General features: G+C 32.6%; 4 protein-coding genes and 1 long non-coding RNA gene across 8 annotated transcripts in view; 3 read left to right on the plus strand and 2 right to left on the minus strand.

Moving 5' to 3' along the window:
* The first annotated feature begins 30,113 nt into the window (after positions 1–30,113).
* On the plus strand, positions 30,114–75,793 carry LOC139515906 (uncharacterized). Of its 3 annotated transcripts, none has more exons than XM_071305663.1 (6): positions 30,559–31,147; positions 64,141–64,296; positions 65,675–65,795; positions 71,564–71,595; positions 71,650–71,770; positions 73,599–75,793. In XM_071305663.1, exons 1-6 carry the CDS (start codon positions 30,663–30,665, stop codon positions 73,788–73,790), a joined length of 1,107 nt encoding a protein of 368 aa, XP_071161764.1. In that variant the 5' UTR covers positions 30,559–30,662; the 3' UTR covers positions 73,791–75,793. The 3 variants fall into 3 exon arrangements, 2 of the variants coding, with proteins under 2 accessions (XP_071161763.1, XP_071161764.1); XR_011662870.1 differs by having other exon boundaries at positions 30,561–31,147; positions 71,564–71,770; positions 73,599–73,874; positions 74,342–75,793; XM_071305662.1 differs by having other exon boundaries at positions 30,114–31,147; positions 71,564–71,770.
* On the minus strand, positions 36,719–48,953 carry LOC139515908 (uncharacterized). Of its 2 annotated transcripts, XM_071305667.1 has the most exons (10): positions 48,329–48,953; positions 42,731–43,277; positions 42,163–42,195; positions 41,464–41,691; positions 41,205–41,297; positions 40,198–40,245; positions 39,680–39,751; positions 37,476–37,610; positions 37,003–37,116; positions 36,719–36,740 (listed from the first exon to the last, which is right to left on the minus strand). In XM_071305667.1, exons 1-8 carry the CDS (start codon positions 48,345–48,347, stop codon positions 37,598–37,600), a joined length of 1,053 nt encoding a protein of 350 aa, XP_071161768.1. In that variant the 5' UTR covers positions 48,348–48,953; the 3' UTR covers positions 36,719–36,740; positions 37,003–37,116; positions 37,476–37,597. The 2 variants fall into 2 exon arrangements, with proteins under 2 accessions (XP_071161768.1, XP_071161767.1); XM_071305666.1 differs by lacking the exon at positions 48,329–48,953 and having other exon boundaries at positions 42,731–43,537.
* Positions 75,794–76,204: 411 nt separating the features above from the next.
* On the plus strand, positions 76,205–95,549 carry LOC139515911 (fibroblast growth factor receptor 4-like). Its single transcript, XM_071305670.1, has 3 exons — positions 76,205–84,375; positions 91,614–91,863; positions 93,103–95,549. The coding sequence occupies exons 1-3, from the start codon at positions 84,371–84,373 to the stop codon at positions 93,154–93,156; spliced, it is 309 nt and encodes a 102-aa protein (XP_071161771.1). The 5' UTR covers positions 76,205–84,370; the 3' UTR covers positions 93,157–95,549.
* A 24,118-nt stretch (positions 95,550–119,667) lies between these two features.
* On the minus strand, positions 119,668–129,981 carry LOC139514796 (uncharacterized). The gene is made up of 3 exons (XR_011662705.1): positions 129,719–129,981; positions 128,474–128,581; positions 119,668–119,826 (listed from the first exon to the last, which is right to left on the minus strand). It is a non-coding gene; the product is annotated as an uncharacterized lncRNA (long non-coding RNA).
* Positions 129,982–141,468: 11,487 nt separating this feature from the next.
* Positions 141,469–144,179, plus strand: part of LOC139515909 (uncharacterized) — a gene marked incomplete at its 3' end in the record, with an annotated part of 6,839 nt that continues 4,128 nt past the window's right edge. Inside the window, 2 exon segments of the mRNA XM_071305668.1 lie at positions 141,469–141,634; positions 142,664–142,808. Of these exon segments, the coding sequence (XP_071161769.1) occupies positions 141,491–141,634; positions 142,664–142,808 (289 nt within the window).

Consider the following 144,179-nt stretch of genomic DNA (forward strand, 5'->3'; position numbering starts at 1 on the left):
TTATTTAAATAAAACATTTTTGAGTAAATAACTAAAGAACAATCTATGCTTCAATACGAAAATATTTTCTAGTGCGTATAAGCAATTAAGTATCTATATACTACACTGTTATATTAGTAAAATGCTTATCATTGAAGGCAGCATTATGTTTTATATTAAAGAAGGTTAGTTAAAATTATTGCAACTAAAATTGATCAACATATGTTGATATTTGCCTTAAGGATGATATTTTTTTTTATAAATAAAAGGGACCTTTGGGTGAATAAAATAGGTAAATATGGGACCTTTGGGCGAATTCAAAAATAAAAAATAGTTTCTTCATCGGAATTATTTCTTTCCAATATTCTATTTAATTATTAGTATTGTATCAAAAAAGGACAATAATATTTTCTTAATTTGTCACTTGTTATTTAAGGTAACTTTGTGTCTTTATTTTTCGAACACCACTTTCATATGAACTTTCTTCTTAAAAGGGTACGGCGTAAGGCAAATATCTAGATTCATTGTTCCGCTTTCAAGATGGTGAGTTTTGCTTTATTAGCAAACTCTGCATGTCTTTCATTAGTGATTGGATATGCCTTCTTATTTAAATAAAACATTTTTGTGTAAATAACTAAAGAACAATGTATGCTTCAATATGAAAACATATGCTAGTGCGTATAAGCAATTAATTATCTGTTTACTACACAATTATATTAGTTAAATGCTTATCATTAATGACAGCATTATGTTTTATATTAAAGCAGGTTAAAGTTCAGGCAACTTAAATTGATAAACATAAGTTGGTCTTTGCCTTAAGGATGATAATTTTTTGATAAATAAACGGGACCTTTGGGTGAATAAAATAGGTAAATATGGGACCTTTGGGCGAATTCAAAAATAAAAAATAGTTTCTTCATCGGAATTATTTCTTTCCAATATTCTATTTAATTATTAGTATTGTATCAAAAAGGGACAATAATATGTTCTTCATTTGTCACTTGTTATTTAAGGTCACTTTGTGTCTTTATTTTTCGAAAAACACTTTCATATCAACTTTCTTCTTAAAAGGGTACGACGTAAGGCAAATATCTAGATTCGTTGTTCCGCTTTCAAGATGGTGAGTTTTCCTTTATTAGCAAACTTTGCATGTCTTTCATTACTGATTGGATATGCCTTGTTATTAAAATAAAACATTTTTGTGTAAATAACTAAAGAACAATCTATGCTTCAATATGAAAGTATTTTCTAGTGCGTATAAGCAATTAATTATCTATTTACCACACAATTATATTAGTTAAATGCTAATCAGTAATGGCAGCATTATGTTTTATATTAAAGAATGTTAAAGTTCATGCAACTAAAATTGATAAACTTAAGTTGGTATTTGCCTTAAGGATGATATTTTTTTTATAAATAAAAGGGACCTTTGGGTGAATAAAATAGGTAAATATGGGACCTTTTGGCGAATTCAAAAATAAAAAAATAGTTTCTTCATCGGAATTATTTCTTTCCAATATTCTATTTAATTATTAGTATTGTATCAAAAAAGGACAATAATATGTTCTACATTTATTACTTGTTATTTAAGGTAACTTTGTGTCTTTATTTTCCGAACACCACTTTCATATCAACTTTCTTCTTAAAAGGGTACAGCGTAAGGCAAATATCTTGATTCATTTTTCCGCTTTCAAGATAGTGAGTTTTCCTTTATTAGCAAACTCTGCATGTCTTTCATTACTGATTGGATATGCCTTGTTATTTAAATAAAACATTTTTGAGTTAATAACTAAAGAACAATCTATGCTTCAATGTGAAAATATTTTCTAGTGCGTATAAGCAATTAAGTATCTATATACTACACTGTTATATTAGTAAAATGCTTATCATTGAAGGCAGCATTATGTTTTATATTAAAGAAGGTTAGTTAAAATTATTGCAACTAAAATTGATCAACATAAGTTGGTATTTGCCTTAAGGTTGATAATGTTTTGATCAATTAAAAGGACCTTTGGGTGAATAAAATAAGTAAATATGGGACCTTTGGGCGAATTCAAAAATAAAAAAAAAGTTTCTTCATCGGAATTATTTCTTTCCAATATTCTATTTAATTATTAGTATTTTTTCAAAAAAGGACAATAAATATTTTCTTCATTTGTCACCTGTTATTTAAGGTAACTTTGTGTCTTTATTTTCCGAACACCACTTTCATATCAACTTTCTTAAAATGATACGGCGTAAGGCAAATATCTTGATTCATTTTTCCGCTTTCGAGATGGTGAGTTTTCCTTTATTAGCAAACTCTGCATGTCGTTCATTACTGATTGGGTATGCCTTTTTATTTAAAAAAAAACATTTTTGTGTAAAAAAATAAAGAACAATCTATGCTTCAATATGAAAATATAATTATTCTAATGCGTATAAGCAAGTAATTATCTATGAACTTCACTACTATATTCGTAAAATGCTTATCATTAATGACAGCATTATGCTTTATATCAAGGTTAAATGTCATGCTACAAAAATTCATAAACGTAAGTTGGGCATTACCCTAAGGTTTGCAGTTTTTTTTATAAATAAAAGGGACCTTTGGGTGAATAAAATAAGTTAATATGGGACCTTTGGGCGAATTCAAAAATTAAAAATAGTTTCTTCATCGGAGTTATTTCTTTCCGATATTCTATTTAATTATTAATGTTGTATCAAAAAAGGACAATAATATGTTCTTCATTTGTCACTTGTTATTTAAGGTAACTTTGTGTCTTTATTTTTCGAACACCACCTTTATATGACCTTTCTTCTTAAAAGGGTAAGGCGTGAGGCAAATGTCTTGATTCATTGTTCCGCTTTCAAGATGGTGAGTTTTCCTTTATTAGCAAACTCCGCATGTTTTGTATTACTGATTGGATATGCCTTGTTATTTAAATAAAACATTGTTAAGTAAATAACTAAAGAACAATCTATGCTTCAATATGAAAATATTTACTAGTGCGTATAAGCAATTAAGTATCTATATACTACACTGTTATATTAGTAAAACGCTTATCATTGAAGGCCACATTATGTTTTATATTAAAGCAGGTTAAAGTTCATGCAACTAAAATTGATCAACATAAGTTGGTCTTTGCCTTAAGGATGATATTTTTTTTATAAATAAAAGGGACCTTTGGGTGAATAAAATAGGTAAATATGGGACCTTTGGGCGAATTCAAAAATAAAAATAGTTTCTTCATCGGAATTATTTCTTTCCAATATTCTATTTAATTATTAGTATTGTATCAAAAAAGGACAATAATATTTTCTTAATTTGTCACTTGTTATTTAAGGTAACTTTGTGTCTTTATTTTTCGAACACCACTTTCATATGAACTTTCTTCTTAAAAGGGTACGGCGTAAGGCAAATATCTAGATTCATTGTTCCGCTTTCAAGATGGTGAGTTTTCCTTTATTAGCAAACTCTGCATGTCTTTCATTAGTGATTGGATATGCCTTCTTATCTAAATAAAAAAAATTTGTGTAAATAACTAAAGAACAATATATGCTTCAATATGAAAACATATGCTAGTGCGTATAAGCAATTAATTATCTGTTTACTACACAATTATATTAGTTAAATGCTTATCATTAATGGCAGCATTATGTTTTATATTTAAGCAGGTTAAAGTTCATGCAACTAAAATTGATAAACATAAGTTGGTCTTTGCCTTAAGGATGATATTTTTTTTATAAATAAAAGGGACCTTTGGGTGAATAAAATAAGTAAATATGGGACCTTTGGGCGAATTCAAAAATTAAAAATAGTTTCTTCATCGGAGTTATTTCTTTCCGATATTCTGTTTAATTATTAATGTTGTATCAAAAAAGGACAATAATATGTTCTTCATTTGTAACTTGTTATTTTAGGTAATTTTGTGTCTTTATTTTCCGAACACCACTTTCATATCAACTTTCTTCTTAAAAGGGTACAGCGTAAGGCAAATATCTTGATTTATTTTTCCGCTTTCAAGATAGTGAGTTTTCCTTTATTAGCAAACTCTGCATGTCTTTTATTACTGATTGGATATGCCTTGTTATTTAAATAAAACATTTTTGAGTAAATAACTAAAGAACAATCTATGCTTCAATATGAAAATATTTTCTAGTGCGTATAAGCAATTAAGTATATATATACTACACTGTTATATTAGTAAAATGCTTATCATTGAAGGCAGCATTATGTTTTATATTAAAGAAGGTTAGTTAAAATTATTGCAACTAAAATTGATCAACATAAGTTGGTCTTTGCCTTAAGGATGATATTTTTTTTATAAATAAAAGGGACCTTTGGGTGAATAAAATAGGTAAATATGGGACCTTTGGGCGAATTCAAAAATAAAAAATAGTTTCTTCATCGGAATTATTTCTTTCCAATATTCTATTTAATTATTAGTATTGTATCAAAAAAGGACAATAATATTTTCTTAATTTGTCACTTGTTATTTAAGGTAACTTTGTGTCTTTATTTTTCGAACACCACTTTCATATGAACTTTCTTCTTAAAAGGGTACGGCGTAAGGCAAATATCTAGATTCATTGTTCCGCTTTCAAGATGGTGAGTTTTGCTTTATTAGCAAACTCTGCATGTCTTTCATTAGTGATTGGATATGCCTTCTTTTTAAATAAAACATTTTTGTGTAAATAACTAAAGAACAATATATGCTTCAATATGAAAACATATGCTAGTGCGTATAAACAATTAATTATCTGTTTACTACACAATTATATTAGTAAAATGCTTATCATTGAAGGCAACATTATGTTTTATATTAAAGCAGGTTAAAGTTCATGCAACTAAAATTGATAAACATAAGTTGGTATTTGCCTTAAGGATGATAATTTGTTGATAAATAAACGGGACCTTTGGGTGAATAAGATAGGTAAATATGGGACCTTTGGGCGAATTCAAAAATAAAAAATAGTTTCTTCATCGGAATTTTTGTTTCCAATATTCTATTTAATTATTAGTATTTTATCAAAAAAGGACAGTAATATATTCTTCATTTGTCACTTGTTATTTAAGGTCACTTTGTGTCTTTATTTTTCGAAAACCACTTTCATATCAACTTTCTTCTTAAAAGGGTTCGGCGTAAGGCAAATATCCAGATTCGTTGTTCCGCTTTCAAGATGGTGAGTTTTCCTTTATTAGCAAACTTTGCATGTCTTTCATTACTGATTGGATATGCCTTCTTATTAAAATAAAACATTTTTGTGTAAATAACTAAAGAACAATCTATGCTTCAATATGAAAATATTTTCTAGTGCGTATAAGCAATTAATTATCTATTTACCACACAATTATATTAGTTAAATGCTAATCAGTAATGGCAGCATTCTGTTTTATATTAAAGAATGTTAAAGTTCATGCAACTAAAATTGATAAACATAAGTTGGTATTTGCCTTAAGGATGATATTTTTTTTTTAAATAAAAGGGACCTTTGGGTGAATAAAATAGGTAAATATGGGACCTTTGGGCGAATTCAAAAATAAAAAAATAGTTTCTTCATCGGAATTATTTCTTTCCAATATTCTATTTAATTATTAGTATTGTATCAAAAAAGGACAATAATATGTTCTACATTTATTACTTGTTATTTAATGTAACTTTGTGTCTTTATTTTCCGAACACCACTTTTATATCAACTTTCTTCTTAAAATGGTACAGCGTAAGGCAAATATCTTGATTCATTTTTCCGCTTTCAAGATAGTGAGTTTTCCTTTATTAGCAAACTCTGCATGTTTTTCATTACTGATTGGATATGCCTTGTTATTTAAATAAAACATTTTTGAGTAAATAACTAAAGAACAATCTATGCTTCAATATGAAAATATTTTCTAGTGCGTATAAGCAATTAAGTATCTATATACTACACTGTTATATTAGTAAAATGCTTATCATTGAAGGCAGCATTATGTTTTATATTAAAGAAGGTTAGTTAAAATTATTGCAACTAAAATTGATCAACATAAGTTGGTATTTGCCTTAAGGTTGATAATGTTTTGATCAATTAAAAGGACCTTTGGGTGAATAAAATAAGTAAATATGGGACCTTTGGGCGAATTCAAAAATAAAAAAAAAGTTTCTTCATCGGAATTATTTCTTTCCAATATTCTATTTAATTATTAGTATTGTATCAAAAAAGGACAATTAATATTTTCTTCATCTGTCACCTGTTATTTAAGGTAACTTTGTGTCTTTATTTTCCGAACACCACTTTCATTTCAACTTTCTTCTTAAAATGATACGGCGTAAGGCAAATATCTTGATTCATTTTTCCGCTTTCAAGATGGTTAGTTTTCCTTTATAAGCAAACTCTGCATGTCTTTCATTACTGATTGGGTATGCCTTTTTATTTAAAAAAAACATTTTTGTGTAAAAATAAAGAACAATCTATGCTTCAATATGAAAATATAATTATTCTAATGCGTATAAGCAAGTAATTATCTATGAACTTCACTACTATATTCGTAAAATGCTTATCATTAATGACAGCATTATGCTTTATATCAAAGAAGGTTAAATGTCATGCTACAAAAATTCATAAACGTAAGTTGGGCATTACCTTAAGGTTTGCAGTTTTTTTATAAATAAAAGGGACCTTTGGGTGAATAAAATAAGTAAATATGGGACCTTTGGGCGAATTCAAAAATTAAAAATAGTTTCTTCATCGGAGTTATTTCTTTCCGATATTCTGTTTAATTATTAATGTTGTATCAAAAAAGGACAATAATATGTTCTTCATTTGTCACTTGTTATTTAAGGTAACTTTGTGTCTTTATTTTTCGAACACCACCTTCATATGTCCTTTCTTCTTAAAAGGGTAAGGCGTGAGGCAAATGTCTTGATTCATTGTTCCGCTTTCAAGATAGTGAGTTTTCCCTTATTAGCAAACTCCGCTTGTCTTTCATTACTGATTGGATATGCCTTGTTATTTAAATAAAACATTTTTGAGTAAATAACTAAAGAACAATCTATGCTTCAATACGAAAATATTTTCTAGTGCGTATAAGCAATTAAGTATCTATATACTACACTGTTATATTAGTAAAATGCTTATCATTGAAGGCAGCATTATGTTTTATATTAAAGAAGGTTAGTTCAAATTATTGCAACAAAAATTGATCAACATAAGTTGGTCTTTGCCTTAAGGATGATATTTTTTTTATAAATAAAAGGGACCTTTGGGTGAATAAAATAGGTAAATATGGGACCTTTGTGCGAATTCAAAAATAAAAAAAGGTTTCTTCATCGGAATTATTTCTTTCCAATATTCTATTTAATTATTAGTATTGTATCAAAAAAGGACAATAATATTTTCTTAATTTGTCACTTGTTATTTAAGGTAACTTTGTGTCTTTATTTTTCGAACACCACTTTCATATGAACTTTCTTCTTAAAAGGGTACGGCGTAAGGCAAATATCTAGATTCTTTGTTCCGCTTTCAAGATGGTGAGTTTTGCTTTGTTAACAAACTCTGCATGTCTTTCATTAGTGATTGGATATGCCTTCTTATTTAAATAAAACATTTTTGTGTAAATAACTAAAGAACAATATATGCTTCAATTTGAAAACATATGCTAGTGCGTATAAACAATTAATTATCTGTTTACTACACAATTATATTAGTAAAATGCTTATCATTGAAGGCAACATTATGTTTTATATTAAAGCAGGTTAAAGTTCATGCAACTAAAATTGATAAACATAAGTTGGTATTTGCCTTAAGGATGATAATTTGTTGATAAATAAACGGGACCTTTGGGTGAATAAGATAGGTAAATATGGGACCTTTGGGCGAATTCAAAAATAAAAAATAGTTTCTTCATCGGAATTTTTGTTTCCAATATTCTATTTAATTATTAGTATTTTATCAAAAAAGGACAGTAATATATTCTTCATTTGTCACTTGTTATTTAAGGTCACTTTGTGTCTTTATTTTTCGAAAACCACTTTCATATCAACTTTCTTCTTAAAAGGGTTCGGCGTAAGGCAAATATCCAGATTCGTTGTTCCGCTTTCAAGATGGTGAGTTTTCCTTTATTAGCAAACTTTGCATGTCTTTCATTACTGATTGGATATGCCTTCTTATTAAAATAAAACATTTTTGTGTAAATAACTAAAGAACAATCTATGCTTCAATATGAAAATATTTTCTAGTGCGTATAAGCAATTAATTATCTATTTACCACACAATTATATTAGTTAAATGCTAATCAGTAATGGCAGCATTCTGTTTTATATTAAAGAATGTTAAAGTTCATGCAACTAAAATTGATAAACATAAGTTGGTATTTGCCTTAAGGATGATATTTTTTTTTTAAATAAAAGGGACCTTTGGGTGAATAAAATAGGTAAATATGGGACCTTTGGGCGAATTCAAAAATAAAAAAATAGTTTCTTCATCGGAATTATTTCTTTCCAATATTCTATTTAATTATTAGTATTGTATCAAAAAAGGACAATAATATGTTCTACATTTATTACTTGTTATTTAATGTAACTTTGTGTCTTTATTTTCCGAACACCACTTTTATATCAACTTTCTTCTTAAAATGGTACAGCGTAAGGCAAATATCTTGATTCATTTTTCCGCTTTCAAGATAGTGAGTTTTCCTTTATTAGCAAACTCTGCATGTTTTTCATTACTGATTGGATATGCCTTGTTATTTAAATAAAACATTTTTGAGTAAATAACTAAAGAACAATCTATGCTTCAATATGAAAATATTTTCTAGTGCGTATAAGCAATTAAGTATCTATATACTACACTGTTATATTAGTAAAATGCTTATCATTGAAGGCAGCATTATGTTTTATATTAAAGAAGGTTAGTTAAAATTATTGCAACTAAAATTGATCAACATAAGTTGGTATTTGCCTTAAGGTTGATAATGTTTTGATCAATTAAAAGGACCTTTGGGTGAATAAAATAAGTAAATATGGGACCTTTGGGCGAATTCAAAAATAAAAAAAAAGTTTCTTCATCGGAATTATTTCTTTCCAATATTCTATTTAATTATTAGTATTGTATCAAAAAAGGACAATAATATTTTCTTAATTTGTCACTTGTTATTTAAGGTAACTTTGTGTCTTTATTTTTCGAACACCACTTTCATATGAACTTTCTTCTTAAAAGGGTACGGCGTAAGGCAAATATCTAGATTCTTTGTTCCGCTTTCAAGATGGTGAGTTTTGCTTTGTTAACAAACTCTGCATGTCTTTCATTAGTGATTGGATATGCCTTCTTATTTAAATAAAACATTTTTGTGTAAATAACTAAAGAACAATATATGCTTCAATTTGAAAACATATGCTAGTGCGTATAAACAATTAATTATCTGTTTACTACACAATTATATTAGTAAAATGCTTATCATTGAAGGCAACATTATGTTTTATATTAAAGCAGGTTAAAGTTCATGCAACTAAAATTGATAAACATAAGTTGGTATTTGCCTTAAGGATGATAATTTGTTGATAAATAAACGGGACCTTTGGGTGAATAAGATAGGTAAATATGGGACCTTTGGGCGAATTCAAAAATAAAAAATAGTTTCTTCATCGGAATTTTTGTTTCCAATATTCTATTTAATTATTAGTATTTTATCAAAAAAGGACAGTAATATATTCTTCATTTGTCACTTGTTATTTAAGGTCACTTTGTGTCTTTATTTTTCGAAAACCACTTTCATATCAACTTTCTTCTTAAAAGGGTTCGGCGTAAGGCAAATATCCAGATTCGTTGTTCCGCTTTCAAGATGGTGAGTTTTCCTTTATTAGCAAACTTTGCATGTCTTTCATTACTGATTGGATATGCCTTCTTATTAAAATAAAACATTTTTGTGTAAATAACTAAAGAACAATCTATGCTTCAATATGAAAATATTTTCTAGTGCGTATAAGCAATTAATTATCTATTTACCACACAATTATATTAGTTAAATGCTAATCAGTAATGGCAGCATTCTGTTTTATATTAAAGAATGTTAAAGTTCATGCAACTAAAATTGATAAACATAAGTTGGTATTTGCCTTAAGGATGATATTTTTTTTTTAAATAAAAGGGACCTTTGGGTGAATAAAATAGGTAAATATGGGACCTTTGGGCGAATTCAAAAATAAAAAAATAGTTTCTTCATCGGAATTATTTCTTTCCAATATTCTATTTAATTATTAGTATTGTATCAAAAAAGGACAATAATATGTTCTACATTTATTACTTGTTATTTAATGTAACTTTGTGTCTTTATTTTCCGAACACCACTTTTATATCAACTTTCTTCTTAAAATGGTACAGCGTAAGGCAAATATCTTGATTCATTTTTCCGCTTTCAAGATAGTGAGTTTTCCTTTATTAGCAAACTCTGCATGTTTTTCATTACTGATTGGATATGCCTTGTTATTTAAATAAAACATTTTTGAGTAAATAACTAAAGAACAATCTATGCTTCAATATGAAAATATTTTCTAGTGCGTATAAGCAATTAAGTATCTATATACTACACTGTTATATTAGTAAAATGCTTATCATTGAAGGCAGCATTATGTTTTATATTAAAGAAGGTTAGTTAAAATTATTGCAACTAAAATTGATCAACATAAGTTGGTATTTGCCTTAAGGTTGATAATGTTTTGATCAATTAAAAGGACCTTTGGGTGAATAAAATAAGTAAATATGGGACCTTTGGGCGAATTCAAAAATAAAAAAAAAGTTTCTTCATCGGAATTATTTCTTTCCAATATTCTATTTAATTATTAGTATTGTATCAAAAAAGGACAATTAATATTTTCTTCATCTGTCACCTGTTATTTAAGGTAACTTTGTGTCTTTATTTTCCGAACACCACTTTCATTTCAACTTTCTTCTTAAAATGATACGGCGTAAGGCAAATATCTTGATTCATTTTTCCGCTTTCAAGATGGTTAGTTTTCCTTTATAAGCAAACTCTGCATGTCTTTCATTACTGATTGGGTATGCCTTTTTATTTAAAAAAAACATTTTTGTGTAAAAATAAAGAACAATCTATGCTTCAATATGAAAATATAATTATTCTAATGCGTATAAGCAAGTAATTATCTATGAACTTCACTACTATATTCGTAAAATGCTTATCATTAATGACAGCATTATGCTTTATATCAAAGAAGGTTAAATGTCATGCTACAAAAATTCATAAACGTAAGTTGGGCATTACCTTAAGGTTTGCAGTTTTTTTATAAATAAAAGGGACCTTTGGGTGAATAAAATAAGTAAATATGGGACCTTTGGGCGAATTCAAAAATTAAAAATAGTTTCTTCATCGGAGTTATTTCTTTCCGATATTCTGTTTAATTATTAATGTTGTATCAAAAAAGGACAATAATATGTTCTTCATTTGTCACTTGTTATTTAAGGTAACTTTGTGTCTTTATTTTTCGAACACCACCTTTATATGACCTTTCTTCTTAAAAGGGTAAGGCGTGAGGCAAATGTCTTGATTCATTGTTCCGCTTTCAAGATGGTGAGTTTTCCGTTATTAGCAAACTCCGCATGTCTTTTAATATGTTCTACATTTGTTACTTGTTATTTAAGGTAACTTTGTGTCTTTATTTTCCGAACACCACTTTCATATCACCTTTCTTCTTAAAAGGGTACAGCGTAAGGCAAATATCTTGATTCATTTTTCCGCTTTCAAGATAGTGAGTTTTCCTTTATTAGCAAACTTTGCATGTCTTTCATTACTGATTGGATATGCCTTCTTATTAAAATAAAACATTTTTGTGTAAATAACTAAAGAACAATCTATGCTTCAATATGAAAATATTTTCTAGTGCGTATAAGCAATTAATTATCTATTTACCACACAATTATATTAGTTAAATGCTAATCAGTAATGGCAGCATTCTGTTTTATATTAAAGAATGTTAAAGTTCATGCAACTAAAATTGATAAACATAAGTTGGTATTTGCCTTAAGGATGATATTTTTTTTTTAAATAAAAGGGACCTTTGGGTGAATAAAATAGGTAAATATGGGACCTTTGGGCGAATTCAAAAATAAAAAAATAGTTTCTTCATCGGAATTATTTCTTTCCAATATTCTATTTAATTATTAGTATTGTATCAAAAAAGGACAATAATATGTTCTACATTTATTACTTGTTATTTAATGTAACTTTGTGTCTTTATTTTCCGAACACCACTTTTATATCAACTTTCTTCTTAAAATGGTACAGCGTAAGGCAAATATCTTGATTCATTTTTCCGCTTTCAAGATAGTGAGTTTTCCTTTATTAGCAAACTCTGCATGTTTTTCATTACTGATTGGATATGCCTTGTTATTTAAATAAAACATTTTTGAGTAAATAACTAAAGAACAATCTATGCTTCAATATGAAAATATTTTCTAGTGCGTATAAGCAATTAAGTATCTATATACTACACTGTTATATTAGTAAAATGCTTATCATTGAAGGCAGCATTATGTTTTATATTAAAGAAGGTTAGTTAAAATTATTGCAACTAAAATTGATCAACATAAGTTGGTATTTGCCTTAAGGTTGATAATGTTTTGATCAATTAAAAGGACCTTTGGGTGAATAAAATAAGTAAATATGGGACCTTTGGGCGAATTCAAAAATAAAAAAAAAGTTTCTTCATCGGAATTATTTCTTTCCAATATTCTATTTAATTATTAGTATTGTATCAAAAAAGGACAATTAATATTTTCTTCATCTGTCACCTGTTATTTAAGGTAACTTTGTGTCTTTATTTTCCGAACACCACTTTCATTTCAACTTTCTTCTTAAAATGATACGGCGTAAGGCAAATATCTTGATTCATTTTTCCGCTTTCAAGATGGTTAGTTTTCCTTTATAAGCAAACTCTGCATGTCTTTCATTACTGATTGGGTATGCCTTTTTATTTAAAAAAAACATTTTTGTGTAAAAATAAAGAACAATCTATGCTTCAATATGAAAATATAATTATTCTAATGCGTATAAGCAAGTAATTATCTATGAACTTCACTACTATATTCGTAAAATGCTTATCATTAATGACAGCATTATGCTTTATATCAAAGAAGGTTAAATGTCATGCTACAAAAATTCATAAACGTAAGTTGGGCATTACCTTAAGGTTTGCAGTTTTTTTATAAATAAAAGGGACCTTTGGGTGAATAAAATAAGTAAATATGGGACCTTTGGGCGAATTCAAAAATTAAAAATAGTTTCTTCATCGGAGTTATTTCTTTCCGATATTCTGTTTAATTATTAATGTTGTATCAAAAAAGGACAATAATATGTTCTTCATTTGTCACTTGTTATTTAAGGTAACTTTGTGTCTTTATTTTTCGAACACCACCTTTATATGACCTTTCTTCTTAAAAGGGTAAGGCGTGAGGCAAATGTCTTGATTCATTGTTCCGCTTTCAAGATGGTGAGTTTTCCGTTATTAGCAAACTCCGCATGTCTTTTAATATGTTCTACATTTGTTACTTGTTATTTAAGGTAACTTTGTGTCTTTATTTTCCGAACACCACTTTCATATCACCTTTCTTCTTAAAAGGGTACAGCGTAAGGCAAATATCTTGATTCATTTTTCCGCTTTCAAGATAGTGAGTTTTCCTTTATTAGCAAACTCTGCATGTCTTTCATTATTGATTGGATACGTCTTGTTATTTAGATAAAACATTTTTGTGTAAATAACTAAAGAACAATTTATGCTTCAATATGAAAATATTTTCTAGTACGTATAAGCAATTAATTATCTATATACTACACTGTTATATTAGTTAAATGCTTACCATTAATGACAGCATTATGTTTTATATTAAAGTAAGTTAAAGTTCATGCAACTAAAATTGATAATCATAAATTGGTATTTGCCTTAAGGTTGATAATGTTTTGATCAATTAAAGGGACCTTTGGGTGAATAAAATAAGTAAAAATGGGACCTTTGGGCGAATTCAAAAATAAAAAAAAGTTTCTTCATCGTAATTATTTCTTTCCAATATTCTATTTAATTATTAGTATTGTATCAAAAAAGGACAATAATATTTTCTTAATTTGTCACTTGTTGTTTAAGGTTACTTTGTGTCTTTATTTTTCGAACACCACTTTCATATGAACTTTCTTCTTACAGTGAGTTGCTTATAGGTGTTACTGTAAAATTTTACCTATAGCTCAACCTGTTTTTAAAATTGTCAACACAATAGGGACATTTGAATTGACCAGTTGGTATTGTTAGATTTAAAATATACCTTGATTCTACCTGTACAGATTTTTATTCACCTAACCTAAAGTTTCAGCATGCTTTTTTCCTGAAGATTTTATTACCTAGGATTATTCTATTAAAAATTGATAGGGAAGAAAATAGTTTTGGTTTTCATTGTTTTAAATCCCTGATATATATGATTTATCTATTTTTTACCTAAAATTCTAAATCAGTAAAAGATTAAAATAAATATGTATTAATTTGTTTGAAAATTTAAACTGTTTTTACACCAAAATGCTTCTTTAAAATTCTAACCCTTATACATGTATAGTATTCTAACCCTTATACATGTATAGTATTGTCCAGCTGCCAGTGAAACAAGAAATAGCTGCTCAGGTGTTTACAGTTTAAATTTTCAGAGGGATATGTTGTTCTTTTCTTCACATGACCCTTCAAGATTCTCATTTTGGATTATTATTTGCAATATTTTAATCTTTTGGTGTCATTGTGTGTACAATATTGGATTTATTTTATTTGAATTCACTACTCAGACTTTTTATAGCAATTTTGCTTCTTAAAATGTGGTGTGTTTCTTTCAAGATTTTATTGTCATGAAGGACATCAAGGAGGAAATAATTCATTCAAACCGTTTTGTGGTGCTTACATATGATGTTGTACATATAAAATTCAAAATAATTTTGGAGTATACCTTGATGTGTTTTTTATTTGAATTCAATTATAATATAAGTGGGAGTTTTGAGCATAAAATGCTGTGATCACTAAAGGAAATTCAATTTTTCATACGATGGGATTTAGTTATGTTAAAGATTTAAAAATTTCAAAACTGGAATTCAAGTAGGAGATATAGTGTGTGTTCATCCAACATGTTTCTGTGGCTTTAAATGTGATTTTTGAAATATTCATTATTAATTTTGGGATCTATTACAAATTTAAGATGATTCCCTATTTAAATGGGATCTTGGAAATGAAATAAAATGTTGAAGTAATGCAGTGGATATAGTCTAATCTAGTGATAAAGTGAAAAATGAAAGTAAAATATTCTAAAATACTCCTAACATGAGTCAATGTTTTAAGTGAATGTGAAATTGTTAATAGTCATTATAAAATTCTGAATCAAATATTGTTTGATTTGGAAATTTATTATAGGAAATGAAATAAAATGTTTACTGTGGATATATTAAAATCAGGTGATATACAGTAAAAATATAAATAAAATTTTACAAAATATAAGTGAGGATAACTATTTGGAATAAAGTAATGGAAATGATTCTGAATTATGTATAAATTCTGCACCTGTTAAATTAGGATGTATATCATTGGAAGTTAATCAGAATTCATACTATGGATTTAGAAAAAAATCTTGTGAAGTAGTGAAAAATGAATAAAATTGGGAATTATTTAAAATCTTTGGAATTCTGGATGAGATGTCAAATATTAGTGTAAAAAAATAAAGGAAATTGTTTATTCAAATATGATTTTGAGGTTTCATTATAGTGAGTGAAATATTACGACTGGATTATTTGGGGTATTAAACACTGCTAGTAGTGGCTATGCAAACATTTAGATGAAATGTAGTGCATTTTAGGTCATGCAATTTTGAATTAACTGCAAGAAAATAAAATATATGATAAAGTCATTCTTGTTTGGCTTGATCACTCATAAGATTTTGAATGACAGTAAAATAAAAATCTCTCAATAGAATAATCCTAGGTAAAAAAAAGTTCAGGAAAAAAGCATGCTGAAACTTTTGGTTAGGTGAATAAATATTTTTACAGGTAGCATCAAGGTAGATTTAAATTTAACAATACCAACTGGTCAATTTAAATGTCCCTATTGTGTTGACAATTTTAAAAACAGGTTGAGCTATAGGTAAAATTTTACAGTAACACCTATAAGCAACTCACTATAAAAGGGTACGGCGTAAGGCAAATATCTAGATTCATTTTTCCGCTTTCAAGATGGTGAGTTTTCCTATATTAGCAAACTCTGCATGTCTTTCATTATTGATTGGGTATGCCTTTTTATTTAAATAAAACATTTTTGTGTAAATAAATAAAGAACAAGCTATGCTTCTATATGAAAATATATTCTAATGCGTATAAGCAAGTAATTATCTATGAACTTCACTATTATATTCGTAAAATGCTTATCATTAATGACAGCATTATGCTTTATATCAAAGAAGGTTAAATGTCATGCTACAAAAATTCATAAACGTAAGTTGGGCATTACCTTAAGGTTTGCATTTTTTTTTTAAATAAAAGGGACCTTTGCGTGAATAAAATAAGTAAATATGGGACCTTTGGGCGAATTCAAAAATAAAAAAAGTTTCTTCATCGGAATTATTTCTTTCCGATATTCTGTTTAATTATTAATGTTGCATCAAAAAAGGACAATAATATGTTCTTCATTTGTCACTTGTTATTTAAGGTAACTTTGTGTCTTTATTTTTCCAACACCACCTTCATATGACCTTTCTTCTTAAAAGGGTAAGGCGTGAGGCAAATGTCTTGATTCATTGTTCCGTTTTCAAGAATGTGAGTTTTCCTTCATTAGCAAACTCTGCATGTCTTTCATTACTGATTGGATATGCCTTGTTATTTAAATAAAACATTTTTGTGTAAATAACTAAAGAACAATTTATGCTTCAATATGAAAATATTTTCTAGTACGGATAAGCAATTAATTATCTATATACTACACTGTTATATTAGTTAAATGCTTACCATTAATGACAGCATTATGTTTTATATTAAAGAAGGTTAAAGTTCATGCAACTAAAATTGATAAACATAAGTTGGTATTTGCCTTAAGGTTGATACTTTTTTGTTCAATTAAAGGGACCGTTGGGTGAATAAAATAAGTAAATATAGGACCTTTGGGCGAATTCAAAAATTAAAAAAAGTTTCTTCATCGGAATTATTTCTTTCCAATATTCTATTCAATTATTAGTTTTGTATCAAAAAAGGACAATAACATGTTCTTCATTTGTCACTTGATATTTAAGGTAACTTTGTGTCTTTATTTTTCGAACACCACCTTCATATGACCCTTCTTCTTGAAAGGGTGTGGCGTGAGGCAAATATTTTGATTCATTGTTCCGCTTTCAAGATGGTCAGTTTTCCTTAATTAGCAAACTCTCCATGTTTTCGATTTCTAATCGGATATGACTTTGTATTTAAATACAACATTTTTGTGTAAATAACTTAAGAACAATCTATGCTTCAATATGAAAACATATTTTAGTGCGTATAAGCAATTAATTATCTTTATACTACACTATTATATTAGAAAAATGCTTATCATAAATGTCAGCATTATGCTTTATATTAAAGAAAGTTAAATGTCATGCTACAAAAATTCATAAACATAAGTTGGTCTTTACCTTAAGGTTTGTAGTTTTTTGATAAATAAAAGGTCTTTCACTACTGATTGGATATGCCTTGTTATTTAAATAAAGCATTTTTGAGTAAATAACTAAAGAACAATATATGCTTCAATATGAAAATATTTTCTAGTGCGTATAAGCAATTAATTATCTATATACTACACTGTTATATTAGTAAAATGATTATCATTGAAGGCAGCATTATGTTTTATATTAAAAAAGGTTTAAGTTATTGCAACTAAAATTGATCAACATAAGTTGGTATTTGCCTTAAGGTTGATAATGTTTTGATCAATTAAAGGGACCTTTGGGTGAATAAAATAAGTAAATGTGGGACCTTTGGGCGAATTCAAAAATAAAAAATAGTTTCTTCATCGGAATTATTTCTTTCCAATATTCTATTTAATTATTAGTATTGTATAAAAAAAGTGACAATAATATGTTCTTCATTTGTCACTTGTTATTCAAGTTAACTTTGTGTCTTTTTTTTCCGAACACCACCTTCATATGACCTTTCTTCTTAAAAGGGTAAGGCGTGAGACAAATGTCTTGATTCATTGTTCCGCTTTTAAGATGGTGAGTTTTTCTTTATTAGCTAACTCTGCATGTCTTTCATTACTGATTGGATATGACTTGTTATTTAAATAAAACATTTTTGTGTAAATAACTAAAGAACAATCTATGCTTCAATATGAAAATATTTTCTAGTGCGTATAATTAATTAACTGTCTATATACTACACTGTTATATTAATAAAATGCTTATCATTGAAGGCAGCATTATGTTTTATATTAAAGATAGTTAAAGTTCATGCAACTAAAATTGATAAACATAAGTTGGTATTTGCCTTAAGGTTGATAATTTTTTGATAAATAAAAGGGACTTTCGGGTGAATAAAATAAATAAATATGGGACCTTTTGGCGAATTAAAAAATTAAAAATAGTTTCTTCATCGGAGTTATTTCTTTCCAATATTCTATTTAATTATTAGTATTGTATCAAAAAAGGGCAATAATATTTTCTTAATTTGTCACTTGTTATTTAAGGTAACTTTGTGTCTTTATTTTTCGAACACCACCTTCATAGGACCTTTCTTCTTAAAATGGTAAGGCGTGAGGCAAATGTCGAGATTCATTGTTCCGCTTTCAAGATGGTGAGTTTCCTTTATAAGCAAACTCTCCATGTTTTCCATTTATAATCGGGTATGCCTTTGTATTTAAATACAACATTTTTATGTAAATAACTTAAGAACAATATATGCTTCAATATGAAAATATATTCTAGTGCGTATAAGCAATTAATTATCTATATACTTCACTACTATATTAGTAAAATGCTTATCATTAATGGCAGCATTATGCTTTATATGAAAGAAGGTTAAAATTCATGCAACTAAGATTGATAAACATAAGTTGGTCTTTGCCTTAAGGTTGATAATTGTTTGATAAATAAAAGGGACCTTTGGGTGAATAAAATAAGTAAATATGGGACCTTTGGGCGAATTCAAAAATAAAAATAGTTTCTTCATCGTAGTTATTTCTTTCCAATATTCTATTCAATAATTAGTATTGTATCAAGAAAGGACAATAATATGTTCTTCATTTGTCACTTGTTATTTAAGGTAACGTTGTGTCTTTTTTTTTTTCGCACACAAACTTTATATGACCTTTCTTCTTAAAAGGGTAAGGCGTAAGACAAATTTCTTGATTAATTGTTCCGCTTTCAAGATGTTGAGTTTTCCTTAATTAGCAAAATGTCCATGTTTTCCATTTCTAATCGGATGTGCCTTTGTATTTAAATGCAACATTTTTGTGTAAATAACTTATGAACAATATATGCTTCAATATGAAAATATATTCTAGTGCGTATAAGCAATTAATTATCTATATAATACACTACTATATTAGATAAATGCTTATCATTAATGACAGCATTATGCTTTATATTAAAGAAGGTTAGATGTCATGCTTCAAAAATTCATAAACATAAGTTGGTCTTTACCTTAAGGTTGAAGTTTTTTTTATAAATAAAAGGTATCTTTGGTTGAAAAAAAATAAGTAAATATGGGACCTTTGGGCGAATTCAAAAAATAAAAAGTAGTTTCTTCATCGGAAATATTTCTTTCCAGTATTCTACTTAATTATTAGTATTGTATAATAAAAAATGACAATAATATGTTCTTCATTTGTCACTTGTTATTTAAGGTAACTTTATGTCTTTTGTGTCAGTTGCATGGATAACAACAATAAATTTGTTCAGAAAGTATATTTTTGTTTTAGATAATTATGTTACTTTTTAACAGCTACTAGTATGAATAATGCATAAGATCATGACCATATTAACATTTCCTTAGTAGTTATTTCCCAATGTTATATGAATATCAATTAACCTGAAGCAGTTAGATATGAATATTCATGAACTGAAAGCAGTTTTTTGTACCTAATTTAAATATTTCGTAAAAAAAAATGCTAACGAACTGCCTAAAACAGCTAAGGAACTGCTTTGAACTGCCAGAATAACTGTGAAGGTTTAGAAAAACTGCTATTTTTTTATATGAAGTAACTGGTTAATTTTGAAAGGTTAACAACTACCAAGCATCAGAAACTGCTAAATTTCTGAACTGGGAAGGCTAAAAAACTGCCAAGAAACTGCCTTTAACTTTGACTTGGGATATGTTATTAGATTTTAAACATATACATGTAACACTTTGACATACGCTTGGTTCAAATAAGTGCAGCAATTTTGCAATTTCGAAATGAATTTAGTGAGTGGTTTAGTATTTTTTGATTGGAAGTATTTATGTAAATTTCTAATACCCCGTTTACACTTGTAAAAGAGATCAATCTTTCTTGAGATCGATCTTTTTTGAGACCGATTCTTAGTCTAATGTAAACGGGAAAGATCGATCTTTAATCGGACTTAAAAAGATTTGAATCGATCTTTCTTCAAGTGTAAACGCTAAGATCGATCGCAATCGATCGTGATCGAGCTTTCTTCAAGTGAATGTTCTATTTGGATATGAAAATAAATCTGTGCATGTTCGGTGGCAAAAACACACGTGTTTAAAAACGATGAATGGGAAATGATTCCGCCGTTTTTGGATCATTTTTCTGAACCGATAAATTCTAGTTCTTTGCTGCAAATCCTTATCTTCAAAGGCATTGACAGTTTGTTTTTAAGTGATAGTCGTCTCGCATTTCTTTGTTTAATAACTTGTGACTTGTGAACCAAAAAGATAATTGATAACTGCATACCACATTCCAATGATCCAACTATTTTCTCCATAATTTTGCAGTGTGTGATAGTCCGCGCGAAATGCGCTCGTTATTATTCAATTCTATTTTTACGATTATTTGTTTACGAAATGTAAAGTAATCAGATCAGACCGTTTCTGTTTATGATGCAGTGTAAACGCACTAGATTAAATAAGATCGATCTCGATCGATCTTGCTTTTGCAAATGTAAACGCGAACTGGTCTTTTTAAGATCGATTCAAATAAAGATCAGTTCAATTTCGTACAATTGTAAACGGGGTCTAATATTTTAAAGAAGACGTGTTTCGTGTAGTATGTGTTCCGTGACACAAATTCAATGTTGAATCAAATGCTTATTATAAATATTATACTTGTTGCTTTCAAATTTAATCAATACTGAATGGTAATAACTGAGGACAATCAATAACAAGCTTTTATAGCCGACCATATGGTATGGTTTTTTTCTCATTGTTAAAGGCCGTACGGTTGTCTTTAATTGCTACATCCACTTCATTTGAACTTTGATGGATATTTTTTTTCGTTGGCAATCATACCACATCTCCTTATTTTTATTTTGTTTTGTATCCATATTGTTTTAAAATAAAACATGAAGTTGTTAATTCTTTTTTGCTTGTTTTGCTTATTTTCATTTTAATTTTTCGTTTAATCATTTTGACTTTTCTTTTTCGTCTTGTTTTTTTTTTTTACTTTTGGAAAAAGGGGGAATAGTTTATTTTTTCAAATTATTTTTACAAAACGTGGACTGTTTGAATTCAATTATAATAATATATTTTTTCTTTAAAGGAAAGTATTAATTGGTTGAGTAAATAAATTATTTATACTTAACTCTTACTATTGCATTACAGTTTTTATTAAGTTATGTGAATTCAAGTGTACAGAATATTCTGCAAAGTAACCCAAACTATTTTTTATAAACAAAGGGAATTAACCTTTATATGACAATATTTCATGAAGTTAGTTTTCGAGCGTTCTTTGTCGTATTTGTGCATGGAAGTAAATATGTATTCGAATTTATAATCTGATTAATTGACAACAATGGATCGTGAATAACGCAACCATTACGTTCGTCAGTGTATTTTTTTTTTAGCAGAAATTGAAAGTTTAACTAACTGCATGATGATGTGAACAGTGAATAAATCTAACGTTACGGCGCTTTTTGGTTCTTTTAATGCTGGACCTTGCCGCCTTTGACGCACTGGCGCCTCGTCAATTCGTAACACATTTACCTAAACTGGCCATTGTTGTAAAGATGATATGTTGTAGATTGCGTGGAGCGATGGATCTGTAACGTGTAACCAGGCGTTAATATCCCAAACGTCCGTTCCAGTCAATACTTGGATCCAAGTTGTCCACAAACAATACGGTAATGCTAAAAACTACAACTATCTAAATTATGCACAATGAACTAAAATATACACATTGACTCTTTGTCGATATAAAGTAACAATGGACAATTATATATATACAAATATAATACAATAAACCAGCCTGTCCTCAAGATGGGACGATGTGTCACTGATAGACAGTTTGGCTGGTACAGCTTGTCCTCCGGATGGGACAGTCTGTCAATACAAGCAAGCGGTCTGGTACAACTTGTCCTCCCAGTGGGACAACCTGTCACTACCAGACAGTGCGGGCTGGAACAACTTGTCCTCCGAATGGGACAACCTGTCACTACCAGACAGTGCGGGCTGGAACAACCTGTCACTACCAGACAAGGCGGGCTGGTACAGCCTGTCCTCCGAGTTGGACAGTCTGCCTTGTCAATCCTGTCAATGTGTACGTTCACTTTGTACTTGGTACAAAGTGTCCTTTATATATTAAGGCTCTTACTAGCGCTTAATATAATCAACGTACGCTCTGTTGACTTGAGACGGCTCATCGACAGCCAACCGACAGCCTCGAGTGCCGTTTCTCACTCTGTTATATACCCCAGGGCGACTATACTATTTCCTTGATAGGGGTGTTCTCTAAATGTTACCCTTACGGACAGCCAACCGACAGCCTCGAGTGCCGTTTCTCACTCTGTTATATACCCCAGGGCGACTATACTATTTCCTTGATAGGGGTGTTCTCTAAATGTTACCCTTACGGAGCATAGCAAGTCCTTTACGATCACCCCTATAACTTTCGACCCTGCCACTAATTTCCCCGCCAAACGTCTAAATCTGCGTAACTCTTTCTCGAGCGTAAACCATACATTGTTACACTAAGATTCTACTTGATTTATAACCATAACGACCAATAAACATTACATAACCCACGCCTCAATCTACATGCGTCCCGCATGATACATTCAAAATTACAAAATATAATTCAACAAAATTTAGACACAATATGAATTTCACTTATTTACATTATCAGCCATACATGCTGGTCTCTTACTCTCATGACGACCATTACCCTCCTCTAATCTTATTGAGACACGCTTCCTTTTCATTTGGCGTTTTCTCTTATAACACTTAGCACAACTAGCGACATATGCCCTAACGTCGGACTGTATACCAGGCCAATAGTAAGACTGACATATCTTCTCTCGAGTCGTACGCGTACCTAAGTGACCAGCATAGTCTGTGTCATGACAGTATTCTAATACTTGCTTGCGCTCCGACATTGGAATTACCGCTTGTAATTTCACAATGTTCCGCTCCCGATCGTCGTGACGTCTAACTACTACATCACGAAGGACTTCTAAACAACCAAACTGACTCCATAATGACCTTAGAGAATATCCCTTACTTGATACCTCATTGCACTGTGGCCTTTGACCTTCTGTCAGCCACCGCTTAACAAGTGTAAGGTCCGAGTCATTTGATTGCAACTCTATTAAAGTCAAGTCTTTACTTTTGTCGGGCATCTGACTTTTAACTGTATTCACCTGACTTTGTTCTCTCTTAGAACAATCAGAAACCGTTATTGACTGTCTGTCTGATGTTAACCGACATTGTTTTCTCTGAACATCAGCATTTCTATTTTGGGTACCTTGAACACATAGGGGGACCTTGACGTTATCGATGTGTAATACGTTAGCAGACACGTCAATCAAACACTTATTTTTCTTCATAAAGTCTAAACCTTGAATTCCTTCGACTTGTAGGTCAGCTACAACAGCCTCTGAAGTAAGCTTCTCTTGACCAAAATCAAGTGTAAAATTACCTTTTCCCCGAGGGCTTAAATACTTGTCACTGACGGACTTTATCTGTGACCTAGTTTTACTCAAATGTGGCCTACATAAATCAGGAATTGAATCATATACTCTTGTAGAAACTAAAGTAAGTGTAGCTCCGGTATCAACCACAAATTTGACTGGTACACCTTGAATGCTCAGCTCAACAAACATTCCTGCATTCTCTGATGCTGTAACAACAACAGCGCCTTTGTCATTATACTTAACCTCAGACTTCAGTGTCTTGACCGTACCGTCCGTATATGTTCCGTTATTATCTGTTTCCCGAGTACTAAGTATCTGAATATTATTGGGACAATTTCTTGCAAAGTGTCCTATTTCTTCACAACTAAAACAAGGACCACCCATTTTACCTTTACTTTGTAAGTTATTTATCTTTCTCCGTGGTTGGAACTTTCTTTGGGACTTTAAATCTTTAATTTCTTTTGTTAAGGATTGTATACTATTTTCAATTGTCTGCATCCACGTCGTCATTTGTGTCATAGATACAGCCGTATCAGGACTAGTAGGTGCTTCTGTCCGTTCGTCACTAGTAGTCCGTCGTAAGTGACCTATACTTTCTATTGCTCTACTCTCAGGTTTGTTATATGCTTCAAGTTCAACTGCCAACCGTATAGCATCGTTAAGACCTTTTGGACGAGACTGTTTAATTCTCAATCTCATTTCAGAGTCTACTAACGCATCTATAAATTGTTCTTTGGCGAGCGTGTCTCTTAATTCTAACGGAGCAGTCGGGTATGCCAGATTAGAAAGTCTTCGAACTGACTGACCTAACCCCGGCAAAGTGTCACTTGCTTTTTGTCGATATTCCTTGAATTGTACACGATACAGTTCAGTTTGACAAGATGGAGCAAAGCGTTCCTCCAATGCATATACTAGGTCTGAAAATATTTGTCTCTTTTCCTTTGGTAAATCACCAAGGACTGCTTGAGCCTTTCCAACCAGTGACACGGCCAAGTACAAACCTTTCTGGTATTCAGACCACATATTAACAAGTGTACACATCTCAAAGTGTGCTAAGTAATCTATCCAAGGAGTATTGCCATCATATTTTGAAGGTTTGATTTTCAAATCATTCGAACCATAGCAAACAGTATGAGCAGTACTTTGATTTTTCGTTAATTCCTGCTTATGATTGAAATATCTATCTTTATCTTTAACAACCATTGGACGTACACCCTGCTCTTTAGGTGTAGATGATATAAAACCTTGTCCATGTTGTATTGTGCTTTCACTAAGAGACTGTATTTGTCTACTTATTTCTGCAATCTGATCGTCAATATTTGACATATTTATTACAGTACAGTGTAATCAAAATAATACAATTTTTATTAAATAATACACTCGTGTTACAACTCAGCCGTGACTAATAACTATGCCTCACGGTTGATCCGCTTTAATCTTTCAAATCAATACTGAAAACACATTAAATGACGACAAATCAATCCAAAAATTAATTGATAGACAACTTGAATCCCAACCGCTAGCCACCAAATATGTAACGTGTAACCAGGCGTTAATATCCCAAACGTCCGTTCCAGTCAATACTTGGATCCAAGTTGTCCACAAACAATACGGTAATGCTAAAAACTACAACTATCTAAATTATGCACAATGAACTAAAATATACACATTGACTCTTTGTCGATATAAAGTAACAATGGACAATTATATATATACAAATATAATACAATAAACCAGCCTGTCCTCAAGATGGGACGATGTGTCACTGATAGACAATATGGCTGGTACAGCTTGTCCTCCGGATGGGACAGTCTGTCAATACAAGACAGAGCGGCCTGGTACAACTTGTCCTCCCAGTGGGACAACCTGTCACTACCAGACAGTGCGGGCTGGAACAACTTGTCCTCCGAATGGGACAACCTGTCACTACCAGACAGTGCGGGCTGGAACAACCTGTCACTACCAGACAAGGCGGGCTGGTACAGCCTGTCCTCCGAGTTGGACAGTCTGCCTTGTCAATCCTGTCAATGTGTACGTTCACTTTGTACCCGGTACAAAGTGTCCTTTATATATTAAGGCTCTTACTAGCGCTTAATATAATCAACGTACGCTCTGTTGACTTGAGACGGCTCATCGACAGCCAACCGACAGCCTCGAGTGCCGTTTCTCACTCTGTTATATACCCCAGGGCGACTATACTATTTCCTTGATAGGGGTGTTCTCTAAATGTTACCCTTACGGAGCATAGCGAGTCCTTTACGATCACCCCTATAACTTTCGACCCTGCCACTAATTTCCCCGCCAAACGTCTAAATCTGCGTAACTCTTTCTCGAGCGTAAACCATACATTGTTACACTAAGATTCTACTTGATTTATAACCATAACGACCAATAAACATTACAGATCCTTGAAAAATATGTGAACAATGGGTATCTTTTCGGGGGAAAACTCAAAATTTTGTTGATTTTCTTCAAAATTAGACACCTTATTGACAACATTGGATTAGGATACCTACAAAACTTTACTGTTCTCAACTTCAGGATGATGCATGTAAAATTTTGATGTCTGTTTACGATTCTATAAATAGCGCTAGGTCCCGATAGCATATTAAATTGTTGCATATGATAGCGAAAAATAAACGTTGTGGATAATATTACCGATTTTCACATTGTTATGAATTACAGATACAAAAAGGTAAAATCTATAACTTTTAGCCTAGTTTGAAGAGCTAAAATTTAAGTTTCCTGTGATATTTAATTTTTAACGGACATCGAGTGAAAAAGTCTTTTTTTGTAATTTTTTACCAACGTCGATAACACCAATTATGCATTACGGCAGATATGAGTTTATTGACGTGACGTTCCCACAGAGTCCTTACTTATATGCCATTAAAGGTATGCTGATTTTTTTCAGTACATTAAGACACCATAAAGTGTTGCTTTGACATGCAATGATTGTCACTTTATTTGAACTTAAAACAAAAGAGCTGTGTCTGCTTGAAATTGAGGAATTAACATAGCAAGCAATGGGGCCATGAATTAGTGGTGTACTTCCTATTACAGAGAATCATCAGAAATTCAATTTTTAGAAGTTTTACCTATTCCAATGAAAATTGGTCATATTTGATGTCAGTAATCATGATTAATCAACTTTTGTGGATGAACAATTCTGTTTATGCCAAGTTTCAGCTCTTAAATTGACACAATAAGGTATTTTAGCCTTTTATGGTCATACAACATGCATGCAGTTAAGACTTGTCACCCCAAGTTCTTATTTTTGCATTATTTGGGATTTAAATCAATAAAACATGCATATTATGACTTGTTTATTTTTAAAAAAAAATAGCTCTTGGTCAAATAATCCAATGATTTTTCAAGTTTTATTGGTTTTATACACTCATATAAGAATTCCAAAATCTCACTGTACATGCAATTTTGAACCAGTTTTGCATGTTATCCAGCTGAGGGATATATAAATTGCTCTCAATAATCTGTATTGTACCACAGAAGTTTGGTTTGTACCAAAAATGTCCCTTTTCTAATTTGAAGAAAAAAGGGGGGACAATATTCTCAATTATGTCTTAGGTTTGGACTAATATATTTTTATTAAATGAACATCCTCTGACAAAAATATGACTATTGGTAAGCACATTGTTTTCCTAGTTTAAATTAACAAATAGAACCACGATATTGAGAATAAAAAAAATCATACTGGCCATTGGTAATATCCCTATATGCAGGTTTTTTTTGCATAACACATATGTTACTACCAGTCCAATTTGAGCTTAAAATCAGTAAAATAGTGTTTGGACTAAAGCTTTATATGTTTTTTATTGCTTAGAATATATCATAGAATGAAATTAAGAAATGCTGAAGTCAATATGGCAAGTTTGGTTTTGTTATAGGTGTAACAACACTAATTCGGGCCCGGCCGGAAAGCACATACCATTGCCAGAAAGTAGTACGTATTTAACACAAAATAGTTCCTACGCATGGGTGTAACTTTCAAAATATGTAGAATATTTAGGCAATTTTGATATCAAATGAAAGCTGAATGACTGGTGATCATTGTTGAACACTTTTTGACTTATAATTTTTAATAATAAAAAAAATTGCATGAAATTTAAAAAAGAGGGTACATTTTGCCTGTTTGTCAGATCTGAAGTACCTATTTTGGTACATCCGAAGTTTTGGGAACCAGTTCTTTCTTATATGCCATTAAAGGTATGCTGATTTTTTGTCAGTACAAGACACCATGAAGTGTTGCTTTGACATGCAATGATTGTCATTTTATTTGAACTTAAAACAAAAGAGCTGTGCCTGAGTGCTTGAAATTGAGGAATTTAACATAGAAAGCAATGGGGCCATATGAATTAGTGGTGTACTTCCATCATGACATCTATAGTTGTGCACCTTGCCATTTTAATTATTTATCTGGTCAAAATTGTGGTCAACATCCTGAGGATTTAATACCAATGTGGGAAAGTAGTTTTGTCATGGTCTTTACTGTTGTGAATTAAAGTAGTAGAGATAACAAGAAAAATAGTGTTTGGGGAGATAACTCTTACGAAGAAAGGCGTTCAGTTAAACTGGGTCAGTTTCAATAATGTATAATCTGCTTGATATCATATATAAAATAACTTGGAAACATCTTTTTAAAACAAGAAAACCTTGCAATTTAAAGAATAAGACGGGGGAAATTTTTTTTTTAAAAATTGTTCAGAGAATAATTGACTGAGGTCTAATTCCACCAAAATTCACTTAAGATAAAAAAAATAATTGATAAAGTATGACTGGTAGCAGAAGATACCTTATCTCATATTGATTTTAAAAATACAATGTTTAAAGGGTTTTAGCTACAAGAAATATAATAAAGCAAGATATAGTTATTTTTGGCCAAGTTCATTCATAGTCAAACAGTGAAATAATAATACGCTTTTAGTGGCAAGTTTGCTTCAATTTTGACAAAATAAGCTCAGAAACATTGCTGATGAACTATATTCACTTGCAAGTTTAGATACTCTTCATTACAGATTCTTGTGTTATTTGGAGGAAGGTTCAAACCCATTTTTCGGTGATTCAGTGTTGAACTAGTAAATTGGATACGTCTACAAAAAACCCAGAATGAACATTTTTGTCTGTTCTTTGAATAAATGTAGGTGAAAAACTGTTGAAATGGGTGCAATTTGACGTATTTACACTTGTATGCAAATTTGTCCGCCATTACGTAGAATCACACAGGTTCCCGTAAACTTTGACATAACAATTCACAATAAAAAAGTGATTATTGCTTGACGTCAAAGGGTTATTTGGAGGCGATCTAAGGTCATTTGGAGACAACATCCAGCCAAATACCAAAAGTGTAAAAACGTTTAAGATAAAGTACTGATAGTTAATTTCAAATAAAATAATACTTATTTCGTTTATCATACTTTTATCTTTTAGCAGTCCGAGTTTGTGATAGGCTGAGTCTGTTATAGACCAAGTTTGTGAAGCCGACTTTGTAATAGGCCGAGTTTGTTTTGGGCCGAGATATCTGGTAGTCCGAGTTGAGAACAATTATACTCGGCACAACCCACAACATGGCGTCATCCTCGAAACCTAAACGCAAACGGCACCGCTCAAATTCAAAAATTTCTAAACATGACAAGCAGACATCCTTAAAAAGATATATTTGATAAACCGATATATACGCCTCGTTAAAAGTTTTTTTTTCTAGCAATGAATCTCACGTGATGAAATACATCACATGTAATGTGAAGGACATTTGATTTTATGTACAATCTGTAGAAAATGAAAGTTATATATATTTTGAGATTTACACTATATATAATATTACGAGTTTATCAAGGTATGAGACTTCCAAATAGAATTTGGTTTGTCTGGACATCGGTGGACATGCAACTTTGCCAAACCACTCATTTACAAATGAAAATCAACATGTGTTGATGTGTGACGTCAGCGACGTAAGCTTTGTTAATGTAGCAAATCAAGTCACCGTCCCGCAAACCAGCTTTTCCAGCAACGCTCTTGGGAGATACCTATAATTAAAGATCTAATAATATAACGTATACAAGTATTAAACTATAATAGACTTTTGATATTAATACCATTAATACTCATCGTTGAAATTAAAGGGCGTCTCCGTATGGATGAATACATATAGATCAAATAATTTTTTTATTGATTACTGGGTACTTTTTACATAAGAGAAATATTCAGCTACAATAATTATGGGATATGACTATAACAACTATAATATAGGTCACAATTTATTTAAAAAAAGGAGCGACAAACACCTCGTTATCATTTAATCAGACCAAGGAGGTTATATGTCTCATATAACCTCCTTAATCACTGAGACAAACAAACGAAACTGATAATTATAATCTAAGACTACTGTGATTACAATATATATATATAATATATTATATTATGTTGTGTTTATTTGTGGTCATTCAGGTCACAATTGTTTGTCGGTATTTAGCTAACAAGTGCTGCGCATGACTTTTAAATGGTTCTGGGGACGTATTCCGGTGCTGCATTCGAACGGTTCTGTGACCGTACCGGCTGCCGTATACTGATGAGTTGAGAACAATTATCCTCGGCACAACATGGCGTCATCCTCGAAACCTAAACGCAAACGCCAACGGCACAGCTCAAATTCAGAAGATGATCCACTGTGGACAAATAGATTAGATGGCGATTATTATTCCGCATCAAGCGATAAGAAGAAGAAATTAACTGCACTGAGTAGTTACATTCCGCGTGAAACAAGTGATTGGACGATGAGCGAACTAGAAAATCTTCAGATTAATTGGAACTGGATCGACCCATCCACGAAGAGCATTGATGAATTTTTCGACATGTTTTCAAATATAAATGCAGGTTTGCCACCCCTCGATGCAGATTTAATCAAGATGATGGATTATTTGAATGCTAACTTGACATTTGACACAAGTGTCAAAGAACTTGAACAGGAAAATTATGTTAAAGTTAGAGAATATCTTGTTAAAAACTTTCTTCCCAAAGTTGATGCTGATTCAGATGAACACCATGATGATGAAGAGTTGATGAAAACTGTGGGTAGTAGTTCCAGGTAAAATTAAAATTACCATCTTTTCATTCACTACTGCAATGTCAGTCAGGTACTTCTCAAGTTCTTGTAGCTTTCATGTCAATCGGGCCCTTAGTCGATCCGCCCCAATATAAAAAAATATTTATAGGGAATAAAAATTAAGATACGATGCAGTCTTGTAACTCCGCCCATCTAAGGCTTTGATCGTGTATATTTCTTCTTTATTATATAAAAATTGCATCAAATTTGATTTGAATCTATTCACTGAAAACTCAATGTTACGTACATTTTTTACTATCTTATTTCCGCAATCATATATCTGAAAAGATTTGAAAATCAATCAGACAAATGGGTCACCTCTGTTTTCACAGAAGTGTGGTTGTCCGGTAAGTCCGTCCATGCGTAGTAAACATGTATGGATGACAGGTTTATCATCATGATCATATATTAACGAACTAGAACTTAAGGAAATGATGTTTTATCATGTTTATAAATGGACCACTAAGAAAGGAACTTTAGATGAACAAAATAAAAAAATTCAAGCCAATATGATAAAGAAATTGTTGAAATAGAAAAATAAACCAAAAATATAAAAAAAAACAGAAAATAAAGAAAAGTAAAAAATATGATTATAGATAAAGATAAGAATGTCAATAGCATGGTTAAAAGTATTTTCTTTAAAAAAATGCCCTCATTCAACATGTTCGGTATTCTGAATTGCAGTTACTTAGACACCATCATCCTTGTCAATGGGTTTAAAGTCTGTGCAGTATCATGAGTATATAGTGGTTTTAATATATAACCCAAAATTTTAATTTCAGAGTCAATATATTTTATTTTCAGTCTTTAAAATCGAAAAAAAAACCACCAAAAAAACAGAAAGCTTGTGTCAAACTTTTCCATACATCATTGTACATATTTATTAAAGATAATGGATCTTTAAGATTTTTTTTATTATTTTGCCTTATATTAAATGGCATTGTCTCCCTTTTTAGATCACCGGAGCCCAAAGGGCCCCATGTGAGCTTATGCCATCACTTGGCGTCCTTCGTCGTCTGTTGTCATAAAATATTTCAAAAATCTTCTTCTCTGAAACTCCGAAGATTTGATCCATGGTCAAACATGGCCACCATGGCTACAAATAGAACATAGGGGTCAAATGCAGTTTTTAGCTTATATCTTAAAAACTAAAGCTTTTAGAGCAAATCTGACATGGAGTTAAATTGTTCAATTTGTCAAGATCTATCGGCCCTGAAATTATCAGACAAATCGAGCAACCCATTGTTGGGTTTCTGCCACCAAATTGGTAGTTTTAACAAAATTTTGCAGTTTTTTGTTATTATCTTGAATATTATTATAGATAGATATAAGAAGAAGTCTTAAAAGCTGTACATGTATTTCATGCTTATCTTCGAAAAGCAGCAGGAAGAGTTGATATTCCTGCTGAGGTCCTGACAAACGTTATTAGAACTTCTAATAAAAGATCCAACTATAAAGACCTTGAATCAGGGCCGTAACTACAATGAGGCAGACGAGGCAATTGCTGGCAAAAAAAAATAATAAGGGAAAAAAAGAAAATGGAGAAAGTTAGGCATGCATGCAGAGGGTAGAACACATCCTTGCATTTTAACATCAAGAATTAAGTAATGCATACTTCGAACAGTCAGGGGTGCTACTTAAACAAGTGATTTCAAAATCACCTAATTCAGTGATTTCAGTTTCAGGAAAGAGTTGTCTCTCTTTAATAATAACAGAACTAAATCACTCAAATAAGTGATTATAATTATTAGTGCATTTTACTCAATGATCAACTTTTTGAACTATATTTTGATATGGATTGTTCCCCTTTGACATTTATCAAATCACCTGTTATAGTGATCTAGCCTTTTTTAAGTATCAGGAACTGACAATTAAAAATGAACTTAATAATGTCTTTTTTCAACCCTTTGCCTTTAACTCTTATTATAAAAATTACATAACTGTTATTTTCCAAAATACTTTTTTCATCTATGCTTTGTAATATTCTTCAATTTCAAGTTGCATTACAGGTCTTGTGATATTAAAAGAGAAGATACAGAATTCAATAAAATGTTTTTGAGAACAAGTCTTTTGTTTTTAAAGTATTTGAAGATTGAAGGTTGATAACTATTAGACTGGTTGGTTTTAATTTGTCTGTCATATTTGTTTTTTTAATAAACTTTTCAGTTATAAATTATGTTTCTAGTTTGCTCCATAAAAATTAGTTTATATTGTTCATAGTGGGAGGGGCCTTTTAAAGGCAACTATATGGAATGGGTTTTTCTCATTGTTGAAGACGGCATAGTTGTCTATAATTGATAACACACCTTCTTTGAATTTGTTGTCTCATTTGCGGTTTTACCACATCTCCTAATTTTTGTAACTAATTTGTGCATATTAATATTTTGTCTTTTTGACCAGCTTTAGGCCAAAGATGACATTGCATAATTTTTTATTAAAAAGTCTGTGTAATTAGACCCTGTTTTGCTCCAAGTGTTGAGAGTTTTCCAAATCACATATCCAAGGTATTTGGAAGAAATTTTCAATGACTCTTTTTAAATCACTGAAACAGATAACTTGAGAAGCAAAAATGTTGTCACTTTAATAAGTGATTATAACATTTTCTTTCAACAGATCAAAGACCCACCTGCAAAAGTGGGATCTAACAGCAAAAACTTGAACCAATAATTGGGCATGATGTGGAGCAAGAATTCATCTTAGGTTTTTATGCATACAGTGTAGTCCAGACCTTATGTTTAATTCATTGCTGAATTTTTTGAATTCATAATTCAGTTTTGATTCTTAATAACTCTACAAAAGAATAACTGCCAAGAGTATACCATGACAAATGAAGTCAGTAATGTGTTTAGATGATTGTTTTTTTATGACAAATATGTTAGTTTATAATAACATAAATGTAGCAGTTGCATGTTGGTAATTTAACATAACGAAATCTGAAACTAGCTTATAGGCTTATTATTTGCTCAAAATGAATTTAAAATAAATCTTTAATTTTTCAAAATTTAATTTTCACTACAGCATTTTAACAGTCATGACATTATAAAGCAGTTACATAACCACATTTAGTAACCAAAAATGATAACTTTGACCATAATCATAAGGTTTCCCAACCTCACCACACACCTTTCAAGCAACACATTTCTAAAGTGTAATCCAAAAACAAATTAAATAACAGTTTATCTGTTAACCAATTTTTGGTCAGCATAAGAATTGACCTCATTTAAGATTAAAAAAAAATACTGAAGTCAAAATGAACTCATCATGCTCATTTCAACAAGTAAAGAGTGCATTTGTTTCTAACCGGAAATTTTGTCATCGATGACTATTGTTTAGTAAACGTTAAGCTGCTAGAAACAGATACATCACTTAATAAACTTTATCGACCCTGCGTAGTCAGACAGAAATAGATTACATTCACACACTGTAAACAAACAGGTAAAAGTGCGGGAAATAGATAACCAGGACTTTGCGAAAACAACACGTGCTCGTAATTATTTAAACGACAGATGCAGAAACAAATTTATCGTTTACACGTCTCAATGATAAACGATCAACGACTATGCGACTATTTTGCGCGTACATCGTTTTATGTGAACGATGTCAACGTTGACCAAAAAATGTAAGAAACAAATGGATTAAACGACTACGCGCGTAATCATTTACATCGTATGATCGTTTATGTTAGAAACAAATGCGCTATAAATTACATGTTTCATCTTCAGTATGTGTTCGGTACCAAAAAAAAAAATAAACAAAAACAATATGTTAATACATCAGGTATATCATCATGATCATAAAAGCAAATATCAATTTAATATATCATCATCAAAACCAAAACAAATGCTTAAACATGTTCAAGATAAAAAGCTAGCATAAACATGATAAATCAAGATAATAAAACAATACAATTCAAAGACTAATGTTCATTGATATATCTCACATATATTAAATGAAAATCAACATTATAAAATTTGTCATTGCTCATGTTGCTAAAAACAAAGCACATAATAAAAAGGTGCATCATTTTTAAAACAAAAACTTTTTTTTTTATCAAAACATTACAGTATTTTCTGTGTAAGCTTGGTAAAAACCAGCATAAAACTAATAGCACAACCACACAAAATATACATAAAAATGCAATTCTAAGACTGTCAGTGGATAGGTTCATATCAAAACAATACAAAGTGTTATTTTGTAAACATCAGCCTATCATTTGCATCATAACCAAAAAATTGCAATTTGTATTGTTTTAAGTGTTCCTTGTTTGATATTAATGTCTATATGAATATCAGGTATTATTCTATATTGGAATTATTTTAGTAGGTTTCTCTATATTAATTGGATTTTGAATAAAAAAGCATATTCACCTGAGAAAGTGTTATTCACCGCGCTAAACGTCACGCGCTTTTACATGCAACGTTATGGTAAAATGTTTCGTGTAAAAATTTGTTTTGGTATATGTTTGTCATTAAGGATGTACTTAGGTGAGGTTAGGTAAAAATTCGGAAATTAAAAAATTAAAATTAATACTATAAGCTGGTAGAGCATCAATTAAGGATAAAGATAAGCTAAAAATATTGATAGGTCATGGACCTCCTTTTCGATATATTTGAGATTTAAAATATGGCAGGAAAAGGCTGACTAGGACTTTTACCTTATAATTGCATTGGTATTATTTGGGTCTCAAAACAAAAGAAAGAAAATAAAGAATCTTCTAAAATTTTGGTAAATAACCTTTCATGAGCTATTAAGTCTTATATGAAAAAATAAATTGGTGTTATGGGGCAAAATATTTTACATTGTATTGGATGGAAAAACACCAAGGAGTCCAAACATTTGACACAAATTCCAAAACCTCACTTAAGTACATCCTTAAATACATTTTCTTTTCTCGGAATATGGAATAAAACAATTACTGTCTTTTGTTTCGGTAAATATGGGGTTTTATTGACTTTTGAAAAACTGATATTCACTTCGGACGTCGGCCTCAGTGAATATCATTTTTTCAAAAGTCAATAAAACCGCATATTTACCTCATCAAAAGACAGTAATTGTATATTATTCCATATTGATTAAAGTTTAGTAGGTTTTTCTATATGAATGGGATTTTGAATAAATAAGCATATTCACCTGCGAAAAAAGGATATTCACCGCGCAAAACGTCGCATGCTTTTACGTGCATAATTTTTGTAAAAATCGTTTGATGTGCAATTGGTTTTGGTAAATAATGCCATTATATACATTCTCTCGGAATATGGAATAAAACAATTACTGTCTTTTGTTTTGGTAAATATGTGGTTTTATTGACTTTTGACCGTTGGCCTCAGTGAATATCAGTTTTTCAAAAGTCATGGAAAGGCATACATGTATGAACCAGACACTTGAATTAGAAATATCAAAGATCTTTAAAAACAAATCCAAATCTAGACCCTCCCTGTGGCAGTAAGTCCGGAGGGTCTAACACCTTCACGAATTCACTCTTCAAAGTCAAATACACTTCATTTTCCAGGAACCACAGGTGTTTCTTTTTTTTATAATATTTTACCCAATTTACTCCATTCTCTATTTTCGCTATCTGCAAAATTAAACACAAAATATTTATTTATTGACATGGAATGTCACCAATCATACTACAGACCAACTCACTAAACTATCATTATTTTACCACTTTTTGTAACTATTGACATTGGAATATTCGATTGTGTGAGACTATCTTTTTTTTACATAAAACAATTCGTATTTTTTATAGAGTATAAACTAAAGTTTTCAGCTTGGTATTATCTGAAGTATAACTAGAACAAGCAAATTGATTAACTTTAAAAATATTAATCACTTACGACTGCTGGTAGCAATTGTTTGCCATTCAAAATAGACACATGTGTTCCAATAGCTGGTGATGGGGTCGACTCCATCTGCCTTGGTGACTCTGGCTGTGGTGCTATTGCATCATTCTGAAATAATTTTAAAAAGAAATGCTCAGTAGAAAGTCCATGTGTTGTACTGCATATTCAATTTCCCTATACAATTGTACAGGCATTATGTAATTTATGATATACAATTTACCTTTTTAACAACATCTGGTGATGGGGTTGACTCCATCTGCCTTGGTGACTCCGGCTGTGGTGATGGAGCCCTGGTAATTTCTACATCATGTACCTTGTCAAAATTGTCATCCATTAGGTGGATTATTGCATCATTCTGAAATAATTTTAAAAAGAAATGCTCAGTAGAAAGTCCAGGTGTTGTACTGCATATTCAATTTCCCTATGCAATTGTACAGGCATTATGTAATTTATGATATACAATTTACCTTTTTAACAACAGCTGGTGATGGGGTTGACTCCATCTGCCTTGGTGAATCCGGCTGTGGTGATGGAGCCCTGGTAATTTCTACATCATGTACCTTGTCAAAATTGTCATCCATTAGGTGGATTATTGCATCATTCTGAAATAATTTTAAAAAGAAATGCTCAGTAGAAAGTCCAGGTGTTGTACTGCATATTCAATTTCCCTATACAATTGTACAGGCATTATGTAATTTATGATATACAATTTACCTTTTAACAAATTAACAATATTTTGTTCTGCTTTGGTGAATAATTTGAGTACACCTGATCCTAAGATGATTTTTTTATTAGTTGTTAGTGGCTTTGAACTAGCTGGCAGATAACTGCGAGTACTCTCAGATCTGTTCTTTGTGTCGGGATGTATGAGTGCCCTGCCACGTCCACTTGTATTTTTTGTCTATCTGATGAGTTATGCCTATTTCAACTGATTTTTATAGTTATGTTGTAATGTTATACCACTGTCCCAGGTTAAGGGGAGGGTTGGGATCCCGCTAACATGTTTAACCCCGCCACATTATTTATGTATGTGCCTGTCCCAAGTCAGGAGCCTGTAATTCAGTGGTTGTCGTTTGTTTATGTGTTACATATTTGTTTTTCGTTCATTTTTTTGTTAAATGAGGCCGTTAGTTTTCTTGTTTGAATTGTTTCACATTGTCTTATCAGGCCTTTTATAGCTGACTATGCAGTATGGGCTTTGCTCATTGTTGAAGGCCAAACAATGACCTATAGTTGTTAATGTCTGTGTCCCTTTGGTCTATTGTGGACAGTTGTCTCATTGGCAATCATACCACATCTTCTTTTTTGTATTGTATTTCCTTGTTGCATATAAGTTAATTTTTCTATCTACAAGCATGCGCAACAGTACTACATCTACAGCCATGCATTCACAACTTATCTATAATTTATTATCCATGTCATCTGGTCATACTTCCAACTTAAAAAATCCAAATAAAAACAAAAAGATGAAAAAAACTTAAGTATTGTCAGAATTTCAGATCCCAAAACATTTGGTTTGTATAGTAATTTTACACATATGCAAACCAAAGGTAATCTATTATAAATTTCAAGGTACCCGTATTATATGAACATTTTTTCCCCATACACATTATTCCTATTGGCATATGACAGATTTGATGTATAGATAGTTCACTAAAAATAGTCCAATGTTAGAGAGTGCATGCATCTGGGTCATTCATGTTTAATTAAAGGAAGAAGTTTTAGACTGAGTTTTTAACATCTGTTATTCAATAACATGCCTCTTTTTTTACACAAAACATGAACAATGTACCTCCAAATTAAATAATTCCCCTAAATCTGTTAGGGTTAGACTCAAGTCCACATTTTGTTGTTCACCATTTTCACTAATAAAACATGACAAAAACGAAGATATCAATTATTTCATACCTCATTTACAGGCCATACAGTAAAAATTAATTGACAGAAAAGCTCCAACTTCAACAATGTTGGTTATGATGAGGGAAACTATACATGCTATCAGAACCTATACCATCAGTCAGGGTAATAACTTAAACAGGTGATTTCAGAAGTAACTATGACAATTAAAAATGTAAAATAATCACAATTTGACACAGATTCTTCAAAATCACTTGAGTAGGAATTGTAAACTTAAGAAAGTTAGGATATCATTTTTGTTATGTTTTACCTTCAAGCTTAATATTTTTGGGGGATAAAAAGCAATGCAGACAACCTGATAATTATCTGATAAAAATATAATGTATGGCTTAAACAAGTGATTTCATCGTCACTTATTTGAGTGATTTCATCGTCACTTATTTGAGTGATTTCATCGTCACTTATTTGAGTGATTTGCTTACTTATTTTATAGCAATTAACACAAAAGCCATGCTCATTACCTTTTTGCATTTAAATTTGAAGTTAACAGTTAACCTTAAGCATATACAGTTCTAAAACATCTTAAGCATATACAGTTCTAAAACATCATGTCAAGATCAAAGTTATTAAGGTTGGGTCAACATATTTGACATTACTAAGCTATGAAATTTATATAAAGCTGATATAGACAGTGCATCAATGATAAATTACAATACCAAAAAACACTACACCATTACAAAGCATAATAAGTTACATTTGCATTTCACAAAAATCTACAGACTATATTAATCTGATTATTGATAATGTTGCTTACCTTGTCTCACTGCAAGAGCTCATGTGCTCGGCCAATTGTTCATCTTGGTCAATAGATGATCCTATAGCATGGCTGAAAATAATGATAATTCAGTTTAAAACTGTCTTGGTCATGCATAATATAACCTAACAGATGAATTTGAGGAAACCAAAGGAAAAATCAAAGAAATGAAGTTAAGAATAAGTCAAGCTTATTAAACAACACATACATAAAATATTAAAAGTGGGTCAAAACACATTTATATATGGCTATTTCATAAAAATGTATTTTGGCTGGTAGGGCTGGATGGAAGGGAAGGAAGTTTAATTATTGAATATGGGTCATGGGTCTTTATTCAGTATGTATCTATTATCTAAATAAATGTTCTAGATTAAAGGGATATTTTAGAAGTCCCTTCCTACCCTCCCACATACATTCAAATTGCAAAGCCCTCATCAGATTTTCTTTATAAATATGATTTATTAGTCACCAGTTGTTCTTTTTTTAATATGATTAACATGACTTTTATGATCACTTACTTTGCTTCGTCTGTTTTATTTTCATAAACCATGGACAAATCACTATCTCTGAAATATTTGTGAAACTTTAAATGACAGATATAATTATTGTATTTGGACATAATATATGATATTACAGATAATTTTGACATTTTTTTTTTGTGTCTGTGTGTGCAGGTGTGTGTAAAAACAACATCATTCATATATCATGTATATTGGCTATTAAAAAAAAACAAAAAAACACAAAAAATAATAGCTTTTGCTAATCATTTTTAAATAGGTGTACCCAGCTTTTTCTCTCTCATTTAAAACATTTAACTTGATTAAACATTAATATACAGTATTTTTCTTCTTTAGATCATTCATTTTGTGTCATTTATACAAACCAATGATCTTACCCTGGATTTAGAGCGAAGTTTAATAATTCCTACATATATCTAGAATCTCTTTGATCTTTTGATTTTATCAGAATGATCATTTACAATCGTCTTAAATATGCAGGAAATGTGTGGCACTCAGTGGAGTAAACAGTAGTTATTATGTAATCACAACTTGCAATATACATTACATTAATATAGTCCAATTTCTACCGAAAAATCAATCAATAAAAATGAGGCATTTATTCAATAAATTTGGTACATATTTCCATCGTGGATGAGTTATTCTATATCATTAATGATGACTCGCATTAATCCATCAATCACTCAATCGGCACACAAATGCAGATGTAAGGTAACGGGATCTGCCGAGGTTTGCCGATTGCTGTTTCCTAAGAATTTATCACACCTTTCGATTTCTTCGTTTATTTCCGTAATCCCGAAAGCAACTGAGAATTACAATATTGTAGGGCACCACCCGCTGGTATGTAAATAACGTGCCATGTTTCAAGCTAATTAACATGTCATTTAATTGCACGCGGCATTGCAGATGAAACGTTTGAAGTCGGGTCGTAGTAGTTCCTGTCAATATAATACTTCCATGGTTTAAATGATTTCAATCATACAAAATTTTTACAAGTCTCAACTTACCCTTTGGAATTATCAGAGTCCTGTGTATCAGAATCATAGTCCTCTGTATCAGAATCAGAGTCCTCTGTATCAGAATCAGAGTCTTCCTTTTTCCTGAAAATGTGAAAAAAATTAATGTTTTTTCCCTGTCATTACAATTTTTTTTTTATTAGTTTATAGGTTCTACTTTTTTACATACTACTTCATTTAAAATGACAATGGATTAGTTAGACAAAACTCATCAATTCGACAAGCTTTCCATTAGTATTAATTTCAATACCTTTTTTTGGTTCTCTTGTCACCGTTCCGTTCAGTCATGTTTCCTCTTTTGGAACCTTGTCCTTGTGCACCTCTACCTCCGGCACCTCTACCTCCTGCACCTCTTCCTCCTGCACCTCTTCCTCTACCTCCTGTACCTCTTCCTCTACCTCCTGTCCCTCTTCCTCTACCTCCTGCACCTCTTCCTCTACAAGCACCTGTTCCCCTTTTACCAACACTTCCAGCACGCCTAAAACACAAAAAGTAAATGTGATTAAACATGTTATGCTTTACAAACATAAGCCCTTGGTGTCTGCGACAATTAACCTGATAAATAAATTAAATTCTTAATGTTCAAGGCAATAAAGTTTAAGAAAATGAAATAAAGCTATAAGGTAACTATACTTTACAATCTTAACAGTTGTTGAAATCTCATAAATCTACAAATCAAAATAAAGTTGTTTTTTTTAGGAAATCCCATAATCACTCAAAGGAGAAAGAAGTGATTTTTGCTGACTTTGCCATTCTCATATTTTGTTTTTAAAATTCATCAATTGTACTAGACTTTGGCAAAATAAATGTAATAGTTTGATGTCGTCTTCTCAAATATTTTGTCAGGTTTTTCCGAGTTGGCAAAAAAAACAATTAAACCAAGAAAGAAAATTGACCCCAGGAAAACCTGAGTCAGTACTTTGAGCTCAATGCGTTCATAACAACTTACTCTGCAAACAGTTCCTTTCTAGAAGGCCTGGTTCTAAAAATAAAGAAAAAACAGATATTTCAGTTCTCAAATCTAATTTATAAAAAATAATGTTTGCATTCCTTGAGCGCATAATTTGTTCGGCCTCATTACATATCTCCGTGTCGCATAAAACTACATATGTGTTTTATGTTTACCGCTGACTTTTGACACAAGACAAAGGGCAGATGCTTCAAATTGCAATATTTATTTCTAACCATTCCTGAGCATCCGAGTTCTGTGTTTTTAAATCTTTGTGTTTTCTATGATTTTGTTGTTTAACCTTCAGTCATTAACTTTATTTTATCAATGAATTTGCATGTTTTATTGATCTTTTGATTTGAAATGGCCACTTGGTAATGGCAGATTGCTTCCGCACTATCAGAGCAAATTCCCTCAGATACTTGTACAGGTGGACCTGATTATGAAATATATTACATAATTACCGGTACTAACAGATCTTTTGTTTTTCTAATCTTTTTTAGTAATCATTGTTATTATAGCTGTCTATTTTTTTAAATAAAATTTACCTATCAAAACATTTACTTACTCATTCTGAAGATTTTTTGTCTTCTCTCTTGCCATTGTCTTATCAATGGCAAGAGTGTCCAGTAATTTCTTCTGTTGAAATGCAAGGTCTTTTCCTCCTAGGAAAGGTAATTTGTATTTGTTTGGCGTGAAGTACAGATCTTTCTCCACCGGATCTTTACTTATGTTAGTAAAATTTCTGGATTTCTTCGATATCCGAAGATCATGGCCAGTGGCCAATGCTTGTCCTTCTTCAAATCTTGTTACCAGGTCACCAGATCCAAAATACTTATAAATTTTTCTCTTTACATCAAAAAGCACTACAAGTCCCTCCACTGGCTCATACACCTGCTCTTTGTGCAGTTTTTTCATGGATTTTTTGATTTTGTTTATTATTCTGCATTTGGAGCTTCTTAAAGCTTTTACTCGGAGGCCAGTGGCCTCTGTCTTTGTTTTTACTTTTTTCACTACACCGGGTTTAAGTTTTTTTTTAATCTGTTTTGGTATATTATCCATATTATCTGGGCATAAAGTCTCAGGCCCCGCCACTCTGTTGGTTGTATCTGAAACTGTAAAAAAAAAATGCTTTAATAAAATTGAGAATGGAAATGGGGAATGTTTAAACATGTTAAATTATTATTTTATAAGTTTATGAGCATGATAAGTGTGGTTGTTCAAAAAGAATCTGCCTGTGCCACTTTAAGCACCCATTAATCTCTCTCAAGTCATGTGCTTACAAGCAGACTCCATAAGTTATAAGTAAAATTTAAAAAAAGTAGTTAATTGTGTACACTTGTTTCATGTTCATGTTTCAACAATGTTCAAAGGTCAACATTTGACAAGAAGAAAATCTTTTTTCTCTTTTTTTTCCCCTGTGATATAGACTCTTTGAGTTAAGATTCGTAAAGCAACCCCTATTCAATCAACCCATATTTTGTTTATGTTTTATTACATAATGTGATTGATATTTTCATCAGAACTAACATAGTACTTATAAACATGTCAAGAAATATTGCTATTGTATAACAAACATAACAAATAATAAAAATAACTATAGGACATGCTTTGACATGCATAAAACAATTCAACAAGATCTAAATAAAATCATGCAAAAGTGGCATAAATAGATACAATATCATAACCATCAGTCCTCCACTATGCTAGATACAATGCAGGCCATTTGAATGCAGTTCAGCAGTACATTTTGAATCTCAAAAATGATTTAGCATAAATCAAGATCGACCAATTAAGGTTTTAAATTTGTTTTTGAAAATAAATTAATGTTATCATGAACATAATTACATTATTTTTTACAAATAAAGAACTTTTTACCTTCTGTTCTCATGAGTATTGTTGTTTTTAAAATAGGATTTGATATGCGAAGATTTTTCTACATTATTACAGACCATGATCTAAGACAAATGTAGAGGGGGTCCAGGGGGCAACCCCCTCCCATTCACTCTTCTGGGAAAATTTTTGTAGATTATATAGGGAATCACTGAAGCATGACCAAAGCAGGCCCCCTCTTAGGTGGTCAGTTGACCCCACATATCAAAACATGTTGATCCAACACTGATGATTAATCATTTAGAACTGACAGTTGCATATTTGTATCATATATAAGCTGTGAAAAACTGTTATAAAACATCAATAATCAACTAAGACTCTAAGTACTAAAAACAGAATTCAACATTGTGAATTTACCTAGCCTCACACTGAAATCTTAGGTTTCTGGCTATTTGTCTAATATACACAATCACCAAAATGGAAACCACAAAACACAAAAATAATCCAAGTGCATACATCAAAGATGTGATTTCTAAAATAGAAAATTTAAATATCATGCTTAGTATTCATGCACTTTATATATAAAATGTATGGAAACACAATGGAACTTTTGATCTTTTTAAATTATATCCAAACAAAAAAAATCATACAGTAACCTATCAACTATCATGCACATTAGTTTCAGTTAAAACTAAATACATTTATCAGTTCTATGCCAAAGAAGCATGCCAAGACCTGTATATATTTGTAAGAAAATGATTATAAGGATTTACAAGCCAACAGAAAACAAGAAGGCATTTGGCTTACCAATTTACGGTTAAGAAAGTTTCAAAAATTCAGTTCTGTGATGATTCCTCATTAGAATTCTCTTGATTATCAAAGGTAGATAAGGTCTCTCGTAATTGCTCTAGAAATTGAATGTGTTTGGCCTTATTTTTGGATTTAACTTCAGATTTGTACAGGTAGTTGTGAAAGTCTTGTTGAAGTGGATCTGTAATCAACTGCAACAAGAGAATTATTTCTTTCTTCAACTCATCAACAGTCATACTCTGTATACTTGATAACTTAATTTTTTCCTCTGGAGTGATAGCTACTGGATGACGCATTAGTGGTATGTCAATTTCTTCCCCCAATATCTCAGTGCGGGTAAAATAAAGTCTCCTTTTTGACGATTCCTCCAAAAAGTCAACCAAACCATCATCCAATGCCATTCCTGAAAGAGAAGTATGATCTCCTTTCTTTCCGAGGTAGTTTGATTTTCTTAAAACACATCTGTACCCAGTAATGGCCTCCTCAAGATCTAATTCTTTTATCTTTCCTTCTGTGGCATGTATGCCTAACAATGACAGCGATGAACGCTTTAATTTCTCAAGCATGTCGTTATTCCGGCAAACACTAAGCCAAATGGAATCTGTAGGAACTCCTTTAGGGATCCATGATTTGACTTGTCGATTTTTTTCTTCAAGAATAAAATCAAAATCTTCCCCTGTTGAATGATTGCCTGTTGTTGTGATAGATGTGTACGCATCATTTAAATGCATAACTGCTTCTGGCATCATTAAGTCCTGCAAGGTATCATAAACCTCTATTGATTGATATTTTGGATGACTACGTCCATTGAATAGTTCTTTTGTCATATATTTAGCACTTTTGATGAGGTCTGAATTGTTTCTACGAACCGCCATTCTAAAGTTGATAATTGCTTGGGAGAATCTAGTTACCTGTAGGAAGTAATATCTGTAATTTGGAAAATTTATTGAGCGGTAAAATGTTTGGCTGAATTTGAAGAATCCTTTTACATCTGGATGTGTACCTTTTTTGATACAATCTCGAACATATGGTAAAACAAGCTCTCTTAAGGAAGCCAAGTGGAACACCAGAAGTAAATTCCAGGTCTTGTGTGTATCTTTGCAGGCTTTAGCATACTGTTTTGCGGCTTCCGACACAAACCCCATTTTTTCACACAGGGATTCCAGAAAGGGAGTCCAATTTAGTTCAAAAAATGATTTCATTAAGTTCATTTCATAGTGGCCAGCACCAATTCGTAGGTAAAACCAATCAAATTCATGTATAAATGTACAGTGTTCTGTTCCAGGGTGATCAGCTTTCACATGGTTCAAAAATTCCTTTTGTGACAAGAATTGTTTATTGCAGTTGTTGTTGGTGCAGACAACTGCTTCATCTTTTAATTTTTTGCAAATGAGGTAAGGCAAACCATCACAACAAATAAAGGTCCAATGGCGAAGAGATCCACCATACCGTACAATGCCATTCTCGGTGCCAATCATTCTCAATACTCTTGCAACAGTTTCCAAGCTGTTAGGATTACAAAAGACTGGATCAGTAACAATGATCTCCTGTTTTCCTTTATGGTTACTGCTAACCTGGGCATAACGTAATTCTTCTTCTCTTACGACTGTGTTATTGTCTGAATCTTTTTCAAATACAAGCTTTTTCAACATGGTTTTCTGTTTTGGTGTGTAATCAGCAGTAGACTCCTTTTTACTTTCTTTTGCCTTTTTCAGTCCATCTCTCCTTTTACATTTTGTACATACAATTTTTCTGTCAGCATTCCATTCTCCACAAGGACACTGAATCATATGATCTTCCAAGGACTCTTTCGCAGCTGTGACATCAAAGTCATCAATAATTTCTCCATCCTCGTCCTTTTGTTCAAGCATAACAGTTTCGATAGCTGATTTGATAAAGAGGGCTAGTTGCTCAGAATGGTCTTTTTCAAATTTTGCAAATTGTGGAGAACTTTCAGTCAAAATATTGTCCACAACCAATTTCAGTTTTTCACTATCCTGCTCCTCATTTGAGCTACAAGTACTTTTACTTGACGATACATTATTCACCTTTAACAGTTGAACTGGTTTTAATTCTGGATTTTCTTGCAAGTTGCCATTAGGATCCATACAACAATATGCTTTATTTGTTATAATGGATATAGCCGCCTTATTTCCAGGTTTTATGGCATGCTTCCTTCCTATAACTTGCTCGTTGTCGAAAACATTTAATACATCTCCTAATTCTATCTTAATTTCATCAGCATTCTGATCTCTTAACCACTCAGTTACAGTTTTATAATGAGCAGCAGGGTTAGCATTTCCTAATATATCAACTAGTGTCTTGCTGCCAGAAAGGGAATATGCAGAAATGTTCATTAAAAATGATAGTGGGGAAATAATCACAGGATTATTTACCATGTATATTTGTTCTACTGCTCGTGTTATTGTTAGAATGGTTTGCTTACTATCCCTTAAAAAAGACAGTTCTGAACATAAATTTCCAGTTCCGAGCAAAAACGACAGCACTGTTTTGTTTCTTTGTTCTAACCAATCAATACATTGGAAATCAGCCATTGACTTCAAGTCTTTGTAAAGTAATTGAAATGCTTGACCATCTTTATAAATTTCATTACTGATTCTTTTTCCTATGATAAAGGACATTAAATGTAAATCATCTTCATTCATCTTGTTCAACATCTCATGAAGAAACTCAGTTTTCCCATCATTTGAAAGATTTTCAAAATGTTTAAGAAGTGCATCAATCATTACAGAATTAGAGCAGGCTTCGTTGAAATTTTCATTTGGGTGGTAAAATGATGCAGGATGTTTTTCCTCAACCTTTATCTTTTTTCCTTTATGTGGTGTGTCATCTAGTAATCTACGCTTATGTGGTCTTCCTTTTGGATTAAATTTACACGCAAGGCAAGTGTCATTGTTTTCATGGGTAAACAAAACTGGTGGTTTTAAATCTTTTAAAAAAGATTTGTCTACTGTCTGCTCTCCAGAGCGGAGTTTATATAACTCACGTCCATCTCTTCTACAAATATATGTTGGGTATTCATTTTCATTTTCTGTTTGAACATCAATCCCAAACAGCTTAAAAATGTCAGTGTGAAACCTTTCTTTAGTGTACGGATTTCGTTTGTCATACTTGATGGTTACTGTACATAATCTGCATATTGCCTGCAATCTTAACCGATGATGTGAGAGACTGGGGTTATTTTCATTACTCCAAGCAACACTGGTCTCATTCTGTTGACGGTTTCTTTTTTGCAGAGTGGTATTATTGGGAGAACCTAAAACAATTATTTTTGGAAATGCATAGATATAGATTTAAATTGAACATTGTTGAAGAAGGAATAATTAGACAAATGCACTTAAAATACATGAATTTTTAAGGCTTTTGTCTATCACAAGCTACTTTGGTTATAAAGGATAAGCTTGATAAGGCATATATTGAACTACACATATGATATATAATTAATAAAGCACAGTACTATTTTCGATTTTTTTGTAGAACAAATGAAAAATATAGAACTTACCATGGTCTTGGTTATCCATAGCTCATATCAATATATAATAAAACTCTATATTTATTCAACCATGTGTCAACAATGAAAAGGAATCCTGAATTATCTGACTGTAGCAACGAATAAACTTGTACCTACAATATCATTTAAATTATTATAACATGTATGAGAATCTTCATGTCTCCTGACATAGAATATATTACCAATACCAATTAAAATCACTAAACTTCATTATATGACATAAACTATTATATATGCAAATCACAAATGAATCACTTAAGAATTATCATAAAAAAGCATGTTCAAGCAATAAGAAACTGATATCATTGTTTTGAGTGATTAATTAAGTTGTTAACTCTCATTTTTGTAAGGGATGACATCTATCTCTTATATGACTAGCAAACACCAAGGGGTTTCATCAGAATATTCCAGTCTTTATGACTACTTACGAAGAATATTTAACATCATGAACATTGTATAAATTATAGGATGGAAAATGAAAGACATTTTGAATAACGTTTATAAAATAGTTTTAAAATCACTCAAACGAGTGATCTTAAAATAATTGAAATACAAAATAAAAAATTAAATCTGTTTTCAGACATCTTATTTTTCCAGTGATTCGTTAAGTTGTTATCTGTCATTTTTTAAGTGATGACATCTATTTCTTATATGACTAGCAAACACCAAGGGGTTTAATCAGAATATTCCAGTCTTCATGACTACTTACAAAGATTATTTAATATTTTATAAATTATAGGATGGAAAATGAAAGACAGTTTGAATAAAGTTGATAAAATAAATTTAAAATCACTCGAACGGGTTTGAATAAAGTTGATAAAATAAATTTAAAATCACTCGAACGGGTGATCTTAAAATAACTGAAATACAAAATAAGGAATTAAATCTGTTTTCAGACAACTTTTTTTTCCAGTGATTCGTTAAGTTGTTATCTGTCATTTTTTAAGTGATGACATCTATTTCTTATATGACTAGCAAACACCAAGGGGTTTAATCAGAATATTCCAGTCTTCATGACTACTTACGAAGATTATTTAATATTGTATAAATTATAGGATGGAAAATGAAAGACAGTTTGAATAAAGTTTATAAAATAAATTTTAGATCACTTGAACGGGTGATCTTAAAATAATTTCAATTATAATAAAGCCTTAAATCTTTTTTAACATGACTGATTAATGTTCTTTCTGCTTTAAATAATCAGAATAATGGTAATAAAAAAATCACCATTTGAAGTAAACTGTGTAATGGAAGTTCACCTTATGACATACACTATATGCAATTCAGTGAAGAAATATCATCAAAAGGCATGTTCAAGCAAAAAGAAACTGATATCATTGTTTTAAGTGATTCTGTTAATTGTTATCTCTCATTTTTGGAAGTGATGACATCTATTTCTTATATGACTAGCAAACACCAAGGAGTTTAATCAGAATATTCCAGTCTTCATGACTACTTACGAATATTTAACATTGCATAAATTATAGATTGGAAAATGAAAGACAGTTTGAATAAAGTTGATAAAATAAATTTAAAATCACTCAAACGGGATTGAATAAAGTTGATAAAATAAATTTAAAATCACTCGAATGGGTGATCTTAAAATAATTGAAATACAAAATAAGGAATTAAATCTGTTTTCAGACAACTTTTTTTTCCAGTGATTCGTTAAGTTGTTATCTGTCATTTTTTAAGTGATGACATCTATTTCTTATATGACTAGCAAACACCAAGGGGTTTAATCAGAATATTCCAGTCTTCATGACTACTTACGAAGAGTATTTAATATTGTATAAATTAAGGATGGAAAATGAAAGACAGTTTGAATAAAGTTGATAAAATAAATTTAAAATCACTCAAACGAGTGATCTTAAAATAATTGAAATACAAAATAAAGAATTAAATCTGTTTTCACACAACTTTTTTTTCCAGTGATTCGTTAAGTTGTTATCTGTCATTTTTGTAAGTGATGACATCTATTTCTTTTATGACTAGCAAACACCAAGGGGTTTAATCAGAATATTCCAGTCTTCATGACTACTTTTGAAGAAGATTTAACATTATATAAATTATAGGATGGAAAATGAAAGACAGTTTGAATAAAGTTTATAAAATAAATTTTAGATCACTTGAACGGGTGATCTTAAAATAATTTCAATTATAATAAAGCCTTAAATCTTTTTTAACATGACTGATTAATGTTCTTTCTGCTTTAAATAATCAGAATAATGGTAATTAAAAAATCACCATTTGATGTAAACTGTGTAATGGAAGTTCACCTTATGACATACACTATATGCAATTCAGTGAAGAAATATCATCAAAAGGCATGTTCAAGCAAAAAGAAACTGATATCATTGTTTTAAGTGATTCTGTTAATTGTTATCTCTCATTTTTGAAAGTGATGACATCTATTTCTTATATGACTAGCAAACACCAAGGGGTTTAATCAGAATATTCCAGTCTTCATGACTACTTACGAAGATTATTTAATATTGTATAAATTATAGGATGGAAAATGAAAGACAGTTTGAATAAAGTTTATAAAATAAATTTTAGATCACTTGAACGGGTGATCTTAAAATAATTTCAATTATAATAAAGCCTTAAATCTTTTTTAACATGACTGATTAATGTTCTTTCTGCTTTAAATAATCAGAATAATGGTAATTAAAAAATCAACATTTGATGTAAACTGTGTAATGGAAGTTCACCGTATGACATACATTATATGCAATTCAGTGAAGAAATATCATCAAAAGGCATGTTCAAGCAAAAAGAAACTGATATCATTGTTTTAAGTGATTCTGTTAATTGTTATCTCTCATTTTTGGAAGTGATGACATCTATTTCTTATATGACTAGCAAAAACCAAGGAGTTTAATCAGAATATTCCAGTCTTCATGACTACTTACGAATATTTAACATTGCATAAATTATAGATTGGAAAATGAAAGACAGTTTGAATAAAGTTGATAAAATAAATTTAAAATCACTCAAACGGGTTTGAATAAAGTTGATAAAATAAATTTAAAATCACTTGAACGGGTGATCTTAAAATAATTGAAATACAAAATAAGGAATTAAATCTGTTTTCAGACAACTTTTTTTTCCAGTGATTCGTTAAGTTGTTATCTGTCATTTTTTAAGTGATGACATCTATTTCTTATATGACTAGCAAACACCAAGGGGTTTAATCAGAATATTCCAGTCTTCATGACTACTTACGAAGAGTATTTAATATTGTATAAATTATAGGATGGAAAATGAAAGACAGTTTGAATAAAGTTTATAAAAGAAATTTTAGATCACTTGAACAGGTGATTTTAAAATAATTTCAATTATAATAAAGCCTTAAATCTTTTTTAACATGACTGATTAATGTTCTTTCTGCTTTAAATAATCAGAATAATGGTAATTAAAAAATCACCATTTGATGTAAACTGTGTAATGGAAGTTCACCGTATGACATACATTATATGCAATTCAGTGAAGAAATATCATCAAAAGGCATGTTCAAGCAAAAAGAAACTGATATCATTGTTTTAAGTGATTCTGTTAATTGTTATCTCTCATTTTTGGAAGTGATGACATCTATTTCTTATATGACTAGCAAACACCAAGGAGTTTAATCAGAATATTCCAGTCTTCATGACTACTTACGAATATTTAACATTGCATAAATTATAGATTGGAAAATGAAAGACAGTTTGAATAAAGTTGATAAAATAAATTTAAAATCACTCAAACGGGTTTGAATAAAGTTGATAAAATAAATTTAAAATCACTCGAACGGGTGATCTTAAAATAATTGAAATACAAAATAAGGAATTAAATCTGTTTTCAGACAACTTTTTTTTCCAGTGATTCGTTAAGTTGTTATCTGTCATTTTTTAAGTGATGACATCTATTTCTTATATGACTAGCAAACACCAAGGGGTTTAATCAGAATATTCCAGTCTTCATGACTACTTACGAAGAGTATTTAATATTGTATAAATTATAGGATGGAAAATGAAAGACAGTTTGAATAAAGTTTATAAAAGAAATTTTAGATCACTTGAACGGGTGATTTTAAAATAATTTCAATTATAATAAAGCCTTAAATCTTTTTTAACATGACTGATTAATGTTCTTTCTGCTTTAAATAATCAGAATAATGGTAATAAAAAAATCACCATTTGAAGTAAACTGTGCAATGGAAGTTCACCTTATGACATACACTATATGCAATTCAGTGAAGAAATATCATCAAAAGGCATGTTCAAGCAAAAAGAAACTGATATCATTGTTTTAAGTGATTCTGTTAATTGTTATCTCTCATTTTTGGAAGTGATGACATCTATCTCTTATATGACTAGCAAACACCAAGGGATTTAATCAGAATATTCCAGTCTTCATGACTACTTACGAAGATTATTTAACATTGTATAAATTAAGGATGGAAAATGAAAGACAGTTTGAATAAAGTTGATAAAATAAATTTAAAATCACTCAAACGAGTGATCTTAAAATAATTGAAATACAAAATAAAGAATTAAATCTGTTTTCACACAACTTTTTTTTCCAGTGATGCGTTAAGTTGTTATCTGTCATTTTTGAAAGTGATGACATCTATTTCTTTTATGACTAGCAAACACCAAGGGGTTTAATCAGAATATTCCAGTCTTCATGACTACTTTTGAAGAAGATTTAACATTATATAAATTATAGGATGGAAAATGAAACTGTTTGAATAAAGTTTATAAAATAAATTTAAAATCACTCAAACGAGTGATCTTAAAATAATTGAAATACAAAATAAAGAATTAAATCTGTTTTCACACAACTTTTTTTCCAGTGATTCGTTAAGATGTTATCTATCATTTTGTAAGTGTAACATCTATTTCTTATATGACTAGCAAACACCAAGGGGTTTAATCAGAATATTCCAGTCTTCATGACTACTTAGGCCTAAATTAAAATATTGTTTGTTTGCCCTTTTCCGACCCTATGTTTTGAAACAGGGTATGTAGGTAGGTAAAATATTTTATTTTTTTCCCCAAAAAAAATAACTTGGCTCGGTATATTTTTTTTCATGGGTAGGCAGGTAGGTATAATATTTTATTTTATAGATACAAAATCTGCATAATGTCATTTTTGTCTGTTTTGCTTTTGCTAATAAGTTTCTGGGACTACGTTTTGAAAAAAAATATCATGTAGAATGTGAAGTTAATTCATATGCACTACTATTTTGTTTTCAAATATCAAAATATAGAGCTGTGCCGCATATTTTCAACGTTTATATATGCCTGGAACTTTGAAGAGTTTTAAATTGCACTAATATTCTGTACTACGTACCTTGTACGCTTACCTCTACCTAAAGGTTTTCTGTAAGAGATAACTTTGTCCTGGTAAAATATGTCCGGGCAGATATACATTGCTAGTAGAAAAAGGTCCCTAGTGTTTAAATTTCCGTGTGTGCCTATGTTTCCAATAAAAATGCTACAAGACTTAAACTCAATTGTCACGCATTTTACATCGCATTTATAAATGATCTGTATGGAAAACTTGGGCGATTTTACTGCCAAATATTCTCCACTTTACAGGCTTTTGTCACCTTTGGTTCATGTCAGATATAAATAATATAGCAATGCTGGTCGAAGGCATTGTTAACATAATCATCCTGATCTACGGATCACAAAAGGCCATCCCTACATAGAATACAACGTCCGTTTACACAAAATAGTTTGTACACACGATGATAATTTTGTATTAAACGAACTTTTTTGTAAATGAACCCTGCTCTTCAGGTATAAAGATACAGAGTTAACGTACGTCATATCATGATTTCAAAGCGTTCAACATCGATTTCAAACAAATGCTTTGAAACTCTAAATGCAAGTGTGCATGTCAAACGCTCACGTGATACCAAACGGACTAGACCTTATACACTAAAGATAAAACCCGAGGATTCCAGTAAAAAAGTTTTGAGCGGGAAATACAAATATAAGATTTTTTGTAGGAACGAAAAAATAAAATAAAATAAAATCTTTCTGGTAAATACAAATAAAAGATTTTCAGGCGGAACGAATTTATAGGGTCGGTCGGTAAAGGGCAAACAAACAATATTTTAATTTAAGCCTTACGAAGATTATTTAATATTTTATAAATTATAGGATGGAAAATGAAAGACAGTTTGAATAAAGTTGATAAAATAAATTCAAAATCACTCGAACAGGTGATCTTAAAATAATTTCAATTATAATAAAGCCTTAAATCTGTTTTAACATGACTGATTAATGTGCTTTCTGCTTTAAATAATCAGAATAATGGTAATAAAAAAATCACCATTTGAAGTAAACTGTGCAATGGAAGTTCACCTTATGACATACACTATATGCAATTCAGTGAAGAAATATCATCAAAAGGCATGTTCAAGCAAAAAGAAACTGATATCATTGTTTTAAGTGATTTTGTTAATTGTTATCTCTCATTTTTGGAAGTGATGACATCTATTTCTTATATGACTAGCAAACACCAAGGGGTTTAATCAGAATATTCCAGTCTTCATGACTACTTACGAAGATTATTTAATAGTTTATAAATTATAGGATGGAAAATGAAAGACAGTTTGAATAAAGTTGATAAAATAAATTCAAAATCACTCGAACGGGTGATCTTAAAATAATTTCAATTATAATAAAGCCTTAAATCTGTTTTAACATGACTGATTAATGTGCTTTCTGCTTTAAATAATCAGAATAATGGTAATAAAAAAATCACCATTTGATGTAAACTGTGATGTAATAGAAGTTTACTACTTAAACAGTGTTAAAATGTTCATTATAGTCAGTAGTGTCTTATAATCACCTAAACTGGTGATAATGGAAGTAACTTTTCTTTATAAATCAATCACGACTATAATTTTTTCGGCCCTTGACAATTACAATTAAATAAAGAATTTTATTATTATTATTATTATTATAATCAAAATCAACTTCAGGTTTAAGACATCAATTGAATGAATCCTACACACTTTGTTCAAAGTTTTTTTTTAAATCGCTCAAACGGGTGATCTCAAATTCTAAAACTACACTTTAATTTCCAAGATGTTTCAAGGTTTTACAGAGTATTAACTTAAAAGTCGTCTTTTACATGTTTAAGAAATAATATTAGAGGCTTCCATCAAAACTATTAAATAAGATGCATTGTAAATTCTAAAATAACACAGGAACAATAATTTATCAAAACAAAACATATGCTCAATGCTCAATTTATTTGTTGTAATAATTTCTTTGAATCATTAAGTTCTAAATCCCCTTGACAAATAAATGTTATTTTCTCTCAAAGAATTAAAAATAAATAAATTCACCCAAACCCCCTTTATGCCAGATCAAGAAGCCGTTCGTGCATTTGAAACACCATGCACACGCTTCCTAATAAATAAGGTTATAAGGATTATTTCCTCATAATTATCATTAAATTTAAGCCATGTTATTCAGTTAGTAGGATATTCAATTTTAATGTAAACATGGTAAAATCACGTCTTTTTTTATTTTCAATGTTACGACAAGTTTCGATTTATATTCATGGGACTTTATATTCAATATCGACCTGATGCACAAGACAGGATGAGTTATCTGTCCGTTTACAAATGAAATGTAAAAATAAAATAATAATCACTATTTTAAGTGATCGAAAGAAAAAATGGGGGTGCTGTAAAACGGGTCAGCGCACTGACAAGACGATCAAGCGCACTCACAAACTGAAAAGAATAAACAACCTCGATAATATCGAAACAACAATAAAATATACGAAACTTTCCTAAAAACCGGATAAGGCATGAAAAAAAATGTTAAAGTGTTGACATTTTCTCAATTTTTATGCAAAAACTCACCAATTTTTCTTTCCTGCGACTTTTCCTGGATGCTGAATCAAATGCACGTGGTTTTATGTTATGAAATGTAATCTCGCGATGTAACGTACGTTCACGTTTTTGTTGTAGAAGCGGGAAATTCAAAAGTATTGAATATTTTTCTCAACTATATACGCATCATGAAAAATCACGCATATACGTGATTTTGAAATCACTTGTTTAAGTAGCACCCCTGACTGTCGAATAGTAATTTATGTTGACGTGCAGCTTCTGTACTTTTATTTCAACGTAATATCTCTGTATCTGATTACCATCGCCAGTAAACCGGCATTTGGTTCTGTAATTATTTATTTCCCGTTAAAATGAATTATTGATAATGGATATTTCCAACATTATCAGTTCGCAAAGTAAATCAAAATTAAAATAGTTTGAATTCTTCACCTTGCTCAGTTAATATTATTAAAGAAGCATTCACAGATCACACATGAATACCTAAACACCCCACAATTTGTATGTAGTTCTCTTTCAAATAAAATGAAGATTTGAGGCATTTTCAAATGTTTTGCTACAAACCTGGCTGCTATTCGAAAACAAAACATTTATTTTGGATGGATGGAGGATTTGTTTGGTTTAACGGCAAATACATGAAGTAGGCTTTCTTTTAGCTATATATAGAGAGCAAGTTACAAAATGTATGTGATTATTCCATTCAAATGTTAAAAGGACAGGACAAGACCTTGGCAGAATGACAATTTGATTGCTTGATACTTTGAATTTCCATGGAGTATTGTGGGAATACTTTGGGCTTGTGAAATAAAGACGGTCGCACAATTAACCATGGTAAAGGTGACTAGAGAGTATTTAATTTTTATCATTATTGATTGGGTGTAATAAAATTGAGAATGGAAATGTGGAATGTGTCAAAGAGACAACAACCCGACCAAAGAGCAGAAAACAGCCGAAGGCCACCAATGGGTCTTCAGTACAGCGAGAAAATCCTGAATCCAGAGGTGTGCTTCAGCTGGCCTCTAAACAATAATGTGTACTACAGTACACACAGAGAGGATGTAATGTCATACTCCCTACACTGTAAAAACTTGGTGTCACACCAAGAAATTCCAGCAACTCTCTCCAAATCTTGGGAGGAAACTTGGACTAATTCCTCCCTAAAACTCCTTAATTGTTTATTACCTTGGTGTGGTTTCTCCCAACAACATGATTTTTATTGCTATGATTACCTTTGAAGTGTGCCATTAGTAGATGACTACAATAAACATTTCTTGTGTTTCCTGTCATTAAATGACAGTCACAAAAATGATGAAAAGTGTGAGATTTGTTAAATTTAATCAGAGACATATTATAATCTGATTTTATTAAAGAATCCTGTACAACTTTATTTATTATAATTATATTCAGCATTTGTTCTGACAGTGTTGGTTTTTCATACCTAAGAAACATACAAAAACAAACAAAACATCACCTGTAAGTGGAGTATTATTAATAGAAAATAAAGACATATATATTTTAATTGAATTTATTCAATCGTTTTTTCTAAATTTAAATGATAAGAAATAAAGGAAGATTATATAAATATAATATATATATGTAATTTATCTACATTATTTTATTTTATTCATTATTTTTTTTTTGTATCATTACTATTATTTTTTAAACCATGTATATGGACCATAATTTGCTATTGGGCTCCGTTTCCTATAACTATAGAAAAGTGATAAAATGTGAATTACTGTAAGAAAAGTTGCAACTACATCTAAAGATGCCATTATTTTTATCAACATACAAGTGTATGCTACTCTTCCCTAGAAAAAAAAATAAAATATACGAATATCAAAGATTCTACAACCGTATTTTTGTGTCGTTTCTCGCGACCAATAAGAATAGTGAGAAGAAAATGCCCAGAACTATAAGTATTTATGTAGCAGATGTAAGAACAGTGGCGTGATTTTTGTGTCGGATTTCGTAACGCAATTTTTAGATGATGTAATCTGCTTTGTTGTAATAGCATTCTTAAAAACAATATGCAAATATGAACTCTTGCGAGATGTTCAAACAGATAAATCCAAGATGATTTACATTCTTGTTTTGATCTTCGTAATAATTAAGTAAGAAAATTACTTTATCGTTATGCGTTACATTTCACAGGAAACAGAAGTCCAGTTATATATTAAAATTGTTTTTGTCCTAAAGTTCTAATCATTTCCAGTCATACGTGAAACATGTGACTAACATGTGATAACGCCATTACGGCCGGATGTACGAAATACTAGGTCTAAACATTGTTTTTGTTTCCAACGGGATGTTAGCAAACATAATCTGTAGACTTGTTTCGTCTTGTTTAAAAGAGGAAAATACAATTGTCAAAGAGATTGCGCCGGTGGTCTGTTATTTTTCCTATGTGCATAATGTTAAATACGATCCTGTGTGAAAATAAATGCACAATGACTTGACAAAATCGACTTCATATTTGACAGACGTTAGAACACACTTTGTTTCCCGATATTTTACCGTAAATATGAAACAAAAACAATAAATATGATACAAACAACGGAGGTAACAAGATATATTTCGAACCATAATGTTACAATTTTCGGCCAGGGGGCCTCAATCGGCGGCTCCCATTAAACCCCTGCCTCGTCTGTTCCCAAGGCCTAGTTACAGCCCTGTGAATTGTTTATTTAGAGCTAATTTCCTAATGCATGTAGAGCAAGACTTTCAGGTTAGCTTACTTACTTGCTTTGTTTGTATATTGTACAATTTTATTGGGATAACGTCCAATTAAATGTAAATATAATATATACAGGTTTAACTATGCCTATATATATTGTTTGAAGATGTCAAAGCTTGAGTTAAAAGTTTATACAAACAAAGCAAGCAAGCCACCAAAGTTTTACTCTACAAGAATTAGGAAATTAGCTCTTAGTAAATTTTAATAGCTATGATTTTAATTGAATTAAGTGATTACGACCAGCCTTACTTTGGTTCACGATCATCAGACAATTGTTGAATAAACAAACCAATTACAAATGTATCTATAGACTAATGATCATTATGGTAATTACATTATTATGTGTTCCAGTGGATTGTGAATATCTATTTATCTCTTCTATGTGTCGGAATTGAATATAAACTTTTCCCAATTGTATTCTGAGTTATCATGGAAAATAACTTCATATTCATATAGAGTGGGGTGCTCATTTTCGCCATATCTTTCCATGTTTTCTTCAGTTTATGTTCAGGTCTTTATGTTTTTGAAGTATACTGATATTTCTATATGAAGATAACTTCAAATGCAAAATATTCTTAGCTTGAAAGCGTGTTTGTTTTGAGTAAAATCATCTGCAGAGTTGGATTAAAGGGTGTTTGAAATTTCCTAACATTTTGTCGATGGGAGACACATATTCGCCGTTTTGACATATCTATTTAAAACCAAATAACTGCAGCTTTTAACTTTATTTATCAAATAAATTTCATTATAGACGAATAGCAGACATTTGAAAGATGTAAAAAACTGAAATTTAGGGCAATCAGTCAAACAATTATTTAGGAATGCTTCTTTGAAATCGTTTTTGTCATTCAGGAAATTGGCTGAAAATCGTTGTCCATTTTTCGGTCCTTTGCCGTAGGTGCCGAAGTTTAGTCACATTTTCTAAAATAATCATATTTGTTATAAAAATATGATTTAACAGCATATTTCTTCCATTTCAACCATCCTTTGAAGTTTTTACACCTCAAAATCATAAAACGGCGAAATTGTGTCCACGGCGAATATGAGCGCCCCACTCTACTAATATCGATGCTGCTTAACAAATTGTACAAATCATACTGATTACTCATTTTTGTATCGATTTAAAGTAATTCATCTGAATGTTTCTCTAAACATGCTAAAGGTAATATTAGGCATCCTTCACTTACCTGCTGTCACTATTCATCGATACTTTTTACAAATTCCATTTATACTGATTCAGATATGTCACAAAATCCGCCGAAGTTAATTATTCATTATTATTTTATTATAGGGCCGGATCAACTAAGGGTGGATAATAATAACTTGTACAAGTAGTACCCCTGACTGAATGTGTCAAGTTTGCAGCATTCTAGACACTTCAGCACCGAGACAAATCGTCACCAGCATGGTGACAGACATTATGTTCTCAACAACTTTGCTTTATATTTTAAAAATCACATTTTTCTAATACTGGATGTTGACTTGACAATGGTAAAACATGGACCAGAGACGGATATGTTAAATCTGTGTACGTTTTCAAAGCACGATTGCTTTTAAGAAGTTCTTCACAGTTATTTCTTCAGGAAAATACTCTAAATGAATGTAAGATAAAGGTATCAGTGATAATTTTAGCATTTTGGAAAATTTGTATGCATAATTAAACCTCACAGCTGTAAAACTGTCAGACAACTTCTTATGGGAGTTATTGCCCTTACACATGGAAATGACAAATGTTACCATTTTTTTTCCATTTTTATACGACTGCAAAAAAATTTTTGTGGTCGTATATTGGTATGAAGTCGGCGTCGTTGTCGTTGTCGTCAGAAGACACATTGGTTTTCGCACTCTAACTTTAATTTAAGTGAATAGATCTCTATGAAATTTTACCATAAGGTTCAATACCACAACAGAAAGGTTAAGATTGATTTTAGGGATAATGGTACCAACAGTTAAGGAATAAGGGGTCAAAAAGGGGACAAAAAAAACCTTCCAGACATAACTTGTGTGTTAGTGTATGGATCTCTCTGACATTGTACCACAAGGTTCCATATCACAAAGGGAATGCTGGGATTGATTATGGGGGTAATTGCCTTAAAATTTTAGGAATTAGGGGCCAAAAAAGGGGCAAAAAACAAGCATTTTTCTAGTTTCATGACAATAACTTGTGTGTAAGTGTATGGAATTTTCTGAAATTGTACTACAAGGGTCCATATTACAAAGGGAAAGCTGGAATTGAGTTTGGGGGTAATTGCCCAAAACGTTTAGGAATTTGGGGCCAAAAAGGGGCCTAAAAACAAGCATTTTTCTACTTTCAAGACAATAACTTGTGTGTAAGTGTATTGATCTTTCTGAAATTATACTACAAGGTTCCATATCACAAAGGGAAAGCTTGGTTTGAGGTTGGGGTAATTGCCCTGAACATTTAGGAATTTGGGGCCAAAAAGGGGCCTAAAAACAAGCATTTTTCTACTTTCAAGACAATAACTTGTGTTCAAGTGTATATATGGATCTCTCTGAAATTGTACTGCAATGTACCATACTATAAAGGGAAGGCTGGGATTGAGTTTGGGGGTAATGAATCATAAGGGCCACAGGTTCAAAAAATTTGGGGGAGGGATTTTTTTTTCCTTTTTTTTCCTTTTTTTTCTTTAAAATTTTCCATTTTAAATTGGTTATTTCTGATTTATATATAAAAGCAAATAATAATGATATGGTTTGAATAGGTAAATTAAAAATATCTTTAAGTTCTTAGACCACATTCATTCTGTGTCAGAAACCTATGCTGTGTCAAATATTTAACCACAATCCAAATTCAGTGCTGTATCAAGCTTGAATGTTGTGTCCATACTTGCCCCAACTGTTCAGGTTTCGACCTCTGTGGTCGTATCAAGCTGCACCCAGCGGAGCATTTTATTTACATTTATAAGTTTTCATTATTTACAGGCCCTCATTAAAATTCAAATATCTGTAATTGGGAGATATCTGTATTGTATTTTAAGCTTGGCCTTCGTGAAACGTAGATTTGACTGTCACAAATTGAGTTTACCTATATACTGAGCTAGCAACGAAATACAATACAGATATCTCCATTCTAATGCAACATATTAAAATAAATTCCATTTGATAAATATTTTGGCTTACTTCCCAAAGTTGGTTTCCGTCCTCTAACTTTAGTTTGCCTCAACCAAATGTTATAAAACTTCTACAAAAGGCTTATTACCACAAAACACAGATCAAGTTTAAATTTCAGTGGCGTCACTTAAACCGTTCTAGAGTTATGCCCCTTTACAAATGGAAAAATTGCTGAATTTTTCATTCCCGTTCTCTAGTTTAGGAGGGGCCTCAGTGGCCGAGTGGTCTAAGTAGTTACTACTGTAATCACTAGCCAGTCAACACTGAGGTTGTGAGTTCGAATCCCGCTTGTGCGGGTGCACTAGACTCCAATCTAAATTGACTAGGATTGTCAGTTTTCCTATCACAGGTCGGTGGTTTTCTCCTGGCACTCCGTCTCCCTCCACCAATAAAAATTGGCCCAAAAGCGGTGCTTAAAAGTGGCGTTAAAACACCAAAAATCAAATCAAATCTAGTTCAGGTTGCCTCAACCAAATGTTATGAAACTTATTCACAATGCTTATTACCATAAAACACAGATCAAGTTTGAGTTTTGGTAGTGTCACTTTTACTGTTCTAGAGTTATGCCCCTTTACAAATGGAAAAAATACTAGTTTTCCTTTCCATTCCCTAACTAAAGTTAGCCTCAACCAAATGTTATGAAACTTATACACAATGCTTAATACCACAAAATACAGACATGACAGATCAAGTTTGAATTTTGGTGGTGTCACTTTTACTGTTCTAGAGTTATGCCCCTTTACAAATGGAATAATTGCTGAATTTTTTGTTTCTGTTCTCTACCTTCAGTTTGCCTCAACGAAATGTTATAAAACTTATACACAATACATATAACCACAAAACTCAGATCAAGTACAAATTTGAGTAGCGTCACTTTTACTGTTCTTCAGTTATGTCCCTTTCAAGGTTACCGCTGGCGTTCTCCATTTTCGCATTTTGCAAAAAAATAAAAATTGTGGCCATTAAAATTCATCATTTGCGAAAGAATTTGGCGAAAGAAATATACATAATGATTTGATTTCATCCATCTTATTTATTTTTCGTTTTGGCGACGCACGTGTTTCAAGCATATTTTTACGTCTCAACTTTTTCATTTACGATGGTCCAGAAAAGAAAACTGTTGTTATGAAGAAATATATTCAACAGGTTGGGAACAACTCCTCAAATAAGTAACCCTTCAATGTAATAACTATCCCTTAAATCAGGGATCAATTTCAAGTGATAAAAAAAAAATGTTTTGTTGTAAAAACCACTTCTTAGTACAAAAGGGCACATATTCATATCATTTGAAGAAACTTTTCCCAAAGAACTATACAACTATCTGGTATTATATGGTCAAAACATGTCCAAGAATTTTGTAATATTCCTGGACTTATACATGTATCTTCTTTATTTTTAAAAATAAGTGGACCCCTCTTTAAGAAAAGTTGTTCCAAATATAATGAATTTTTCCCCTTTTAAGTTAAAAAAAAGCTAAATTTTTCTTTTTACTTTTCTACAACAGCAAAATGATCCCTTGTCTGAGGGACAGTCCCTTATTTAAGGGATATATCCCACATTTGGAGGGTTGTTCCAAAACCTGTTGAAAAGTAAGAAAAGTCTCTGCCTTTAGTCTTTATCCTTCAACTGGAAGGGAAATGTATATCCGATAAACTTTTGAAGATGAATCTTGTGTCCCAGAAGTCAAAATTATGATGTCTATATTGCTATTTTTATAGTATCTTTTAAAAAGTAAATGGGGGGGGGGGGGGGGGGGAGTTAGAAAGAAGGAACATTTTAAACGAAAAATATATTTATGTAAGTTGGTGAAAAAAATAATTGACTCGGGGAAAACCCTGCCCTTTATAACTTTATATGATATGCTAGCGGGGGCATCATCTGTGTCCCATAGACATATTCCCCATTTATTTGATTTTGCATATATATATATGTACAGGTACGACTCAAATAGACACCAAGTCTGACTTAATAATAGATTATAGAACAAGTTTCCAAATCGACAGCAGATTCTATGCACCTCTAAGCAGTGTCCAGTTCTTATATAAATAATTAGGATTTTTTTTTCAGAGTTTTGATACATCATATTGAAGCTGGAAGACATGACTTTCAAAATGACCTAAAAGAAATACTTTATGATTTGTTGTTGACTTCTAGAACAGTGGAAGAAATGAGGTTCACAACAATGCTGGAGAAGTTTTGCAGAATGTGTAACCTAAAGGGAAGGTAAATTCTTTAAAAAATATGGTGAAAATAAATTTTGACCATTACTATCATGACTATTGACAAGACTGTTTCTTTAACCACTTTGTGCTTAACCTTAACATACTGCAGAATGAGGACTGACTTTTCAGGGTTTTTTTTCACATTGCTGGACTATTGTGTTACAATACATGTACATACATGTAAAACCAGTAAGATCTTGTTTTTTTTAAATTGAGAATAGCAGTAAGATTCCTTACCAACATCTTGCTACAACAAGAATTGAAACAACATGAGCAAGCTTAATTAGTGGAATGAAAATGTTATTTCTTTATAATTTTGAAATTCAGACAGACATGATACAATGTATATGTAACACTTCCAAAAGTGTCAATCTCCCCAACAATGCCCAAACGTGTCCTCAAAATCCTAAATGATCCAAAGGTGTTCAATTATTATTATTTGCAAAGCGTGTCCACTTTAAAACACCAGAACATCTCAAAACTTTTAGCAATAATATGTCCTCAATAAAGGCAATAACTTTTATGGCAATTTAATTTTTGAAAACATGATTAAAGACGTCTGGTTTTGGTTGCAGGATTCTAAAACAGATCAAACAACATCTGCAGGAAATAAAGGTATTATGTTTGGTAAAGACGAATGCCCAAGACATGGAACATTATCCTGTCTATCCACAGTGAAAGATGATATCAATGACTTCTGCTTTCAAATAGACACCAGATAAGAATTAAAGAATGGCACAATAAAAATGCGTTTTGCTTGCAGTGGTTTTATTGTCGAGCCTGCGACTTTAGTTGCAGAAAGCTCGACTTAGGGATAGTGTTCCGGCGGCGGCTACGGCGGCGGCTACGGCGGCGGCGGTGTTAGCTCACTTCTTAAAAGCTATATATTTTAGAAGGTGGAAGACCTAGATGCTTCATACTTTGTATATAGATGCCTCATGTTACGAAGTTTCTGTCAGTCACATGTCCAATGTCCTTGACCTCATTTTTATGGTTCAGTGACTACTTGAAAAAAAAGTTAAAATTTTTTGTATTGTTGAATTCTCTCTTATTCTAAGTAATAGGATAACTATATTTGGAATGTGTGTACCTTGCAAGGTCCTCATGCCAGTCATACAGTTTTCACTTTTAGCCCAAATTGTACCTTGTCCTATAAACATTTAGGAAGATCAAAATCAGTGACAAGAAAAGCATCAACAAAAAACCTCACAAAAATATTTAGCCCTTGACATATTTAAAATCCATGAAATATTGTAACCACCTTAAATAACTGATTAAAACAAGATCGCAATCGATTGACTCGACCTAAATCATCAAATCCTGGTACCCTGTATATGAAAATGATGAAAGGTTAATTTTGAAAATGGTTCTTTTTGTAGTATAGGATTGGTCGAGGAAACCATGATCAAGGATGTACGTGTTGTGGCAGTTCCAGACTTAACTTTCAGAATTTCATCAAATGAAATGCCTGATGTAATACAGATAATGACAGTTGCAGAGGTACTTCTTCATATATAAATAAAGTAAAAAAAATTCAGGCTTGTGTGTCAACAATTAATTTTCATTTCCAATTGTAAAACATATAACTCAAAAACTGTGAAAGTACTTATATTTTCGTGGTACATGTGGTATGAGCAAAAGCTACAATACATGTTCATGGATTTTAGTTTTTTGAAAAAAATCAGTGGAGAAATTTTAAGCCATCTGATATAAACCTTCGATATAAATTCTTTAAATATTTGGCAAAAATAGTACACAGGAGAGCACTTACAAGACTAGACTTAAGAAATCTGCATACAGAACTATGTATCAGATATCAGAATGCAATTTTTAGCTCAACTGGCCCAAAGGGCCAAGTGAGCTTTTCTCATCACTTGGCGTCCATCATCATCGTCGTCCCTTAACTTTTACAAAAATCATATCCTCTGAAACTACTGGTCCAAATTAAAGCAAACTTTGCCTAAATCATCCTTAGGGTATCTAGTTATAAAAAAACTATTCGATGACCCCGCCCATTAACCAAGATGGCCACCATGGCTAAAAATAGAACATGGGTGTAAAATGCAGTTTTTGGCTTATATCTCTGAAACTAAAGCATTTAGAGCAAATCTGACAGGGGTGAATATGTTCATCAGGCCAAGATCTATCTGCCCTGAAATTTTCAGATGCATCAGACAATCCGTTGTTGGGTTGCTGCCTCTGAATTTGTAATTTTAAGGAAATTTTGCAGTTTTTTGTTATTATCTTGAATATTATAATAGATCAGTCAGGGGCATTACTTAAACAAGTAACAATTAAAATTACCTATACAAGTAATGTTGAAAACGAGGCTAATTTAAATATAACTTATACAAGTTATTTTTCTAAATATTATTTTTATAGGTGTTTAAGAATACAGATTTTACTAGCTTTAAATAATTTTCACAGTTATCTGGTTATTTTTCCCTTGATATATAAAAACTAATTCTTCAGAAACACTAATTAACTTTCCCACACACTTATCTTACATACCAACGCTTCTGGGTCAAAGATTGGTCTCTTGGGACTATTAAATTATCATTTTCCTCTAAAATCTTGAAGGTAGACTGATATAAATAGATTGATACTTGTGAATTAATTAAGACCTGAAGTTATTTATAATTTGTAACCTAATTCAATTATGTGCCTTTAATAGGTAAGTGTAATTTCTATTTTTTTTCAAAAATGTTAAAAATAACTTATTCAAGTAATATTTTTGACATTATTTTCAAAGTAACCCTTTATCTCTATACTCCTCTCAAATCTGATAAATTCTTTATTTTATCATATAAAATGGTGTTTAAAATCATGAAAACTACATTTAGTCTATGAAGACCGATTGGTTTTCGCACTCTTAACTTTAGTTTAAGTGAATGGATCTCTATGAAATTTTACCATAAGGTTCGATACCACAAAAGGAAAGTTGGGATTGATTTTGGGGATTATGGTACAAACAGTTAAGGAATTAGGGGCCAAAAATAAGCATTTTTGTAACTTCCTGACATAACTTGTGTGTTAGTGTATGGATCTCTCTGACATTGTACCACAAGGTTCCATATCACAAAGGGAATGTTTGGATTGATTTTGGGGGTAATTGCCTTAAAATTTTAGGAATTAGGGGCTAAAAAAGGGGCAAAAAACAAGCATTTTTCTAGTTTCATGACAATAACTTGTGTGTAAGTGTATGGAATTTTCTGAAATTGTACTACAAGGGTCCATATTACAAAGGGAAAGCTGGAATTGAGTTTTGGGGGTAATTGCCCAAAACGTTTAGGAAAAAGGGGCCAAAAATAAGCATTTTTCTAGTTTCCAGACAATAACTTGTGCAAGTGTATGTATCTCTCTGAAATTGTACTGCAAGGTTCCATATCACAAAGGGAATGTTTGGATTGATTTTGGGGTAATTGCCTCAAAATTGTAGGAATTAGGGGCAAAAAAAGGGGCAAAAAACAAGCATTTTTCTAGAGTCATGACAATAACTTGTGTGTAAGTGTATGGATCTTTATGAAATTGTACTACAAGGTTCCATATCACAAAGGGAAAGCTGGGTTTGAGTTTGGGGGTAATTACTTTAAATGTTTAGGAATATGGGGCCAAAAAGAGGCCAAAAAACAGGCATTTTTATACGACCGCAAAATTTGAAAAAATTTTCGTCGTATATTGCTATCACGTTGGCGTCGTCGTCTGCGTCGTCGTCGTCGTCTGAATACTTTTAGTTTTTGCACTCGAACTTTAGTAAAAGTGAATAGAAATCTATGAAATTTTAACACAAGGTTTATGACCACAAAAGAAAGGTTGGTATTGATTTTGGGAGTTTTGGTCCCAATATTTTAGGAATTAGGGGCCAAAAAAGGCCCAAATAAGCATTTTCTTGGTTTTCGCACTATAACTATAGTTTAAGTTAATATAAATCTATGAAATTTTGACACAAGGTTTATGACGACAAAAGAAATCTTGGGATTGATTTTGGGAGTGTTGGTTTCAACATTTTAGGAATTAGGGTCCAAAAAAGGGCCCAAATAAGCATTGTTCTTGGTTTTCGCACAATAACTTTAGTTTAAGTAAATAGAAATCAATGAAATTTAAACACAATGTTTTTTTCCACAAAAGGAAGGTTGGTATAGATTGTGGGAGTTTAGGTCCCAACAGTTTAGGAATAAGGGGCCAAAAAGGGACCCAAAAAAGCATTTTTCTTGGTTTTTGCACCATAACGTTAGTATAAGTAAATAGAAATCTATGAAATTTAAACACAATGTTTTTTTCCTCAAAAGGAAGGTTGGTATTGATTTTGGGAGTTTAGGTCCCAACAGTTTAGGAATTAGGGGCCAAAAAGGGACCCAAAAAGGTATTTTTCTTGGTTTTTGCACCATAACGTTAGTATAAGTAAATAGAAATCTATGAAATTTAAACACAAGGTCTATGACCATAAAAGGAAGGTTGGTATTGATTTTCGGAGTTTTGGTCCCAACAGTTTAGGAATAAGGGGCCCAAAGGGTCCAAAATTAAACTTTGTTTGATTTTATCAAAATTGAATAATTGGGGTTCTTTGATATGCTGAATCTAACTGTGTATGTAGATTCTTAACTTTTGGTCTCGTTTTCAAATTGGTCTACATTAAGGTCCAAAGGGTCAAAAATTAAACTTAGTTTGATTTTGACAAAAAATGAATCGGTTGGGTTCTTTGATATGCTGAATCTAAAAATGTACTTAGATTCTTGATTATTGGCCCAGTTTTCAAGTTGGTCCAAATCGGGGTCCAAAATTAAACTTTGTTTGATTTCATCACAAATTGAATAAATGGGGTTCTTTGATATGCCAAATCTAACTGTGTATGTAGATTCTTCATTTTTGGTCTTGTTTTCAAATTGGTCTACATTGGTCCAAATCAGGATCTAAAATTTTTATATTAAGTATTGTGCAATAGCAAGTCTTTTCAATTGCACAGTATTGCGCAATGGCAAGAAATATCTAATTACACAATATTGGGAAATAGCAATTTTTTTTTTAATTAGAGTTATCTTTCTTTGTCCAGAATAGTAAGCAAGAAATATCTAATTGCACAATGTTGTGCAATAGCAAGAATTTTTTTTAATTGGAGTTATCTTTCTTTGTCCAGAATCAACTTAAATCTTTGTTATATACAATATACAATGTATATTCACTTTTTACTACCAACTAATAAATTAAAATAATCTTTACCATTCAGTGATAACAAGCAGTTTTGTTTACATCTTAATATTTTATGATGTATTTAAATGAGTAGTTATTGTTGCAAACTCCATTAGAAATTTTAATTGAGATTAGTTTTGGAATAAGGGAAAGGGGGATGTGATTAAAAAAATTAGGTTCCATTTTCTCATTTGAAATTTCATAAATAAAAAGAAAATTTCTTCAAACATTTTTTGAGAGGATTAATATTCAACAGCATAGTGAATTGCTGTAAGAGAAAACAAAAATTTTAAGTTCATTAGAACACATTCATTCTGTGTCAGAAACCTATGCTGTGTCAACTATTTAATCACAATCCAAATTTAGAGCTGAATCCAGCTTGAATGTTGTGTCCATACTTGCCCCAACCGTTCAGGGTTCAACCTCTGCGGTCGTATAAAGCTACGCCCTGTGGAGCATCTGGTTCTAGTTTCCAGACAATAACTTGTGTTCAGGTGTATAGATCTCTATGAAATTGTACTGCAAGGTACCATACCACAAAGGGAAGGCTGGTATTGAGTTTGGGGGTGATGAATCATAAGGGGGTTCACAAAATTAGGGGGGGGGGATTTTTTTTCCCTTTTTTCTTCTTTAAAATTTTCCATTTTAAATTGGTTATTTATGATTTATATATAAAAGCAAATGATAATGATATGGTTTGAATAGGTAAATTAAAAATTTTTTTAGTTCTTAGAGCACATTCATTCTGTGTCAGAAACCTATGCTATGTCAAATATTTAATCACAATCCAAATTCAGTGCTGTATCAAGCTTGAATGTTGTGTCCATACTTGCCCCAACTGTTCAGGGTTCGACCTCTGCGGTCGTATCAAGCTGCACCCAGCGGAGCATTTTATTGTAGTCTTTTACAAAAATCTCCTCTGAAATTACTGTGCCAAATTAAACCAAACTTGGCCTAAATTATGCTTAGGGTATCTTCTTTAAAAAATGTATCCGATGACCACACCCATTGACCAAGATGGCTGCCATGGCTAGAAATAGAACCTTGTGGTCAAATGCAGATTTTGGCTTATATATCTGAAACTAAAGCATTTAGAGCAAATCTGAGAAGGAGTAAAATTGTTTATCAGGTACAAATCTTTCTGCCCTGAAATTTTCAAATGCATCAGACAACCTGTTGTTGGGTTGCTGCCCCTGAATTGTTAATTTTAAGGAAATTTTGCAGTTTTTTTATGCCCGTTTACGGGTCGTATTATGGTATACCGTTGACCGTCTGTCCGTCCGTCCTTCGTCAACATGTCGGACATTAACTCAAAAAAGCTTTAACCAATATGCATGAAACTTTGGTGAATTGTTTATATCTATTGACGTGAGCTCCCTTTCATTTTTTATAAATTTCAGAATTACCGTTTCCAAGTTTTGGGGTTTTATTCATATAACCAATTCCAAGTTCTTTGGCTACATTTATTCAGAAACCTATAATATGTCAAATATTTAATTACAATCCAAATTCAGACCTGTATCAAGCTTGAATATTGTGTCCATTTTTGCCCCAACTGTTCAGGGTTGGACCTCTGGGGGCGTATCCAGCTGCGCTCAGCGAAGCAGTTTATTGGTTATAACCTTGAATATTATAATAGAAAGAGATAAACTGTAAACAGCAAAGTAAGCTCTACAAATAAGTCACCATGATCAAAATTGTCAATTGACCACTTCAGGAGTTAATCTTCTACAAAAATTTTCTGCTCTGAAACTACTGGGCCAAGCTCATTATAGATAGAGATAACTGTAAGCAAGAATGTTCAGTAAAGTAAGTTCTACAAACAAGTCACTGACACAAAAACAGAGAGTTTTGTCATGAATTCTATTCTTGTCTTAAATAATGTAGAGTGTCCTTTGTTTAATATGCACTGCAACACATTGACCAAGGTGAGCAACACCGGCTCTTAAGAGCCTCTAGTTATTATTGCGATATTAAACCAGTCAAATTATTTGTATAAAGAAACCTTGCAATAATTTCTGAATGTACAGTAGTTATTAATTATGAATTAGTGGGTCCTATATGGTTTTCCTTGTTCTTAGGTTAAAGTTTCAACCAATGATTCATTAGTTGATCAAAAGATTCATGTTACTAGACAAAAACCAGAGGCTATTGATAAGGAGACACTTCAAACTATGGATCCATCAAAGATAAGAGGATTTAGCCAACATGTTGGACAGCTGATCATTGGACTAGGCAATTCTTGCTTCAAAAAAGAATGTCTTGGCCTTTTGCTCCATGAGACAAAGGTAATGTTAATATATAGCTAATTGATTAAAATGTTTCGATCAACTCTTAAATGATTAACACTTTCAGTCCAGTAAAATTAATGATCCCTTTTGATAGATAAATGATATTTTCTATAAAATTGCATTACTATCAGTACAAATCAGTTTAGTTATTTGGATGCCCTGTCCCGATGTCATGGTCTAGCGACTTTGTATTAATTGTCAATGCTGCTGTCCCTCAAATTGTCTTTTTCAGAATTTTCTGCTGACAGCAAGACATTTCTCTGTGTCAGCAGTTAATTATACCCCACACAACAAATAAGGACTTACTATGTAGATGTGCATATCGACAGGAAATTACGATTTTTTTTTGTAGGAGTTATATGCCCCTTTAACTTAGAATTTTGGCCAAAATATACTACTGCAACAGTTTGTCATCCCAACTTCTCTGAAACCACACAACAGAATTTCATGAAACTTTGTAGATAATAAGGACTTACTATGTACATGTGCATATCGACAGGAAATTACGAATTTTTTTTTGTAGGAGTTATGCCCCTTTTACTTAGAATTTTGGCCAAAATATACTACTGCAACAGTTTGTCATCCCAACTTCTCTGAAACCACACAACAGAATTTCATGAAACTTTGTAGATAATAAGGACTTACTATGTAGATGTGCATATCGACAGGAAATTACGATTTTTTTTTTTGTAGAAGTTATGCCCCTTTAACTTAAAATTTTGGCCAAAATATACTACTGCAACAGTTTGTCATCCCAACTTCTCTGAAACCACACATCAGAATTTCATGAAACTTTGTAGATAATAAGGACTTACTATGTAGATGTGCATATCGACAGGAAATTACGATTTTTTTTTTGTAGGAGTTATGCCCCTGTAACTTAGAACTTTGGCCAAAATATACTACTGCAACAGTTTGTCATCCAAACTTCTCTGAAACCACACAACAGAATTTCATGAAACTTTGTAGATAATAAGGACTTACTATGTAGATGTGCATATCGGCAGGAAATTACGATTCAATTTTTATTGTAGGAGTAATGCCCCTTTAACTTAGAATTTTGGCCAAAATATACTACTGCAACAGTTTGTCATCGCAACTCCTCTGAAACCACACAACAGAATTTCATGAAACTTTGTAGATAATAAGGACATACTATGTAGATGTGCATATCGACAAGAAATTACGATTCAATTTTTTTCTAGAAGTTATGCCCCTTTTACCTAGAATTTTGGCCAAAATATACTACTGCAACAGTTTGTCATTGCAACTTCTCTGAAACCACACAACAAAATTTCATGACACTTTGTAGATAATAAGGACATACTATGTAGATGAACTTATTGCAGGAAATTACGATTCAATTTTTTTTCTAGGAGTTATGCCCCTTAGAACTTAGAATTTTGGCCCAATTATACTACTGCAACAGTTGAAACTTTGTAGTTTATGAGGACATAATATGTTAATTGTGCATATCCACAAGAAAATTTTTATCAGTTGACTTTTGTAGAGTTATGAGTCTTTGAACTTAGGAATCTGGTGAGATTTTGTTTGTCAAGTGACAATGTGGGGGTGTGGGGTATGTGAGGTTCTTTAATTTTTTTATTAAAATTATTTTTAGGGTTTCCCCTTAGCAAATCATGGACTTTGCAAGGGGAAGGGTTTATCATTTTGTGGAGCAAGATCACTGGGTACTTCTACTTTTTTTCCAGTGTGCTATATTCACAAATATCAGTTTAAAGTGTCTTTTATACCATCTCTTGGGCAGGTAACAAGTAACTTTCTAGTGGTATACTAATTAAGTATAACTGATTTTTCTTTTCAGATACTGATAACATGCCTGTCTACATCACCCAGGTATTGTACATATATCAAAGATAAATTAGGTCCAGAAGACAAAGCTACTCTGCATTTTATTGGACCTTATGATATATTAAAGGCAAGGGAGAGGAGCCAGCTGATAAAAGCTTTTCTACGTTTAGGAAACCGACAAAGATTAGGAATACCAAAAGTATAATCTGCCTTTTGTGTTACTAGAATCTGCTCACCCTATCAAAGCTAAAGTGAATACCAAAGTTGATTCATAGTAATGAATATAGAGGTGTAATACCACCAAATCATGGTACGTCACATCTGGTTGCATACGAAAGTAGGTCTTAAAAAATATTCCCTTGAATTTGACCGTTGTAGGTAATTAATCCTACATTTTATTGCAGTAAAACTATTTCTGTGTCATAAACATATGTCTTGGGTATTTCAAAACACCATTATTTTTATTTGTGATTTCTATAGAAAATTTTGTAATCTTGAGGTTACATGGTTACTAAACCTTGTACACAGATAGAATAAGAGGAGAAATTTGATTGGTTAACTTCCAATGATTTTTATTTTCTTATATGCAATGAAATGTTATGTGAAACTTTTTCTATAGAACTGGACAGGATAAAACTTTACTCATGCCAAGTATTTCTTTATTTGAAACAAAGATAAATTCTGCACAATTTTTTGAAAAGTGCAAATTTAACAAAGACTAATAGGGGAAAATCAATGATGGTATTACACCTAGAGGTGGAATCTCTTAAAATACATTTATTTTTTAGTACAAAATCTTAGTGAAATTGTTGCCACAACATTTTGTAATTCAAGAACAAAGCAACAAAAAGTTTATTTATACAGCATCAGAGTTATTTTCAGAGCTAGATATAAAGATATGTATATATATTAACATTATTGTGACATAGGAAATGTACTAGAAAATGCAAGAATGGTGAAATTCATCTATTATCCATTACTTATCATCCCCTGTTTGACACATTGCAAGGGACATAGAAATACCCTGCATCCATCCAGTCTTGTAAGTGCTCTCCTGTGTACTATTCTTGCAAGATATTTATAGAATTTATATTGAAGGTCAGCAATGTCTAGAACAAGTTTGAAAAATCAGTGCAGATCAATTTTTATGCCCCCGCCATAGCGGAGGGGGTATTGCGATTAACCCTTGTCCGTCTGTACGTCCGTCCCAAAATTGGTTTCCCTTCTCTAACTTTAGTTTGCCTCCACCAAATGTTATGAAATTTATACACAATGCTTATTACCACAAAAACACAGATCAAGTTTGAATTTTGGTGGCGTCACTTTTACTGTTCTAAAGTTATGCCCTTCTACAAATGGAAAAATTGTTGACTTTTTGGTATCCCTTCTCTTACTTTAGTTTGCCTCAACCAAATGTTATGAATCTTATGTTGTGTTTTGTGTACTATTGTTTGTCTGTTTGTCTTTATCTTTTGTAGCCATGGCGTTGTCAGTTTATTTTTGATCTAGGAGTTTGAATGTCCCTCTGGTATCTTTCGCCCCTCTTATATGCACAATGCCAATTACCACAAAACACAGATCATGTTTCAATTTTTGGGGCGTCACTTTTACCGTTCTTGTATAAAAATTACCATCATGTAACATCTATCAGCCCAGCCCTGACATATAAAAGTATATTTACAGTAAACATCTTATTTATTTGTAAACCTGTTTTCTCTTAACCATACATACAGATTTTATTACTATTTGCCTTTTTAGTTCACCTGGCACGAGGTCCACTGTGAGCTTTTGACATCACTTATTGTCAACTGTCGTCTTCTGTTAAATTATACATAGATCATCTCCTCTGCAACTACTAAACCAAATTTAACCAAACATGGCAAAAATTATCAACGGGATATCTATTTTAAAAAGTGTGTCATCTCAACCTGCCTGCCGACAAACATGGTTCACATGGCTAAAAATATAAGAGCAATTTTTGTCTATTAACTTGAAAGCGCTATAGATAAAGAAAATTGGGCAGGAACAAATATTTCAGAATGATGAGATCTACATAATATCATTTGACATCAAAACTGTCAGATCACTTCTTATACGAGTTATTGCCCTTAATTGAGTTTAGTAAAAAGTTATGTTTGCCTATTATTTCGAATTATGATAGATAGACAGAAACTTTAAATAGCAAAAATGATCAACAAGACAAGAAAATTAATAAATAAGTCAACATTATTGAAATCCCCAGTCAACCCCTTATTGAAGTTGTTGCCCTTTAATGACGATGTTTCCCTTTTTTTCCAGGATTACCAATTTCTTGAAAACTATGATAAATAAAACTTTAAAATGCAAAAATTATTGGCAAGACAAGATCAACAAATAAGTCAATATTTTGCAGTTTTGTCTATTTCCTTGAAAACTATATAGATAGATAAAAAATTGTAATAGAAAAATGATCACCAGGACAACATCTACAGATAAGCCATAATGGCTGAAATCTTTAGTTGATTTGATTAAATTTTTTGAGTTATTTACCATTTAATGATAATTATTACTATTTTTTTTCTTTTTTGCCTTTTATCTTGAAAACTATAATAGATATATAGAAACTTTAAAAACAAAAAAATATTCAGCTGAATAGAATCTACAAATGTGTTAAAATGACTTAAATTGCAAGTTAACTAATAAAGTTATTCTCCTTTTATGATGATTTTTACTTAAAAGTGGCCATTCTGAAAGATGCAGGTGAGCAACACAGGCTCTTTAAGAGTTCTGTTTATTGACAAAAGCATTAAAAGACAGGTGTTAAATTTTAACTGAATGTATTCGACTTTGTTCTTATATCTATATTGTTATTCTTATTTGTGCATATGCAAAAATGATGGCAGTTATTTATACACATTAATAGATAACTTGTAAAAGAAATATGTGATATTTAAACAAAAAATAATCTACTTGATTGTGTTTTACTTTGAATATAAGTTTGCTTTCTATTATTATGGACAATAAAATCAATTCTTACTTTGTTTCTGTTTAAGATGATGAATTGTGCAGGAACATATATATAAATAGTAACAATATAATGCATTGAACTTTCTTGACCAGATTTTATTTTTACCTGAGCCACAACAAAACTTCAGACTCGCCTATAAAATGCTATATTTTTGAGTAACTACACATTCAAATAATTTATTTAATAAATAGTGTTTTTTTATTTTAATCAGTATATTACGGGTGAAATATTCTATATATTTACTAAATTTTTAAAGAGAGTTTTCAATTGCAAAAATTGTACTTGCTAAACATGTAATTTTAATATGTTGTTACTGATGACAAAATAGAGTTCAAGTTCAATAATGACGATTTTGACTTTTACCGTTCAAGAGTTATGGCTCTTGAAAGATCGTAAAATGGTGTTTCCATTCACGTTGTTGCATTTACTCACAAACCATTCAATCTAAGCTTTTCAAATTTTAATATGCTGATACTGATGACAAAATAGAGGTCAAATTTGATATTGACGATTTTCACTTTCACCAATCATCAGTAATGGTTCTTGTGATATTGCCAGGACACAAATAAATGCTAATAAATCTGGTTTGCTGTCGTTGTGACAGCCTCTTGTTATTGGTTGCAGTCGAAACTCGCTGCATCCAATCAAAAAGCGCCTATAACATGAACACGTGTAAATGTAAGACGTGTTTGTAAACAGTTGCCACATGTTTATTGTGCAACAAGTCTTTACATCCCTAAACATATGAAAATATTAATTGACAACTTGAAGGTTTTTAATCAACTATTAGAAGTTCCTGTGTGTATGTCTCATGCACAAATGCATGAATGTTGACATATATTTTTCGTTTCCGGCTTTACCAAGTGTGTAGAATCTACATGTTTTTACCTCCAAATTGAAGAGTTCAAGTTCTACCATTGGTCAAGAATAATGTATTTGGAATGGGTGTGACTTTAATCTTCCAATAGATGGCGCAACATTGTTATCACAAATCTTGACTCAATCCACCAAGGGTGAAGAGAACGGGTGTTGATGGTAACCTTTGGCTAGCGAAGATAATGAACTAGGCGTTTTCACTAATTAAAAGGAAAATAATGTCAACATTGAAATTGTCATCTTCGTCATCGTCTGAATACTTTTAGTTTTCGCACTCTAACTTTAGTAACAGTGAATAGAAATCTATGAAATTTTAACACAAGGTTTATGACCACAAAAGGAAGGTTGGGAGTGATTTTGGGAGTTTTGGTCCCAAGATTTTAGGAATAAGGGGCCAAAAAAGGGCCCAAATAAGCATTAATCTTCGTTTTCGCACAATAACTTTAGTATAAGTAAATAGAAATCAATGAAATTTAAACACAAGGTTTATGACCACAAAAGGAAGGTTGGGATTGATTTTGGGAGTTTTGGTCCCAAGATTTTAAGAATTAGGGGCCAAAAAAGGCCCAAATAAGCATTTTCTTGGTATTCGCACTATAACTTTAGTTTAAGTAAATAGAAATCCATAGTTGAAAGCAAGCTATGAAAGACCCTAATCTGATAAAAAGTAAAACCAAACAATAACCAGAAACATATGTATTAGACAAGTGCAACCACTGAATTACAGTCTTGTTACCTTGAGACAGTAAAAAAAACATAACCTCGGAATTAAAGTCTCCTGAATTTGAACAGGGTTCAACCCTCCTCTAAGCCAGGACAGTGGTTTAACATCATCACAAAATTAAACTAAAACACTAGAGACATAAAGTACTGATCTATGAGTACTCACAGTTACTGCAAGCTAGTTTCCAATTAATTGCAGCAACAACTAATGAATGAATCATGTTTGCAGACTAAAATATCAATTAGTACTGTGACTACTATTTTAATAATATATGTGAAAAGATGTCAAATGCAGTCTTTTTTTAAATGTATTGGTTAAATTTCACAAGTTAGTCATTGTTTAAAATTATTTGTTCCAATTATTGAAAGAATGCACCCATTTTGTGAAATAAGGATTATATCTTCATGATCTTGTCAATGAAGAACTTGTGTCAAATGCATTCCTGATTACAAAATTAATATTATTACCAATCATATCTGAGTATATAAAAATCCAAAATTTAAAACCTACCACAAACACATTATGTCCACTCTATTTTGTTTATTTGCTTAAGCTATATCAAATGGTGTCTGCCATGTTGGATTGTAGCAGAAAACTATCTGCCTAGATTTTTAAAGAAATGTGCAATTTTTTAAAAGAAGAATGTTTAATTCATTCCTTAAACTTTTTCTAAATGAAGAACATGGTGTCTTCTGTCATGTTTTTTACAAATACAGAAATTTAAGTTAATTATGTATGCACTTTTTGCTTTTAGGTCTATCAACAAGTGCAAACCATCTTGAATAGTGTAAACTCGAAACAAATGTATTGAATTTTACTAATGGAAGTAAAAAATGTTTTAATTTTTTCAATTATATTATCTTACTGGGTTTTACTGTGAGTTTTAAGTTTGCTTGTGAGCAGGACAATGAAATAAATCTACACTACCAAGAAATTGTATCTTAAACTTAATAAAATCAACATGGACTAATCTAGTATCTAGAAGACCAATGTAGATTCGATATCGATACACGACTTTTCGTATGCATGTTGTTTTGTCCACATGGCCTGAATCCTCTTTCTTGAAAATTGATGACTGAAGTTGGCTGTAACCAATTCTCATATAATCTGAAGAATGATTGTAGGTTTAAATTAATAGGCAGCAACTTTTAAAAATCAATGTAAGTGTGTTAGCCATATTAGGTGAGGTCTTATTTTAGCATAAATCAATACTTCAGTCTGAGTTAATACAAAGATGTATTTATATTTTTACATGTGGTATTCCTATCGAATGAATTTTTGAGTTACTTGCATTTGAGATATATTTATTTAAGACTATTGGATCACACATTTTTATGCTTCCTTTGCAGTTCATCTTATACATTGTTATATTAAGTCTTTTGTTTGATTGAACACATGACAAATCTTTATTTAATTTATTATAACTTTTCATGTGGTTTTATTATTTGAGTTTGATTGTCAAGTTATAGAAATTGTGTTTCTCATAAGAAGTCATATGTATATGTGTAATCTGGAGCGTTTTGACAACATAAATGTATTTAGCAGACTTTTAAAACCTGTTTTCTTTCATCCTGATGTCCTTATTCTCAATTTAAACGCACAATTAATGTGTTTATGTGAAAAAAAATCAAATAAGCAACTCGCTCTCACCCTCTTACACAACCTAACAAAGAAATAGAGTTTAGAGCATTTCTGACATAGGATAAAATTGTTTTTCAGGTCAAGATTATCTACAAACGTAACAACACATTGTTTGGTTGCTGCCCCTATAATGTAATTTTAAGGAACACCGATTTTTGCATTTTTTTATGTTGTTTATTGACGACAAACCATTTTCTATATTTGAAAATGCCTGTACCAAGTCAGGAATATGACAGTTCTTGTCCATTCGTTTTTGGTGCGTTTTGTCATTTGATTTTGCCATGTGATTATGGACTTTCTGATTAGATTTTCCTCTTGAGTTCAGTATTTTTGTGATGTTGCTTTTTGGTATGATATATACTTTTTATACTGACAATGTAGACAAAGGTGTATTCCCCTTTACTATTTTTGAATTATTGGCTTCTAAACACTAATTCACTGATATTTTCCAATATCTACCAGGCCTCTTGTTTCAACTTCATCAACCTTGCAGTGCAAATGGAGTGGGAAACAAAAATCAAACATTCACTGATAGGTAAATACTAGTAGAAAAAATGTTTCTTAAAGAATAAATTTAATACAACAAATCATCTGTAAAGTGATCCACATGCTCTGTGTTGATTTTTTTTTTTTATCAAAGTCAAGATTTGGTAAAATTTAGTAACAAACTCATAAGTAAATAAGCCTGCAATTAACAACCACTGAATGATATATTTATTTTTGAAAACACATTATAGAATCATAATCAATTTTAAAATGTAACATACTGGACTTAGATAAGTATATATTAAGTTCAATAATTTTAATAACATTTGAATGACATGAGATATTTTCCTGAATTTAGGTAGATTTTTGTTGTCGGAATATTTGAGATAGCATAAGCTGGCAAGAACTTTTTTGGTGTAGCTGTGATGAAAAATTGTAATTTTCATTTATGTGTTTATTATGTAGATGCATTTCCATTTCATGGACTTATACACTTCAGTCAACATGATAACTTATGCAAATCTATTCTGTTTATACATTGTACAAAAACATTTTACATTTAATTGATGCCAGTTTATTATTATATCATTATTTTTCTTTGAATAAGCTTATACATATAAACTATATTTATTGAAGTTGAATGAACTTATTTATATACACAATGAATTTATGGATTAAGATAAATTTGTAATTTTTGAATAAGCACTTATTTATTATTAATGCAGGCAACGGGTGAAATTACTTTTTATTTTGGAAATATTTTAATAGCAGATATATATATTTATAAACCGATTGAATTATTACTTTTTTTTTTTGCAGAAAATGTAATCAGTTTTTCGTGTTGATATGTAAACATTATAATTATAATTTTTATTCTTTATTATAATATTCCCATTCATGTATATGTTAAAGAAATAAACAATGTATATACTTGTAATTTTTGTTTATCATTTTGATTAATATTCTTAAAAGCAATAAAGATTAATTAAATATGAATCAAATGAATCATTCTAATTGATAATATTTGATTGACACAAGAAAATGTGGTATGATTGTCAAGGCTACCACGCTCCACCAGGGACTACATTATGTAGAAGGTCATTAACTAAAGGTTACAGGACAGTCTTTCCCAATGAGCAAACCAATCTTAGTTTTTAATTGAAAAGGAATAGAATCTGTTGCTGTTATTATTTAAAAAATCCATTTGTCTGACCCAAGTCAGTGTAATTTGTATGTCATGTTCTGATGAAGCCTTTGTTCTTCTTCTTTCATTGTCTTTTGAACTTGGTGTTACGAATAGATTTTCTATGTAATTTTAAGGGCCTGTTTATTTCTGTTACAAAACTATGATAACATGAATAGATATAAGTATAACCTTAATCTTATTCCTTGTGTTCCTTCTTGGTGTACACATTAACTGTACCTTGAAGTACTGACCAATATAATCTACAAACACCCAACCCTTGTGAGTACTAATGTATGCAACCATTAAGACTTTCAAAATGCTTTGTCTTCTTGGCATACACATTAACTGTACCTCAAGTACTGACCAATATAATCTATAAGTATCCAATCGTAGTGAATACTAAGTTGTGCAACCATAAAAATTTTAAAATGCTATGTCTGGTGGACGTACACATAAACTGTACCTCAAGTACTGACCGATATTATCTACAAACATACAACCCTTGTGAGTACTAATGTATGCAACCATTAAAACTTTCAAAATCCCCAGCCTTCTTGACATACACATGAACTGTACCTAAAGCATTGACCAATATGATCTACAAACATCCAACGCTCGTGAGTACTGAATTGTATGCAACCATTAAAACTTTGAAAATGCTTTGTTTTTTTGACGTACACATTAACTGTACCTCAAGTACTGACTGATATTATCTACAAACATGAACCGAAGTTAATATATGAATAGCGGTTTAGGGCGACCAGAGGTAAAAAACGTCAATGAATGTGTTTGGTGACCAGAAGTAACCAAAGTGAACGATTGTGTTATGTGAGCATTATAGTAAGGTGACCAGAGGTCAACATAATGAATATATGTACGAGGTGACCAGAGGTTACCAACATAAATGAGTGTGTTATTTGATCAAAGAATCATTGTAACTGGACCAGAGGTAAACATTGTCAATATGTGTTCAAGGTGAGCAGAGTTAACCTAAGACAACATATGAAGAGTGGTGTCTGATCACCTTAGTCAATATTGCTAGTGTGAACAGTGTGTTACTTGCTATATTTTTATACCCTTCCCAAATTTGTTTCTTCATGTTTTATGACATAAACTACATTTGTAAAAAATTTTGGGTCATGGATTTTGAATTAATGTAATCACTCCTTTTGTAATAGCAACGTTGACAGTTTTGTGAACTTCTGATGAACAGACTCTACAGGCGAAAGGACTCAGTCTAACATGTATCAGGGGAAACGAGTACCAATTAATGTTAACGTTAAGTAGACACAGCCTGTTGGAAAGTTTTATTGTAATTTCTATGATAGAAAAAAAGAAGAATATTGTTCCAATCAAGGGCCCTTAAAGTACACATAAAAAATGCATCATGATTTGTATATGCATTTATCGGTTAGAAAGCAAAATTAAATTTGAAGGTCCCATCCAAAGGGTGAAAATAAAGGAAGCAAAAGGAGGTGTTCCACGCGGAATATTTGTATTTTATGAACTCTTACGTACGGTGACCTATAGTTGATAATGTCTGTGTCATTTTGGTCTTTTGTGAATAGTTGTCTCATTGGCAATCCGTTGAAAGTTTGCAAATATCCTTATGACCAAATTACACGGATGATAAATATTCACCATTTGTTACGTTGCCGTGTTCTAAGCGTATACATGCAGGTCATGAATTAATTTGTTGAATGAAATCAAATTGGAGCTTATAATTCTTCTATACAACAAGTATTGTTGACCTATTGCTTATAGTTTAAGAAAAATTGACCAAAACACAAAAAATTAACCTGAGCAATGAACCGTGAAAATGAGATCAAAGTCAATTAAACCTGCGAGACTTTATTTAGAATATCGTTGATCATCTCAACGAGATTGATTTTCTCGCTTGAACCGGGACGGCGAAATCGAGAAAGGCAATCGAGTTGAGATGACCAATGATAATCTGTTTATAGCTATTCTAGCAACGCCACGTGCCTGCTTAGTTTTTAGCTATAATTTTCCTTCTCAAGCAAGTAGCACGAACTGAAAAATTATCACAAAAAAAGATCAAAGGCAAAATGCACAAAATAGCGATAATGACAAATACATAATGATATATTTGCATACAACAAATAATAATATTAACGGTACCAATTTTCTTGCACCAGATGCGCATTTCGACAAAACATGTCTCTTCAGTGATGCTCGTGGCCAAAATATTTGAAATCAAAAGCTTATATAAAAGATGAAGAGCTATAATCCAAAAGGTCCAAGAAGTATAGCCAAATCCGTTGACCTATTGCATATAGTAATAGAAAAAAAGACCAAAACTCAAAACACTTAACTGTAACCACTGAACCATGAAAATGAGTTCAAGGCCAATTGACACCTGCCAGCTAGACATGTACACCTTACAATCATTCCATACATCAAATATAGTAAACCTATTGCAAACAGATTAAGAAAAACAGACCAAAACACAAAAACTTAATTATAACCATTAAACCAAGAAAATGAGGTCAAGGTCAGATAACACCTGTCAGTTGGGCATGTACACCTGACAGTCCTTCCATACACCGAATATACAAGACCTATTTCTTAGAGTATCTAAGATATGGACTTGACCACCAAAACTTAACCTTGTTCCCTGATCAAAAAATGAGGTTGAGGTCAAGTGAAATCTGTCTGACGGGCATGAGGATCTTGCAAGGTACGCACATACCAAATATAGTTATCATATAACTCATATTACTAGTACTCTTAATAGGAGAGAAATTAACATTAAAAAAAAATCTTAACTATTTTCAAGTCGTCACACAACCATAAAAATGAGGCCAAGGACAATGGACATGTGACAGACGGGAACTTCGTAACATGAGGTATCTATATACAAAGTATGAAGCTTCCAGGTCTTCCACTTTCTAAAATATAAAGCTTTTAGGCAGGTAGATAACGCCGCCACCGAAGTCGCCGCCCTATCCTTGTAGCGAGCTTTCTACGACATGTGTCCCAGGTTCGACAAATACCTGAAACATATCTTCTAGCATACATTAATGTTTAACTACCTTTCGATTGCTGTTCTTCATTCTACAATAGCTATTAAGACATCAAACTTCATTATAAAATGAGAACCCTTTTGTTTCAAATTGTTAGTGTGCATAGTAGAATAAGCCACGAAGCAAGAGCCCCACGTGAGCTGTGGTCTGTTGATGAAGTGGTAGTAGGTTCTTCTCTAAAAAAACGATTACTTTTAGCCGTCGTGAAGAAGCTCAATGGAATTTACATTATATTTTGGAGAAATTGTCTCTTTAATGATGATAATTCAATAAATGGAAATAAACTAAGAACCTACAGAAAATTTAAAGTAAAGTATGAACTAGAAAAGTACCTTATATTGAATTTAGATAAAAATGTTACAAAAAATTATGCTAAAATAGGAATAAGTAATTATAGTATGTTGGCTGTTGATCGCGGTAGATACAACAAAACAGCTTTAGAAAATAGAATATGTCCTTTATGCCATAAAGAGGTGGAAGATGAATTTCATTTTATCATAACATGTTCAGAAATTAATAAAACTAGGATCAAAATGTTAGATGAAATTTCTAATATTGTCCCCTGTTTTAATAAATCAAGATTTTTTAAAATTTTTATACGACCGCAAAATTTGAAAAAAATTTCGTCGTATATTGCTATCACGTTGGCGTCGTCGTCTGCGTCGTCGTCGTCGTCGTCGTCGTCGTCGTCCGAATACTTTTAGTTTTCGCACTCTTACTTTACTAAAAGTAAATAGAAATCTATGAAATTTTAACACAAGGTTTATGACCACAAAAGGAAGGTTGGGATTGATTTTGGCAGTTTTGGTCCCAATATTTTAGGAATTAGGGGCCAAAAAGGGCCCAAATAAGCATTTTCTTGGTTTTCGCACTATAACTTTAGTTTAAGTAAATAGAAATCTATGAAATGTTGATACAAGGTTTATGACCACAAAAGAAAGGTTGGGATTGATTTTGGGAGTTTTGGTACCAACAGTTCAGAAATTAGGGGCCAAAAAAGGGCCCAAATAAGCATTATTCTTGGTTTTCGCACAATAACTTTAGTATAAGTAAATAGAAATCAATGAAATTTAAACACAATGTGTATGACCATAAAAGGAAGGTTGGTATTGATTTTGGGAGTTAAGGTCCCAACAGTTTAGAAATTAGGGGCCAAAAAGGGACCCAAATAAGCATTTTTCTTGGTTTTTGCACCATAACTTTAGTATTTATAAATAGAAATTTATGAAATTTAAACATAAGGTTTATGACCATAAAAAGAAGGTTGGTATTGATTTTGGGAGTTTTGGTCCCAACAGTTTAGGAATAAAGGGCCCAAAGGGTCCAAAATTAAACTTTGTTTGATTTCATCAAAAATTGAATAATTGGGGTTCTTTGATATGCCAAATCTAACTGTGTATGTAGATTCTTAATTTTTGGTCCCGTTTTCAATACTATAAGCAATAGGTCTAGTATATTCGGTGTATGGAAGGACTGTAAGGTGTACATGTCCAACTGGCAGGTGTCATCTGACCTTGACCTCATTTTCATGGTTCAGTGGTTATAGTTAAGTTTTTGTGTTTTGGTCTGTTTTTCTTATACTATATGCAATAGGTCTACTATAATTGGTGTATGGATGATTGTAAGGTGTACATGTCTAGCTGACAGGTGTCATCTGACCTTGACCTCATTTTCATGGTTCAGTGGTTATAGTTAAGTTTTTGTGTTTTGGTCTGTTTTTCTTATACTATATGCAATAGGTCTACTATAATTGGTGTATGGAATGATTGTAAGGTGTACATGTCTAGCTGACAGGTGTCATCTGACCTTGACCTCATTTTTTCATGGTTCAGTGGTTATAGTTAAGTTTTTGTGTTTTGCTCTGTTTTTCTTATACTATATGCAATAGGTCTACTATAATTGGTGTATGGAATGATTGTAAGGTGTAGATGTCTAGCTGACAGGTGTCATCTGACCTTGACCTTTTTTTTAATGGTTCAGTGGTCAAAGTTAAGTTTTTAGTTTTGGTCTATTTTTCTAATACTTTATGCATTAGGTCAACTATATTTGGTGTATGGACATATTTTATGATCTTTATGTTGGTTAGGCTGGTTTAATTTGACTTTGACCTCATTTTCACGGTCCATTGCTAAGTTTTAAGTGTTTGTGTGTTGTGGTCTGTTTTTCTTTATTTATAAGCAATAAGTCAACTATATTTGTTGTATTGAAAAATTGTTAGCTGTACATGTCTGCCTGGCATGGTTCATCTGACCTTGGCCTCATTTTCATGGTTGATTGATAAATGTTTCCTTTTCTTGGTTAATGTTGAGTTTATGTGACAGTTGTAATAAAGCTTTATATTTAGGTCTATCAAGATAGTATCAGGAATTAGTAAAGAAGGCGAGACATTTCAGTGTGTGCACTCTTGTGGTGTAGTAAGATAGTACTTTAATGTTAGATGGGCTATCTATTGAACCATGCTTGATGTAATTGGTTTTTTTTTTGTGTAGCGCGATAGTACTACGATTTTATATGGTATATCTATTGAAACATGCTTGGTATATTTGGATTTTATTGTTTAGTAAGATTGTACTATCATGTAAGATGGTCTATCTATTGAAACATGTTTGGTATATTTGGTTTTTATGGTGTAGTAATATAATTATATGATGTTAGATGGTTTATCTATTGAAACATCCTTGGTATAATTGGTTTTTATTGTGTAGTAAGATAGTACTATAATGTAAGATGGGCTATCTATTGAAACATCCTTGGTATAATTGGTTTTTATGGTGTAGTAAGATAGTACTATGATGTTAGATGGTCTATCTATTAAAACCTGCTTGGTATAATTACTTTTTATTGTGTAGTAAGATAGTACTATGATGTTAGATGGTCTATCTATTGGAACATGCTTGGTATAATTGGTTTTTATTGTTTAGTGAGATAGTACTACGATTTTTTATGGTATATCTATTGAAACATGCTTGGTATAATTGGTTTTTATGGTGTAGTAATATAATTATATGATGTAAGATGGTTTATCTATTGAAACATCCTTGGTATAATTGTTTTTTTATGGTGTAGTAAGATAGTACTATGATGTTAGATGGTTTATCTATTGGAACAGCCTTTGACCAAAGGGTCAAAAATTAAACTTTGTTTGATTTCAACAAAAATTGAATGTATGGGGTTCTTCAATATGCTGAATCTAACCATGTATTTAGATTTTTATACGACCGTATATTGCTATCACGTTGGCGTCGTCGTCCTGCGTCGTCGTCGTCGTCGTCCGAATACTTTTAGTTTTCGCACTCTAACTTTACTAAAAGTGAATAGAAATCTATGAAATTTTAAAACAACGTTTATAACCACAAAAGGAAGGTTGAGATTGATTTTGGGAGTTTTGGTCCCAAAATTTTAGGAATTAGGGGCCAAAAAGGGCCCAAATAAGCATTTTCTTGGTTTTCGCACTATAACTTTAGTTTCAGTAAATAGAAATCTATGAAATTTTGACACAAGGTTTATGACCAAAAAAGGAAGGTTGAGATTGATTTTGGGAGTTTTGGTCCCAAAATTTTAGGAATTAGGGGCCAAAAAAGGGCCCAAATAAGCATTATTCTTGGTTTTCGCACAATAACTTTAGTATAAGTGAATAGAAATCAATGAAATTTAAACACAAGGTATATGACCACAAAAGAAAGGTTGGGATTGATTTTGGGAGTTGAGGTCTGAACAGATTAGGAATAAGGGGCCAAAAAGGGGCCCAAGTAAGCATTATTCTTGGTTTTCGCACCATAACTTTAGTATAAGTAAATAGAAATCTTTGAAATTTAAACACAAGGTTTATGACCATAAAAGGAAGGTTGGGTTTGATTTTGGGAGTTTTGGTCCCAACAGATTTTTAGGAATAAGGGGCCCAAAGGGTCCAAAATTGAACTTTGTTTGATTTCATCAAAAATTGAATAATTGGGGTTCTTTGATATGCCTGATCTAACTGTGTATGTAGATTCTTAATTTTTGGTCCCGTTTTCAAATTGGTCTACATTAAATACCAAAGGGTCCAAAATTAAACTAAGTTTGATTTTAATAAAAATTGAATTCTTTGGCTTTTTTGATATGCTGAATTTAATCATGTACATAGATTTTTGATTATGGGCCCAGTTTACAAGTTGGTTCAAATCAGGATCCAAAATTATTATATTAAGTATTGTGCAATAGCAAGAAATTTTCAATTGCACAGTATTCAGCAATAGCAAGAAATCTTCAATTGCACAGTATTGTGCAATAGCAAAAAATGTTCAATTGCACAGTATTGTGCAATAGCAAGAAATCTTCAATTGCACAGTATTGTGCAATAGCAAATATTTTCAATTGCACAGTATTGCGCAATAGCAAGAAATATCTAATTGCACAATATTGTGCAATAGCAAGAAATTTTCAATTGATTGGAGTTATCTTTCTTTGTCCAGAATAGTAGTTGAATCAACTTAAATCATTGTTTTATACAATGCACAATGTATATTCACTTTTACTACCAACTGATAAATTAAAACACTCTTTACCATTCAGTGATAACAAGCACTTTTTGTTACATTTTAATATTTTATGATGTATTTAAATGAGTAGTTATTGTTTCAAACTCCATTAGAAATTTGAATTGAGATCAGTTTTGAAAAAAGGGAAAGGGGGATGTGAAAAAAAAATGGTGGTGGGGGGGGGGGGGGGGGGGGTTAATTTTTCTCATTTCAGATTTCATAAATAAAAAGAAAATTTCTTCAACCATTTTTTTGAGAGGATTAATATTCAACAGCATAGTGATTGCTCAAAGACAAAAAAATTATTTTAAGTTCATTAGACTACATTCATTCTGTGTCCAAAACCTATGCTGTGTCAACTATTTAATCACAATCCAAATTTAGAGCTGAATCCAGCTTAAATGTTGTGTCCATACTTACCCCGACCGTTCAGGGTTCAACCTATGCGGTCGTATAAAGCTGCGCCCTGCGGAGCATCTGGTTAATATTTGGACCTGGTTATCAAATTGGTCCACATTGAGGTCTAATTAAAGGGATCTAAAATTGAACATGATTTGGTTTCATCAAAGATTTAATTCTTGGGGTTTTATGATATGCTGAATCTAACCATATATTTAGATTTTGGATATTGGACCATAATAGGTTTTTAAATGTCCAATTTGAAATTTTTAAGTTTTTATGTTTGAGTTGTTAGACCACATTCATTCTGTGTCAGAAACCTATATTGTGTCAACTATTTATATTTATTTAATCACAATCCAAATTCAGAGCTGTATCAAGCTTTTATGTTGTGTCCATACTTGCCCCAACCGTTCAGGGTTCAACCTCTGCTGTCGTATAAAGCTGCCCCCTTCGGAGCATCTGGTTGATTGAGGTGCCAATTTGGGCATAATTGGTTTTTAAATGTCCAATTTGAAATTTTTAAGTTTTTATGTTTAAGTTCATAGACCACATTCATTCGTGTCAGAAACCTATATTGTGTCAACTATTTAATCACAATCCAAATTCAGAGCTGTACCAAGCTTTTATGTTGTGTCCATACTTGCGCCAACTTTTCAAGGTTTGACTCTGCGGTAGTATACAGCTGCGCCCTGCGGGGCATCTGGTTTGTTATTTTTTTGACTACTATAGAGCACTCTGCCACCAATACCCCAAAAGACATCAATCAGGTCTTCATAGGTGTGTGCATGACCTGATTTCAGTTTTTTTTAAGCCCCCCCCCCCTCCCAATGTTCTTTGGATGAAATTATTTTAATATATTAAAAGTCGCTTTTTTTTTATTTCATTATAAACTAGGGATCATTCTGATTTCAGTGATATCTAGTTTTATACAAGTATCTTTATTAATCCTTCCACCACTAAGGGTCACTCATGCATAGTCCCTAAAATATGATGTCATAGAGAAAAAAAATGTTGATTGCACCCTTGTGTAGGTGCACTCAACTCCAATCTTAATTAACTAGGGAAAAGTGCCATTATTGGATATTAATAAAAACATAAAAAAGAGAACTGTTTTGAACAGAGGATTTTATTTTATAGCTTAAAATACTGAAAGATTTGAACAAACAGTAAAATGATTCCATATTCTATAAAGAATTTGTGTTAGCATTTATAAGAAACATGATGTAGATGTTCTGGAAATTAAGTCTTACGAAAACAAAGGTCAAAAGACTGCTACTATAGTTTAATTCAACTTGTTTCATATTGTACTGTACAATGCACGCAAGTGACAAAATCCTCGTGTGTAAACTGTTAAAAAAGCGTGTATTACACGCGAATATCATGTCACTTGACATGTATGCCTGTATATCATCTTAAGATGGTACCTAACACTACAGGGAGATAACTCTGTAAAATCAGCAGAACGTTTTAATGACGTTGTGTTCATAAGGGAGGGCCCTCATGGGGTTTTTGATTATGTGATTACTTGGCCGTTTTTTTAATGATTATTTGATTATTAAGCCAAATATTTCATGATTATTTGATTACCTAGGACTGTATTTTTAGTTTATGATTATTTGATTACTAACGATAAGCAAATATTTAATGATTATGTGATTATATTGGCAAAAAAATGGTGATTATGTGATTACTAGGACCCCCCCATGAGGGGCATCATAAGGGAGTATTAAGCTTCTCAATGATCAAAATAAGTGTTTGTCAAACTGCTATATAACCAGTGTAATTTTTTCTGATCAAACGGTTGGTTCAAACTTTTTGAAATTTTTATATTTTTGTCAAAGGGTCAAAGTAAATACTTTGTCAACATTTTAAGAAAATTAAAGGAGCCAAATTAATTTGAGTTAAAGTGTTGGGTACCACCTTAACGAATTTATATCACAGGTTCTACAGCAGTAATATTTTCCCCCAAAAAAGGCCTTACAGATACTTTATGATGACTGATTTTTGTAGGACCTTGCTTCAAGTAAAAATAAATTGCAAAGATGGTTGAAATAAAAGCATATTTTGATTCACTAAGTAATTTAAATTTATTCATAAATATATTAATCCTTGTTCTTTACAATTTTAATCTTTTTTTCATAGTTGGTCCTATGGAGTATTGTTGTGGGAGATATTTACACTCGGAGGGAATCCTTATCCATCTGTACCTGTGGAAAGATTATTTGAACTTTTAAAAGAAGGTCATAGAATGGGCAGACCTCCATATGCTTCAGAAATAATTAATAAAACGATGCAGTCCTGTTGGCATGAGAATCCATCAGGGCGACCATCTTTCAATAACCTTGTTATTGATTTTAATAAAATGTTGACCTCTATGGACAACAGAAGTGAAGTAAGTATTTATTCTATAATTATGGAATTATCAGAAAAAATAAATAGTCAAAATGGTTTTTTTTATAAATTCATTTAAAGTTTGATATTTACTTTATAAATCTTGTTCTCAAATATATGTCTATATTATACAAATGTCAGTGTAATTTTGTATGTATTTTCTGTTAGGCCAGGGTTTTTCAATTTTGCTGGTTTACATATTTTTCACATTAAAAAGTCAGGTTGGTCGGTAGGAAAAAAAAGTAAAAAATATCTTTCAAGACCACAAATATGTAAAAAAAAATATCTTTCACATTTCTAACAATATGAGTGGTATGCTATTTTGTCATCATTTCTTAAATTTGTTATCCTTGAAATTTAATTACTCAACGGTTATAAACAAAAAATGTATGGTATCCTCATCCAAGTTTTGTCTACAGACAAAGACAACATTATATTGTCATTTCACAAACAGATCCTCATAGTTGTCTTCCTGGAATTCATCAGTTGTCATGCATTCCTGTTTGAATATCAATAATGGAATTTTGGATCCTCAATGCTATTCAACTTTGTACTTGTTTGGCTTTATAAATATTTTAATATGAGCATCACTGATGAGTGTTATGTAGACGAAACGCGCGTCTGGCGTACTTAATTATAATCCTGGTACCTTTGATAACTATTTGTTATCCAAAAGGAAGATTTTTGTTTTTTTTATTATTTATGAAACAAGAAAATTCCAAATTATTTTAACTTTAACTTGACGACTTCCACGTTTTGACAGGTTCATTTAATCTTTGAGGTGATACATCTTATTGAATTATGACAAAAAAGTGAAACAAACTTATTGTTATGGGTTTTGAACACAGGTTTCTCTCATCAAAATTATTTGGCTATTTTTAGCTCACCTAGCCTGAACTTTTACAAAAATCTCTGAAACTACTGGGCCAAACTTAACCAAACTTGGCCACAATCATCATTGGAGTAAAGTGTTTAAAAGATATAACCAAAATGGCCTCCATAGCTAAAAATAGAACATAAGGGTAAAATGTAGATTTGGCTTATATCTCTGAAACCAAAGCATTTACATCAAATCTGACATGGAGTAATATTGTTAATCAGGACAAGATCTGTCTGCCCTGACATTTTCAAATGAATCAGACAACCTGCTTATTAATTAGTAGTTTTAAGTAAACTTTGCCATTTTTAGCTATAACTAAAGTTGCAATACTTCTTCAAATATATTTTTTTTTCATTTCAGGAATATCCAAATCTAGATGATTGTAACAGTATACATCCCATCATATCATCATGATCATAGTCTCTCTCATGTACGAGGCATTCACTGACAACTGTGTTTTATACTAATAGGCAGTGGTTGTTTCATTATCTCAATCATCTAGATCGTCTTCCACATATTGAATTATACTTGACTTAATTGTTCAAAGAAGACAACCATGCATCTTATTCAATCTCATGTTTTTACAACAAGTGCTATAGTGAACAAAAAAAAAGTTTTTGTTGCTCTAATGTTCAACCTGTGCAACCTCATTGACACCAAAGACAAAGAAATACTATTAGAAATCCAGTGTCTGTGATTTTTTTTTTTGTGATTTGTGTTGACAAGGATAAATATGTTTAATCATGTAAAGTACAGGAACTTATTTCAAGTCATTTTTTAAATGGAAATGTCCAAAGTTTTTTGATGACAATTTATATTAATTGTGACGAAAATGCGTTCAAATGACGACGAACGAACTTCAAATTGTGATCTTTTGAGAAATAATGAAATTCAAATCAGCGAACTGTCCGGGAGTATTAAACAAATTATTTCGATCAAATGACGAAACTATACTCCTGGTTGTTGAAATGCCAACTGACTAATTTTACAGCAAAAATGTTCTTTTATAGTTATGATCTGTAAAATTTGCATCATTTTTCCACATTTTCTATATTAAATTTTACAACAAAATTAAGCTAACAATACACAGGATTGTCAATATAGTTTTTTCTGTTTTATCATTCTGAAAGTAGAAATTGTGCAGGCACAATACTGTTTTTTATTGGCTCATGCTTTGCAACATTATACACTATTTTATATATGATTTTGGTTATACTGTTGAATTACTTTAGTATACATTTCAATGAATACAAATGTACAAATTTTGATTATTTAGAAGAATGAAAATAAGTGAATTAAATTTTCATTTAAATTCATACATGTGTACATATTAAAGAAGCATAGCAGATGCAGTTTAGCAAGAGGAAATGAGAAGTTTTTGGTAAATGAAATGTGTTTAAGACAACCTTATGCTAAGCTTTTATCCACACACGGTACCAATAATAGCCAATTGCCTAAGGTTGCTTTGACCCGAATCCTTAGGTGGTAAAAGGTGGGACTATTTTAGTTGAGTTCCAAAGTTATGGTAGGGTGAAACAACCTCCTTTATTCTGCAATGCATAAAAAAAAATCCCATCGGGAAAGGTTTTGTCCACACTTAGTTCAAATGATGGGACCAAGGTGGGTAAGGTTTTATAAGGTTTAAAGTTTGGGTAGTGTTACCACCTTCCAACTTTAATTTATCAAAAATTCCCTACGGCACAGCTTTGTCAACAATAAGTACAAATGATAGGGAATTACCTAAGGTTGTTTGGACCCAACGACCAAGATGGGTAAAGTGCTTTAACTTTTTTATACGACCGCAAAAATTTTAATTTTTTGGTCGTATATTGGTATCAGGTTGGCGTTGTCGTCGTCGTCGTCCGAATACTTTTGGTTTTCGCACTATAACTTTAGTTTAAGTAAATAGAAATCTATGCAATTTAAACATTAGGTTTATGACCATAAAAGAAAGGTTTGGATTGTTTTTGTAAGTTTTGGTCCCAACAGTTTAGGAATTAGGGGCCAAAAAGGGCCCAAATAAGCATTTTCTTGGTTTTCGCAAGTTAAAAGAATACATGTCAGTTTTCAAATCCCATGTACAGAATAAGGATAAATCATGGATATCTAAAAAAGAGGGACGAAAGATACCAGAGGGACAGTCAAAATGCCAACGAGGTTCAGGTTTTGCTTTTCTTATTTTAAATGCTTCATGGGAATATAATATACAGCATTTTTATATTTAGAGAGCTTATATTCTTCTGCATTTTTTAATCTCGTCTATAAATAAAACTAACCTTTGGAGTACATTATCATATAAAGATTAAAATAAATTGCAAAAAATACCAAGTAGTCCAAGATCAAGATATTTATAAATATCTTCGAAGTTGTGATTGAGAACTTTGTTTTCCTAAAACATATCTTTTTTGCAGTTTAGCAAGGTTCTTAAATTGAAGAAAATACAGTTCTAAAATTAACATTGTTGATCTCAAGTAAAAATTGAATGTATAGTAAAAAAAAAGGCAGTGGCTATTTGACTGGCAGCGGCAAAATAGCAAATTTGCTATTTAGCCGGCTCTAATTAAATTATATTTCACTGGAATTAAAATATGTAAAAACAATAATCAAATATGAGATTGCTCATATAGAGAATAGATAAGCAACAATAGAGCTGAAAAACGCTCAGTGGTCAATTGTGTGATTGAACAGTATTGAACATTTATTGAACATTTAAACATTTTGAGATGAACAGTTTTCGAATGATTTAATGTATTGTTATTCTTATCTGTTATTGATTATAGTATCTAATAAAAAAAATATAAATCTTTTGCAATTTTCTTTATACATATGCATGTGCTTTATGGTTTCAAAAGGGTTAGAAATGCGTTCATTATATATATTCCGGACCATATGAGTATTTTGACCATACGTGTATGGTCATGACCATATGCGTATACTCATATGGTCCGACCATACGCGTATGGTCGGACCATATGAGTATAATACTCATTTGGTTTTTAACGGGCCGGACCATATGAGGTATATTTTTTTTCAAATTACATTATAAAAGAGGGACGAAAGACACCAAAGGGACAATCAAACTCATAAATCTAAAACAAACTGACAACGCCATGGCTAAAAATGAAAAAGACAAACAGAAAAACAATAGTACACATGACACAACATAGAAAACTAAAGAATAAACAACACGAACCCCAACAAAAACTAGGGGTGATCTCAGGTGCTCCGGAAGGGTATATAATGTTTCAATAATACAAAAACTTTATCTAAAAACATGACAATTTTTTAATTTTATAATCCAAAAACTTCGTAAAAATTGAATATTGATGACATAGTTAGTTTTCATCGCTAGTTACATTCGTGCATGTAGGCTTGGTTGACATTCACTTCCACATGGTATCATAGCTTTTTTGCATTTGCAAGAAATTTGTGCACGATCGTTTTCATTTACACATTTTGTTTGCGAGTGAAAACAAGCCTTTCTTGCAGCTGCATACAGTGATACCGAGCTCTTTGGCCATTCCGATGTCTACGGTGTTTTTAAGAAGCTCTACATCTCAAATATCGTAACATGACTGCAATACACCATCTTCACAACACAACTTAAATAAACTAATTGAATGTTACTTTCCAGTGCAGTGACTTCTTATATAAATGTAACAGTTCATTAAGAAGTTTTTGGTATTTAATTTTTTAGTCGACCTATTGCCATTTACTCGAAATAACAAATCGGTAATGACCATCGGTAATGACCATCGGTATAAAATGTGTTTACTATAAATTTGACAATTAAGTAAAATAACTATGTGAAACTTCTTATTTTTATTTAGCTTATCTTTTTATTATAATATAATAATAAAATTACCTACATGATAGCGTCTTTTTAATGAACGGTCATACCATATGCAGAGTTTAGAAGTATTTAAAAAAAGTAAACTGTAACAGAGTGTTAATTACCCCGACCATACGCGTACGGTCGGACCATATCAGTATATACCCATATGGTCATGACCATACGCGTATGGTCCAAATACTCATATGGTCCGGAACATATACATAAAATATACATAATAAGACATATAAAAATGTGAAGATGTGGTATGATTGCTTAAGAGACAACTCTCCACAAGAGACCAAAATGACACAGAACACATAAACAAGCAACGTGTCCACCGCAATATTCAATAAAAATAATAGCGCTAATAGGGGTATTTCATCTATAAGAAAACATTATTACCACCAGAGATATGAACTTAATTGAAAGTCCTTTTCTAAGAGGTGCAACGTACAACAAACGTATTATAAGTGAATAGGTAACAAATAGGTAACAGGGTATTTACCGAGTGCTGGAACGGGTACATGCGCTCTAATAGGGTAATTTCATCTCTAAGAACACATTGTTACCACCAGAGACATGAACACAATTAAAAAACGATTTATTTTAAAGTGCAACGTATACCCTGCGCATTAAAAGCGAATAAGGAACGAATAAGTAACCGGGTATTATCCGAGCGCTGGAACGGGAACATACGCGCTAATAAGGATATTTCATCTATAAGAACACATTATTACCACCAGAGATATGAACACAATTGCAAAATCCTTTTCTAAAAGGTGCAACGTACAACAAACGTAAAAAAGCGAATAGGTAACGAATAGGTAACAGGGTATTAACAGAGCTCTGGAACGGGTACATGCGCGCAAATAGGGTCATTTCATCTCTAAGAACACATTGTTACCACCAGAGACATGAACACAATTGAAAATCCTTTTCTAAAAGGTGCAACGTACAACAAACGTATTATAAGAACGTATACCCTGCGCATTAAAAGCGAATAAGGAACGAATAAGTAACAGGGTATCACTTTAGCGCTGAAACGGGTACATATATTCTATTAGGGTAATTTCACCTCTAAGAACCAATACTGTTACCACCAGAGACACAAAACTATTTCTTTTTTAAAGTGTAACGCATAACACACATTTTAAAAGCGAATAAGGAACGAATAAGTAACAGGGTACCAGTCGAGCGCTGAAACGGGTACATATGTTCTTTTAGGGTTATTTCACCTCTAAGAACCGACAGTTACCACCAGAGACACAAAATCATTTCTTTTTTAAAGTGCAAAGCATAACACACGTTTTAAAAGCGAATAAGGGTCGAATAAGTAACAGGGTATCACTGAGTCGAGCGCTGAAACGGGAAGATATGTTCTATTAAGGTTATTTCACCTTTTAGAACCGACAATTACAACCAGAGACACAAAAATATTTCTTTTGTTAAAGTGAAACGCATAACACACGTTTTATAAGCGAATAAGGAACGAATAATTAACAGGATATCAGTGTAGCGGTGAAACGGGTACATAGGCGCTAATAGGGGTTTTTCAACTCAGAGAACACATAATTACCACCAGTGACATGAACACAATTAAAAAACGATTTATTTCAAGGTGCAACGTAAATCACGCGTATTAAAAGCGATTAAGGAACGAATAAGTAACAGGATATAAACCGAGCGGGTCATTTCATCTATAAGAACACATTTCATCTCTAAGAACACATTGTTATCACCAGAGACATGGACACAATTGAAAATCCTTTTCTAAAAGGTGCAACGTACAACAAACCAAGGTGTATCTCTAGTAATATTTTCAAAGACCAGGGACCCTATATGACATACACAAGACCCCATGGTCTTATCCTAAGTAATATTTACAAAGACCAAGGACCCCATATGACATACACAAGACACCATGGTCTTATCTCTAGTAATATTTTCATAAGACCAGGGACCCAATATGACATACACAAGACCCCATGGTCTTATCTCTAGTAATAATTTCATAAGACCAGGGACCCAATATGACATACACAAGACCCCATGGTCTTATCTCTAGTAATAATTTCATAAGACCAGGGACCCCATATGACATACACAAGACACCAAGGTCGTATCTCTAGTAATATTTACAAAGACCAAGGACCCCATATGACATACACAAGACACCATGGTCTTATCTCTAGTAATATTTTCATAAGACCAGGGACCCAATATGACATACACAAGACCCCATGGTCTTATCTCTAGTAATATTTTCATAAGACCAGGGACCCCATATGACATACACAAGACGCCATGGTCTTATCTCTAGTAATATTTTCAAAGACCAGGGACCCCATATAACATACACAAGACCCCATGGTCTTATCTCTAGTAATAATTTCATAAGACCAGGGAACCAATATGACATACACAAGACCCCATGGTCTTATCTCTAGTAATAATTTCATAAGACCAGGGACCCCATATGACATACACAAGACACCAAGGTCGTATCTCTAGTAATATTTACAAAGACCAAGGACCCCATATGACATACACAAGACACCATGGTCTTATCTCTAGTAATATTTTCATAAGACCAGGGACCCAATATGACATACACAAGACCCCATGGTCTTATCTCTAGTAATATTTTCATAAGACCAGGGACCCCATATGACATACACAAGACACCAATGTCGTATCTCTAGTAATATTTTCAAAGACCAGGGACCCCATATAACATACACAAGACCCCATGGTCTTATCTCTAGTAATAATTTCATAAGACCAGGGACCCCATATGACATACACAAGACACCAAGGTCGTATCTCTAGTAATATTTTCAAAGACCATGGACCCCATATGACATACACAAGACCCCATGGTCTTATCTCTAGTAATATTTTCAAAGACCAGGGACCTTATATGACATACACAAGACACCATGGTCTTATCTCTAGTAATATTTTCATAAGACCAGGGACCCTATATGACATGCACAAGACACCACGATCTTATCTTTAGTAATATTTTCAAAGACCAGGGACCTTATATGTCATACACAAGACACCATGGTCTTATCTCTAGTAATATTTTCAAAGACCAGGGACCCTATATAACATACACAAGACACCACGGTCTTATCTCTAGTAATAATTTCATAAGACCAGGGACCCCATATGACATACACAAGACGCCATGGTCTTAGCTCTAGTAATATTTTCATAAGACCATGGACCATATATTACATATACAAGACACCACGGTCTTATCTCTAGTAATATTTTCATAAGACCAAGGACAATATGACATACATAAGGTGCAAATTGAACATACCTTGTGCAATGTGACGATATGCACGGCATGACATTTCAAGGCGCTTGTGTGCATAAAATGCTTCTAATATGCGTGGCTGCACTATTTCCCGTGCATAGTCTATTCAACTTCACAGGACAGAATTTAATGCATTTCTGTTTTGTTGTGTACGCTACTGACGACCACCTAGGACAGTTTGTTAAAAATAAAACACGTTGAGACTTTGTTAATCTCACAAACAAGAAATGCCACAAAACAGTCAGCCTTAAGTTACATAGATTTAATTATGACTATTGAACGTGTAGCTAGCCTAGCTGCTACATAGATATTGATAGCAGATAGACTAGCTACTCGTTAAGTAAAAAAAATCTCTCATGGATGTGAAACTAAGCTACTGGACCAACTTCAGTGGGAATCACTGCAACACAGACGATGGAAACAGTGTCTGGTGCTGTGTTACAAGACTCAACACGAGATGATTGCCATTCATCCAGCCAAATACTACACAACAGGGGACAGTAGGACCAGGGGCAACCATAAATTTAGAAAAACTAGAGTGAAGAGGGATGTATACTACCACTCATTCTTCCCAAGAACAACTAGAGAATGGAATAAACTCCCCGAATCTGTAGTGGAGTCTGGATCTCTAGAGGACTTCAGGGCCAGAGTGAATACCATCCCCTGGACCCAGCCACATCTGAAATAGACAGCAGGATAACCAGTGTACATAGATGTAATTAATATCATATTTTATTGTAAACACCGTCCAGTTTATTTCCTGGACTTTTACTTTTGGCCAGAAGAGTGGCCTCCTGTCTGTTTGAGATGCGCCCGAGTCAATTACACTTTACTACAGAGTTCGACTCGTAGTGGGAAGAAGAAGAAGAAGAAGAAGAAATGATAAAAAAAAAAACTTTGGAGACTAAATAATTGCAGGAAAGCAGGGTTGGGTATAACGGACCCACTTGTAGAAAAATAACCATATGTTAACATAAAGTTTTGTACAGATATTATTTCATTGTAGATTAGAGAAAACATATTTGTATCAAACTTTATGAAATTAACTATACTAATATTATAGTATTGCCATACCAACGCTGTTTATTGTATTTCGTGTATAAGAAGAGGTGGTGGCAATTTTTTAATACTTTTACCCCCCCCCCCCCCAGGGGCGGATGCAGGAATTTTCGAAAGGGGGGGTGCTAACCCAGGGCACCCAGGGCAAAGGGGGGGGGGGGGGGGGTGCAAAACATATGTCCCGATACAAATGCATTGATCGGCAAAAATAAAGGGGGGGTGCGCACCCCCGGAACCCCCCTCCTGGATCCGCCACTGCCCCCCATTTTCTTTGAATTTGGGTCTTTCTAAATTTCACTCTAGTTGCTAGGGTCACCCTACCCCAACTTTGGGCCTCAATTTAAAATGTTTCATAACTTTACCCACCTGGGTCTTTGGGTCTAGGCAAACTGTAGGGATTTTTGTTTATGAATTGCAGAATGAGGAGGTGATGTCACTTTTATTGTAAACATTAGTTATTTAATACTGAGAGAGGTCAGATTCGTCTTTGAATATCTTTCTACTTTGGAAATTAAAGTACTTTAACACATTTAATACAATGATTGGTTCATCAATTAGGCAAAAGTCTTTATTCAAAATTACATTCGGGGCTCATTTTGTCCGAATTGCACTAAGACGAATGAATGACCAATCAAACACGACATGTACATCAAATACAGTTTTTCACATTGGGTTGTCGGCCTTGAAATTCTTTTACACAAACAGCGTATTTTTAAATCAGAAGTTAACTGTCATTATTTATTTTAAACAACACATTCGTCTTATTTCAGGTCAAGAGTACTTGCTATTTATCAAGCTTCCTGATCACCAAATCTTAATTATACATGTTGTAATATCATACATAAAAAAACACCGATGTTTGTTAAATAGTTTAATGTATACTCTATGCACTGAAGCCAAGAAAGGTGAGGTCTGTTCCCGTTGAAATATTGTTAGTTACCTACAATGAATTTCAACACATCTACCTCAGGTTTCAACGGGGCCCTTTGACCTCAATAACATATGAGTATAGAATTGATTGGGATTGGGATTGATACACTTTAATAGAACAAGGACTTGTATAGGCTGTTTAGCATTAGTTTTTTAATTTTTGAAGTTGAAAATTATGTTACAGGGCACAAAGGTATCTTTAAATTTATTTCTTACTGAAAATCTAAAGCTATTAAACCATTGATGTGGGTTATACATCCAGTGAGTGGGAAGATGATGATCTCAGAGGTAGAGATTAACTTATAAAGATCAGTAGCCAGCTGGGCTACGAGACCTGAAAATTGCGCTTTTTGTTCAGAAATGGCGCATAGAGTGACACATGTAAGCTCCCACATGGCGCACAATATGTTTCATTTTGTATCTAAATGTTAAGATATTGTAAAATGGATATGATATATAATATATAAAACACCCGGCCCATTGAACCTTTTACTTTCAATTCAATATCAATGTTCTAATATCACATACTACATGCAATAAATCAACTATATTTGGTGTATGGACAGTGTTCAAGCTAGTCCTTTTCACAGGGCGGTCCACCCGCCCTTACCCGAGTGCCGCCCTGTGCCCTTTGTACAGTTTCCAGGGCGCCCTGCCTTTTTTTGAAGATGGATTGTATATTATTTTGTTCGTATTGATATGATCCGCCAATAACGAAATTTTACCTGGCTTTCTTTACGACTCCAAGCTAATCAACAGTAACATCAGGTGTCACAATCTGTTGTTCTAGGTTATCCGTTTATTGGATGGGTCATTAATGATCATCAACATTAATTCATTCAAATAGAATCGGTCCTGCTTCAGGTTAAAGTTTTTGGTCAAGGTATAGTTTTTGATGAAGCTGAAGTCCAATCAACTTGAAGCTTAGTACACTTGTTGCTTATCATATGATCTTTCTAATTTTAAAGCTAACTCAGACTTTTGACCCAAATTGCATGGTCCACATGAAATAGTACATAGTACACATGTTCCCTTTGATATGATCTTTCCAATTGTAATGCCAAATTAGATTTTTTACCCCCTTTTTTAATGGTTCACTAAACATAGAAAATGATAGTGCGAGTGGGGCATCCATGTACTATGAACACATTCTTGTTAATACTTATTTTCACTGTTCACTATATGATCCTAACATTGTGCATTTACAGCTGTTTTTTGCTGTATTGCCATTAAGCACGCGCACAGCAGAGGTAGAACAATCATGCATAATACACCAGTTACTTCTAAAAATACAATGACAGCTAATCACCTTAAGACAGTACAACATTTCTTTATACATTATAATTTAAAAGCAGGTAATCCAAACATAACATTGTACTTAAAACCATTAACAAGGAAACCCTTTTAATTTGTGATCTTCCCTTATATTTCCATTTCCGCTTGTTTTCCCCACTAAAATGTTATAAATATAAATAGATTTTCTACACCATGATGTATAACACACCTACCTTTGTTGGGTGAAATCATTATTTCATAAAAAAAAATATGGCAAGAGTTGTACACATGAGAGCGCTTAGTATACAATTTCCCAAATAGTTCATGTTTCAACGGGCATTATTCTTTTTAAAGTAAGTAATCCACACTGATTTTTGAACTCGTCCAAGATAAAGCTGATTTAACCTATGAGCCCAAGACATTGCTGATTTAACCTCTGATATAAGTTGTTTCTATGTACCCTTCAAAGCATTGTGTGAGAGGAAAAAAGGCATGTGACATATACAATATGTACATGCATGGTAAGCAATGGTAATTAAAAAAAAAACTGTCCACATAATTCGCAAGCCTATACCAATCAATCAAAATCTTTAGAAAAAATCTAGGACAAGTTTTATGATAAATGGGTCTCATTGGGGTCTAAGCGTGACGCGGGATTGCCGATTATTTTGTAAGCGTGAAACGTGAAAGTCAAATTATTGTGTCGTGAAAACGGGAAATGAGGTCTAGCGGGATCCAGGAAATGACAAAAAAATGAGAATTGCTTACGTACATAGTGTAAGCGGGAAACGGGAATGTGACAAAACAGTAAGCGGGATCCGGGATCGGCACACCCCAATGAGACCCCCTGATAACAAAAAGAATCTGCAGCTTATCGTTCAAACTTTTGAACAGGACAGGAGTCAGAAAATGTCTCAAAAGCACATATACTTTAAAAGGGTAAAGAAATAATCTTCTACCAATCTTCTGAAAAACAATATGAACTGACGGCAACGCCTATTCACATTAGGAAAAAAACAAATTATACAACGGTATTATATAGTTAACATGGTTAAGAATTAATCTAAGAAAGTTTCAATAAATTCTAAAATTTTAGAAGAAATGGAGGATACACCATATACACTCCCCATATATAGCAATGAACAGTCAAATATTTGCTAAGCGAAAACCCAATTAATTTGTGGAAGTTTGTTTGAACGAAATTCATTCACTGGTTTAGAAAAGTATATTTACGCAAAAAAGAAGCAGTTGGTACATATAGCAAAGAATACAATTTTCTTAAAAAAAGAAGAGAGGAAACAGCTAGTGCAAACATTTTTAGATATTAGAAAGTTATTAGAATTTCTTTGAGAACAGTGATACTAAGTTGTTAACAGAAATACTTTGTGGTGAAAGAAATATACGGGGTAGGCACTTAAAGTTAACCATCGAGGGACGTTAACTACCGAGGGTAGTAATGAATATTCATCTTTACCGGATGATTGACAGCGATGTAAATAAAAACATGAGAGTGATTACCGTGTGTCAACGTCATATCAAATTAATTCAATTTAATTGTTAGAAATACTGTTTTCTGCTGAAAATTAAAAAATAAATAAAATTGAATGGAATGGAATGGAATTGAGCTATGTACAATACAGTAAATATTAGCAATTAGAACTAGACGGTAGACAAGCATATTTTGCATATTGATTCTTTTTTGCATGCCTATTTGGTTATATTATAATGCACTAATTGTTTTGATACTGTTTAATGTTTAAATAAGACCCATATGTGAACCATTTATGCACTTTTAATATAAAGATCAGATTCACACAGGATCATACAGTTCGAGCTAACTATTTTATGTACGAGAGCTATTACTAATGTAACGGTGATGCTGAGATAATCTCCCTTTGCTAGAATATGGGATGACGCAAAATGAACTATATCACTGTGCAAGAACGGAATAGCAAAGTGAATATATAAATCAAACTGTATTGGGATGATTTGGTAAACGTTTATCCAACTTACTGGATATTTTATGAAAGATTTTGCCATTTGTATAGAGGAATTATACCTTTTCAAATAAACTTGGGAGAATAATACACTAATTATAGAATTTTTAGCAACTTAAACGAACTAATCTTGTCAAATATACATCAAATTCATTGTCTTTGAATGTAAATTTGTTGCGTGCAATTGTTAAATATTTAATGCGATGAGTGTTATTATAGCCTGAAATGAGATTTTGATTACAATGATTAAGAAAAAATCCTGATTACTTCAAACGCAATACTTCAAAATGCGAGTCTTAATTATTGTCGCAATAATAAAAACCTCGCATTAATTTCTGAATTTACAGACATCTGTACCGTCAGCGTACCGTGATCTGTTAAAGGTTTTTTTTAATAGTTAATTCCGGTGTCACTTTGTCTCTTTTAGAGAGTTGTCTCATTGGCAATCATGCTATATCTTCTTTTTTTTATATAATAAAACAAAAACCTGAACGACTTTACATTATAAATTAAAATGCATCCTAGTCGTGATGGAGACAGAGTCAAATGAACAAATGGACTAGATGAAACTGAACGAAAAAAAGAAAGAAAACACCAATTTGATCTGATAGGGGTGAATTCTATTCTTTATTAATTCAAACTCGAGTTTGGTTTGGAACCGTATCTATTGCGATTATTACCCAAGGACAGATATTACATATCTAAACTTCGATGCTCGAATTTGAAGTTACCTATTGAGACGGGTAGATGGGCGGGGATCGCGAGGGAAAATAGAATATGTACATTATGTAATGAGGGAATATGGGATGAGTTTCATATATTGTTTACCTGTAAAAATGCTGATGTTTCTGCTCTTAGATCAAAGTTTGTACCAAATTACTATGTAATGAATCCAAGCAAGAAGAAATTCACTGGCTTGTTGTCTATATGTAACGTACAAGTTCAAAGGAAATTATCAATTTTCGTGAAGAAAATCATAAAATACTTAATCTAATTATACCAATTGTCTTTTAAAATATACTATGTATTTGTGTTTCGTTTGTCCTGTCTCGCTATGTATTATCTTAATATGGTTGTATATATTATTGTCCTCTTGTACACAAGTATGTGTCTGAGGTTATGAATAAAATCTTGAAATCTTGATACGAGAAAAGATTATATTTGCTTCGGCTTTTTCCATTTGCGCCAATCTGCACTTAATTAGCGCCTATTTTTGTGTGATTAAATGATGATACCCATGAGCTCAACATGTGTCTATACACACATTTATCTATATTGTAGCTTGTGTTCATTGAATTGCTGCGTTTGGTTAAACAAGTTTAATTTTATCATCTAAATTTATCAGACCTAACCTTTCGAATCAATTTGGCGCAAATTAAAAAATGTCAATGTGCGCAAATGAAAAAAAATATGCTTTTTCAAAATTGGCGTAATTGTCATACGTACATTCACCGATCACATATTACTGGTTAGATTAAAAAATAATATATTATTTAGATTAAGAAGTACTTTAAGAAATTGATTGATTGTTGTTTGCCATCAGTACAGCCGCAAATATTTCAGACAAGTTCAGGGAGAAAACTAAATAATGAATACAATAGGGAATGTTACTGGTCAATTAAATGTCATCAGTCATTCAGAGTGAAGTATAGATACGAAACTTTGGACTGTCGATTGAAAATAGTTTGTTTTGATAACAACCGCCGGTAGGTATAGACAAATACGGTTGATAGACGGTATATAGGAGCACTAAATTCTATGTTAACCACCGACAGTAGGTATAAAGAAATACTATTGAAAGACGGTATATAAAGGAGCACTATATTTTACGTTAACCACCGACGGTAGGTATAAAGAAATACTGTTAATAGACGGTATATAGGAGCACTATATTGTATGTTAACCACCGACGGTAGGTAAATTCAGATTCTTTTGACAGACGGTATATATGAGCACTATATACGGACCATATAATACGTTATATTGACCATCGACGGTAGGTATAAATAAAAACTGTTGATAGACGGTTTATAGGAGCACTTTATTGTATGTTAACCACCGACAGTATGTATAGACACATAATTTTAATAGACAGCACTATATTTTACGTTAACCACCGACGGTAGGTATAGACAAATACTTTTGATATACGGTATATAGGAGTACTGTATTGCTTGTTAACCACCGATGGTAGGTATAAACAGGTACTGTTGATATACGGTATATAGGAGTACTATATGTCATGTTAACCACCGACGGTAGGTATAGACTAAATACTGTTGATAGACAGTATATGGCAGGACTATATTGCATGTTAACCACCGACGATAGGTATAGACAAATACTGTTGATATACGGTATATAGGTGCACTGTATTGCATGTTAACCACCGACGGTGGGTATAGAAACAGGTTAGAAACATAGTGTTGATAGACGGTATATAGGAGCACTATATTGCATATTAACCACCTATGGTAGGTTTAGAAAAATACTGATAATAGACGGTATATAGGTGCACTGTATTATATGTTAACCACCGATGGTAGGTATAGACAGGTACTGTTGATATACGGTATATAGGAGTACTGTATGGCATGTTAACCACCGACGGTAGGTACAGACAAATACTGTTGATAGACGATATATAGGAGTACTGTATGGCATGTTAACCACCAACGGTAGGTTTAGAAAAAAAAATAATAATAGACGGTAGGTACAGACAAATACTGTTGATATACGGTGTATAGGAGCACTATACTGTATGTTAACTACCGACAGTAGGTATAGACAAATACTGTTGATAGACGGTATATAGGAGCTCTATATTGTATGTTACCTATCGACGGTAGGTATAGACACATACTGTTGATAGACGGTATATAGGAGCACTATATTGTATGTTAACTACCGACAGTAGGTATTAGACAAATACTGTTGATAGACGGTATATAGGAGCACTATATTGTATGTTAACTACCGACAGTAGGTATAGACAAATACTGTTGATAGACGGTATATACACATGTAGGAGCACTATATTGTATGTTAACTACCGACAGTAGGTATAGACAAATACTGTTGATAGACGGTATATAGGAGCACTATATTGTATGTTAACTACCAACAGTAGGTAAAGACTAAAACTTTTGATGGACTGTATTTGTAATAGCACTATATCGTATGTTAATCACCGACGGTAGGTAAAGACAAATACTGTTGATAGACGGTATATAGGAGCACTATATTGTATGTTAACTACCGACAGTAGATATAGACAAATACTGTTGATAGACGGTATATAGGAGCACTATATTGTATGTTATCTACCGACAGTAGGTATAGACACATACTGTTGATAGACGGTATATAGGAGCACGATATTGTATGTTAACTACCGACAGTAGGTATAGACAAATACTGTTGATAGACGTTATATAGGAGCACTATATTGTATGTTAACCACCGACGGTAGGTATAGACAAATACTGTTGATATACGGTGAAAAGGAGTACTGTATTGCATGTTAACCACCGACGGTAGATATGGATAAATACTGTTGGTAGACGGAATATAGGAGCATTATATCGCATGTTAACTACCGACGGCAGGTTTAGAAAAAAAATAATAATAGACGGTATATAGGAGCATTTTATTGCATGTTAATCACCGACGGTAGGTATAGACAACTGTCATTAGAATGTGTAATGGAGCACTGTATTGTATGTTAACCACCGACGGTAGGTACAGACAAATACTGTTGATATACGGTATATAGGAGCACTAAATTGTATGTTAACCACTGACGGTAGGTATAGACAAATACTGTTGATAAACGGTAAATAGGAGTACTGTATTGCATGTTAACCACCGACGGTAGGTATAGATAAATACTGTTGGTAGACGATATATAGGAGCACTGTATTGTTATTGGTTGCTGTCTTTGATATTAATTTTACGTTTATCGTTTCAGCATTAATCGGGCTGTTAGTTTTCGTTTTTCGTCACATCTAGTCAGGAATGGGTTTTAATAGCATTTTACATGAATACATATGTGTAACTCATGGCTGATTCACATTCGTTTGTCTTTGGTGGATAAGTTTCCCATTGGCAATATTACCACATATCTTCTGAATTTTCATTGCATCATCTAAACATGTAAAATTCGTATATAGAAAATATATACGTATAGATAATACATATATAATATAAAAAAGTAGATGTTGTATGATTGTCAATGAGACAACAGTAGTGTTTGTGGGACAGAATGACCCCCATTAAGGTGGACGTCGGACGCTGAAGCCATATTCGAAAGTTGGCGCAGACGCCGACGCCATATTTGGGCCTTAAGGTGTCAGACCACCAATTAAAAATCCCTATCTGTTCAACCAAATTTTTCAATTTTCACAGCTTTCTAAATATTTTACCTTAAGTTTAACTTCAAGGAAACCAGGTATATCCTGAATTGTACATGTATTACCTTCCTACATGCCAATTTTCAACCAATGTTTAAAGTCTTGTAACAAATTTCTGATTTTGAAATGACAGGTACTACCAAAATAACTCCCGGTTTTCTGGAAATCTTGAATTAGTGTACTATGTAGCGCATTAATCCTGAATTTTTAATGCAAACTCATAGACAAGTGAATTTTGGCTCAAAATGGTCTAAATATATTTCCCTTTCACCAAAAGTTTCATTTCTGCAAATTTGTTGGTTAGTTTAAGTAAACAATGACATCAAAGCACTATTTTGTGTCAAAGTAGGACTACTTTTACATACGTTCTAAATTGGAGGGAGTAATTGGTGGTCTGACACCTTAAAGCGGACGCCATAGTCGACCCTGAAATCAAGACGCAAACTTCGGGTTGGACCATGTTACTCGGACATCGAGACGCCGACGCCATATTTGGGCTTAAATCCTGGACGCTATATCTTAATGTTTGACCAGGCTACCCTCCAGGGTGAATACTTTTAGTGACCCTAGAAAGAGTTTTTCAAGACTTGAGACCTGCTATACATCCATGTAGGTGTTTTAAGATTTTTTTTTCTTTTTTTCTGTTTTTTTTCTTTCTTTTTTCATTATTTTTTTTTGTATCATTATTTTTCATTTAATCAAATAGAGCTATGAGTTTACTGTCATTCTGAATCGTGTCAGTGGATGAAAAGTTGTTGATAATGTTCTTCATCTCGAGTCCCGACATCTCAATTTGACGTAATAAATGCAATACAGGCCACATGTATCTGAATCATCGGGTTGGATTTGATTGCAAACCACACAGTATTTCGGTCCATTGACGATGAGTACATTTCTGAAATAGCGTTGGTACTTTTCCGGTAATCGTCCTAAGGAGTCGAAAAATTCTAATGGACCCGATGCGGGGAAATGAAATGCAACCCAATGACTCCCCTTTTGATCACAGTTGTCCGTATTGACCACAAACCTTCTACGCCTGTCGCTCACATATCTAGGCAAGTCTTCTGCACAGCAAACGGTCACGTGCAATCCACTCAAAGCATCCTCTACATCTTTCCCGGTCATCGTTAAGGGCAATGCCGTTTTTATTCCCACAACCTTGCTGACGTCCACGTAGGTGAGCAAACACTAAGTACTCCGCAATCCTGACAGGCGATGAGATCTTTCCGTGTTTCAGCATCCTCTGACGAAATATGTGTTTTCTCGTCGGCAATATCTTCTTCTGATGAGACCGAACTATCGTCTTCAAAAGTATTCGAGAGACGGTCGTCATCCCTCTGTCCGTCTGGTGTCTCTCCTTGACCGACCTGCAAGACCTCTGTGTGCAATCTGGAGGCTTCTGGGGTTCTAGCTTTTAGGTCAACAAGAAAGTACCCGAAAGGTGTCCTCTTTGCCTCTTCAAATTTCCAGAGAAAGAAGTCCCCTCGAGAAGGATACATCTGTCGGCCAAGAGTCACGATTGACTGTCGATCAATGGGGTTATTAAAGAGAATGAGATAATGACAGTTTCGTCTCTGGGTGGGGTCTTTGCCAAAGTATAAATTCTGATTAAAAACGGCGACCGATAAATTCCTATGGTGACACCCTTCCGTAAACAAATCATTTATTCTGGAGTCTTTGTCCGATGTCGACATGAGGTCATCTAATTGGATCATGTTTCGAATGTTGGGATCGAAAAAATCGTCCCTTTCGAGATCAAAAGGAATTCCACGAATGAATTCAACGCGTGGAAGCACTGCATGTTCGTTGTATTTCCTCGTAAAGAGGTTGCCACCTTTTATACAACCAAACGATCCTGTCTGGACTAGGACTTCACAGTTTTTTTATGTGTTGAAACAAATAAAATAAAATAAGTTTTATCGCAGGAGGTTGGACCGGACACAATCATGGTGAAATGGTGTCTATACACGAAAGCCTTCTGCTGCTGCTTTTGCTGCTGCTGCTTCTTTTTCTGCTGCTGCTGTTACTGCTTTTGCTGCTGCTGGGTAACACCTGGGTGGTATAGTGGCTCATCGGAAGAATGCTTACTTCTTATATGTCTTTGAAGATCGTGCGGCCACACATACACTTTACAGCAAATATTGCAATTAAACATACTCGTAATTTCCTAAATGACAGTGAGTAGTTTCCTCTTATAGATTTACTTCACTTCCTTCGAAAATATAGCAAGAGAAGTACATGGTCATCTTTTAGACGACATATTTGAAGATGATCGTATCTCAAAACAAATTCGATGTGATACAATTCATTCCTGGTTACCGTGAAATAGACTGGTTTCCCAAACGTCACGTCCGTGATATCTTCATTTAATCGTATCGACTGGAGAATATGGAGATATTTTCCCTAACGTACGACTGGTGCACGAAATCGGAACAGAAGTACATACGTCTCGTTTAGGCGTCTAATTCCGGTATGAACGACACCTTCAATGCACATTCCCACGATCCATCCAACGTATAGCGTTTTGCAAGGCGCACTTTGAAATTGCCACGAACGTTATTTTCAAACGATGGATGAAAGCGAGTTTTCGCTATTAATAAATAAACAAAACTCGTCCATAGTGTTAATTCCAGTGAAACCTTTAGTATCTCTCTTACAGCTTTGTTATACTCAAAGCCGTATTTAAGGAAATAAACGGAAATAGTAATTGATTGCTTAACGTCCAGTGGCAAATAATTCATGAATGTTTAGAACACGTTAACCATAAATACAATAGGTATAGGTCTTGTAAAAGAGGCCACCCCGCGGGATAAAGAGTATATTGGATAGGAACATAAATTTTGCCCTGCAATAGGCTAAAATGTGTTGTGTATAAGTACAGTAGACTAATTTATCTTCTATACGGTTGAAATAATTTTTATAGTCAATACAATTTTTTGTGTTTCTGTATAATTAATGAATCCTCCTGATCATCTTTCTTCCTTAAGCATTTAGTAATCTTCATCATAATTTTATGTTAAGGACTATATAGACATACAACTTGTTTGATTGGACCGTATGCTAAGAGACGGCCACCTACAGAGCCAGAATCATCTCATTTATACCGGTTCAAACCGGTTCTTGTTTCTCTGCACGGACATAATTCTTGCACGTGCACAAACAAACAAAAAATGCTACTGCAATTATATACTGTAACAGTCGTATTTGTTTGTATTCCTTTATAATTTTTTTATAGTTTAACATCCCATAATTCTTAATTCCTTATATTTAAGCAGCCGTATATTTCTCTATTCGATATATTTTACCAGTCCCTATTTCACTATTCTTTATATTTCTTTTGGTCATATTTCTTTATTCTTTATTTTTTTCGCCCATATCATTCTTTATTTATTTTTTCGTCCATTATTCTCTATTCTGTAAACCCAATCCAAACTCCTTGTATATAAATATTGATTGATTAAATATATTATCCGTGTATTTTTGAAGATAATAACCAACTACGACCGTGGAATTTTCAAATATATAGTTAAGATTATGTTAAATGAGAAACAATTTTAAATGACCAGACGTGGTTTTAGTTAATCATTTGGGTAGAAATCCTAATCATATGATAGTAATTATATGTGGTTGAAATGAGTTGGAATGCAATAGGTGTCAGACCACCAATTAAAAATCCCTATCTGTTCAACCAAATTTTGCAATTTTCACAGCTTTCTAAATATTTTACCTTAAGTTTAACTTCAAGGAAACCAGGTATATCCTGAATTGTACATGTATCACCTTCCTACATGCCAATTTTCAACCAATGTTTAAAGTCTTGTAACAAATTTCTGATTTTGAAAAGACAGGTACTACCAAAATAACTCCCGGTTTTCTGGAAATCTTAAATTAGTGTACTATACACTAGTAAATGTGCCACGTATGATAATCATGCGAAAATCATGCGTAAATCATGCGTATTTTTCGCACGGAAAACGCCCAAATCGAGCTACATCCGATAATCATGCGTAAATTTTCGCATGATTTCCACATGATTCCCACATGAAAATCATGCGTAAAGAACTACATGCGAATAACATGAAATAAGTTTACGCATGATTTACGCATGATTCACGCATGTATTGGCCTTCGTGCGCATATCATGCGTGGCACTTTTGCCTGTGTTGTATAGGGGCATAACTCACGAACTATAAAAGAGACGCCCTTCAATTTCAAATTTTATCTGTGTGTTTTAGTAATTGGCATAGTGTATAAGTTGAATTTATAACATTTGGTTGAGGCAAACGGAAACCATTTCTGGGAACGTACCCGACAAACGGACTGGACTGACGGACAAGGGCTAGACTAAACTTGTCCCACGCCTAGCGGCGGGGGCATAAAAAATGTGTTTGATACCCATAATTCGTGACAGTAACATTTGTATTCCTTTTTCTTAATTTAAAGTCTTCTTAGACAGGCGATTTCCTTCGTGTGTATCGCCAATTAATATATTTTACACAGAAGCAAAAGAATTAGTTTCGGCAGCATGGTTAATCGAAGTGTAAAACCTAAGATTTTCATCCCTAGGTTTACATTTCGATAAACCATGTTGGCGAAACTATTTCCGTTGCATCTGTGTAAAATGTATCCAGGTACACACACTAATGATATTCACCGCTTAAAAAAACTTTGGTAGAAAATAAAAAATAAAAATATTTCGGTCAAGAAATATGAGAATTAGACATATTTTCCCCCGGAGAGTTTCGGTGTGTAAACTGGGTCACTGGCTAACAAACCCACCCGTTTACACGACAAAAATTTCTAGGTATAGTGTAAAATGCGTTAAAACTAAATTGATTGCGGTCAAGTTTGTTTCACTTTGTCAAAAAGGTTTTAATGAAGAAGATTTTTGTAAAAATAATAAACAGCGATGGGTGCAGAGTGAGGAAGAAAGCTCTCTTTATTCTGTGTGCCATGTGAGCTAAAAATCTGTGATAATGAATTTTAATCTGAAATTACCAATTACAATAAAAACTGTGGTAACGAATTCCACAAATTCGTTATCACAAATTTAATCAGTTAAAACAAATTCTACAATTCGTTATAACGATAAAATCGTTATAACGAATTTATCGTTATCACAAATTACAAAAAATCGTGATAAGGAATTTAATTCTTAATAACGAATTACAAGATCTGTTATAACGATTTTCACCAATTCATTATCACAAATTTAATCTGTTAAAACGAATTATAAAATTCGAGATAACAATTTAAATTCGTGATTTCGAATTCAAATAATTTTATATTTTTGGGAGGTCCTAAATGGGCTTCCGTAGAAAGCAATACTACTGAATGTTTCACGATTGTCATGTTAATAAGATAAGAAATCCAAAAATTAAAAAGATAAAGACAAATATTTTATGTATTGATATCAAACATTTTAATCCAATTCTCTTTACACAGGAATAGTTCCGCCTACTGCATTGAGTAACAGTTTTTCTGATTAATATAAATAGTATATCTTGGAGAATTCTTACAGTTGTTATAAACATGTATAAGCAGTTAATTATTTAAGAGGTAGAAGATTCTTTTCAGAATTATCACAGACTTATTACCTAGGGGTTGGGTAAGCGTTTATCAAAGACAAATTCTCGTCCATTTTCGAGAATATACCGTCCACTCTTAAGGGTATGACGTCACTTTAAAGGGTAGTCTGATATTAAGGTATAGCGTCCAAGTTTAAAGCCCAAATATGGCGTCGGTGTCTCGATGTCCGAATCATACGGTCCAACCTCAAATTCGCGTCCCGATTTCATGGTCGACCATGGCGTCCGCGTTAAGGCCCAAATATGGCGTCGGCGTTCACACCCGGGTCCAAATATAGCGTCAGCGTCCGACGTCCACCTTTATGGGTTCATTCTGTCCCACAAACACTACTGACAACTCTCCACAAGAGACCAACATGGCACAGAAATTAACAACTATAGGTCACCGTACGGCCTTCAACAATGAGCACAGCCCATACCGCATAGTCACCTATAACAAGTCCCGAAATGACAATGTGAAACAATTTAAACGAAAAAACTAACGACCTAATTTATATACAAAAAATGAACGAAAACAAATATGTAACATATAAACAAACGACAACCACTGAATTACAGTCTCCTAACTTGGGACAGGCACATACATACAGAATGTGGCGGGGTTAAACATGTTAGTGGGATCCCAAACCTCCAAAAACCTTGGACTTTGGTGTAACAGTACAACATAAGAACGAACTATAAAAATCAGTTGAAAAAGGCTTACTCATCAGATGGAAAAAAATACAAATATATAAGATCCATACAATACATACAGACCATATATCGAAACCAATATATACTAAGCATTCAGCCAATCAAACAAAATCTTAGAACCAAAGATCATTTTCACACTGTATATGGGTTAGAGATCTTAAAACAGAGTTTTTTTTGGACACTGTATATGGGTCAGAGATACAGTTTGTATACAGACTGTATCTAAAAATTAGACCCATAGATAAAGCATACAGAAAATGCATACAGACTGTATATAAGAGCCACAGGCAGTGCACACACTTTATCTTGCAGTAACAGACAAAACATACAGATTTTTATTTCAACTTGGAACAACTTACAATGCATACATACTGTGTCTCTGATCCATAGACATTGTTAACCGACTAAATCTAAGATATACCGACAATAGAAGTATCTTAGACTCATAGTCAAAGCATATAAACAATGTATAAAGACTAAGAACGACGTACAATACATAAACTTAATTTAATTTACAACAAAGAAAATGCATACAGACTGTATCTGGGAAGCACAGACAATACATTGACTGTGTGTAATCAAAGAACCTTTGTGAGCACGCTCACATACTTCACAGCCCGACATTGTCACTAAGCAAACAAAATTTCAACAGATTATTTAGTTCAAACACGCATGAAATTCTGTTGTGTAATTTCAGAAGATATGCAGAAGTATATTTAGGCCGAAATTCTAAGTTCAGAAGGCATAGTTCCTAATTCCTTACAAGAGTACACACGTTGAAATTTCTCGCCTTATTTATGTTGATAGACCTAAATATAAAGTTTTACTACATTTATCACATAAACTTATTAATAACATGACCAAAGAAAATGAGATCAAGGTCATATGACCAAAATGAGGAATACATTTACACCTTACAATCATTCAATACAAATCAGGTCAAATATACAAGACATATTTCATATAATATCTGAGATATAGACTTGACCACCAAAAACGTAACCCTTTTCATTGATCCATGAAACGATGGCGAGGTCAAGTGAAAACTGTCTGATGGGCATGCTGACCAAGGTACGCAAATACTAAACATAGTTACCCATAATATGAGAGAAATTACAAAAACTTTTAACTTTTTTTCAAGTAGTCACTGAACCATGAAAATGAGTTCAAGGACAATGGACATGTGACAGACGGAAACTTCCAAACTTAAGGCATCTGTATTTAAAGTATGGAGCATCCAGGTCGTTCGCCGTCTAAAATATAAAGCTTTTAACAAGTGAACTAACGCTGTCGCCGCCGCATCATCATTCCTATGTCGAGCTTTCTGCGACAAAAGTCGCAGGCTCGACAAAAACAAGAATGTGTCCATCGTACACCGTTCCCCACTTGCCCTATCATTTTCTTTGTTCAGTGGACCGTGAAATAGGGGAAAAAAACCTTCTTTGGCATTAAGCTTAGAAAAAAACATATTATTGGAAACATATGTACTAAGTTTCAAGTTTATTGGACCTGACCTTCAACAAAAACTACCTTGACCAAAACATTTAACCTGAAGCGAGAAAACGGACGAAGGAGCAGACGCATAGACCGGAAAACTAATGCCCATTTACTATCGTAGGTGGGGCATAAAAAAATTAATCATGATTTCCTGCCAATATGCACATTTACATAGCATGTCCTAACTATCTAAAAAATTCATGAAACTCTGTTGTGGTCTTTAGACAGATTTTATGACAAACTGTTGTAGGAGTATATAGGAAATCAATGAATTGATAATTTCATAATTTCCTCATTATCTACAAAGATTTATAAAACTCTGTTATGTGGTTTCAGAGGAGTTGCAATAACGAGAACAGGACTGACAGACCGATGGATCAAAAACATTGTACCATAAAGAACTTTGTTTGGTTTGGTATAATAAAGGGTCTGCTAAATAATGTAAGGCTGAGATAAATTAGTCATTTGGTCACAACAGTTTTTTGTCGAGGTTCGTTTTGTTCAGTCTGTGATGTTCTTTGTTGTGTTTTGCATTCTGTTGTTTGTTTTTTAATCTTTCTCTTTTTTTTGCCGTGGTTTTGTCATTTTATTATTGACTTATGTGTTTGAATAAGCCTTTAGTATCTTTCGCCTCTCTCTTCGGTCAATTTGATTATGTGGGACATACAGATTTAGACCCAAACTTGTCTCTGATTGTTTCGTGATTATTGCAGATGTAAATCATACTATAAAATTGAGTATGGAAATGGGGAATGTGTCAAGGAGACAACAACCCGACCATAGAGCAGACAACAGCAGAAGGCCACCGATAGATCTTCAATGTAGCGAGAAACTCCCGCACACGGAGGTGTCCGTCAGCTGGCCCCTAAACAAATATGTATACTAGTTCAGTGATAATGGACGTCATACTAAGCTCCGAATTATACACAAGAAACTAACATTATAAATCATACAAGACTAACAAAGGTCAGAGGCTCCTAACTTGGGACAGGCGCAAAATTGCGGCGGGATTAAACATGTTTTTTTAGATCTCAACCCTCCCCTATACCTGTAGCCAATGTAGAAAAAACAAACGCGAAACAATATACGCACAGTAAAACTCAGTTTAAGAGAAGTCCGAGTCCGATGTCAGAATATGAAACAAAAGAAAATAAACAAAATGACAATAATACATAAATAACAACACACTACTAGCAGTTATTGACATGCCAGAACCAGACCTTAATTAAACTGATTGAAAGATTATGTCTTCATCATATGAATATCAGGCACAATCCCTCCTGTTAGGGGTTTAGTATTATACCGTCATGAAATATACAACCCTCTTATTTACAATATCATTTGATCAACACCTATTTACAAGGGTCTATTTGATATGATTTTTTTCATTGTTGAAGGCTGTATGGTTGCATATAACTGCTTACATCCACTTTATTTGAACTTGAGTGGATACATGTAGGCGTCTCCACATCTCCGTATTTTTACAGTATTGTATCAGTACTGTTACCTAATAACAGGACAAAACAAGACAGCAATTTGACAAAACTAAAGACATACATACTTGATTTTACTTTTCTAAAGATATAAACAAAATTTTCATAGTTCGTATCTGAACATGTACACAGCCATGGGAATTTTAAGGGACTATATTTCAGTGTGCATATATTTAGTAGCTAATCTGGCTACTTCCTGTTTATCAGACCGGTACATTAGAAAAGAATTGTGACAATATATCCAATCTTTTCAAAAACCAAAGACTAACGTCACTAGGAGCAGAAGTTAGTTGTCATAGATACTCTAGATAGAAAGATAATCTGCCACTTTTATAAAAGGGACTACACATAGTTTTTGAAAGGGTATAATCGGTTTGTGCCGAAATTACTTTCTTTAGTCCAGAAACTCATTTGTGCTAAATGGTAATCTCCACCCACATTTAGGACTGGTAGTTATTTGTAGTTTTTATCAACAGCTTGCACTTTTTCTAAATTATATTTGCTTCTTTTAAGACTGACCAAAACTGTTTTTTTACCATTGTGGTTTGATTAAGGTAGTGTATATCAAACAGCTGTTGGAAATATTTTGGACAACCCTCTTATTTACAATATCATTTGATCAACACCTAGTGGTCTTTGGTGGTATCTCGCATAACATTAATAAGGTCTTTTTTAAAAGTCAACTTGAAATTATTGGTCCCATATTTATGTGCTATAGCAAATGTATGGGCTGCTGATCTGCATATATGATAGCAATATATTCTTATGTTTTCAATGACCCCTTATTTCTTCACTCCACTTTATAAGATAGAAATAAATGTTATTCCATATTTTATTGGTTTTTTCAAAGGTATCATAATTTAGACATAAAGACAAAACTAAGCACAGTGAAAAAAGTCTACTCTGTCCTGTACAGTTTGAGATGTTTTTGTTGTTCAATCTTTGTCACTTGTATGGAAACACTAAATCTTGATAACCTACAACAGAAATATTATCACTTTTATTTCAATTCAATTGTTGCAGTTATCATGCATGTAATAGAGAAAATGATAAATTAGACCAGATCTCCACATTAATAATATCAAAAGTAGAGGCTTCAATGAGCCTGTGTCACTCACATGATACTTTTATTTACAATTGATGCATGATACAGAAATTGTCCATACCAACCGTCAGTGTTTACCATACAATACAGTACTTCTATACACTGTCTGTATACAGTATTTGTCGGATTTTGTCCATACCTATCGTCGATGTTTGACATAAAATACAATACTCCTATATACCGTATATCAACAGTATTTGTCTATACCTACCGTCGGTGGTTAACATACAATACAGTCCTCCTATACACCGTCTATCAACAGTATTTGTCTATACCTATCGTCAGTGGTTAATATACGATATAGTACTCCTTTGCACCGTCCATCAACAGTATTTGTCTATACCTACCGTCGGTGGTTAACATGCAATAAAGTGCTCCTATATACCGTCTATCAACAGTATTTGTCTATACCTACCGTCGGTGGTTAACATACAATATAGTGCTCCAATAAACCGTCTATCAACAGTATTTGTCTATACCTACTGTCGGTAGTTAACATACAATATAGTGCTCCTATATACTGTCTATCAACAGTATTTGTCTATACCTACCGTCGGTAGTTAACATACAATATAGTGCTCCCATATACCGTTTATCAACAGTATTTGTCTATACCTACCGTCGCTGGTTAACATACAATATAGTGCTCTTTGATACCGTCTATCAACAGTATCTGTCTATACCTGCTGTCGGTAGTGGCTCCTATATACCGTCTATCACCAGTATTTGTCTATACCTACCGTCGGTGGTTAACATAATATATAGTGCTCCTATATACCGTCTATCAACAATATTTGTCTATACCTACTGTCGGTAGTTAACATACAATATAGTGCTCCCATATACCGTCTATCAACAGTATTTGTCTATGCCTACTGTCGGTAGTTAACATACAATATAGTGCTCCTATATACCGTCCATCGCCAGTATTTGTCTATACCTACCGTCGGTGATTAACATACGATATAGTGCTATTACATATACCGTCTATCAAGAGTTTTAGTCTTTACCTACTGTTGGTAGTTAACCTACAATATAGTGCTCCTATATACCGTCTATCAACAGTAATTGTCTATACCTACTGTCGGTGGTTAACATACAATATAGTGTTCCTATATACCGTCTATCAAGAGTTTTAGTCTATACCTACTGTTGGTAGTTAACATACAATATAGTGCTCCTATATGCCGTCTATCAACAGTATTTGTCTATACCTACCGTCGGTGGTTAACATGCAATATAGTCCTTCTATATACTGTCTATCAACAGTATTTGTCTATACCTACCGTTGGTGGTTAACATGCCATACAGTACTCCTATATACCGTATATCAACAGTACCTGTCTATACCTACCATCGGTGGTTAACAAGCATTACAGTACTCCTATTAACCGTCTAGTAATACTATTTTTCTCTACCTACCGTCGGTGGTTAACATATAATACAGTGCACCTATATACCGTCTATTATCAGTATTTTTCTAAACCTACCATCGGTGGTTAACATGCAATATAGTGCTCCTATATACCGTCTATCAACACTATGTTTCTAACCTGTTTCTATACCAACCGTCGGTGGTTAACATGCAATACAGTGCATCTATATACCGTCTATCAACAGTATTTGTCTATACCTACCGTCGGTAGTTAACATACAATATAGTGCTCCTATATACCGTGTATCAACAGAATTTGTCTATACCTACCGTCGGTGGTTAACATACAATATAGTGCTCCCATAAACCGTCTATCAACAGTATTTGTCTATACCTACTGTCGGTAGTTAATATACAATATAGTGCTCCTATATACCATCTATCAACAGTATATGTCTATACCTACCGTCGGTGGTTAACATACAATATAGTGCTCCAATATACCGTCTATCAACAGTATTTGTCTATACCTACCGTCGGTAGTTAACATACAATATAGTGCTCCTATATACCGTGTATCAACAGTATGTGTCTATACCTGCTGTCGGTAGTTAACATATAATATAGTGCTCCTATATACTGTCTATCAACAGTATTTGTCTATACCTACCGTTGGTAGCTAACATACAATATAGTGCTCCTATATACCATTTATCAACAGTATTTGTCTATACCTACCGTCGATGGTTAACATACAATATAGTGCTCCTATATACCGTCTATCAACAGTATTTGTCTATACCTACTGTCGGTAGTTAACATACAATATAGTGCTCCTATATACCGTTTATCAACAGTATTTGTCTATACCTACCGTCGCTGGTTAACATACAATATAGTGCTCTTTGATACCGTCTATCAACAGTATTTGTCTATACCTACTGTCGGTAGTGGCTCCTATATACCGTCTATCACCAGTATTTGTCTATACCTACCGTCGGTGGTTAACATAAGATACAGTGCTCCTATATACCGTCTATCAACAGTATTTGGCTATACCTACCGTCAGTGGTTAACATACAATATAGTGCTCCTATATACCGTCTATCACCAGTATTTGTCTATACCTACCGTCGGTGGTTAACATACAATCTACATGTAGTGCTCCCATATACCGTCTATCAACAGTATTTGTCTATACCTACTGTCGGTAGTTAACATACAATATAGTGCTCCTATATACCATCTATCAACAGTATATGTCTATACCTACCGTCGGTGGTTAACATACAATATAATGCTTCCATATACCGTCTATCAACAGTATTTGTCTATACCTACTGTCGGTAGTTAACATACAATATAGTGCTTCTATATACCGTCTATCAACAGTATTTGTCTATACCTACCGTCGGTGGTTAACATACAATATAGTGCTCATATATACCGTCTATCAACAGTATTTGTCTATACCTACCGTCAGTGGTTAACATACGATATAGTACTCCTTTGCACCGTCCATCAACAGTATTTGTCTATACCTACCGTCGGTGGTTAACATGCAATATAGTGCTTCTATATACCGTCTATCAACAGTATTTGTCTATACCTACCGTCGGTGGTTAACATACAATATAGTGCTCATATATACCGTCTATCAACAGTATTTGTCTATACCTACCGTCAGTGGTTAACATACGATATAGTACTCCTTTGCACCGTCCATCAACAGTATTTGTCTATACCTACCGTCGGTGGTTAACATGCAATAAAGTGCTCCTATATACCGTCTATCAACAGTATTTGTCTATACCTACCGTCGGTGGTTAACATGCAATAAAGTGCTCCTATATACCGTCTATCAACAGTATTTGTCTATACCTACCGTCGGTGGTTAACATACAATATAGTGCTCCCATAAACCGTCTATCAACAGTATTTGTCTATACCTACTGTCGGTAGTTAACATACAATATAGTGCTCCTATATACTGTCTATCAACAGTATTTGTCTATACCTACCGTCGGTAGTTAACATACAATATAGTGCTCCTATATACCATCTATCAACAGTATTTGTCTATACCTACCGTCGGTGGTTAACATACAATATAGTGCTCCTATATACCGTCTATCAACAGTATTTGTCTATACCTACTGTCGGTAGTTAACATACAATATAGTGCTCCCATACACCGTTTATCAACAGTATTTGTCTATACCTACCGTCGCTGGTTAACATACAATATAGTGCTCTTTGATACTGCCTATCAACAGTATTTGTCTATACCTACTGTCGGTAGTGGCTCCTACATACCGTCTATCACCAGTATTTGTCTATACCTACCGTCGGTGGTTAACATAAGATATAGTGCTCCTATATACCGTCTATCAACAGTATTTGTCTATACCTACTGTCGGTAGTTAACATACAATATAGTGCTCCCATATACCGTTTATCAACAGTATTTGTCTATACCTACCGTCGCTGGTTCACATACAATATAGTGCTTTTTGATACCGTCTATCAACAGTATCTGTCTATACCTACTGTCGGTAGTTGCTCCTATATACCGTCTATCACCAGTATTTGTCTATACCTACCGTCGGTGGTTAACATACAATATAGTGCTCCTATATACCGTCTATCAACAGTATTTGTCTATACCTACCGTCGGTAGTTAACATACAATATAGTGCTCCTATATACCGTCTATCAACAGTATTTGTCTATACCTACTGTCGGTAGTTAACATACAATATAGTGCTCCTATATACCGTCTATCGCCAGTATTTCTCTATACCTACCGTCGGTGATTAACATACGATATAGTGCTATTACATATATACCGTCTATCAACAGTATTTGTCTATACCTACCGTCAGTGGTTAACATACGATATAGTACTCCTTTGCACCGTCCATCAACAGTATTTGTCTATACCTACCGTCGGTGGTTAACATGCAATAAAGTGCTCCTATATACCGTCTATCAACAGTATTTGTCTATACCTACCGTCGGTGGTTAACATACAATATAGTGCTCCCATAAACCGTCTATCAACAGTATTTGTCTATACCTACTGTCGGTAGTTAACATACAATATAGTGCTCCTATATACTGTCTATCAACAGTATTTGTCTATACCTACCGTCGGTAGTTAACATACAATATAGTGCTCCTATATACCATCTATCAACAGTATTTGTCTATACCTACCGTCGGTGGTTAACATACAATATAGTGCTCCTATATACCGTCTATCAACAGTATTTGTCTATACCTACTGTCGGTAGTTAACATACAATATAGTGCTCCCATACACCGTTTATCAACAGTATTTGTCTATACCTACCGTCGCTGGTTAACATACAATATAGTGCTCTTTGATACTGCCTATCAACAGTATTTGTCTATACCTACTGTCGGTAGTGGCTCCTACATACCGTCTATCACCAGTATTTGTCTATACCTACCGTCGGTGGTTAACATAAGATATAGTGCTCCTATATACCGTCTATCAACAGTATTTGTCTATACCTACTGTCGGTAGTTAACATACAATATAGTGCTCCCATATACCGTTTATCAACAGTATTTGTCTATACCTACCGTCGCTGGTTCACATACAATATAGTGCTTTTTGATACCGTCTATCAACAGTATCTGTCTATACCTACTGTCGGTAGTTGCTCCTATATACCGTCTATCACCAGTATTTGTCTATACCTACCGTCGGTGGTTAACATACAATATAGTGCTCCTATATACCGTCTATCAACAGTATTTGTCTATACCTACCGTCGGTAGTTAACATACAATATAGTGCTCCTATATACCGTCTATCAACAGTATTTGTCTATACCTACTGTCGGTAGTTAACATACAATATAGTGCTCCTATATACCGTCTATCGCCAGTATTTCTCTATACCTACCGTCGGTGATTAACATACGATATAGTGCTATTACATATATACCGTCTATCAACAGTATTTGTCTATACCTACCGTCAGTGGTTAACATACGATATAGTACTCCTTTGCACCGTCCATCAACAGTATTTGTCTATACCTACCGTCGGTGGTTAACATGCAATAAAGTGCTCCTATATACCGTCTATCAACAGTATTTGTCTATACCTACCGTCGGTGGTTAACATACAATATAGTGCTCCAATAAACCGTCTATCAACAGTATTTGTCTATACCTACTGTCGGTAGTTAACATACAATATAGTGCTCCTATATACTGTCTATCAACAGTATTTGTCTATACCTACCGTCGGTAGTTAACATACAATATAGTGCTCCTATATACCATCTATCAACAGTATTTGTCTATACCTACCGTCGGTGGTTAACATACAATATAGTGCTCCTATATACCGTCTATCAACAGTATTTGTCTATACCTACTGTCGGTAGTTAACATACAATATAGTGCTCCCATATACCGTTTATCAACAGTATTTGTCTATACCTACCGTCGCTGGTTAACATACAATATAGTGCTCTTTGATACTGTCTATCAACAGTATTTGTCTATACCTACTGTCGGTAGTGGCTCCTACATACCGTCTATCACCAGTATTTGTCTATACCTACCGTCGGTGGTTAACATAAGATATAGTGCTCCTATATACCGTATATCAACAGTATTTGTCTATACCTACTGTCGGTAGTTAACATACAATATAGTGCTCCCATATACCGTTTATCAACAGTATTTGTCTATACCTACCGTCGCTGGTTCACATACAATATAGTGCTTTTTGATACCGTCTATCAACAGTATCTGTCTATACCTACTGTCGGTAGTTGCTCCTATATACCGTCTATCACCAGTATTTGTCTATACCTACCGTCGGTGGTTAACATACAATATAGTGCTCCTATATACCGTCTATCAACAGTACCTGTCTATACCTACCATCGGTGGTTAACTAGCATTACAGTACTCCTATTAACCGTCTATCAATACTATTTTCCTCTACCTACCGTCGGTGGTTAATATATAATACAGTGCACCTATATACCGTCTATTATCAGTATTTTTCTAAACCTACTATCGGTGGTTAACATGCAATATAGTGCTCCTATATACCGTCTATCAACACTATGTTTCTAACCTGTTTCTATACCAACCGTCGGTGGTTAACATGCAATACAGTGCACCTATATACCGTCTATCAACAGTATTTGTCTATACCTACCGTCGGTAGTTAACATACAATATAGTGCTCCTATATACCGTGTATCAACATAATTTGTCTATACCTACCGTCGGTGGTTAACATACAATATAGTGCTCCCATATATCGTCTATCAACAGTATTTGTCTAGGCCTACTGTCGGTAGTTAACATACAATATAGTGCTCCTATATACCATCTATCAACAGTATATGTCTATACCTACCGTCGGTGGTTAACATACAATATAGTGCTCCAATATACCGTCTATCAACAGTATTTGTCTATACCTACCGTCGGTAGTTAACATACAATATAGTGCTCCTATATACCGTGTATCAACAGTATGTGTCTATACCTGCTGTCGGTAGTTACCATATAATATAGTGCTCCTATATACTGTCTATCAACAGTATTTGTCTATACCTACCGTTGGTAGCTAACATACAATATAGTGCTCCTATATACCATTTATCAACAGTATTTGTCTATACCTACCGTCGGTGGTTAACATACAATATAGTGCTCCCATATACCGTCTATCAACAGTATTTGTCTATATACCTAGTGTCGGTAGTTAACATACAATATAGTGCTCCTATATACCGTCTATCAACAGTATTTGTCTATACCTACCGTCGGTAGTTAACATACAATATAGTGCTCCTATATACCGTCTATCAACAGTATTTGTCTATACCTACCGTCGGTGGTTAACATACAATTTAGTGCTCCTACAACTGTATATACCGTCTATCACCAGTATTTGTCTATACCTACCGTCGGTGGTTAACATGGAATATAGTGCTCCTATATACCGTCTATCAACAGTATTTGTTTATACCTACTGGCGGAGGTTAACATAGAATATAGTGCTCCTATATACCAAGAGGGATAACGGATCTGCATCTAGAATTTATCATGCTGCCCTTTTTTTGGATTTTTAAAATTCTTGTTATCCCTCAATTTTTACATTCATCCCAAATAATACAACAGTAGTCAATTAGGGGCAGAACACCCATTGTATTATGTTTTCTTGCAGTTATATAAAAAAAAATGTATTTAAGAAAGATGGTATATTCTGGATGATATATTAGCACAACCTTGGTCAATTTGATTTCTCCAGTTACTTAGTGGGCTGTCAATTTTGAAACTAATATTTTTTCACATGAAGAATTTTGTAATACTTTAATTTATTATCAAGTTTGGTTGAAAAGTCTGAATAGTTTCTGCTTTGTTCCAGTAATCAAACATTTTGTTTCATTTGCATCTATGAACATGTTATTCATTTTACACCACTCTTCAACCCTGTATAAATCTTCTTGAACATCATCATTTATATTTTCTAGATGTTTCCCCCTGATTTATGAATAGTGGTGTCATCAGCATATACAACGATATAGGTCTGTTTCACAATTTTTAATGCATAAGGGAAGGTCATTTATAAATAGCACAAACAATAGAGGACAAAGTATAGAACATTGGGGAACACCAAATTTTACATGTTGTTATTACAAATGTATACCTTTTGTTATTCAGGTACGACTTAAAAAAACTAACAGTAGTCTCACTAAATCCATACATGTCGAGCTTTAAACAAAGAAAGTCATATTCTACCAAATCAAAAGCTTTTTTTTAAATCTTAATAAAATTGCTAGGTTTAAGTTACCATCTTTCATTTCTTGCAACCATGTGTCAATGATATTAAATGAATGTCAAGCTCAATCCAGTATATATTCCAAGTTATGGACAAATGATAATGCTATTAAAAATACCAAATCATAACCAGTGCTTTTCTCTTTTTCTATTTACAGTATATGACTAGGTAATAATGATTACTTTTTTCAACTATTTTCATAGTTTTTTGTTTCCTCTGCTTTTGTATCAAGGGCATAATTGTTTATGGCAAACTAAGCATCTGCATAATCAAACTATTCCTAACTATACTCTACCTCAAATTCTGGAAACTGCAAAATTTTTGTCATAGCAGTGTTATGGTAGCTGAACTATTTCTATTTTTTGTAAATGAGGATTAATAAGTCTTTTGTCACATTCTGGGGCTATAGAAAAAAAACATTACAGAATTATTAAAATTATGTGTGTAAAATGTTTGTGTACAGTCATTCAACTAAAAAAGGACAAAAATTATTTTTTTTGTGTATAAATAAATAATTGTGATTTTAATGTCTTAATATTATAAAAAAAACTTCAAAAGATTAAATTTAAATTATAATCTAAACATGAAAGAGCACATATAAATCAACCTTTTACTCAGATTTATATCTAAAACCAGTTATAACTAGCTATAATATCTTTGACTTCACAAATATCATCATCTAATTTTACAAATCAGTATTTATTTGGTGGCACTTCCTGCACACTAAGTATGTTATGCCTTAGGTTTAATTTTGATGCAATCACATTTCAGAAGGTACATGTCTTGAACTGTTTTAATGAATAAATTACAGTTTTAAACTCAGTTTAGGCTGACCTGAGGTCAATAGTCTTAAACAATGTCATCAAACTATCAGTTTTACTGTAATATATTGATATTGTGACATTTATGGAAAAGAGCATATGAGTTAGTCATATTGGTCAATACAATGGAAAGTTTATAGCTGAGACTACTATAACACTATGTGTTATACTAGTAGTCTCAGTTTATAACTATGTTAATGTCAATTATATACATGACATAATAATTAAATCATTTAAAAAACTATTCCAAAGATTTCTCTCAAATCATGTTTACATTTTTTTAGAGAAGAGTCTGTCTGAAATATATTCAGGGGTAGTCCAAATAATTATGACTTATTAAAAAGCTATATTATGGGGAAAAAGGGGGGGGGGGGGGGGGGTCTATTATGTTTTTTTTCATACAGGAGGAAGACGTCAAAGCAAAAAAAAAACCAACAAAACAAAATAAAATAATAGCCTGTCAAGACGTCCTAAATATATCATAAAAATTTGGTCTAATTTTGGGATAATACATTTAACTTCCTTTGATGTCGGGGAGGGGATAAGTTTTGACGATTAATTATTCTTGAAACTAACAATAATTATTTCTTATTGTTATTTTGTTAAGCGAGCGAGATGTGTGGTTCTCGAGTTATTTAAAAAAAAAAAAGGGGGGGGGGGGGGGTTGTTACTATATCAAATTTAATCAGTTTGGAGACAATAAATATTTAAAATCTAACCTTAAACTCCAATGTTCCTGCTTTTTTTAGCAGAACAAACACGATAGCATTCTCGTCTCTGTTGTAATCAATAGTTAACTCATTTCTTCTTCCAGGTTATTTCTTAATCAATTATGATTATCAGCTGTCTATCTATTTACCATGTTTATGTTAAACTGGTCCGTAATTCCATCGCAGTGTATCGATAACTGAACACAACAAGGATCCAGTTTATTAAACGTATATAATATACAAGGTTCCTGAGTCAGTAACCGTAACTATCACCGTGCTTTGTGCGCATGCGCAAGAAACACCAACAATAAGGATAAAACAGGGTATACAGTTCCGTAATTTCGTATATTTTTCTTATCTTCATACTAAAGAGCTCCAAAAGTAGGCGTGCTTAGGTGCACTGGGCGGGTCTTAAAACCGACTCTCGGTGGTTAACGTCTCTCGATGGTTAACTTTAAGTGCCTACCGAAATATACACATACTTTGTAAGCAACTGGGATTCTAAGTATTATCATCACAACTTTGGACAGCCTTGGTTTTCTTGAGATACACATCAACACTACTTCAAGACTGGAAGTGCAAAACTATTCTACCTACATATACCCAGATATGATAAATTAATGTATTGCCATAAATAGTTTGGAAGGCTTTGTCTTCATGAGGTTCATATTATTTGAACCTAAAGTATAGACCAATTAAATTTTCATACATACTGTAAATCGATGCCTCGTGTAGAGAGTGCTACGGTCACTGCAAGATAAGAACCATTGTAACAGCTCTTTGAAGGGTCCATATCCAATTAACCTTCATTTTCCATTTGCAGTCCAAATTGCCTCGAACTTTCAAATCGGTCTACATTAAGGTCCAAAGGGTCCAAAATTAAACTTAGTTTGATTTTTACAAAAATTGCATTCTTGGGGTTCTTTGATATGCTGAATCTAAACATGTACTTTGATTTTTGATTATGGGCCCAGTTTTCAAGATGGTCCAAATCGGGGTCCAAAATTTAACTTTATTTGATTTTAACAAAAATTGAATATATGGGGTTCTTCAATATGCTGAATCTAATCATGTATTTAGATTTTTAATATTTGGTCCTGGTTATCAAATTGGTCCACATTGAGGTCTAAAAGGTCTAAAATTGACATTATTTGATTTCATCAAAAATTGAATTCTTGGGGTTCTATGATATGCTGAATCTAACCTTGTATTTAGATTTTGGATATTGGACCATAGACCACATTCATTTGGTATATATTACAGCTAGGACCTTGGTACTCGTTTAATACATATACATGTACATCTATTGGGAAATATAAATTGACATCAGATTTACACTCAGGGATTTGTGTAACGTAGTAGCATATTAATTTTGTGTTTCTATTTTTTTGGAGGTCAAACGACCCCGATGACTTCCGTACACTATATTCAAAATTAATGGCAAATCATCGGCACAGACCTGTCTAGTGTACAGTCAAGCTATATTTTTATCTATTGTGGTCTATTAGACAGATATTGGTAAATTTATTTTTTCACAAGGGCAAATAAATACACATTTGATATTTGATTATCAAAAACATCTTCAAATACAGCAAATATGACATGTTGACATGTTGCCACACATTAAAAAATGTTTTTGAAAATTGCTTTACACCTTTTGGGAAAATATTGTGTACGCGTTTTTCCAAGGGCAACTAATCTAAACGAACGACCATTCTGCACCTGAACAACCGCTACGGTAAACCGTCAACAAAAAGATGCAAACAATTAAATCATTGAACACTGTCATCCTGAAGAATATACTACACTGTCAGTATACAGGACACCAATGTCATTGTGATTTGCACATCTTAAAATTTTTAATTATGTTTTATATAGTTTTGTCTGATTGTAGAATATTCTGTACAAAATACCGTCAGACATAGTGAAAAAAATATATGATAGGATATGTCTAAGGCGTTACGCGCGATATGTTCGTACATGTAAGCGTAACACAACGTCGCGAATATTTCGTAACGTTCAAACCGAAAATTCGACTGAAACGTTGTTTTTAAGCAAGTGCGACATTCTTGTAAGACTCGGCAAAATCGACGGTGCTTTTTAACTACTTATCGAAAATTGATGTATTTCAGTTTTTTGAAAATTTAAGAAAAATAACATTTTAAAAAATCATAAATTCTACCATTATAAGAGCAGTGATAAGCAAACAATGGACGTAAATTTGAGTTGAGTTCGTTTTTAAGTTAAAAAATGGCGGTGCGACAAACTTGTAAGCCTTTGAAAAATCGCTCATAAATTACCATATATCATGTTTCAGGATATTTGTCTTTAAATTCATAAAATTAAGCAAATTAACATTGATGTAGTAAATACAAATACTACACTTTTTTCATTTTAGATAAATATTTTTTGATTCTCAAATCTGGAATCCCAATTTTTTTTCCCGCGGGACAGATTTGCCCTTTTAGTATTGAACGCGTTTTTTTTTCTATGACGTCATCATAACGTCATAAAAATGCATAAAGGAATGGAGGAACTATTCTGTTTAATAATGGAAAAACACGTTTTTCAAAATATTAAATAGTTTTGACGAAAATCATAGTTTAGTGGTTACAATAACTGAAATATGTTACGCGGGACAACCTAAAAATAGCCGTTTTTTTTAAATGAAGTTTCAACAATTATTTTATTTGTTTTTTATTTTAAAAAATCGTTATTTTTTAAAATACGTACAATGAGGGGGAGGACAGGGGTAAGGGAGACAAGGAGAAAGGGGGTAGGAGAAAGGAGAAAGGGGGTGGGAGAAAGGAGAAATGGGTAGGAGAAAGGAGAGGAAGGCTGGGAGAAAGGAGAAAAAGTTGGACAAAAAAATAAAATATGACAAAATAAAATATCTCTCTTTTTTCCGGTAAATTAAAAAAAAAATAAGGAGAAGAGGGGTAGGAGAAAGGAGAAGAGGGGTGGAAGAAGGGAGAAGGGTACCCCCTGTCCTCCCCCTCTACAATAGCAACTACTCAGAAGTTTTATAAATATTTTTCTCTAATTTTTAGTCAATTTATCCCTTTCTAGTGCACCCATTGTATAAAAAAAATCCACGTGTGCTTCGTTTGATCTCAGTTCTTCATTGGTTAAAATCCGATTATGACGTCGAATTTTCTTGTTTTCCTCCGAATTTCCTATTGTGACGGCATGAAAAAAAGGCGACCATGCCTGATGACATCACATAGAAAGAACACATCTTTTTGCAGATCAGTCGCAAAGAAGGAATAAGTTTGCCTGCGTATTGTTAGAAAATCATTAGATAAACAGATTCCACCACCAAATCTCGTGTAATACGATATTTATCCACTCTCGACAGTTAAATTTTAAATATTTCTTCTTCCGAATACGGGAGTAGACTCCTAGGTAGGAGTGTAAAACGCTCGGCGAGTCTCGGGTTTAGTCGCACACCAGTCGTGTCCAATCCGGATCTCAAAAACCGATTCCGATATGCAGTTTATTGTATAATAGATACGTCAGCAAAACCAGTGTACACATCATGCACATATTTAATGGATTTGTCATAAGGCGCTAACAACAAAACGCAACGATAAGAATAGGAAACACAACCATAAAAATAATTATGGAGGAATGGTGAGACAGTGGCGGACCCCTCCCCCCCGTATTTTCCACCTTTACCAGATGAACCACTTCAGTTGGAAAATCCTCTTGAAGTGTAGAATCCCTTATTGTTGATTATTCACTATTGCCGTATTGGAGGGGGAGGACAGGCGTAAGGGAGACGGGGAGAAAGGGGGTAGGAGAAAGGAGAAAGGGGGTGGGAGAAAGGAGAAAGGGGGTAGGAGAAAGGAGAGGAAGGCTGGGAGAAAGGAGAAAAAATAAAATATCTCCTTTTAAAATTTTTTCTTATATTTCAAGAAAAAATATCTCAAAAGGAGATGTTTTATTCTAATGGGAGAAAGGAGAACAGGGGTAGGAGAAAGGAGAAGATGGGTGGGAGAAGGGAGAAGGGTACCCCCCTGTCCTCCCCCTCGTATTGGGCTATTCCAGAAATAATCCATACCCCCCTATAGTCCAAATAATTATGACGTCTTAAAAGGCTATTATAATTTTTTTCTTTGACGCCTTACATCGACGACGTTAATGTAAGGCGTCAAAGAAAAAAATTATAATAGCCTTTCAAGACGTCATAATTATTTGGACTAACCCCCCTATAGAAGGTTAAGGATTTCCAGAAAAAAAATCTGTTAAAATCTCAGATTTTCAAGAAAATATTCTGTAAGTTGTCAATAATTTCCAGATTATTTCAAAAATTCTAAAAAATATTCCAGGAAAAAAATGAGAATAATACTAAAAATTCCAAGAAAATATCCTGTGGAAATAAATATTTCCAGACAAATTTAATTTCCAACAGAAAAATTCCAGATAAACAATTTTCATGAAACATATAAGTTTTAATATTGTTTTTTGTGTGTCATACATGTAGATGATTAGATCAAACTGGCATTCATTCAGTGTATGGCAGCTGTATGCTTACTTGTTTTTGTTTAAATGTCTTTGTGATCAAGTTCATCCATTTCAAATGTACAATCATTCAATGGATAATTTATCTTGGGTCTTTTTATATTGTTATGATACATTACGGTCTCTGGTAAGGGTGAAGGTTGGCTCCTGTTGTAATGTTTAAAACACTACATTTTTTTATGCACCTTTTCTAAATCAGATGCCATTGACATTGTTCAGTGGTTGTCATTTGTTGGTGTAGTAACTTGTTCATGTTTCTGGTTTCTTTTTTTTTCATATAGATTCCACAGTTGGTTTTCTGTTATTTTTGGGGCCCATTATAACTTGTTGCTTGGTGTGAGCCAAGGCTCCATGTTTTTGACCTATACCTGTTAACTTTTTATGCGCTGTGATTTGGGTTGAGAGATGTCTCATTGGTATTCTTACCACATCTTCTTGTTTATACATGTAGGACTCTAAAGTGCGATGGTACTCTAAAGTGCGATGGTCACGCTAAAGTGCAATGGTCTACGCTAAAGTATGACGGTGTCTCACGCTAAAGTGCAATGTTTGTTTGTTCCCTAAAGTACGATGGTACAGCACGCTAAAGCGCGATGGAACAAAAGAGAAAGATTCAAGGGCACTAATGTCAAAAACAAGTCTTTTTGCGAAATCTAGTTTGCAATGATTCAACATATATACAACTTAGATTGACAACTAATACAAATAAATTTTGGAAAATCACTTGGATCATTTTGAATATCAATGTTTAGTGAGAGTTTAATGTCTCTAGCATATTTTGATTTTTCGTATTATAGGTGGTGAGCAGTTCTCTTTTCTGTAGTTCCACATAAACGACAGTTATAGTCTGGGTCCATTTTTTACCATATCTGTTGACAAAAAAAGACTATTTTGGATTTGTTTTAAAGGGTTGAAGGGTAGAAAAAGCACATCATAAGTTGTGATTGAAAGTTGTTTGTCTTACGTCCAGTGGCATGTATTTCATTCATATTTCGGGACTGTACATATTGAAAATTGAGCCGATTTAATCAAGATTTAAAAAAAGACAATTTTATTATAGAGCAATTATAAGACTTACAAATGTACTCCAAATCCAGGGCTGGTTTAACACCATGTTAAATAAGGCTTTACGTATATTATTATATACAGTGGCGGATCCAGAGGGGGGTTCCGGGGGTGCGCACCCCCCTTTATTTTGGCAGATCAATGCATTTGAATCGGGACATATGTTTTGCACCCCCCCTTTGCCCTGGGCTAGCACCCCCCCTTTCGAAAATTCCTGCATCCGCCACTGATATATGAAATATCCTGACTGCCAAATATACATCACTGATTTCTGATTTCATGGACATGTATATGTTAAGTGCACTGTAAAACAGTTTCAGTTTACGTTTTTGAAATAGACATTAAACCTTGTTTTTTAAGTGCATATATAAAGTATAAGATTTACAGTAGAAGTTGATAACTTTAAGATTTGTCCTTGTGAGAAAACAATACTCGGGTCATAAAGACTTTTTTTAAATCTTGGCTAGTATATATATTGGCATAGTCATACATGTTCAAATGATAAAATACTGACCATGGCTTTATATGATCGGAAAGGTCTTTCAATTGCGGGTAGACATGAAGTTTTTATATTCACAATTAAAAAGATATTAACCAACATTATATAAATAGCTACACAACGAAGTGAGATCTCTGTTTTCTTCTTCTGTATTTTGTTGATGTTGGTACTTGTTCGATTAATTTTCGTATTTTAAACTGGAAATTTCTACTTTCCAGGGTTATCCAGTACCTTAACTATATAGACTACTCGAAACTTCACAGTAATTATTTTTATCAAATATATTTATTTTTAACCGGCGGTAACCGGAACACACCTTAATTACGATTTAAACTTAACCCACAAACTAATGAAATATTGTCACTCACCACTTCAAAACGTTGTAGTATTCAAAGTTCTCGTCCGATTTTCTTGTTTTGTACATCAGTCGATTTGTTTTGAAAAATTGAATAATTCTGAAAGACCACAGACGAGATTGAAATAAACAAAGGGGTTTTCCGACAGGTATTAGAGATAACCTTTCGCAATAAAAACCACGTGATGATAAGAAGTATGTCTGGTCAATTTAGGACGGCGGCATCGCACATGGTCACAAAGGGCTATTAACGATAACATACTAATTAGTCAGTTTCCATATCTTTTCTACAGAGCTCCCCGGGTTATAAATAAGTGCTAACAAATCGTTGTAGTTCCTGTCAATATAATACTTCCATGGTTCAACATAAATAGATTGTTATATTGGTTATCAAAATCAGCTAGTGGCAAAATCTTCTGAGTTTTGAATTTTATAAGCTCCAGACATCCCCCCCTTTTTTTTGTAAAACAAAATTTTTGTTTAGTATGTATGTTATCTTTATATTTATATTATAAAATCTTCAATATAAATTTGAATAAGAAATGACTGATTTTCTACAAAAAAAAATTGTATACTGGAATGAAATTTGAGAAGTTATCAAAGGAGTACATGTAGGTTCAGTAAGACCCCTTTTTGGCTCCAAAATTAAGCAGCTTTGCAAAATTGAGCAAATGTAATCTTTTAGCTATTTTTTGGAAAGTAGAATGCTTCTGCTACATAAATATGTGCTGTTTTTGACAATACAATGTACATATATCGTGTACTAGCATCATAAAGTCATGCTAAATTACTGAAATCTTCACAATTATAGCATTTTAGTTAAATTTTAGACAGTTTCCGTCTAAAGCTTAGATAATGCAGCCTCTAATGAAGAGAAGTTATGTATACAGCATTACGGGTAACGAGGGTAAAGGGGCGAGTTTCTTCATATTTTGGCTTGGTAAATATGAATGTCATGTGAATATTCTGAGACATTTATTCAGGAGATTAAATATTTTCTTTGGTAATATCTTCTGACATCAGACTCGGACTTCTCTTGAACTGAATTTTAAATGTGCGTATTGTAAAGTGGCCGCATTCGTGTTCATTCATAATATTAAAATGTAAGTTGTATTTGATGATAATACATAACATATACATGATATATAAAGGTTGAGGATGAACACGGATGCGGCCACTTTCATTTTTGACGAAAACCATCTTAAAAGTGACGTTTTTTGGCATATTTGTTAGATTTTTAACCGGATTTTTGTGACAAAAATGTCGGTTATTGATTTGGGGATGTACGGCGGGCGGGCGGGCGGGCGGGCGGCAATCAAATGTTGTCCGTGCATTAACTCATGAACCGTTCAATCAAAGCTTTTAAAATTTTAATATGTTGTTACTGACAACTAAATGAAGGTCAAGTTCAATAATGGCGATTTTGACTTTTACCGTTCAGGAGTTATGGTTCTTGAAAGATTGAAAAATGAAGTTTCCAGTCGTGTCCGTGCATTTACGCATGAACTGTTCTACTAAAGCTTCCCAAATTTTAATATGTTGTTACTGATGACAAAATGGAGGTCATGTTTAATAATGACGATTTTGACTTTTACCGTTCAGGAGTTATGGTTCTTAAAAGATTGAAAAATGGAGTTTCCAGTTGTGTCCGTGCATTTACGCATGAACTGTTCTACCAAAGTTTCCCAAATTTTAATATGTTGTTACTTATGACAAAATAGAGGTCATGTTCAATAATGGCGATTTTGACTTTTACTGTTCAGGAGTTATGGTTCTTGAAAGATTGAAAAATGGTGTTTCCAGTCGTGTCCATGCATTTTCTCATGAACCATTCAACCAAAGCTTTTGAAATTTTTATATGTTGTTACTGATGACAAAATGGAGGTCAAGTTTAATAATAAGGATTTTGACTTTTACCGTTCAGGAGTTATGGTTCTTGAAAGATTGAAAAATGGAGTTTCCAGTCGTGTCCCTGCATTTACGCATGAACTGTTCTACCAAAGCTTCCCAAATTTTAATATGTTGTTACTGATGACAAAATAGAGGTCAAGTTCAATAAAGACGATTTTGACTTTTACCGTTCAGGAGTTATGGTTCTTGAAAGATTGAAAAATGGTGTTTCCAGTCGTGTCCGTGCATTTTCTCATGAACCATTCAACCAAAGCTTTTGAAATTTTTATATGTTGTTACTGATGGCAAAATAGAGGTCAAGTTCAGTAATGATGATTTTGACTTTTACCGTTCAGGAGTTATGGTTCTTGAAAGATTGTAAAATGGCGTTTCCATTCACGTTGTTGCATTTACTCATGAACCATTCAATCTAAGCTTTTCAAATTTTTATATGTTGATACTGATGACAAAATGGAGGTCAAATTTGATGTTGACAATTTTCACTTTCACCATTCATCAGTAATGGTTCTTGTGATATTGCCAGGACACAAATAAATATTAATAAATCCGGTTTGCTGTCGTTGTGACAGCCTCTTGTTCATATTTAAGCTTCAATCGGAGCGTTTTTAATGACTGATCATTTAAATCTTTTACATAAACTAATCGAATCAATTGAAATATACACTTAAGTGTTTAAAAAGTGTCCTAAATATCTCGTTAGATGAAACTGAAATTTGGGGCCAAAATCGGCCCTTACCGGACCTACTCCTTTAATGTTCTCATACCACAGTCACAATTTGAAAATGTTTTCTCCAAATACAAATGGTTTTTAAAAAAATTATAAATTAGTTCACAATACATTACAAAATAAATGTGTCTCTAATCTCATATAATTTCCTGTACATGCAGTTTTACAATTTTCTATTTGTCGCCTGCAACTAAAGTGGCCAAATCTAGACATCTAACAATCCTTCTTTGGGGAACGATTTATATAATTTCTTATTGTTTTCAAATTCCTGTATTTCTTTACATGTTATAATTTCCTAAAACATCATGAAATTAAAGAAAATTACAAAACTTTTAAACAATTGTTAAACTCTAAATTTGTATAATATGAATGACATTTGATTTTTTAAATGTATACATGTTTAACATTTTTAAAGTTAAGATAAGTTATGGAACTGAAAGATGATACATTATGTATATATATTCAAAACATATTCATATAATAGATGTAATCATATTAATCCACTTAGACAAATAGAGTCAATGTATTATAATGATTGATAAATAAACGGAAAAAATAACAATTTAAATAATAAAAAAATAAACTTTTCTAATTTTAAAACTGAGACTAAATATTTATTTTTGCAGAGCAAGGGATTATGGATACATAGTTCCTAGTATTTATCTCCTTTGTCTTATAACATGTGGTTCAAGTATTTGCATGTAGTATATTATGATATAATTAAAGTCCACAGAAATGGCCATGTGTTCACAGTGGGACTTCTTTAAAGCTTTTTAATTACTGATTGTTTGTCAACTAGATGGCTAGATAAAATAATCTTCAACCTCAACAACTATGAAAAGCAGTAGGTCCTGGTGTGTGGTTTCTCACAAATTTCAATACAAACATACTTGTAGAGAACATAAATCATTGTAAATAAAACCCTATAAATCCAGATAGTGAACTATGATTTTGTTTTTATTTTAAAACCATTAAAACACTGACTTGTAAATAGTTGTAAAAATCTTGATTTGTTATCAACATCCAGTATTTTTACTTAGTCATTTCTTTTGATTCTTCATTTCTTAGTATGGATGTTTTGCATTTTTTATCATAAACCTTATAGCTGCATTAAAATATGACTCCTTCACAATAAAAAACAAACTTGAAACAAAAAGATAACTATGGGTCTATAATCAAGTTTGATTACAAAATCAAAAGTTAAATATAATTAGTGGAATTTGGATGTTAGAACCATTTGTTATGTTTATAAAGGTTTTTTTTTTATCATTTTTGTCATGAATAAATTATAATATACACAGTATTCATATCAATTTAATTTCACTTAGTTCTAGAAATGCAAGTTTCAAAATATTTTTTTTAATCACAGGCATTTATTTTCTGAGAATTTTTTCCCTTATGCCATGACCATAACCATGATAACACATGTTTTATGAAAATGCAAAAAAGCAAACAAGTTCTATAATACCAATATACTGATATACATGCATGTACATGTAACTTCCATGGTAAAAGAAAAGAGGGGGAAATATTATTATCTCAATCTCCAATTAGAAGTTGTGAATTGTCCCAATAAGATTACAAATGTAATAGTAAACATGTCATGTGGTGTTGAAAGTATGCATTTCTTTTGAAGTATTATCACTATCAATATCTACATGAATATCATATCCCCTGAATGTTATGTTAGAAGCTGAGGTACATGAACAAATGTACATTTTTTTTTTTTTTTTTAGGTCCTATTGCAAACAATTTCAAATTTACAACTCTCAGACTTAATAGATATAGGAAGATGTGGTGTGAGTGCCAATGAGACAACTCTCCATACAAATAACAATTTAAAAAGTAAACCATTATAGGTTAAAGTACGGCCTTAAGTTCAGTACTGACAACTCTGGCTTACAACATGTATGGACACACTTTATACATGTAGTATTAAAATAATAAAATGTGGTATCATTTCCAAATTGCCAATAAGACTACTCTCCAATAGTTAAGATAATCATGCCATCTGCTGTGGGTATTTTTCAATTTTCACATCTTTTGATCCACTGGAAGGCGTCAAAGCAAAAGCTTAAAATAGCTTTCCTAGACATCATAATTATTTGTACTAACTCCCCACCAGAGATCAAAAGATACAAAATTAACCACTTAAGAATATCGTACAGCCTTCAACAACGAGCAAAAACCTATTAAACCACTTTAAATTTCTGGTACATTGTTTGTAAAGATACATAGGGCTTTAGAATTACCTAATGAACTACAGATATACATACAAGCACAAATTTATCTTAAGTTTACTGAAAGCGACTAGAATCCAGATTTTCCATGGAATTTTTAAACTTTTATTGTTGCCTTCTATAGGATGCTCTGGATTTCCAGAAATTTTCTAATAACAACAGCATAATTTTCCATGGAATATTTTAATTTATCTTTTTGCCTTCTATAGGACCGACATGGAATTCCAGATTTTTTTCTGAACCACATCCCAAATTTTCCATGGATTTTTTTCTGAACCCCATATACCTTCTATAGGGGGGGGTATGGATTATTTCTGGAATAGCCCATTCACTACATGTATCTGTAGCATTAACATCCTGACACAAATATGTGTGCAATACGCATTGCTGAAATGTGACGTTTTTCTCCTCAAAAGATGATATTGTTGTAACAAATCTGTGTTTATTTTTTTTATAGTTTATGAGCATGGCACCTACATCCCCATTTATCTTGTTTGAAGAAAAATTGATGGAAGTCATCAAAAAAACACCAAAGACATCACCCCTGGAGATATATATTTTAAAAATATATCTGGAAATGAAAACAGAAACTGACATTGTTCAGGTTTGTACTATAGTCATGATAGTAGGATATAGACTGTCTGATGGACATGCATGACAATTTTTTATACCCTGTAAGAATATAAGATGGTCCCAAATGTTTGTTTGTAGACTGTTAACATCATGTAAAAACTTGAAGGCATTATTTGACGTTTTTATACCCCATCAAATGAAGTTTGTGTGGGTATATAGGAATCACCTCTGTCTGTCTGTCTGTCTGTCCATCCGTCCTGCTCATTGTCCTGAGCAGAACTTTTGTACCTTAGTACCTACATTGTAGGATTATCAAACTTGGTATGTGGATGAATCATATACGGGAGGTGGATGTGTCACGAATGAAATTATGTCACAATGACCTTGACTTTGATCTTCATGATAGCAAAACGAAGATGATGTGTCACGTACCAAATTTAGGTCAATGTGACCCTTGACCTTCATGATAGTAAAATGTCATCCACTTTTTTCTTTATAATTTTTAAAGCTTTTCTTCTTCATGTTCTTCATGTCATAGCTTTTGTACTGTAGAGCCTAGGTGGTTGTATCATTGGCATAGCTTTTGTACTGTAGAGCCTAGGTGGTTGTATCATTGGAAGATGAACTTCTTGCGATATCAGATGTAAGTCTCATGACTTATAGGGTTAGGCAAGTGAGAGGGAAAAAGGGGTGGGGTATAGAGTTGTGCTCATAGTTTCAAGTTAGATTTAATATGGAACAAGAATTTCATTGCAGACTCAATACACATGATACATTTACAAGTTTAACTTCATACCCTTGGGAAGGAGATTTGAAAGAATTTTGACACGCATCTTCATCAGTGATATCTCACCCATTATTTCATGATGTTATTATTATACAATTTTATTTCTATCTATTATTCAATTTTCCGTATTTAGCGCCAAAGTTCGGGAGCGGAGTATCACTAATAAGCATCAGTTCACACAGATTTCTTGTTTTGCTCTTGCATACATATATTATTATTTAGTGTACAGTTTTGTAACTGCTGAATATTGATTTTCATGTGTGTTATCTTTAGGAAGTAGGAACCAAGTATGACAGTCCCCCTCTAGATGAGAAGGACAGTTGTGGACAGAATTCAAGGAAAAGGAAAGAAAAGAATAGACTTTACACCTGGATAAAAAATTTCATAACAAGAAAGACGTGTGCACCTGTGGAATCTTGTGAGTTTATGATGTTTATCATGTTTATATGCACATTGATTTAAGAATTGAATGCATATTTTTTGTACTTAATCGGCGTGTAAAAGCGTTGACCGAAGCACATTTTATATAAAGCGTGGAAGCGCTTCATACAAAAAATGTGTGCACGGTCAACGCTTTTACACGCCCATAAAATGCAAAATCTGCATTCAATTCTTAAAATTACATTTTCAGTCAAAAAAAAACCAAAATCACATCAAAGTTCAAGGCAATATTTTTTCTGCGCCAGTCGAGTGTTTCGTCTATAAAAGACTCATTAGTGACACTCTTATCTAAAACTATGCAAATCCAAATCACTATGAAGTTGAAGAGATTATAAACCCAAAATATACCGAAACAGGGAACCAAAATAAGACCAAGGAAATCCTATGCCTTGAAGTAGAAAAACTTTATTGTTTTAAACAATTTCAAAATTTATAACAGCACATTTAGTTTGATGAATCACGTCAGCACCGAAGTGTTGACTAGCGGAGCGGGTTAACCTCTAGGAAGAATACCTCCACCAGCAGTGAAAACCATCATGGTGTTAAAAAAAAAAATCACATCAAAGTTCAAGGCAAGATTTTTTCTGCGCCAGACGCGCGTTTCGTCTATAAAAGACTCATCAGTGACGCTCTTACATGTATCTAAAACTATGCAAATCCAAAATCACTATAAAGTTGAAGAGCTTATAAACCCAAAATATACCGAAACAGGGCACCAAAATAAGACCAAGGAAATCCTATGCCTTGAAGTAGAAAAACCTTAGTGTTTTAAACAATTTCAAAATGTATAACAGCAAATTATGAATTTCCAACATAGTGTATTTTAACAGATTTGAGCTAGGACTTACATTTTCTGAGCTATAAGGGGCTAAAAGGGGTTAAAAAAGACTTCTCTTTTTTGTTCGTCAAATTTTTATTTTTCATCTTATTTTGGTTTTGTTTTTATGCCCCGCCACGAAGTGAAAGGGGCATATAGATTTACCCTTGTCCGTCCGTACATACGTATGTACGTCCGTCTGTCCCGATCTTGGTTAAGTTTTGCGTTAAGGTCCATTTCTCAGAATGTGATAATGATGTACCAATGATATTTCATCAGTATATTCTTCTTAAATAGTACTACATTGATCAACAACATTTGGGTCAATTTGACCTACATTTCATGCTTGATTGACTTCAATAACTTTTTTCATAAATGACCATTGTGAAGAAACCTATTGTAATATATGAATGATATTTCACCACTGTGGTGTTCCTATGTAGTGTAACACAGTTCAACAGTTCAGCATCTTTTGGGTCACTATGACCTACATTTTATGCTTGAGTGATTTTGGTTAAGTTTTGCGTTAGG

The sequence above is a fragment of the Mytilus edulis genome, chromosome 3, assembly GCF_963676685.1.
Source record: "Mytilus edulis chromosome 3, xbMytEdul2.2, whole genome shotgun sequence".
Taxonomy (NCBI): Eukaryota; Metazoa; Mollusca; class Bivalvia; order Mytilida; family Mytilidae; genus Mytilus; species Mytilus edulis.

Excerpts from the sequence above, each read along its gene's own strand:
- LOC139515906 (XM_071305662.1), top strand. The coding sequence starts at position 30,663 with ATGGCGTCATCCTCGAAACCTAAACGCAAACGCCAACGGCACAGCTCA. Across the intron at positions 65,796-71,563 it reads AGATAATGACAGTTGCAGAG|GTTAAAGTTTCAACCAATGA; the intron begins GTACTTCTTCAT and ends CCTTGTTCTTAG. Across the intron at positions 71,771-73,598 it reads TTTTGCTCCATGAGACAAAG|ATACTGATAACATGCCTGTC; the intron begins GTAATGTTAATA and ends TTTTCTTTTCAG.
- LOC139515908 (XM_071305666.1), bottom strand. The coding sequence starts at position 43,335 with ATGTTTAAACATTCCCCATTTCCATTCTCAATTTTATTAAAGCATTTT. Across the intron at positions 41,692-42,162 it reads AGAAAGGAACTGTTTGCAGA|GCGTGCTGGAAGTGTTGGTA; the intron begins GTAAGTTGTTAT and ends TTTGTGTTTTAG. Across the intron at positions 41,298-41,463 it reads GACAAGAGAACCAAAAAAAG|GAAAAAGGAAGACTCTGATT; the intron begins GTATTGAAATTA and ends TCACATTTTCAG.
- LOC139515911 (XM_071305670.1), top strand. Across the intron at positions 91,864-93,102 it reads CTATGGACAACAGAAGTGAA|GAATATCCAAATCTAGATGA; the intron begins GTAAGTATTTAT and ends TTTTCATTTCAG.